We start from the raw sequence: 143,360 nt of genomic DNA, 5'->3' as shown, positions 1-143,360 counted from the left end.
AACCAATAACATTGATAAACCACAAGCACATTTAGTTTTATAAAAACTGCCAAACTGCTTTCCAGAGTGGCTATAGTATTTTACATTCCCACCTCCAGGATCCTTCAAAATATCTAGGCAGGAACAAGAAATAAAACAGTCTCCATATAAAAAAATAAAAATGCCTTGAGCTTCAGACTTCTTTACAGCACAGAACAGCAGAGACAGTAATGTTATTTCTAAAAATTTTCAAGGAATGCTTCTAGCCCAAGAATACCTTAGTGCATTTGGGCATTAAGGAGGGCACGTGATGTCATGAGCACTGGGTGTTATATGCAACTGAGGAATCACTGAACTCTACCTCTGAAACTAATAGCACAGTATATGTTAATTCATTGAATTGAAAGAAAATAAAATTTAAGAAAATAAAAATAAAAGAATTACACCTAAGTAAAAGAAAAAAAAAAATCCCATAGACCAGATGGCTTAAACAAAAGACATTTTATTCGCACAATTCTGGAGGCTCAAAGTCCAGCAGATTCAGTATCTGCTGAGGGGTTGCTTTCTGGTTCATAGATGGCCATATTTTCACTGGGTACTCACATGGCAGGAGGAATGAGGGAACTCTCTGGGGTCTCTTTTGTAAGGGCACTAGTCCTACTAATGAGGCCTCTACTTCATGACTTAATCACCTCCAAAAAGCCCCACCTCCTAATACCATCACATTGGAGGTTAGGTTTCAACATACCGATGTCGCAAACAATCTATAAGAAATTATATGGTTAGCTACATTGTATCTCATGTGCAAAAGAACAACGGAAGGGATTCTTAGAAATGCAAGTGCTTTCTCAGAAAACACACCACCAAAAATTCTTGTAGACATAGCTCCAGTTGAATAAGGTAAAAAGCAACTTAATGTTTTAAAAAATGAGAAAAATATAGTGTCAAAGGTTGACAGTGAGCACACAAACCAGTTATAAGAAGAGGCCAACCCAAATCATCGCTATGAATCTAGTTACAGAATTGAATGTGAATACTGAGAATTCTTCTTGAGACCCAAAACATTTAACATAATAATGTTCCCTGCCAGTGATCTAGATATACATACCAGTCTATTCTTTTAAGGGCCAAGAAGTGAGTGGCTAAGACACCAGGTGAGGAGAAATCTTTTCTAAATGCATCCTTATGAATACAGGCCATAATCTAAAAGAACCCTAAGAACAGAAAAAAAGCAGAGAAGATACCTTCCAAGACACAGGAGAAGATAACCACCAAAGACAACAAAACCCAGATAATGAAAGACAGAAAGCAAAAGAAAGAGCAAGAAAGGATAAAAATCAGAAAGCATGAAACAACATGGCGAAAATAAGACCGAAGGTATCAGTTACAATGACAAATGCAGATAGGTCAAATACCTCTGTAACGGGACATAAACTATTAGTTTAATTCAAAAAACAGTATCAAACCACGTGCTGTTTATAAGAGACACACTTAAAACTACGGTGTGGGATGGGATTCATGCACACAAGGACGGTGGCCACAGGCTGTCCTGCAGAGCCCAGCCCTGAGACACCATGGAGCATACAGGAGATATCCAATATGCATTTGGCAATGAAAGCAAAGGGGTGGGCAAAAATGTGCTAGGTAAATGCAGACAGCAAGCAAGTGAAACAGACAGATATCAAAAATTTTCTTAATCATAGAAAATAAAACCCAAAACAAAAGTATTAAAATAAGGCAAAGAAGATTGTTTTATTTTGCCTAAGGATATAAATCATATTAATGATGAAAGTTATAAATCAAATCATAATTCCATTATCCTTCTTCCATGTGAAATGCTATGACATCAAAATATATAAAATGAAAAGTTTTTAAAACACCAGGAGAAATTGGCAAAAATGCAATTGTGGTGGGAAGTTGTACCTTAGCTCTCAGGCTCTTTGACAAAGGTGGTATGTTTGAAAGCAACAAGAATGTGGAGACCTTGAACAGCATGGTCAAGCCTGCTGATTTAACAGACTGCTGGAGAAAGCAACACCCTACCTCCCCTCCCAGCACAGTTATTATTTGTTCAGAGATAGCCGAACAAATGTGAACTTTTTTTTTTTAAAGGTTTGCCAGTATTTTTTTTTTTTAATTTATTTATTTGACAGAGAGAGAGACAGCGAGAGAGGGAACAGAAGCAAGGGGAGTGTGAGAGGGAGAAGCAGGCTTCCCGCGGAGCAGGGCGCCCGATGCGGGGCTCGATCCCGGGACCCTGGGATCATGACCTGAGCAGAAGGCAGACGCTTAACAACTGAGCCACCCAGGCGCCCCGTGAACTTTTTTTTTTTTAAATGGACGAGTCTATGTGGGGGGACCAGGAGTCTTTTGGGGAAGCTGGCGAGTGGGTGGGGTAGAGGGGACAAGAAGGCAGATGTTCCCTCTCTGGTCCCTGGGACTGGGTTTGAGCTCCTAAAGTCGGAAATGAGGACTAAAGCTAAAGAATCAAGTTTTCCTGAGCAATCTGGTAAATTTCTGGGCCATGGAGTGACAGCCAGAGGTCACCTATGCTTGAGGAAAAAGTCTTAGAGTCCACACTGGAGCTCAAAGGGACCTCTGCTGGGTTCAGATGACAAAGTGTGGCTTAGGGCTGGACAAGTGCCCAACACTCTTTCCACTCCTATGGGGAGATGGGCCATATTTTGTGGGGGTCTTGCCTTTGTCAATGGGATAGGGCATGGGAGGGGGCTGTGCCTTCATAATTTGGGTATAATTTGGGCATAAGAGGGATATGCACATTACATTGTGGTCATAGGCTAGTGACCTGTGAGCCATGTCCACATCAAATTTTACATAAAAACAAACCTCTTTCTTTCCCAGCATTCAAGAAATATTTATAAACATTGATTATATATTGGGCCACAGAGAAAACCTCAGTGAATACCAAAAAGCAGAAAGTGTATTGAGGGTCTAAAACCTCAAAGCAATAAATGTACAAGTGAATGACTACAGCTTAATTTTTTAAAAGCACTATGTGTAAACCAAACCTCAGTGTTAAAAATCTAACCACTTGAAACTTAAAAATAAAAAAATGCCCTCCTAAATGAATGTCAGGTGACAGAAGAGATCAAAACTGCAATTACATAGACAGGAATGATGAGAATACTACCCAGCAAAACTTAGGGGACACAGCTAGAGCCTGCTTTCATTACTAAGCAAGAAGGAATTAATAAAATGAGATGAGTCATCAACATAAGAAATTAGAAAAAGGGAAATAAGATGTGAGGACTGTGTTTTAAAAAACATGCATATAAGAATAAAAACAAAAGTAAATGAATTAGAAGAAGAAAAAAATCAAGTCTAGACAAATAAAATTCAGGTCTATTCTATGGAGAGACTCATCCTGCAGGACGGGTGGAGGGGGGGTGGCTTGAAGGGGGGGTGGGGCCCTGGGGGCCTGGGATTCCCCTCCCAGCTACTGACACCCAGCAGGGCCCCTCTGAGCCTCACCCCCTTCCTCCAGCTCCAGGGGCCAGCTGGGGTTGTTTGAGGTTGAATGTAAATCAGAAGACTGTAGGCCGGCCCCACACCATGGGCACTAGCATTTCAGAAACCAAAGTGAGCATGCTATGAAGAAGCCCCTGGTACCAATTTGCCCCCTTTCTAAGTCTGCCCTGTAGCTAATGTAACCGCTAAGTAATTTTGGATGCCTTGGATTTGGTCATTTGTTCTCTGTGGATCTCAGCCTCCTGATTCCAGTCCCCTCCGGTGTTAGGGCACAGAACGACCCAATACAAAGGGGCTTTGTAGGCCCTGGCAGCCAGCGTGAGACCCAAAAACCAGGCCTAGGTAGCCAGGGGCACAGAAGGTTCTGGGCAGGTGGGGTCTTTAAAACAGCTCTCCCTGCTGAGCCCCCAGGGAATTGCAGATTCATAAGCAAAACAAATGTTGCCATTGTTAAGCGGCTAAGCTTTGGGGTGGTTTGCCTCACAGCCATAGTGACTGGGAAAGTCTGTTAAGGACGAAATTGAAGACAAGCAAGTCTACATCTGCTACCGGAGGTCATAGGACTGACATCCCTTATACTTCAATTAAAAGAGATGTTGTTAGGATAGTAACTATACCCCTGCGGTCGTTGTCAGGATAGAGGATGCACGTAAAGTGGTCGGCAAAGTGTCTTGCACACAGTGGGTGTTCAAGCAGCAACCGGCAGCCGCATCCTCATCGCCAGCGCCTCTCCCTGGGACAGCGACGTATTCAGCCAGTGGTATTACGTGTGAATTAGCCGCCCTGTCCCCGGAGCCACCGCAAAGACATCAAGGGTTTTCTGTGGTCAGTGCGGTCCCTACGCTAATGTCCCTTGCTTTTTCTTTCATTCATGCACCTTTTTTTAATCAAAGGCCCTTCTTTGCAAAACTGGTCTCCAGCCAGCCTCCAGGCTTAAAAATAGGTTCTGGGTAAAGCCGAGGCGGGTGAGCTGCGGCAGGTGCGCGCGAGGACCCCGGAGCAGCGGCGGGGGGACGGGGTGGGGGTGGGAGACCCGGGGCGCGGGCGTCTCCCCGGCCTCCCGCAGGCGCCGCCCTCCCTGGCAGGTCACCGTGACCTCGCCGCCGCTTTCGCTCTGACTCGCGCTTTCCGCTCCCCCCGCCCGGCGGTTCCCGCTTCCCCCGACGGTGAAAGGCCGCGGGGTCAGCGCGGCCCGCCTGCTCCCGCTGCCTGCCAGACGGCCGCATCTGCGGCTGGAGGGGCGGCTGCGTGCGCGTGGGGTTCAGGGTGTCCCTGGGCGCTCTGGGCTCCCCGACAAAGGCGGGGGCGGGGCGGGAGGCGGGGTCTTGGGCCCGAGTGACTCGCCCACAGGCAGAAGGCCGCGAAGTTCTGCTGAAGCGGGATCGCTGCGCAGAAACAAGTCCCTGAGCACGCGTGGCCAGGCCGGACCCCGACCTGCCCTCCAGGAGCCCCCAGTGTGTGGGGAGTAGGCAAGCCCCGAAGGGAGTCCCAGATGTGCAGCCGGCTGCGAGAGACCAGGCTGGGGTCCAGACGCTGGGAGAGGTCCCCCCGGGGGCAGGCATGTGAGCGCCTAGGGAGAAGGCCCTGTGCAGGGAACCGCGCCGCCAAGGTCCAGGGGAGAGGCCCCTGAAGGAGGCTCGGTTTGGTTATAGTTTAAAGAAAAGAGGATGGTGGGCAAAATTAACCCACATTAGCCATGAAGTCCAGTTAGCGCCTCCATGAGCTAGCGCAGAAATATTTGATAAAAAAGGAAGGCAGGGGTGTAGATCCCAAGACGCTGAAAGCGTGAATAGACCGGGGGCCATCTCGCTGCAAAGCAAGGCCCGAAAATGGCCCGAAAATTGCTAACAGACCACCAACGTATATTTGTTAGGAGAGGCCACCGTATGCTGCAGCAACAAACCGCTCCAAAGCTTAAAGTCTGAGCACAGCAAAGGTGTATTTCTCCCTCACGCACAGTACACTTCAGATCTGGGCAACTCTACGAAAAGCATCATCCAGGTGGCAGTGGGCTATCCAAGCTGCTCTCCTTCTGTGGCTGTCTCCACCGCAGACCTCCTAGCTGCTCATTGTGCAAGGGAAGAGGGGCCTGGAGAATCACACTGGCCAGAAAATGCCTCCCCCTAAATGTGACAGGTGATCCTTCTGCTCACAATGTGCACAGCGCACAGCCAGACCCCGTCACATGACCCCCCTAACTGCGAGGGACCAGAGGTGTCATCTCCCACAGGCCTGGAAGGAGAGGAGGACCCCATGGGGTCAGCGTTAGAAGTTTCCAGTATCCAGCCTGAGCACCAAGGACCAGTTCTGCCTACACTCTGGTTTGGTAAGCAGCTGACTTGTTACCCAAGGCCACGCCCACGCTGTGGATCGTCAGCTTGCCACCATGTGCTGGCCTGAGGAAGAAGCCAGAAAGGGGAGGAAACAGAACAGAATTATGGAGAGTGAGAGAGAGAGACAGAGACAGAGACACACACAGAGAGAGAGAGATGGAAATTGAGATAGACAACAGATACAATTTGAGTTCCTGGATCCAACTATGCCTGAAGCTAACCACCCAGTTACAAAGCCAGTGAATTTCCTTTTCCTGTTGCAGCTAATTTGGACTGTACCTTCAAGCAATTACAAATGGAAAAAGTCCTGAATAACACAATCACTAAATGGCCTTTGGCTATAAACCCCAGCACAGAATTTTTTTAAATTGGGCTTTACCACTAGAGTCCCTCCTATAGCTGAGGCCAACTTATTAGTGAGAAAAGCAGGTTACCTGGCCCCAGTGTGGGAGCAGGAAAGACATTGGCCTTTCTGTCAGGACTGTGTCTATCCCTGGGATTTCCCTCTTGTGCCCAATCTTTGCTTTCCCTCGGTCTCATGTCCTGAGGTCCTAGAAGTCAGGACAGAATGAGGTGCCCCCCAGGACAACTAGAGAGCCCCATCTTCTCTGGTGTGGTGTGCATAGGGATCAGCTGGTGAACGTCTTCTGCTCCCCCACAGAGAACACCTGGTGACCAGTGCCCTACCATAGGGTCAGGATGCTAGTGGGGAAGAGGATCTGGGGGAACAGAGACATTTTCCCGTGAGCTTGGTGGGGGTAAATTTCCTAGAAGTGACAGGAAATCACGGCATACGCACGTGAGGGTTTGTAAGCCCTCTGGAGCACACCCAGCTTCTCTTTCCAGGCTCCTCTGAGGGCCTGTGGGGTCCAGCTCCCCTGGCTTGGTCTCCCCACGTCTGCTCTGCACATGGGCTCTGCTGCCTGGTGGCCTATCCTGGCTGTCCCAGGCCTACAGCCTCAGGCCCCAGCCCCTGCAGACTTCAGATCGAAAGGCCCAACCACAGAGCCCAGGGTCTGGACGGTAGTATTGCCAGAGACACCCAGGGGACATTGGGGACATGCTACACTAAAACTTTATTCATTGTTCCTTTGAAATTCAAATACAACTGGACAACTTGTATTTTTATTTACTAAACCTGCAGGGAGACGGGCTAAGGTGAATGGGGGATCCCAGAGCTTGCCTCTTGTGACTGTTTCCTGGGGTACACCCCTGCCTGCCCCCATCCCACAGACACTAGGGCTTTAAAGCAACCCTTAGGCCAGCAGCACCCCGCTCCCACTGGGGGAGCTGTAGATGGCTGCCAGGGCACCCAGAGCAAACCCTGAGACAGAGAGGCAAGATAAAGGAGAGGAACCTAAGCTGCCCCGCACATGCTCCCCACCCTGGTCACCTGCCCGGCCCCTTGGACCAGCACTCCAAGATTCTTTCCCCTGCCAGGCATCCCCTCTGGGCAATGATGTGTGGAGCCTCCCAGGAGCCCCGGGGGTATTAAACTGCTGGGGTGTATCCCTAACCTACCCTTGTGACTGTCTTTCTACGGAAAGATGATAAACATTCATCCCCTCTTGCCCTTGCCCTCAGTCCATGTAAGGGCTCAGGGGAAAACCAGTATACCCCAGAAGGCCTTGGAAACCAGGGCTGGTGACCCACACCGCTGGCCCAGCTGCTGGCAGCCTGCACTCTGTGCCCCCGGCCACCCCCACCCTCCCTGCAGTTGCAGAACCCACCAGAAGGCCTCACCTGCGGCAGGCTTGAGCCCCGGTCCCTGCAGCCTGGGCAGGCTGAGCTCCGGGGGGGCGGAAGCCAGATATTCAGCGCCATCACTGCCCAAAGTGACCCGCAGGGTAGTGATTATTAAAAAGGGCTCCTCAGATTCTTTCCCAGACTGGTAACGCTGTCACCTGAAGTGAGATGCAGGGGCCCACAGCCACAGGGAGCTCTAGCAGCCCTCAGCCACGCCTCTCTGAACAGAGCCTCCAGGGTCCCATGCCCCTGCCCCGGGTCCCTGGGCGACCTGACACTGTCCCACCTTGAACTCCTCCTACCCATCCCGCTGCAGCCCCACAGTGGCCTGGCCCAGGGGGTGGGAGGAGCCTCCAGGCCTGATGTCCCCTCAAGAATTAGCTAGAAGCACCTCCAAGCTCTGTGCTTCCTGCCACACGAGGTAACTGAGAGACGCAGTCGGCTGGTGCCGGGACGATGGAGGCCCCACAAACACAACTCCTTTACTTTCAGTGTTTGCCAAACATCAGATTGGGACCCACGAATGTGTAGACATAAGCTCAGTGGGAGGCGATCGGTTGAAAATGGGAGCGTGTTACATGCAGAGTGTGTCTCAGCGTAGGTTGCGAGCTGTTTTGTAAAAATGGTATCAGATGTACATATACGTGGATGTGTGTATGCATCTGTGCGTGTCTGCACACACGCACAGAAAAAGGGGGGCGCAGCACATGGGGGCTGAGTGTGTCACACGTAGGATGTTTTTACGACAATTGTATCCATTACAGATACATGTATGTGTAGACATGTACATGCACACACGTGTGTATACATGTGTATACGTGTGCATGTGGCGTGGCCACGTAAATTGTACCATCTGCTGTGAGTCACAGCCATAGAAGTTTGAGAAAGTCCTACGTTCTGTTTACCTAAAAAGAAAGAAAAACTAATGAGCCAAAGTTCCCTTGACTTCTCAGGAAACGGGCGACAGATACTTTTAGGTCAGGCTCTGAAGGTCAAGGGGCGGGGACCGTGCCCCGCAGCCGCCACAGGCATTGGGTGGCTGTTGACATGGCCTGCGATGTCCAGGAGAGAGCTTGGACTTGGAAGGCTGGAGACCTTGGCAAGCACCCCAGCTTCCCTGGTCCCTCATGTCCCTTCCCTGTCCTCTGTGCCTCTTGAGCCTTTTTAAGATTAAGCTTGCAATCACAGTGAAGGGTGCTCAGTGTGTCCCTAAAGAGACTCTTGTCCTTGTCACTGTCACAACCAGGGGTTTTTAACTTTCAGAGAAAACCCAAGGCGTCCCCAGTGTCCTTTCCAGTGACAAAGGCCCCTTAGAACCAGGCCCCCCCCCTCCAGCCTACAACTCACAAAGGAACAAAACGTGGACTTAAAACTTGAAAGAAGCAACAAGGCGCACAAACCGAACCCGCCCCAACCCTCGGCGTGCGTAAGATATACACAGGAAGGAAGTGGCTGGGCTGATTCAAAGAGGCTCCATGTCTCAAGGAAAGGAATATTTTCCGACAAGCCCGCCCTGACTGTGGTTTTGAACAAGAGTTCAGACGTAGCTTTGGCCGGTCCCCCCTACCCTGACCCCCCACAGGACCGGAGCGTCTGCTGTCTAGACACAACAGTGAGGGTGGACCCCGTGCAGGAAGGCACCCTGTGAGCTGCTCCTTGATGGCATTTGGGTTGGACCCAGGCAGGCAAGCAAAGGCTGCTACCTCTGGTCCGCGTGGTCAGTGCTGTGGTCCCGGGGCAGGGAGGCGTGGGCGGCTGCCCAGTCTGCAGGGCTGGGGGAAGAAGCCTGCTTCTCTGTGTGTTCCCAGCCACTGACTCACCAACATGCCTGTTTTTGATTTCTGGTTATAACCAGCTTCAGGCCCCCGCAGAGCCAGCCCTATGGCACCAGGGTAGCTCTGAGCATGTCAATCCCTGACTCAGAAGTCCCTTTGACACTCCTATGACCCTTGATGGCTTACCCACAGGACCCAGTCCTGCCCCAGCCAGAGGCCTCCCCTGCCCTCTAACCCCTCCACCACCAGGTCCAGGCTCAGTCAGTGGCAAGCTCCCTGATTCGTACCTCCCTTGGTCTGTGCTGTTTGTTGTCTGTCCTTCCTTCCTGTCCTCCTCCCAAGTCCTGCTCATCCCCAGCTCAACAGCACCTCCTCCGTGCGCCCTCGAAGCCTGTCCCTTGCTGTCACTGATGTGGCATTTTACCATGTCAGCAGCTCCATGTCTGCCTATGTGAGCCTGAGCAAGTCAGTTAAGTCTCTGAACCCGCTTTCCCCGTCCGGAGAATGGGGATAATCAGAGTTGCCTGCTGAGACGAAATCATGGATGCGAAGCGTGAGCCTGGCACACGGTAGCACTGGCTCCGTGAGCATCACAGGTTCTGTGTATGCCAATCATCCTGATGATAACAGGTTTTTCATGCTCCGCAGATGGTAATCTCTCGGGAGCAGGACTAGTCGGTCATCCTTCCAGCCTCCCTCAGTTCCTACAGAATCTTTCCAGTATACAGCAGGTGCTCAAAAAAGAAATGTGAGGGTCTGTGTCTCCTGGTGATCTGGAGTCAAAAGACTGCATGACAGACGTCACCTAAGAGCAAGACCAGCTTGCCCAAGGGACAGGAACAGCAAGGGGGTGGCTGTGCCGAGGCTGCCAGGACTGGCCAGGGGCCAACTTCCACTGCTCGGAGCCCGGGACTTCAGCGGGAGTTGGCCCTCCTCCAACCACACAGGGGCAGGGTTGCATCCAGACCAAGGGCTCAGGAAGACCTTGCAGGCTGAGTGCCCAGTGTGGGTGTGTCTTGGAGGTGACATTCACTGGGACTTTTCAAAGGCTCTGTAGTCTTGAGCTCGAAGGCTGGACGAGGGTAGGAGAAGGAAAGATGGGCATTCCACAGCCCTGTGTTGCGCTCAAGTAGAGAGAGACCTTGAGAGGACCTCAGTGTCAGCCTGGCAAGGGACACATGGGTCCAGGGAGTGGAGAGCCTGGGACATGAGCTGGGCCTGTCCCAAGTCATGGAAGCATCGAGTCACGAGAAGCCAGGCCACCAGCTGCCAGGAGGCCAGAGGCCCGGGGGGGTGAGGGGGGTAGGTATCCTCTGGGCTTCTACAGGGACAGCCTTGTGCTGAAGTCCAGGGAGAAAGGGGAGAGAGGTAGCGCCGTCCAAACTGTTCCCGTGAGTGGTCGACTGACACTGGCAGCTGAGGTCACTTCGATTTTCCCAGCAGAGACTCCCGCTGTTCAGTCTGGACACGTTCTTGAAAATTTCAAGACCGAGATGCTAGCTGAGGTTTTCTGGCTTCTCCCAAGCCAGTGGGCTGTTCTCTGGCCAGTTACGCAGAGAGGCCTGTGGGATGGAGGCCCTGGGGGTGCCAGGCCTGAGCAGACCAGCAGGGCAGGCCCCAGACAGATTTGCCCAGCACTGGGGCTTGAGAAAAAGAGCGCCTTTTCTGAAGGCGAATCTCAATGGGGTGAGCCCAGGGGATCGTGTTCCCGTGGTGATCAAACATGCAGGTCCTGATCCCCTGCCCTGGGCACGTGCAGCAGCCTGAGGTCTGAAACGCAGAGCAGGTCTAGAACTCCGTGGCGCTCCCTACACGGGCCCTCTGGCATGGGCGCAGGATCCCCTGGTCCGCTAGCTCTCCACTCCCCGGGCCATCTCCTCTCTCCTCGGGCCTCCTCCCCGCTGAGAAGAGAGAGGCGGCAGACAGAAGTTCCGAGACCTCGGGCGCCTGGGTGGCTCAGTTGGTTAAGCGACTGCCTTCGGCTCAGGTCATGATCCTGGAGTCCCGGGATCGAGTCCCGCATCGGGCTCCCTGCTCGGCAGGGAGTCTGCTTCTCCCTCTCCCACTCCCCCCTCTTGTGCTCTCTCTCTCTCTCACTCTCTCTCTCAAATAAAAAAAAAAAAAAAAAAAAAGAAGTTCCGAGACCTCTGCCTGACTGCACTGTGCCCAGAGTTTTCTCTCCTGTCCCAAGAGTGGGAGGTCCTACCTCAGGGTATGGCGTCTCTCCAGCGGGGCACCAATGTCCCCCCACGCTCCACTCATGGACACTGCTTCCCAGTTCTCCCTCCTCTGCGTCTTCAACATTTCATTCTTACCAGATCGCTCGCGTCGGCGGACTATGTTGTCATTGCTGCCACTTTCAAACCAGCCTTCTCTGCCTTCCCCTCCCACCCAGGGCGGAGAAGCGGAGTCCGGATTTATCCTCCCTCCTGAAGCTAGAACACAACCAGACAAGCTAGGGGAGCACCAGAACATCTGGCGAGGAGGAACAGTGGCCCCTGGGAGGTGGAAAACAGATGAGGTGAGCCCTACGACAGGCCGCTCGCCGCCTGACAGCGCTCAGGGGTGCAGAGCAGACAGGGGAACCCAGGAGCATAGAGAGGACTCCCCGAGTTCAGGAGATGGGACTGGAAGCCCAGGGAGACCAAAAAGGAGACTGCTGCTGCAAGAGAGCCCTGGCGATCTGCAGGAGGTCCACTCCAGAACTCAGCGCATGCCCGTGCAGCCCACCCTAGGGGAGGAGAGCACTGTGCCTGGTGCCCACCCAGGGCTCCCACCAGTCACGCTGGAATCCCGGATTCACTAGGCATTGGGTAGAATACTCAGGGATTCGCCTAGACTGAGCACAGCTCCAAGCCCACCTGACACATCATAAAAGCAAGACCCAGAAAGGTCAAAGGACTTCTAAGTAACTTAATTGCATCACAGAAATGAGCTCAAGAAGATTTGCAAGAATAAAATAATATCAAGCATCAACGTGGTAAAAGTCACAATATCTGGCGGCCAATTAAAATGACCTTGCATACAGGGGTGCCTGGGTGGCTCAGTCAGTGAAGGGTCTGCCTCCAGCTCAGGTCATGATCTCAGGGTCCTGGGCTGGGGCCACCTCAGTCTCCCTGCTCAGTGATGGGGTCTGCCTGTCCCTCTCCCTCTGCCCCTCCCCCCCAACTCCTGTGACGTGTGTGTGTGTGTGTGTGTGTGTGCACGCGCTCTCTCTCTCTCTCTCTCTCTCTCAAATAAACAAACAAAATCTTCAAAATGACCTTGCATACAAAGAAGCAGGAAAACATGTCCCCTAAAGAAGAGAACCGCGTCTGGTCCAGGTGGCCAGCACAGAGCTTTTTGTGTAGGTCAGAGGCAAGAGGTTATTAAATACACAAAAGAACCAGGGATGGGGGAAACATCTCCATTCCACTTCCTCCATGTTCCTTTTTCAGCAAAAGTACGTTTTCACACTTGCCCTAATCTCTCTCCTCTCTTCTATTTTTCCTCCTTATTGTGAAATATAATATACATCCAGAAAATGTTTAGAATATAAATAGTCAACTTAGTAAGTTATTGCAAAGCAAATCCTTCTGTAGCTAACACTCAGATCAGATGCATCCCAATCCCGGTCCCTTCCTAGGATCTCTGCCACCTGGCATCCCCAGGAAGATTTATACCTGAACCTGCATCAGTTTGCTGCAATAGCAGGAACACCTATAAGGGTGAGATGTTCATGTCTGTGAAATGTGTATCAGTGGAATCATGCAGAGTATGTGTGACTTTAGAGCTAGCTTCTTTTTCTCAATATTACGTGCTTTTAAGATTTAACCATGTTGCTGCGTGCATCTGTAGTTCATTCTGTTTCTGCTGTATAAAATCCATTGTGTGAGTATACTTTTTTTTTTGTTTTAGTCCATTACACTATGGACGGACATTTCCATTGTTCCTATCTGGGGACTGTCTCTGTTCAGGCTACTATAACAAAAATACTGTAGACTGGGTGGCTCAACAACAAACGTTTATTCACACTGTTTTGGAGGTGGGAAGTATAGGACCAGGGTGCCTGCAGTCGGGTTCTGGTGAGAGCCATCTTCCTGATTTATAGATGGGTGTCTGTCTTCTCCCTGTGTTCTCACCTGACAGAGGGAGGGAGAGGAAGGAGAAGCAAGATCTCTTGTGTTGTTTTTTGTGTAAGGCACTAATCCCACATGAGGGCTCCACCCTCAGGACCTAATCACTTCCCAAAAGCCTTATCTCCAAATACCATCACATTGGGGATTAGGGTTTTAACATATGGATTTGGAGGACAAGAACAGTGAGTCCACAGCGGGTGCTATGATCAAATATTGCTAAGAACATATTTGCATATGCATTTGGCTTCAACATGCACACATATTAGTAGGTTTGTAGCCCCTAGTGGAATTGCAGGCTCGTGGGTGTGCAAATCTTCAGCTTTAGGAGACACTGCCACACCATTCTCCAAAGTGATTATACCTCCATCAGTGTTCTGAGTTCCTGGGACTTCACATACTTACCAACACCTGGTATGATCAGTCTTATTGGTGTATGGAGCTAGCTCACTGTGATTTTAATTTGGATGGTGAAGGAACATTTATATGTTTATTGTCCTGTTCAAACATTTTGCCCATTTTTCCATTTTACTCACTGTTCTCTTTTTTTCTTATTGATTTCTTATTGTACTTTATATATTCTGGGTATGAGCCTTCTGCCAGTTATATGTATTGCAAATATCTTCTTCCACTCTCTGACTTAATGTTTTACTCTCTTCATAATATCTTCATATTTGATGAAGAAAATTTTCTTAATTCTAATGAATCAAAATAATCCAACATTTCCTTTACCATTAGTGCTTTTTGGATCTTGTTTAAGAGATCTTTCTCTAAGCCAAGATGATGAAGCTATTCTTCTATACTTTCTTCTGCGCTATATTGTTTGCTTTTCATCTTTTTAAAACTTGTGTTAAGATATACATAACATAAAATTTACCATTTAAGTCATTTTTCAGTGTACAATTCAGTGGCATTAGGTTCATTCACATTGTTTGGCAACCTACATGATTATCCATTTCCAGAACTTTTTCATCTTCCCAGCTGGAACTTTCTACCCATTGAACACTGACTCTCCATTCCACCCCCATCCTCCCCCTCCCCACCCCCCACCCTCTCTCCCAGCCCCCTGGTAACTCCCATTGTACTTTCCATCTCTATGAGTTTGGCTACTCTAGGTGACTCGTGTAAGTGGAACCATACAATGTTTGTCATTTTGTGACTGGCTTATTTCATTCAGCGTCATGTTCTCCAGGTTCATCCATGTTATAGCTGGTGTCAGACTTTTCATCTTTTTAAGTCTACACTTTTCTCCACTTGGATGACTGTCCACACTGCTCTGCAGTGCCACCTTTTGTCATAAGTCAAATGAGTTTATATGCCTGGGTTTGTTTCGGGGCTCCCTATTCTGATCCATTGGTTTATTTTACATTTTTGAGCCAATAACCAGGGCCAAATTCATGGGCTTGCAACCTATGCAGCCACACAGGGCCCTATGTTCAGAAGAGACCCGCACTTGATTTAAAATTCTCCTATTGCTGCCTTGAAATTTTTAATAATTTTTGAATAAGAGGTCCAGCATATTTATTTTGCAGTGGGTCCTGCAAATTATATAGCCAGTCTTGCCAGTAACATATTGTCAGGATTATTATAGGGGCGCCTGGGTGGCTCAGTCAGTTTAAGCATCTGCCTTCGGCTCAGGTCATGATCTCAGGGTCTGGGATCAAGCCCCGCATCAGGCTCCCTGCTTGGCAGGGATTCTGCTTCTCCCTCTCCCTCTGCCTCTTTCCCCTGCTCATGCTCTCTCTCTCTCTGTCTCAAATAAATAAATAAAAATCTTAAAAAAAAAATTACTATAGTTTTATAATAAGTTTGAAATCTGGTACAGCAAATCTTCCCACTTTCTTCCAATACTTCTTCAAGAATATTTTGGCTATTTTTGGTTTGCACCATTTCCATATAAAATTTAGAATGAGCTTCTCAAGTTCCACCAAAAAAAAAAAAAATTTAGGATTTTGATTAAAGTTACATTAAATCAGTAGATCAATTTATGGAGATTTAGCCTTTGAAATACTCAGCCTTCCCATCCACAAACATGGTTATTTCCTCCAAATGCTTAGCTCTCTTCACATTTTTTTTTTTTAATTTACTCTTTTATCCCTATACATTGCACAAATATCCAAGGGACTTGATTTTTTTATTGTAGTAAAAAACACATAACAGAAAATTTGCCATTTTAAACAGTTTTTTTAAAGATTTTATTTATTGATTTGAGAGAGAGGGAGAGGAGGGTGGGGCAGAGGGACAAGCAGACTCCCCGCTGAGGAGGGAGCTCAACTCAGAGCTCGATCCCAGGACCCTGAGATCATGACCTGAGCAGAAGTCAGATGATTAACTGACTGAGCCACCCAAGTGTGCCACCATCTTAACCATTTTTAAGTGTATAGTACAAGGGGGGCACCTGAGTGGCTCAGTCGGTTAAGTGTATAGTACAGTGTTGTTAAGTATGTGCATATTCTTGTGCAATAGATCTCTAGAACTTTTTCATCTGGCAAAACTGAAATTCTATACCCATTGAACAACTCCCTTCCCCCTCCTCTTCCCAGTGCCTGGAAACCAGTATTCTACTTTCTAACAGTTTGATTCTTTTAGATGCCTCATATGAATGAAATAATACAGTATTTGTCTTTTGGCAACTGGCTTATTGCACTTAGCACAATGTTTTCAAGTTTCATCCATGTTGTAGCATATGACAGGATTTGCTTTTTCTGTTAAGACAGTAATATTCCCCTGTGTGTATATACCACATTTTCTTTATCCATGTATCTGTCAGTGGACACCTAGGTTGCTTCCAACTCTTGGCTTTTGTGAATACTATACTACAGTAAATCTGGGTGTGCAAATACGTGTTTGAGGGCCTGTTTTCAGTTCTTTTGGATGTATATCCAGAAGTGAGATTACTGGATCATACGGTAATCCTTTTTAAAATTTTTTGAGGAATCACCATACCATTTTCCGCAGTGGCTACACCATTTTACATTCCATCAACAGTGCACAAGGGTTCCAATTTCTCCATATCCTTGCCAACACTTGTTATTTTCTGGGGGGGTTTTTTGGTAGTGGCCATCCCAACAGGTGTGAAGTGGTATCTCATTGTGGTTTTTATTTAATTTCCCTAATGATTAGTGATGTTGAGCATCTTTTCATATGCTTATCGGCGATTTGTGTATCCTTTTTGGAGAAATATCCATTCAAATCCTTGGCCCAGGGCATGTGGGTGGCTCAGTCAGAAGAGCAAGGAACTCTTGATCTCAGAGTCATGAGTTCAAGCCCCACGGTGGGTGTAGAGATTACTTAAGTAAATAAAACTTTAAAAAAAATCCTTTGCCCATTTTTAGCTAGGTTATTTTTGTTGTTGTTGTTGTTGAGTGGTAGAAGTTATTTATATATTTTGGATGTTATTAAGCCCTCATCAAATAAATGATTTGCAAATATCTTCTGCCATTCCATAGGTTGCCTTTTCATTCCATTGACTTTTTCTTTGCTGTGCAGAAGTTTCTAAGTTTGATGCAGTCCCATTTGTCTATTTTTGCTTTTGTTGCCTATGTTTGACATCATATCCAATAAATCATTGCCAAATCCAATGTCATGAAGCTTTCCCCCTATGTTTCTTTTCTAGGAGTTGTATAGTTTTGTGTCTTACATTTTGGTCTTTAATCCATTTCTAGCTAATTTTTGTATCTGGCGTAAGGTAAGAGTTCAGTTTCATTCTTTTGCATGTGGATATCTGGTTTTCCCAACCCAATTTGTTGAAGAGATTATCCCTTGTGTGTAACTTCAGCACTGTTACTGAAGATCATTTGACCATATATGGGAGGGTTTATTTGGGGGCTCTCTATTCTGTTCCATTAGTCTGTATGTCTGTCTTTATGCCAGTACCATACTGTTTTGATTACAGCGACTTTGTAGTATGTTTTGAAATCAGGAAGTATGAGACATCCACCTTTGTTTTTCTTACTCAATAGTGTTTTTGTTATTCAAGGGCCCTTAGACATTCCATATGAATTTTAGGATTTTTTCCTGTTTCTGAAATAAGGATTTTTATAGCAATTGCAATCAATCTGTAGACTGCTTTGGGTAGTATGGGCACTTTAACAATATTAAGTCTTCTAGTCTGTGAATATAGGATGCCTTTTCATTTATTTATATCTTCTTTAATTTCTTTAAACACTGTTTTGTAGTTTTCAGTGTACAAGTCTTTCACCTCCTTGGTTAAGTTTATTCCTAAGTATTTCATTATTTTTGAGGCTAATGTAAATGGGACTGTTTTCTTCATTTCCTTTTTGGATTGTTCACTGTTAGTATATAGAAATGCAGCTGATTTGTGTGTGTTGATTTTGTATCCTGCTGCTTTGCTGAATTCATTAATTAGTTCTAAAGGGGTTTTTGTGTGTGTGTGTCCTAAAGATTAGCACAATGGAATCTTTAGGACTTTTTACATAGAAGATCATGTCATCTGCAAACAGATAATTTTACTTCTTCCTTTCCAAATTAGATGCCTTTTATTTCTTTTCCTTACCCAATTTCCCTGGCTAGAGCCTCCAGTACAATATTGAATAGAAGTGCCTAGAGCAGATTTCCTTGTTTTGTTCCTGATCATAGGGGAAAAGCATCTAGTCTTTCACCATTAACTATGATGCTAGCTGTGGGTGTGTCATAGATGCATTAATCAGGTTGAGGAAGTTCCCTTCTGTTCCTAGTTTAGTGAGTGTTTTTTTTTTTTTTTTCTTGAAAGGGTGCAGAATTTTGCCAAGTGATTTTCGAGATGTTTATGTGACTTTTGTTTTTTAGTCAATTAATATGATGCATTATATTCATTAATCTTCAGACATTAAACCAACCTTGCATCCCTGAGATAAATCTCATTTGGTCTTGGTATATGATTCTTTTTATCTGTTACTAAATTTGAGCCCAATATACATGGGTTTATTTTTGGACTATCTATTCTATTACATTGATCTACTTTTTTTTAATCTTTATTCCAGTACTATACTGTTTTAATTACTATGTCATGAAAATAAGTCTTGGATCCATGTAATATAATTTCTTCAGTCCTGCTCTTACCTAATCTAGTTCCTTTACATTAATTTTAGAATCCGTTTCCCAATATCAGTAATAAAGCCTGTTAAGAATTTCATTGGGATCTCACCAAACATAGAAGTAAATTTGTTGAGAATTGCAAGCTTAATATTATTGTATCTTCCAATCCATAAACACAGTGTAACTGTCCACTTAGGTCTTCATTGATTTATTTCATCAATATTCTGTAGTTTTCAGTATTCAAATCCTGTATGTATTTAGGCACACTTAGACCTATGTACTTCATTTTTGTGTGTGTGCTTTTTGAAATGGTAACCTGAAAAAAATTTAGTTCCAATTGTACAGTGCTATTATACAATACATGAAATATAATTGAATACAATACAGAAATACAATTGGGTTTTGTATATTGAGTTTGTATCTTATACCCTAACTAAACTCTTGTATTAATTCTAGAAGGTTTTTGGTTTTGTTTATGTTTGTTTTTTGGGTTTTTTTTTTTTGTAGATTCTTTGAATTTTTCTACATATTCAGTTGTGTCATCTGCAAATAAAGGCAAATTCTTCCTTCCCAACCTATGTGTCCTTTCTTTCTTTTCTTTCCTTTTTGTTGTTGTTGTTGCTGTTGTTGCCATATTACAGTGGCTGGGATTTACAGTGCAATGTTGAATAGGAGTAGTAAGGGAACATATCATTGCTTTGTTTTTGATCCTAGGGTAGATGCGTTCAGTTTTTCACAATTAAATATTTGCTAACTCTCGGTGGTTTGGTCTATTTGTTTGTTTGTTTTGGTACATGCCCTTTTCATGTTAAGAAAATTCCCATTTATTCCTTGTTTACTGAGAATTTGTTTTTTCATCATAAACAGATACTGAATCCTGGGAAGTGTTTCTTATACTTTTATTGAGTGGATCATATGGTTTTCTTTTTTAATTTATTTTTCTATTTTAATTAATTAATTAAATAAATTAATTAAAAATTTATTTTTGGTTTTCTTCTTTTAAAAAGCTTCTTAATAAGGTGAATTATATTTTTTAAAGATGTTATTATTTGTTTGAGGGAGAGAGAGAGCACAAACAGTGTGGAGGGGCAGAGGGAGAGGGAGAAGCAGACTCCCTGCTGAGCGGGGAGCCTGACATGGGGCTCAATCCCAGGACCCTGAGATCATGACCAGAGCCGAAGGCAGATGCTTAACCAACTAAGCCACCCAGGTGCCCCAATAAGGTGAATTATATTGATCAATCCTCAAATGTTGATCTAGCTCTGCATTCTGGGGATAAACTCCTCTCAGTTGTGATGTATTGTTGTCTTTATACATTGCTGGATTCAATTTGTTTACATTTTATTGATGATTATTGTCTCTATAATCATGAGGGATATCAATCCTCTTCTTGTACTGCCTCTGTCTCAATGTGGTATCATTGTAATACTGGGCTCATAAAATGAGTCGGGAAATGTTGCCTCCCCTTCTGCTTTTTAGGAAGAGATTGTGTAGAACTGGTATTATTCTTTCTTCCTTAAATATTTAGGGGAATTCATCAGCAAGCACATCTGAACATAAAGTTTTCTTTATTGGAAGGTTTTTTTCTTTCTTCTTCTTTGTTTTCAGCAATTTGAATATGCTATGCATAAGAGTGGCTTCTTTTCTTTTCTTTTCTCTTTTTCTTTTCCTCCCTTTCTTCTTTCCTTTCTTCCTTCCTTCCCTTCCCTCCTTCCTCCCCTCTCTCTTCCTCTTTGCCTTTTTCCTTTCTTTCTTTTTTTTTTTTAAAGATTTTTTATTTATTTATTTGAGAGAGAGAGAATGAGAGAGAGCAAGCACATGAGAGGGGGGAGGATCAGAGGGAGAAGCAGACTCCCTGCCGAGCAGGGAGCCCGATGCGGGACTCGATCCAGGGACTCCAGGATCATGACCTGAGCCGAAGGCAGTCGCTTAACCAACTGAGCCACCCAGGCGCCCCTTTCCTTTCTTTCATTTATCCTATTTGGCATTCTCTAAGCTTCTTGGATCTATGGTTTGGTGTCTGTCATTAATTTTGGAAAAATATCAGCCAAAATTTTTCAAATATTTCTTCTCTCCTATTCTCTTTTTCTTCTTTCAGTATTCCATTTGGTATTTCCCACAGCTTTTGATGCACTGTTTGGTTTGGTTTTGTTCCTCTTGTTTTCTCTTTATGCTTTCATTGTCTTACTTTCAACTTCACCTTGACTCTTATCTTGTCTGTATCTCTTCTACTGATGAGCCAGTTTAAGGCATTCTTTGACTTTGTAACTCTGTTTTTCATTTCTGGTATTTCCATCCATTTTTTCATATAGTTTTCATTTCTCTGCTAAAATTATCCATCTGATCTTCAGTATAGCTAATTTTTCCTTAAGAGCCTTTAACATATTAATCATTGTTATTTTAAATTCCCTATGAGATAGTTCCAACATCTGCATCATATCTGTTTGGTCTGTTGATTGCTTTGTCTCTTAGGGTTATATATTTGTTTTCTTGCTTTATCATATGGTACATCATTTTTTTGCTAAAACACAGACATTAGACAATAGAAGCTGAGGTAAATATACTTTATGCTTGGAAACGAGCACATCTTTTCTTTTGCTACGTCCTTCTGCTAGGGGTTTTATTAATTTAGTCAGGAGCCAGGCTGGGTTTGGGCTTTACCATTGCCATTGTTGCCCTCATGGCATAACAGGTTTTAAATTCTTCTAGAGATACCTTGTGTTTAGGGTGGGGGCTTTTTTGCTGAGATTTGACTTCATTGTCTGTCCCCACCCTCAGCACTGGGTTTTCAGTACTGTACTGAGGAGACCTCTGCCTCTTGGGGCGGCTTCCCCAGCAGTATTCCATTGCTATTTTCACATGGAATTTCTCAGCTGGGACGGGGAGGTAGGACGCATCAGGACACTCTCCAGTATTCTCTTCAAGCCTCAGTCCTGGGCAGGCGCTGGGTGCTTGGGGATGTGCCTCTTCCAGCTGTAGCTCTGGGCCCACATGTTTCCTGCCCTTTCCCAAGGGGCAGAAGATTTGTTTCTTTTCCCTTCCCCAGCTGTAATCAGTTTTCTTCAGTACTATGAGGGTGACACTGTTTGCTGCCCTTCTCCATTCTTGTAGTTTAAGACTTTTTTCCCATTGAGGAGGGGTTTAGGGGAGGGGGAGGAGGATAAGGGAGAAGTGGCCTGCATCACTAGGAAGCCTTCGCAGGGTGTCCCCAGTCTTCCTTGTGAGTATCTGATAAGATTCATTTCAACTTTTAACTTTATTTGTACGAATTATGTTATATGTAACATAGGAGTCTATTAATTTCTATGTGCTAATTTTACAACCTGCTGTCTTGTAGAATTCTTTTATTCTTTGAGGTGGTTTTACCAAAAGTTCTCTGGGTATACTGTCTTGTCATCTGCAAGTAGAGATAGTTCTACTCCTTTTCCAATTTTTATCCCTCCAATTGTTTTCTCTTATCTGATTGCATAAGCAATTATGTTAAATAATAGTGGAAGTATTCTTGCCTTGTTCCTGACCTTAATAGGAATGTTTCTACTGTTTTCCCATTAATTAAATCATCAGCTTTAGGACTGAGGTATATATATTTCATCCTGGTAAGGAAGAACCTATTCATTTATTTCAAGACTGTAAGTACAAATGCGTACTGAATTTTTTCAAAGGCTTTCTTGGCATCCGTGGAGATAACCATATAATTATTTTTCTCCTTCAGCTTGTTAATGTGATCAATTTTAATAGTAGATTTCCTACTACTGAGTCATCTTTGAATAGCTGGTATAGAATTTCTTCTCACTGTGGTACTGATTTAGCTCTATAGTTTGGGGAAGTTCTAATTTTTCTTTTTCTTGATTTCATTTTCTTGTGATCGGAGTACCCATCAAGGTATACTGTCTCAGAACAAGTCCATGGGAGGTCAACATTCAGAGTCTTTTCTTGTATGAAATATATATACATATATGTCTTCATTGTAGCATCAAGATAATTTCCCCTTAAGCCTTGAAGGATGTCTTCTATTTCTCATTAGCACACCATGCTTCTGATCTTCCTCTGCCAGTGACATATACCCCCTCTCTCTCCAAGGCAGCCTTTAGGGTTTTCTCCTTATTTTTCTAAATATGCATGATAGAGTTACCAGGTTTTCACCTTTTCTCAATCATTCTATTAAGTAACTCAGAAGAGTTTTTAATTTTAAAAATTTCCCCCTTTTTTAGCTCTGGGGAGTTTTCTCCCACCATCTCTTTATTTCCCACTGTGGTCAACAGAGTAATGGCCTCACTGAAGATGACCATATCCTAATCCCTGGACACTATGAATATGTTATCTTACATGGAAAAGAGACTTTTACAGATGTGATTAAGTTAAGGATCTTGAGGCGGGGAGATTTTCCAGGATTAACTGGATGAGCCAATGTCATCAACAAGGGTTCTCATAAGAGGCAGGCCACAGGGTCAGAGTCAGAGAAGGCGATATGATAGCAGAAGAAGGAGAGAGCACAATGCCTTCATGGGAGCAGGGGTCGCAGTCAGAGAGTCTTGAAGATGTTACATAGCTGGTCTTAAAGATGGAGGAAGGGGCCATGAACCAATGAATGAAGGCAATTTCCAGAAGCTGGCAAAGGCAGGGAAATGAATTCACTCCTAGAGCCTCCAGAAGGAATGCAGCTCTGCTGACACCTTGATTTTAGGACTTCCGACCTCTGTAACCATAAAGTAGTATATTTGTGTTGTTTTAAGCCACTAAACTTGTCTCAGAAGCAATAGGAACCAGTATGCTTACCTTTGACTTTTTGTTCTGTTCCTTGTTTCTGAACTCCTATTGACGCATTCTGGATTCCCTGGACTGATGCTGCACATCTCTTAACTTTCCTTGAATGTTCTTCGTCTTTTTGCCCTATGGTCTGGGAAGTTTCTTTGACTATATTTTCCAATCCTTCTCCTGGGTCTTTTTTTACAGCCATATTTTTAATGTCTATGAACTTTTCTTGTTCCCTGATTTTTCCTCTCTTTAGCTTCCTGTTCCTGTTTTGGAAACGAAATAACCTCCTCACATGTCTCTGAGGTGTTAATCATGATTTTGGGATTTACTCATTGCCTTTGTTATATATATCTTCCCGGAACAGCTGTTACTTTTGTTCAGAGGGGTCCCTCTCTCTTATGGTGACTGTTTTCCTTAGTTGCATGTTTACATGTACAAATGAAAGACAGGACTGGTGCATATAGACTGCTGGCAAGGCTTCCGTCTGTGGCTCCCGAGTCTGTTTACTCAGCAGGCCTCACCCCTTCCCGAGAAGGCTGGCTTGAGTTCTGCATACAGGGTGACTCATAGTAACTGGCAGCCTTCATTAGAGGGTGCCGGGGCTCCTTACCCCACAAAAAGACCCAACTAATGAGGGCTTTACGCAGGTGGGAACTAAGCCTCCTCCCAAGGTCATTTCCAAGTGCAAACACAGCACTGTTCGCCTCATGGTGGAGCCTGGGGTTAGAGGCTAGCAGAGTGCTCTCCCTGCTGTTTAATGGACAATCCCTGCATCAGCCCTCCTTTCCATGGCAGTTAAGCCCCTGCCTGACTCCTGCTCGCAAGCTTCAGATCTGAGCTCACAGCTTTTCCAGGTGCTCAGGGAGGCTAACCCAGGCTGCCTCTTGCATACCTAGGGGGCTGCAATCTCCTCAGCCAGGTTTTTAATCAATATGATCATGCCTGATTTCTATGTTCTTGAAATCTACTCAAGTCACGAGTTCACTGATACTCGCCTGTGCACTCATCCTTTTCTTGAATCTGCTTGGGATTATGTTATGTTGCCATTTCCAGGGGCTTTGGAGAGGGGAAGGAAGTGAAAAGATGCTCCATCTACCCTCTGGATACCTAAGCTAGCACAGCTTTCCGGCAGGTCTATAAGTACTAGGTGCATACAGTTGTCACCATACTTGTGGTAATGTGTCTATGTGTAGGAAGCCTCTTCCCTACAAGACCAGGGCCGTCCCGCCACTGAATTGCCTGAGTTTAGCTACAGCGTTCTAGTTTAACAAAATTGCTTATAACCACTGGCTAACTTTTGGCATGAGAAACATAATTGACTATAAACACTGTGCAAGTGGTGTATGGGTGAAGATTATCTTTGGCTTTGGGTGAAAGATACTCTAAAACAGTAGTGATTTTAAAAAGACAACAGTTTACTCAATATGGGAGGTAAGAAGGTCTGCTAGGGAGGCTGCTGCATGTGGAGGTTTAGGCTCTGTCCTTCCTATGCCTGGCTGGGTGTGGCTTCAATCACTAGATCGCCGCATGGTCCAAGAGGACAGCTCCAGCTTCAGTCATCGTGTCTACATTCCAGCCAGAAGGAGTCCACACTCCAGAAGATGAAAGAGGGAGGAAGGGCTCATCTGCTCCTTTTAATGCTATTTCCCGTAATGGAAGTCGCTCATGATGTTGCCACTCACATCCCACTGGCCAGAATTGGTCCAGATAGCTGTGTGCCAAGCTCAAACCTGAGGGTTCCATTATTAAGGAAGGAGCATATATGGTGGGTCCTGCTGAGGGCAGGCACCCTGTCCCTTCCATGATTTTATCTTCCTCATGGGCCTGCACATCATGGATGGGCACTTGGGAGGATAGCCAGCTGACTGTCCATGGCTCAGAATGGTCTGCTCACTCCTCACCCTCTTTGCTGTGGTCTGAATGTTTGTGCCAGCCCAGAATTAACATGTTGGAATCCATATGCCCAATGGGATGGTGTTAGGAGGTGGGGCCTTTGGAAGGGGGTTAGGTCATGAAGGTGGAGCCCTCATGAATGGGATTTGCGCTCTTAGGCAGGAGGCCCCACCTACAATGAGAAGTCTGCCACTCAGAAGAGGACCCTCACCCAACCATGCTGACTTCCTGATCTCAGACTTCCAGTCTCCAGAAGTGTGAGAAATAAGTTTCTGTTTTTCATCAGCACCCAATCTGTGCCAGTTTGTTATAGCAGCTGGAACACACTAAGACACCCTTGTTGGGCCTTAAGACCTGTGCAACATTTGCTCTGTCCGGAGACAAGAATTCTGGGACCAGAGTTAATGTTCTATTAATCATTTGCCAGACACCCAGTTTCACTGTGGCCCTTGATTTTAAATACATCACCCAGCATTACCCAGCCCAGAGGAAAAGCTCTTGCCCCATACTAGCTCAGAGTCACAAAGACACTAAAAGAATCAGGGACATATTTGTGTCCTCAAACATTCCAGGGGTCAAGGGAGACTGTTGGTTTGAATTGGCAACAGAGCTGTGGAGCGAAAGTCAACAAACAATGTGTTTCCCCGAGCCTTTGAGTAGCCCGCCCTTCCTCTGTTCTGCTTTTCCTGCCGTGTCCCCAGGGACCTGCGCCCTGCGCATCACTTCTGCTGGAACCATTTACGGTCAGGGCTGCTTTGAAAGAAGAAAACAATTCACGAGTGCCCTCGCCCGTCCCTCCAATGCAAACATTTTCCAAAGTATTTTTTCCACATTTTCGCATCTCTTGTTTGGATAAGGCCCCATTTACTGCTGTTGGCTGAGCCAGAACAGTCTACGCATCCTGGGGGGGGGGGGGGGGGCTGCCCCAATACAAAGAATTCCAGACTAACGAGCTGAAGAAATAAGTGTTTGGTGACGTGCGTGCAGAAGACACTGAGCCTGCCTTCCCAAGCTCCACCCTGGGCTTCCTGTGGCCGTGGCTGCCGGGGAAATAGCTCCTTATCCACGCTGGCAGTCGGGAAAACACGACGGCCCCGGGTCTGGGGCTTGTTAACGCTCAGGCGAAAGGGGATCACTGGGTCCTGCTTCAGATGGGGACATTCAGGCTCGGTCCCCTCTTCTCCCACATCCTCCCCTTCGCTCACGCCCTGACTACGCTGCCTTTCAGGGGCCTTTGTCACCTGGGGCTGCCTGGGGGACCTGGGCCGGAAGTCTCCACGGCGAATGAAGTGTCCCAAAGCACTACTTCCTCTCCTCCATCCCCCACTAAGCAGTGCCTCTGAGGGAGGGGTCCTGGGCAATCTCCCCTTCTCTTCTCACTGAAACCTCCTCCTTTCAGACTTGGGCAGCAGCCCGCCTCCGGGCACCACACCCCCCCCGCAGGGAGGCTGGGGACCAGCCCAGGGTAGAGAGCCTGGAGTAAAGCCTGCACCCTGGCTCACAGCCTGGCCAGTGTGGCCTTTCTCCGTCCTGCCTGCCAGCTTCAGGCATAATCCTGAAGGAAGCCGCCGGTGCTGAGAGGTCAGAGGCTCTGTCTGGACATCCTGCGTATTCTGCACTGCGGGACACACAGTGCCGCTCACCTGTCTTCTGTCTCTCCCCTGGGGTGAATGGCGTTTTCCAAAGTTAGCAACACACGGGATGTCCAACCGACTGAACTTCTGAGCTTTGTACCACCAGCTCCGACCATCCTCCTGCAGGGAGGCAGGGGCTCCGTTCCCTCCTCCGAGATCCGGGGAGGGTGCCACTCTGGGGTAAGTGACACACTTTGACTTCTGAAGCCAAGTCACAAATGATGAGACCGTTTCTGCCCGGTGCTCTTGGGACTCTCCCCTTGGAAAGGCAGCCAGCATGCCTTAGGGAGGCCAAAGCGGCACAGAGGCCCCATGGAAGTTTCTCGTAAGAGTCCAAGCCAGCATGTGACCAGGTGACACGGGGTCACCATCAGCCCCAAGCCCGGTGGTCCCCGCAGCCTTGGAGCCCTCCCAGTGAGGCCCCAAATGCCATGAACAGATTTCAGCTTTCCTTGCTGCATTCTTGCCCAAATCCCGTCACTCGGGAGCAGACTAGAATGATCTAAGCTGCTCGGTTTGGGGTAACTCGTGATCAGCAGCAGTAACAGAAACCGCATCCTTTGTCTTACAGAAAATCACCCTTCCTGCCCCCTCGAAGCTACACGTGGCCATGCGGGCTTGCTGTGGGCGAGGCAATCTGAGTGCAAAGGGTGTGTGCCAGGGTCTCGCGGCTGGGCTCCATTCTTCGCCTACTCCTCTGGAAGGCGTGGAAATGCTGCCTCTGTCGGTCACGTTGGACATATGGCAGGAGCCCAAAACAAGCCTTTTGTTTTCAACCACTGAGATTTGGGGGGTGTTTGTCACACCAGCATATTGTGTCCTGACCAATACACACGCTGTTCCGGATGCAGGACCTGGTTCCGAGGAGATTGTTGCTTCTGGACTGAGCACTGCAGACTCCAGTATCCTTGAGATGGGGGACTTGTCCTAGCTCGTGGCTTTCCCATCCAACTTAGGGAAGCTGCTGTCAACTCAAGGCTTACCCTTTTTTACTTCTCCAGAAGTTCGTCAGTGCCAGCAGAACGTGCTGCTGACCAGACCCAGGACAAGCTGGGCCTGCCCCAGTTCTGGGCGAGCCCCTTGGGGCAGTGGCCTCAAGCATCAAGGCTGTCTGGGTTCAGAGGAGCAGACAGGGTTGGCCGTCTGGGAGGAAGGACAGGGACCTGGGAGCTGGAGAGCGAGGTTCAGGTCCCTGCACTGCCTCCCGGTGGTGTGGCCTTGGGCAAGTCCTCTGCCTCCAAGCTCCGGCTCCCTCATTTGTGAAATGGGCATGATAGCATCAGTGTCTGGGTCTGCTCGGGCTGTTATGAGAGAATAACTGTAGACTGGTGACTTATAAACAACAATACAGATCTTCCTCCGCTCACGATGAGATCCCATCCCAATAAATCCATCATAGGTTGAAAAGACCTGAAGTCGAAGATGCATCTAAGTCACCTATCTACTGAACATTATAGCTTAGCCCACCCTTAATGTGCCCCGTACACTGACAATAGCCTACAGCTGGGCAAAATCATCTTACACGACGGTTATTTATAATAAAGTGTTGGCGGCCTCATATAATTTACTGATTAGTGTACTGAAAGGGAAGAACAGAACGGTTGTGAGGGTATCGGTTGCTTACCCTCCTGATCGCGAGGCGGACTGGGAGCTGTGGGAGCTGCCACCGCCCAGCATCACAAGAGGGCGACACGCTGCGTATCGCTAACCCAGGAAAAGATCAAAATTCGAAGTATGGTTTCTACCAAATGCGTGTTGCTTTTGCACCATCGTAGAGTCAAAAAATCATTACACTGAGTTGGGCCCCTTCGGTATTTATTTCTCACGGTTCTGGGTACCCGAAGTCCAAGATGAAGCCACCAGCAGATTCGGTGTCTGAGAGCTCCCTTCCTGGCGCATAGACAGGTGTCTTCTTGCTGTGTCCTCGCACAGTGGGAGGGGTGAGGGAGCTCTCGGGGGTCTCCTTTACAGGAGCACTAATCCCACTCATGAGGGTTCTACCTTCATGACCTACTCACCTCCCAAAGGCCCCACCTCCTAATACCTTCACATTGGGGGTTAGGATTTTGACATATGAATTTAGGGGAGGACACAAACATTCAAACCATAGCATGACGTCTTTCCCTTGCAGGGTTATCATTAAGGGGATCAAATTCCTATGGGAAGGGTTCTGCCCAGGCCAACAGCTCAGGTGGGACCATTCAATGCCGGCCGCTGTTCTTGAGCTCTTACACATGGCACACACCGTCACATCCAGAAGAAGAAGTGCAGGTCCCAGCCACGTGCTCAGAGCAGGCAGCCCATTACCTCCTTCACCTCCCCAGACCCATGCCCTGTCTCATTCAAGCCAGCTTGGATGGGCCACCTCCTCATCCCCAAGGGACCTCCCCGTGCAGGTGGGCAACACACTCTTCTAAGAGATACCTCTTCTTATCTGGAATGACTGGCAGGCAAATTATTTAGTGAAGAGAGCATAACTTTGCAGACTAAAAGATATGTCTCTTCATCTTCCAAGGTTGGGCTTTGGACTTATTACAGTCCCTCCCTCAAAAGGTCGCCTGGGACCATAGCAACTCTATGCTGCCAGGTGCTCAGGCCAAAATCATGGAGCCAGCTCATCCTCCTTCTTTCTTTCATGGTCATATCCACCAGATCCAGCCATTGGTCCCTTCGCAACGTGGTCACCATGCAACCACCGTCATGCACACACGCACACACGTGCACACACACACCCTGCCTCAGGACACCTCCACCTCTCCCCAGGATCTGCCTCCTGCCTGGTCCCCTGCTTCCCTCTACCCCACCCCTCCTTTCTCCACACAGCACAGTGATCCATTTAAAACCCAAGTTGCGGGCCTCTGGCATGTTCCCCAAACTACCAAGCAACTCTCCAATTCTCAGCAAACATCGACTGGATGGATGTCTTACAAATTTAACTCAATTCAGACACTATCTGCCTGGAGATGGCTTCAGATCCCAAAGGCTAGGGGTTCAGGCTCACAAGACAGACCCCCACTTCAGATGCCAGTTACAAGTGCAGATTGTCCCCTGTGCTTCTGACCAACTGGCTATAAATCAGAGTTCCCACCACCTCCTTCTTAGGTTCAATTAATTTGCTAGAGCAGCTCACAGAACTCACAGAACACTTCCAAGTCCCAGTTTATTATAAAGGATAAAGATGGAAAGCTAGATAAGGAGGAAAATAGGGCAAGACCCAGAAGGGTCCTGAGTGTAGGGGCTTCTGTCTCTGAGGACCTGGGGCGTGTCAGCCTCCCCACATGTGGAGGTATTCACCGACGTGCAAGTTCATGAAATCTCATTGTTCAAGAGATTTTTCTTTTTAAAGATTTTATGTATTTATTTGACAAAAAGAGAGAGAGCACAAGTAGGCAGAGCAGCAGGCAGAGGGAGAGGGCGAAGCAGGCTCCCCACTGAGCGGAAAGCCAGATGTGGGGCTCGATCCCAGGACCCTGGGATCATGACCTGAGCGGAAGGCAGACGCTTAACCCACTGAGCCACCCAGGCGCCCTGTTCTAGAGGTTTTATGGAGCTTAATCTGCAGCCCCCCATCTTTCCCCTTCCCAGAGATCAGTGGGGAGGGGCCGAAAGTTCCAACCTTCTAATCCTTTGGTCTTTCTAATGAACCAGCCCCATCCTGCAACAGGTAGGGGCCCCACCCTAAGCCACCTCATTAGCATAAACTCAGGTGTGTTCAAATAACAGAAGACACTCCTATCACTCAGGAAATTCCAAGGGTTTTAGGAGTTCATGCTAGGAGCCAGGGACGAGACCAAGTACATTCCTTATACCACAGGGCCAGTCCCCCCTCTGCTCTCCTCCATCCCTTGGCCTAGAAGCTGTCCTGCCCACCCCCTATCTCAAGACCTTGCGTTTGCCCTTCCCTCTGCCTCGAAACCCTTCCCCCAGATAGCTGTTAAGTCCCATTAACTCACCTTTTCCAGATGTTGTTTAAATGTCACCTTCAAGAAGCCCTTCCTGCCTACCTATTTAAAACTGCAGACCACCCCCTCCACCTGGGGGTCCCCTTCCCTTCAGCGTTCATATCTCTTCATCACTGCCGCCACCGGACACACGTGCTTGGGTGCTCCTGGCCCCTCACCCAATTAAAATACAAGCACGCAAGTGAGGCAGGACTTCATCTTCGTCTTCCCCGCCCTCCTGCAGCCACTCCTAGGTGTGAACTCTTGTGGGAATGCCCCTTTCCCAGGGAAAGACCGCGGGCAGAGGGACAGGAGGTTGAAGACAGCATGAGAGAGTAGGACCCAGCACCTGGCCAGCACTCGAGAGCCACTTGCTGCAGCTTCTGTGGGTTCGAGTGGTGTTGACGGAAGCCTGGGGGTCCGAGGCACCCTCCCCACGGGCACTGCAGTGGAAAGCCCCTGGTTGAGGGTCAGAAGCCGGGTTCAAAGGGGACCGCTGAAGCTGTGAAGGGTCATCCAGCAAAGGGCCTCGGCACTGACGTGGGGGCCGCAGTGTGGCAGGAGGCCTGGGACCCAGAGCCAGGCTCTCACCTCCTCCCTGGCAGACCTGGGCGAGACATGGGTGGCACAGGACAGGCTGGAGGCCCACACGTGCCCCAAGAGCTCCTGGGTCACCGCCTCGCAGTGGCTGGTGCCCCGGTACCCTGCAGCAACCCCACCCTCCACACCCACCCAGGATGAGCCAGCTCTGACTCAGGCTGCACCCAGCGTCCTGCACCCAGCCCGTGCATGGTGGCTCGGTGGTTTTCAGCGCTCTTGGACCCATCTGGGAACAGAGGGGGCAGGCCTGGGCCTGGACCTAGAGCAGTGGGTGTCAAGGAACCCCCAGAGGCTAGCTTAGCCCCTGCGTGGGCCTGATGGCTCCAGGAAGCCCAGGGAATTACCCGGCGGTTTGGCACAGCTGACCCCAGAAGATGCGGGGCTGCAGATACTCTGCCAGATGAGCTTCCCCCATCACCCAACCCTTGGATCCTCCAGAGCTGCCGGGCTGAGAGGCCCTTTCAGCTTCCAGAGGGATCCCAGGTCCCCTCAGAGGGGCATCGGCTAACCATGGCTGAGGGGGTCTTGGCTCCACCTCTGCCGGCCCTGACCTCCTCCAGGATAGCCTGCACCATCGTCCTCTCCAGAAAGGCAGTGAGGGGCATCTTGGACTCTGCCAGGGACACACAGGGTGCCCTGGCCAGTCTCTGGGGGAAAGTCCCCTGAGGATGCGGTCCCCCCCACCCCCCCGTGGGCGGATCAAAGAGAGCCGTGTGGGCGAGCTCCGTGGGCTGCAGGGCTTCCGGGCCTGGCTGCCCGCCGTCCGCCCACTGGGCGCCTGCGGCTGCCAGGGCAGAAGGGGAAGGGGGCACAGGGGTGAGGTCCGCCCTCCTGCTCCGCAGCTCCGGGGCCTTGGCCTCCTGCCTGGTCCCTCCAGGGCCTGGGGTCCTGCTCCAAAGTCAGTCCTCCAGTGACTGCAGCGCCTGGTGTCACACGGTGGCCCCAAGGCGAAGGCGGCTCAAGGGACCTGGGGCTGAGCCCTGGGGAGAGGGGGCGGCTCCTTTCTGGATGGGGCCCAGGAGCCAGGGGAACACCTGGCTTCAGAGCATTCCTGGATGGCAGGTGGGCACCTCCCTGATGCAAGTCCCTGGACCTCGAGCCTCGGACCCACCACAGAGCTGCGCCCACGGTCATGACCCACTGGCCACTCCACACAAACACCAAGCACTGGCTTTGCTTTGGAGGAGTTTCCCTTCCTCTTGGGACATCGGTCAGTAAAGCTCGTGTTTGGTCTGTCTTGTCCCCTTGCAGCCCTGTCCCCTGATGCTTGTTCACTGGGGACATGGTCTTGCCGGTGGTGAGGACTGGGCTCCCACCGCTTCGGGGAGGGCGGAGGAAGGAAGCATGGAAAACACCACAATTAGGCCCCACCCTGAGCATGGTGTGCTTTGTGATGGGAACCTGTCCAGGCAAAGGCCTTAGCCGAGAGCTCTGGCAAATTACTGGGTAGCCATCTGAATGGAGCCTAAGCACAGACGTGCCTACAGCAAGCACCTTATGAGACTAATTATGGGCTGGCTCCTTGGCTCACCGATACTGTGTAAAACGTAAAATAAACCCAGGGTTGGCCTGAAGAGCCACTCCAAGGTGGTGTTTTCCTTGGGAGGAATGCTTGCCGAAGGTCCTCCAGCTGAGGCCCAGGCGAAAAAGATGGCAGAAGTAATGGGATGGACGACCCCAAAGAGAGCCGAGGGATCTGTAGACCTCATACCAGCCTACAAACTGCATGACACTGCCCACCCACCCCTCCAGCAACTTCCTGGTCTGTAAAGTTCATCCCTCCACGCGTGTGATGTGCCAGGAATTCCTGGCCACTGGGTTTGGCTGATAATGATAATGTTACTAGTAAAATTGGCTTTGCACTATACATAGATTAGCTCATTTAATCCTCGGAGCAAAGCCATCCTCTTTTCACAGATGGGGAAACTGAGGCCCAGAGATGTTAAGGGGCTTGCTAACAACGTTCAGAGCCAGGAACCAAGAAGCAGCCCCAGCCCAAAAGGGCAACCAGGCCCAGGAACTTCCCAGAACAGACAAGCCTGGAGGATGTGGCATGCTGGGGAGACCAGCACCCTTCCCTGAGGGCCAGTCCCCCACAGGCTCCTAGTCGGCACAGCGAGTCACTGGGAGGGAGGAGGCCAGGCCCAGGCGTGTCAGAATGCTGGGCGGGCGGCGGGTTAGGCCGGCTGCTAGGGGCTCCAGGTCAGGTAATCACACTCAGCACCCAGCGCACCACTGCCCGACCTGAACACACCAGCCCCAACCTCCCTGGACACCCTCTCCCACCCCCACCAATTTGCCAAATTCAAGCTGCTTGGGAAATGACCCCTGGGGCTGTCCCCTGCAGCAGAGTCGAAGGAAAAATAAGGACATGAAGAAGGAGGGTGCCCACTGGGCCCATGGGAGCCAGGAAGGGCCCCTGCACCACCTTCCATGACCCACCAAGGCCTGTCACATCCAGTCACCTGGCCCACCTCCCTTCCCGGCACAGGATGCCACACTCACAGGCCTGGCTGGCTCAGAACCTCCAGGGCCCAACCTGTCCCTCGATGCCTCTGCACTCCCCATGGCCTTCAGAGCTTGGAGGACAGGCACGGGGTCTCATCCACACCCCAGCAGGGCCCAGGCAGGCTGAGACAGGGCCAAACACCCAGGACACAGGGCCCCTCCATTGGGGCCACTAGGAGTCACTCAGAAACTCTGTTTCCCCGAGGTCCCTGCTTCTCCTGCAGCCCCCCACCCCCAGGCCTGGGGTCTTTTAAGAAAATGAGGAGGCACATCAAGTTCTCAATCAGACCCAAGGGGCTCACGTGGCCTTAACTATCTCCTTTCATTCCCAGTGAAAAGAGCAAAGGGGCACAACTTTGCTTGGGAGTGAGGGTCCCCGGAGTAGTCAGGACCTACAGCAGCACACTGGGGAAATACCCCGGCCCCTCCCCAGACTTCCTGCATCAGAAACTCTGGGGGTGAGTCCAGCACTGGGCTTTTAACCCGCCGCCAGAGGGGTCTGCGGCAGCTACCGTGTGAGCCCTCCTGGCTTACGGCGTCCCTCTTCTACCCTCAGGCATGACCACCCCCGTGGATTCCCTCCATTTGTTCCTCCTGACTAGGAGCCCAGCAGCCCCAAAGGGCTTCTCTAGAGAAATACCTCCACAGGGCTCCTCCCAGGTCTTCTTGTCTAAAAACCACTCCCTGGCTGATGCCTGGAACTCCTCATCTGTCTGAATGTCCTTCTCACCAGTGGTGGGACTGGGACATGTGGGAGGCTTGGGGGTTGGACCCCCTCCTCAGCTCACAGGCTGGAAGCCCCTGTCCCATGGATGTCACCTTCCAATGAGGCCAGAGGCTACAGATCTGCCTCAGTGTCTGGTCTCCTTTCTTCAAAGGCAGGGCCAAGCATCGGGGCAAGGAAAGAACAGAACATGATGCAAGCCCAGCCTGCCTGAGAGATAAAGAACAGAAAGGAAGTACAGAGGTGGGGGTGGCTTTCACAGAAAGGTGCCTGGACCTGTACCCCAAGAAGCCATCAGAGCCTGCCAGGGCACCCTGTCCCTCTACTGTCCCAGTTCCCAGGTCCATGCTGATGGGATGCCCTCTCATGGCCCAATCCTGACCCCTGCCCAGTGGAGGGAGGTGGGTTCCCCCTGCCTCCCCTCAGCCCCCCAGGCTGCAAGTGTGAGCTGAGTTACATAGGGTGCAGGAGTCCCCAGGGGCTGCCTCACCCCACTCTCCAAATCTTAGGGCTGGAACTCAGTACATCCTTTCCTTGGCCCCACCGCCTCACCCATCCTCTCTGCATCTGTCTACCGAGGCAAACCAGCTATTGGAAGGGCCCCGCCATTGGACTGCGCCTGTCCCCCACACTGGCCAAGCCCTCCGTCCCTCCAATCCACAGACCAGGGTCCTTCCTCTCCTCCAGGGCCAAGTTCACACATCTCTTTGTCTTGCCCTTTGGAGTAGCAATTGGTGTCTCTGTCATCTTCCTGACAAAGCTCTCTGTCCCTTAAAGGCAGATCCGATCCTCCCTCGAATTTGTACTCTATCTGCCTGCCCTCCCAGCCCCTGCCCCCGGTCCGGGCACATGGGGGGTGCATGAGCCAGAGAGACCCCGGTTCCAATCCCAGTTCTGCTCCTTATGATCTGAGTGACACTAGCCAAGTGAGTCTGTGAGGCCATTTTCTCACCTATAAAATGGTGCTTCCCAACAAGTTCCTTATTCATTTGGGCCCTGGGTGAATACGTATTTGGCACCTGGTAATGTATCAGACACTGCCTCGGACACCCGGGAGGTGTCTATATACACTCAACATTCTGATTGAGGACACAACGAACATCAGAGAAAAGAGACAAGAACTGCTAGACAGTAGGAAAAGGAAAAGAAGATACAGTGACTACCAGGACAGGGGCCTCACTCGGACCGGGTGGTTGGGGGTACCTGCCCAGGAGAGGAAAGGTGGGTGCAGGAGGAGGAAGCATCCAGCAACCCAGAGCAGCTGAAACAGTCTCTGGATGGCAGCCCTTCTGTGATTCCAGGGACAGATGGGAGGCCCCAGGGGCTGGGTGGTGGGGGAGGGGAAGCAGGGGACAGACGGCCAGAGAGGGCAGCAGGACCAGTGTGCAGAGCTAGGGGTTTATTCTGAGGGCGGTAAGAATGCATCCATGGGATTAAGCAAGGGTCACCCTTTTAAATGATCCCTCTGGCTGTGGTGGAGATAGATGTAGGACTGACCACAGTAGACAAGACTACTTTGGGCCCATGCTACAGCAAGTCAGCCCTGCTCACCCTGGGGACCCTCCTGGGCCCCCGTGTGCCAAAGCAGTGAAAGGAATTCTCTAAAACCCCAGAGCTCATTACCTCACTCCAGTGCAACTGGAGATTTGTTTTAGATCTTCAAAGGGTACATTTTGTAAATAAAATTCAGAGCTTATTGTATTTAAAATTTTTTATATTAATATTCAATTTATCAAAGTCCCAGATACAAAGGACTAGTTCTTCCTTAAGCTTTTAAATTCTCCTACTAAACTTCTTATTTTACACATAAGCCTAGAAAATTGAACCATCATGTTGTGGAGGAAGGGCTGTGATTTATGTTTGGCCCATCCACATAGTTTGTTAATTACACTCTTTTAAACATATTAAACTACATTCATGCATTTAATTTTAATTCAATTTTAAGTAATTCAATAGTTATCGATGAAAAAAAACCCCTTCCGGAGTACTTAAGGCTGTTTTATAAATCTAATAAATTAAAATATAGTGACACATTCTCTGAGTATTCCAATAGCGTATAAGAACTTAGATTTCTAGTTAAAAATTTCAAGCCTAAATTAATTACTCAATTATGGCTTTAAATTCTAATTAGAAAGCTGCCTATGACTCTAACAGCCCAGATTATCTTCAACAAGACAAACACTGAAAAGACCAAAAGCATATGTTTAAACAATGTTAAAATTGTGGGTTTCCTTCTCATAGCCTTTTGGATAGACACTTCTACAGTGTTGTCATCCAAAGTAATATCAGAGTTACCTTTCCAAAGAATGGCAGGTTGTGTTCTTGGCTGGTAGAGCGTTCTATGTCGGGAGAGGCCCTGCCTGGTGCCCAGCAGGCCGAGCCTGATACAGGGTTGCTCCGCCCACCCCTTCTCCAATCCGGCAGAGGGCCAGTCTTCCCAATCACACCCTGGGCACGGGTCACCTGTCACCGGATTCCTGTCTCTATTCACAGATGTTTGCTGTCCCCACCCTCCTGGCTCCACACTCGTATCCAACGGGTCTACATATTGCTTCATTCAGTTTTGGATTCTTTTCCAGGCCTTCCTATCTGTTAGCAGGTATTTATTTATTTATCTACTTTTTAAGTAAGCTCCACACCCAGCATGGAAACCAAGGGCTTGAACTCACAGCCCTGCGATCAAGACCTGAGCTGAGATCAAGAGTCGGAAGCTTAACCGACTGAGCCACCCAGGTGCCCCTGTTAGCAGTATTTAAGTGGCATCTGGCTGGCTGTCCCCCAGCTGGGTGATACCTGAACCTGACCCCTGCTGCTGGGTAATGTCCTCTCTGCCCTGGCCATCTTTCCCTAGCTAGACTGTCTTGGCCTCAAGTAGACTGTGCTGTTTGGTGGCCCCAGCCGACCCAAGACAGATGTCCAGCAGCACGGACAGCAGCACAGACAGGGGTGTCCCCTCCCCCATGGATCCGGAATGCCAATCTGTGTGGGGGAGCAAGGCCCAGCCATGGGCACCGCCCCCGAACCAGCCTCCCCACAACAACCCCACCCACCTGCCCACCCCACTGTGTTCAGAGACAGATAAAAATGAGTGTTGGTGAGGATGTTGAGTAACTGGAAATGTGAAGTGGTGCAGATGGAAAACAGTCTGGCAATTCATCAAATGGTTAAACATAGAGTTACCACGTGACCCAGCAATTCTACTCCTCGGTTTAGACCCGAAGAAATGGACATCTGTCCACATAAAAACATGTACGTGAATGTTCAAAGAAACATCATTCATGATAGTCATAAAGTAGAAAGAACCCAAATGTCCATCAGCTGATGAATGGATTAAAAAAAGAAGCACTTTATCCATTCCATGGATTATTATTCAGCCATGAAAAGGAATGAAGTACTGATACACCCTATAATATGGATGAGCTTTGAAAAGATTATGTTGGGGCGCCTGGGTGGCTCAGTTGTTAAGCGTCTGCCTTCGGCTCAGGTCGTGATCCCAGGGTCCTTGGATCGAGCCCCACATTGGGCTCCCTGCTCAGTGGGAAGCCTGCTTCTCCCTCTCCCCCCCTCCCCCCAGCTTGTGTTCCCTCTCTCACTGTCTCACTCTCTCTGTCAAAAAAAAAAAAAGAAAAGAAAAGATTATGTTAAGTGAAAGAAACCAGACACAAAAGGCCATATATTGTACGGTTCCAATTACATGAAATATTCAGAATAGGCAAATCTATAGACACAGAAAGTAGATGCGTGGTGGCTTAGGGCTGGGGGCCGGGCAGGAAGGAGAATAGCGGGGTGAAAGTAAAGGGCATGTTTTAAGGTGATGAAAATGTTCTAAAATTGACTGTGGGGTTGGTTGCACCTCTGAATATACCAAAATCCATCGAATTGTATCCATGAAATGGGTGAATTGTATGATATACAAATTCTATCTCAATAAAGCTGTTAAAGCAAAAAAATGTGTGCCCAGAGAAATCTTGTTCTCCTATCCTCTCTGCCTATGTCCACAAGACTTCTTTTTGCCAAAGTAAGCAAAGTGTAATCTATGTGTATATGTATGCGCATGTGTGTGTGTGTGCGTGTGTATGCACCGGCAGGAACACCCATGCCTGCCTGCTACTCCCATCTCCGTCCTGATGATTCACCGGGAGAGGTTCCTGGATCCCAGTGCCCGGGAGCACTCACTGGTGGGCGTTGTGCCCGCCCCTCCCAGGTGGGGGGCTGCCGAGCTGGCCCCGGGGCTGTGGAGCTGCTCCTTGCCGCCTGGGGCTTCTCACCTGCAAACCGGCTGCGGTGGGAGTCGGGCAAGTTGATACCGGTCAAAGACGTAGAACAGTGTCTGGGACATAATGACCGTGATTTAAGTGGGAACTCTGGTTATGATTACCCTCACCTTCAAGGCCAAGCAAACCAATGTCTGGCTGGGAAGCTCTGCTGCCGCCTGGCACGGGGCCCCCTCTTTCTTCGTTGAGAGAAGCAGCTGCACCCTCCCCCCAGAGCACGGCAGGGTGGAGTACCATAAAGGGGGGAGACAAGTAGGGGTGCAAGCAGGGGCCTTCCGATAGGGGAACAGAGGGTGCATGGAAGGGGCTGTGGTGACAGCTTCGGAGGCACATGCCACCATTGGAGGGATTCTGGGAGGGGCCGAGAGTGACGGGGCAGGTGCGCACCTCCAAAGAGGAGCATTTGCGCAGAGAGTTGCACAGCGTGAGGCGCAAACCTTGATATCTGGGTGCGAAAATGTCAGAGGCCCCGGCCAGGGCTCACTCGCTGTACCCCAGACTCTGCCGGGAAGGCCATGTGATTCCAGCAGGCTGGGGGCTGGCAGGAAGGTAGGGGTGAGGCAGAGTTCTGGGAGAAGCGGGTGCCAAGTCAAGTAGGGTCCATGTGAGTGGGAAGGGAAGCCATGTTCAGCTTCTGATCAGAAAAGCATCCACCCGTCTGCCTTTAGACTTGTAAGGCTCCCGCCAGGTCTGGGCCGGGACATAAGCTGTATGTGAGGGTAGCCGCTGTCTTGGTCCAGGCAAGAGAGGATGGGGTCTGGAGCCCGAGTGGCAGCCGTGGACGTGCTGCAAAGCCTTCAGAGAAGGATTTACTTCGATGATGGGGCCGACAGAATCTGCATCTATCCATCTCCATGGGCAGCAGGGCCTAGCTGGGCCCTGGGCCTGTCTCAGAGTTGTCATGTCTGTTAAGCCTATGTCTGCTGCAGAGACTTTCTGGAAGCTTCCGGGGGTGGGAGGGTGGTGAGAGGGGCAATAGAGGAACTGCTTGTGGATCCCCAGATGGGGCTCTTGGCCCAGTTCCCTCCTGACCCATGCGTGGGGTCTGTGCAGAGCCCACACTGTTAAAATAACGTGAGCAGATCTTCACTGAATTTCCAAGATGACACCTGCCCAAGTCATTCTGCTTTCTGGCCCTTATATGGGTCCTCCCCAAGATATCCTTGGGGGTTCTCCGGACACTATGGCTCCAAGGGCTCCAGAACATGGAGGAAGGAGCCCCATGGGATGAAGCCGAGCAGCAGTGGCCCCCAAGGACAGCCATGAGGGGGCAGAAGAGACAGAGCCACTGGGACACCCCTGTGGGCCAATCCAGTAGGTGGAGGACAAAGGACATGTAGTGGTGGACCAGAGAAACCAAGGGGTTCTGGTTGCAGAATGGGGGGCAGGGGAGAAGGCTGGGGCCACTGGCCTCATGGATACAGCCCAGCAAGACCTGGACAGGGCTCCAGGCTCAGCCCCTCACTTACTGGGGCCACAGCCAGCATAGGGCCTGCAGAGCCTCAGCGGGCCTTCTGGAAATGAGGAAGGAGTCTCCTCTCCTCTCTGGGGATCAGCAGCAGCATTAAATGAGCTCATGCGAGTCAAAAGCACCTTAGAATTACAAAGTACAAAGAAGAATGCAAGTAATGATTATCGTCATTATTCCCCAAGACTACGGCATCATTTTTCTATCACGTAAGTAGTGTGTGTGTGCGTGTCCCAGAGTGGCTTCAACACACTCTCAGAAGCACAGGGCTGAAAGACACGTGGGGGTTAGAAATACAAGGGCAGCATCTAGGAGTCCTTGGGCCGTCCTTGGGCGGGAACTGAGCACGGAAGCCGAAAGGGGCTTCCTGCGGCGCGAAGGGCAATGCCGGGCCCTGGTCTGCAAGTGGGGGGGTAGTGCGAGGGAGGACGGGGGCACTCCCGGGGCCACGGGATGCAGCCGGAGGATTCAGACGTAGGTGCAGACGCGGTGGGCGGCTGCATGAACGCCGGCTGTGGGAGGCCCACGGGTGTGGCGGGAGCCTGAGCCAGAACCCGGGGATGTGGTCTCCCGTGGAGCTGAGTGGACCTGGGAAGGAAAACAGAGCTTTGGGAGGGGTGCACCGAGACGGGCGGCTCTGGTTGAGAGGGAGAGACTGGATGTGAGCCCACCAGCCTCCGTGAAGAAGCTCCCCTGCCTCCAGGCCTGCTGTCACACGTGCTGTTTCACGCCTGTCACACAGAATCCCGACCCTTCCTGGCTTCTATAGCAAACCCTCCCACTGGGAACAGTTCTTGAATTTCAGGAATTTATTGGAGCCTTGGGAAGCAAGGAGGGATGGTCTGCCTAGCCCCTCCTCCCTCCCTCTTTCCCACTCCTTCTCTTATTCCCTCTCCCTGAATGTCTCCAGGAGCCCCTGAAGGCCTGGACAGTGCGGTGTCCCACAGCTTCACCCACAGCTTCACCCACAGCTTCACCCACAGCCTCACCCACAGCCTCACCCCACAGCCTCACCCACAGCCTCACCCACAGCCCCGCAGCTCCACCCACAACCCTGCCCACAGCTTCAACAACAGCTCCGCCCACAGCCCTTGCAGCCCCGCCCACAGGCTCCACAGCCCCGCCCACAGCCGCCACAGCCCTGCCTACAGCCTCACCCACAGCTCCGCCCACGGCCCCACCTATAACCCCGCCCTGCAGTCTCCCACAGCCCCACCCCACAGTCCCCCACAGCCCCCCACAACCCTCCACCTGGTAGAGGAGGCTCATGCAGTGGATACTCTGGCATCCTTTCCTGCTGGGGCAGCCTAGTAAGGGTCAGGACAGGGTGCTTCCCGCTGAGGGGGCATGGGCACTGCCTGGGGACAGGGATGCCAGGGCAGGCTGGCAAAGGACAGGAGTGCGGCCTGCGTCTTAGAGGATGTATGAGATTTGAGTAAAGAAGCCTGTTCCAGCTCAGGAAGCAGACCAGGAGATAAGAGGGAAGGTAAATAGGGGGATAATCCAGGACAGAAAAAGTGAAAGTAAAGATAAGAGATACAGAAGGTTGACTCTGTAAGTCTACCTTCCACTAACATGAAACAAAAAAGGAGAGACTGTGAAGGGAGGAAAATTAGCAATAAAACATCAAAGAAAACATTTCCATTTCTAAAGAGACACATGGGACAGAGGATGAAGGAAAAATTACCTGCCCTTAGAAATACCCTCTTGAAAGTGTGAAACAACAGGGAGTAAGAAAAGCTTGAAAGATTTCAAAAACGGTAAAAGTAAAATGTTCGCTGCAAAGAAGTGAGATTCACAGTGGCTCAGACTTCCCATCAGTAGCAGTGGACATAAGAAGACACTCAGGAGGTAATTTTGAACCTAGTTTTCTATACTTGGCCAAATTATCACTCAAGCAATGAGACAGAATAAAGATATCTTCACACCTTCAAAGATGCAAAAATACATATATACGCTTCACACGCATCCTTTCTTGGACAGTTACTTGAGGATATATTGCAGCAAAGTGAGAAAGAAAATGAAGAAATAGACAGACATGGAAATGGAGCTTAAGAGTGACCCTCCCAGGGGCAGTAGAGGGAGTCCCAGGGTAACACCCGTGCAGGAGCCGAGGAGCAAGCAGCCGAATCGGGCCGGAGCAGGAACAGTGCTGGGGAGGAAGTCTCGGGAACACAACAGTGGTAAAACTGAGGCTATGGCAGAGGCACCTTATTAGTTTGTTAACAAAAAGGAAGAAAGGGGATTAAAAGCTACAGAGGAAAAAAGACATGTATATAATAAAATTAAGTTTCAAATATAAAGCAAACTTAAATGAGATACGATTTTAAGCTACTGATGGAATAAAATGTGTTCACCCAATTTGCCCTGGATGCTAAGAATAGTAGGCTCACAGAGAAGGAAATGTCCCCTAACCCAGGGCCTGGCTGTGCAGTGAGTGACAGGTGTGTCACCAAAATGCTCACAGCCCCGGCGGGTAGAGGTGCCTGTTACTGTGCCGCTTGAATCCATGTTTACTGTACAAAGTTTGCAAGAGTACATGACTGAGGGCGCCTGGGTGGCTCAGTTGGTTAAGCGACTGCCTTCGGCTCAGGTCATGATCCTGGAGTCCCGGGATCGAGTCCCACATCGGGCTCCCTGCTCAGCGGGGGGTCTGCTTCTCCCTCTGACCCTCGTCCCTCTCGTGCTCTCTGTCTCTCATTCTCTCTCTCAAATAAATAAATAAAATCTTTAAAAAAAAAAAAAAAAGAGTACATGACTGAGGGGCGGCCGGCAGGGTGGTGGATGGCAAGGGCCATAGAACCCTCACTTTCTGGAAAGGGAAGTAGAGACATGGACTAACGGTGGGGTAGCATCCATGAGAAGAACAGCAGTTTGTAAAGCTTCAGAGGGAAACTACAGAGCTCAAGCAGTCTTCGTCACGTAAGCACAGGGTTGGGAGATGGAATTAATCCATCCTCTTTCATATCAGGAAGCCAGTATATTTTATCAAATGCTCACAAATTGCGAAACAGGAGGACAGACAAGCATTTCATTGAGGCTTAAGGGAATAACTAACAAGATATTTAAAAAGAGAAATGTTCGTAGAATTGCTGTTACTCTTTTCTTCGATCTCCTCTTGAGTTCGTAGGTGTTCAGAATGGTTTGATAACTATCTAGCTGAATTCCTGGGACCAGATGAAATTTAAGTCTCCTTCTCCTCTGCCATCTTGCTCCTCGCCCTCTAGAAAGAGAAATGATAAAAAGAAAAGGGTTAGGCCTGGGGTGGGGGAACTTTGGGGTGGGGGTGGGGAGCCGGAGGAGAGAGATTATTTTATCACTAGGTTGTCTGGTATTTGTTTTTTTAACCTTGTTCACATGTATTACTTTGATTAAAATTCGCAAATGTTAAAAGTGAAACCAATGATTGAATTGCTTCCAAAGTCCTTGAACACCACGACTCAACGCTCCATAAAGCAGAGTAAACATATTTTGCTGTTTTACTTCGTAAAGCATTTCACTGGCACTTTCTCGATTAGTTTTACAAGCACCCGAATGTATTCAGAGCATGCCTTCCTTACCCTACCTGTATACAGGAAGGGGAAAAGAAGTTTCAAGCCTTTACCTAAGGGTAAGTGCCAGGCGGGATGAGGAATAACGAGTCCCCCGCCTTTACCCGCAGATGGGCCTCCAGGTCCCAGAGCAGGTAGCTGGGACCCTTCCGGGCACTCAGGGCCGGCATCCCTCCGTAGTCTAAGATCAATGAATACTCCTTTCCTTTCAGAGGCCTCCCAGCAAGGAGCCTGCCCACCCCTTCCCCACCCCACCACCACTTCCCTCGGGCTGCAGCAGGTCTATTTTTATTTCTTGTGATGCACAGCTTATGCCCCAGCCGGCGTCCATGCTCCTGGTGCCAGGCCTTGCCCAGTGCAGGGGGCAGCCCGCAAGGCTTCACAGGTACGCTTTAGGCTGCACGTTGCAAGGACGGCCCACAGGCCTGCCTGGACAAGCCCAGATGCAGGAAGCAAATCCCCGGACCGTGTAAGATCGTCGAACACTTCACACCTAGAGCAAATATGGGCAAAGCAAAAAGAGCCCCCGCAGCTCCCACCACCGAGCAGGTGCAGGTGAAGGCCTCTGAGCCACCTGCCCCGACCTCCCCTCCATGGTTCCCACGCTTGGCTTATGGGGATGGATGCATGAGGACCACAGAGCATTACCCTGTGCCTTCCAGCTCCCAAGCATGTCGCTCTATGGCAGGGTTTCCTTTTTGCAGCTTGCCTTCTTTACGCAGCACTGTTTCGGCATGGTCTGAGGTTGGTGCGCTCGGTTCTGCGTTGCACCTTTGCATGGATGGGCCGGCAGCCACTGGGCGTGTCCCTCCTCACGTGGCTGCGTGTCCAGGAGCCTTTGGGGTGTGTCTGGGCTTAGCTCTCCCTAAGGGCACAGTCCCGGATGCCAGTGGATATCTTCTGGTGGTGGGAGGTGGGCTTCCCAGCTTACCTTTGACAAGCTCTTAGCCTCACAAAAGTTCCATTGTGGTCTTTAACTACAGAAGTTACACCTGGGTAGTTTTGAAAACTTAAAAAATAAACAAAAATAAGTGAATAAAAAATAATTTGTATTTCCACCACTGATAGATATAACTGCTTGAGTTTTGTCTTTTACCAGGAATTTTTCTATGCATATATTCATAAGCACAATTATATAGCTTAGAGAGAAAAATTTTTAAATAAGTGATTATACTTTGCCAACTGTTTTATTACCTGCCTTTTTAACTTAATAATATATTGGCCACTGGAGACAGTGGATGTTACATAGTTCACTTAGCCAATCCCCTATTCCTATATACACTATTTTTAAACATTTTGGTGTTTTTAACAGATAATTTTAAAGTGTTTTATTATTTAATACTTGCTGCATTCACAAGAATATATGTAATGGGAGTGTGAGGTGGGTTTTTTTTTTTTTTTTTTAAGAGAGGGAGAGAAAGCAGAGGAGGGGAGGGGCAGAGGGAGAGGGCGACAGAGAATCTTAAGCAGGTTCCACACCCAGTGCCTAACCCGACACAGGGCTCAACCCCACAACCCTGAGATCATGGCCTGAGCCGAAATCAGGAGTCTGACGCTGAACCAACTGCGCCACCCAGGCGCCCGCAGAAGTGTGAGTTTTGCCCCTCCCCATTCACCCCCCGCTCCCTGCAGAGCCGGTCATGGCTGCCATTAGCCGCCTGTCCCTGCACACTAAAGGGACCCCCTCTCCTCCACGTGGGGTTTGTGTTTCCATTACAATCGAGGTTCGAGCACTAGCAGCTGGTCTTCCTGTCCAAGGTGAAAGGTTCGTGTAAGAACTTCCCTGGACCAGGGGTGGGAGAGAGCTGCAGAGGCCTGGATGGGGCCGCCCTCCCTGCTCTGGGTGTCCTGGCCTCACGGGCCTGCGATCAGTCTCCGCTAACCTTCCAGAATGTGCTCGTGGTTAGCAAGGGCAAGAGACAGACCAAAGACAGGGCGCAGCTTACGTTCATCAGAGCCAGCCGTCAGTAACCATTTTCTGAAGGCAATAACGGATCAATAAGCCGAGGCCTCGTGTGGCGGCTCTGTGTGCGGATGACTCCTTTGAGGAGGAAGCCTATTGATTACGCCAACCATATTGATATTTAGTGTTGATACTCACCCAGTGCTCCGGGGGAATGAATAAATGACTCCCTGCCCCGTGGCGAGGCTGGGAATAGAAGACACCGGACGGGGCCAGACTAGGGCCTCGCACGGCCATGGAGCCTGGCCCGTGACGAGGGTCCTGTCCTGCCATCCCAGGACCCCAGGATCACGACCGGAGCCGAAGGCAGAGGCTTCACCGACTGAGCCGCCCAGGCGCCCCCCAGTCACTCCTTTAAAGAGAGCTACAATGCAGTGACTACTGTTTTCATGGTTGTTATTTCTACTTTTCAGGGCTGACAACTGCAGGAAAATACTGGGAAGGACTACAAAGTGCACGTGGCAGCCGCTGAGTCCGATTTAATTTCCCGTGTGACGGCAGGGCTCTCCCACCACGTAGCGGTCGGTCCCCCCTACAGCGTCTGTCCGCTGTAGCCTGCACTGCTGCTTTGCATTCCCGTGGCGCAGGGTGGGTGCAGGAAGGCCACGAGGGCTGGGGCACGGGCCGAGGTTATCCTGCACTTTCCGGGTGGGCCTGATGTCATCACAAAGGCCCTTATAAGAGGGAGGTGGGGGTCAAAGAGGAGAGAAGTTGCTCTACTCTGGGCTTTGAAGATGGAAGAAGGGGCCAGGAGTCAAGGAATGGAGGTGACCTCTACAGGCTGAGAAGGGCAAGAGACAGATGCTCCAGAGGGCACCAGTCTGGCTGAGCCCTTGAGGTGAGCCCTAACAGACTCACTGCAGATTTCTGACTCCCGCGCTATAAGAGAATAAATATGTGTTGCCTTAAGCTGCTCCATTGGCGGTGATTTGTTACAGCAGTAACAGCAAACTAGGAGGGGCCCTCTGCTTCCGACCCCGTCTCCGTCAGACCCCCAACATGACTGACACGGCCGTAGTAAAGAGACCATTTCCCAGGATTATGCCCCAGTGGGTCCCCCTGGAAAATACCGTGGCCTTGGTTTTGCCTACCAACCAGGCTCCCACCTGGAATTCCTCTGTGGCGTTTGTGGTGGTGGCATTTCAGCCTCTGCTTGAATACCTCCAGCAGCGGGGTGCTCACTGCTCGCAGACCACTGCTGAATGATGCCGAATGATGGGAAGTTCCTGCAGCGTGGGAGCCCTGGCCGGCCTCTGCCCTCTGATGCCACCCCCTGCCCGCTCAAAGCCAGCAGCCCCTGTGTCCCCCGGCGACCCGCTGCTGGTCAGAGGCTGGGTCTCCTCTGGACTCTACGCGGTAGGATGGGTCTGTGTCATGTGGTGTAGGCACACTTCGTCTTGTCGGCTGTGGTCAGGGGCTGGCTGCCATCCTACTGGCCTGTGGATGCTGTTTTGAATCCTCTGTTATCCAAGAAATTAACTACTACGTCCCCATCTCTGTGCAAACCCTCCCCGACAGCGCGTACTTCACCTAACTGCCGCGAGTTGGACTTCGTAATTCAAGGTCCTGATAAAAAAGGCAGAGAGTATTGGGCAAGGAGTGTCTGGGGGCTGACCGCTCTGTGACACCCAGTCCCTGCTCAGTTCTGAGATCCCCACCCCCCGCCCCGCGCACTGCTCACGTGCTATGTGCACGCCACACGCACTAACATGTGTGGTTTTTAAACACCGGGGAAACCTACTGCTTGAGCATTCTCTTCCTTCTAACACTACTGGGTGCCTCTCAGGGTCGCAGGACATTCCTCGGCCTTTAGAGATGGAGGTTCCCTGAATGGCCAGGCCCCCATCTTCTAGAAAGGAACCCCAGCAGGAACCCAAAACTTCTTGCAAACCTCAGCAGCGATGTCACGGCGGAGGGCTGCATCTCTCCCCCCTCCAGTCAGTATTTCTAAAGCATTTGGGCTCCTCGCAGCACGCAACTATTTATGGAAGTGGATCCATCCGGCTTGCTGCGATCAGGGAGTTCCCGAGCAGAAAGAAATGGTCTCTGAGAAGGCGGAACAAGGCTGTCCTGGGAAAATGCTCCCACCAAGACGGGGCTCCACATGTCTGAGCACCAGGAGACTTTTGTTTGAAACTGCGTGCTTGTTTTCCTGACGGTTCCGTGTGTGCTCCGGGGCCTTCACTTCGCGGCCCCTCCTCCTCATCTATGACACAGAGAAGATTTTATCAGGAAACATCTGCCAGTGTAGATGTCGCTTTAGGAAAAATCGCCTTCGATCAGCTCCAATGCTTGTCACTCTTACTACTCATTTTACATTTCTCCGTGTCTTCGTGTGCTCTCCAAACCGCAGGTGGCAACGTGAGCAGCACGCACGGTCCCGGCTGCAGGCCTGGGTCTGCACCTGGCTGGGGGCTTCTCTCCGTGCTCTGTGGGCACAGGCCGCCATCACCCAGCTCTTCCCACCAGCCACAGGCTGGACGCTGCCTGCTGCGGAAATGCCCTGTTTTGGGGGAGCAGCCTGATCACAGGAGACTTAAACGAGCTCTGCAGCAGCACATACCATGCCGGTCCCCTGCCCCCGAGGCCTGTCCGCACAGCTCCAGGCTGCCATCTGTGGCGAAGAGCTTTGGGGTCAGCGCCCCCAGCCACCCTCGGGGACTTCAGTGGCTGCCAACAGGTCCTTCTTGGGACTCTGGGCAGAGGGGTGAGGGGAGCAGGCAGGATCTGGCTGAGTGACAGTGTGGTCTGACGGGCTGTCAGAACCTCCGAGGGCGACTGGGGTGGAGAAAGGGGGCTGCTGCCGGGGCAGGGGCGGGGGGGAAGATGTTCAGGTGTTTATGGGGAGTTCTAGGGACAATCACTATGACCTGCTCAGAAACCCATCGTTGCTGCCTCCCTGAGAGCCTACCTTTCTTGATGCTCTTGGGGATGGAACTGTCAGGTAGAGCTTTTGGGCGGTGGGGGGCGGGAAGGGAGAAGAGCTGAGGGGTGGGAGTGTGACAAGCTGAAATCGGCTCAGTAGGTGGGAGGGGATAGCCAGAGGGGCACCCACTCTCTGCAAAGCCTTGTTTCCTGTAAAAGGCCTACAAAGTTCCAGGTTGGTTTCTGCCCCCTCAGCCAATTCTATACAGCTGCTGGAGTTGGTCCACTTAGGTTGCTCCCCTCCCCCACCCTGGGCCTCTCCAAGGAACCAGCTCTGGCAAATAAAATAATGAATCATAAATTTTATTTCAAAATGTAAACGTCACTAAACATGCATACACGTTAAAACAATAAAATTTACAATTTAGTAATTTTTTTTCTTTTTGCATAGGACATCATTACAATATAGAATCTATGCCATACAAAATACATACAAAGTTTTATCCAAGCAAGCCAAGGCCAGATTGGGAACTGTACAACTGTAATACTTCACTGTAGTGATCCAGAAAAGATGAAACATGGCCTTCGGAAGCATGGTGTGGTGCTGGTTAAAAAGAAAAAAAAGTTCCTACAGAAAAGGAAAACGTGTGATCCATGGAAATGGTCTTGGACCCTTGGATTCTGCCTTGGGATTTTGGCATACGATTCCAGAGAAGCTCCATCAATGGCTTTGGATGGGGAAGGGGTCATTTGTGCAGGTCTGGGGGTGGCTGACTCATGCACCCAACGCACCCACACGAGGTATTCCCGGTTATGTGGGAACACAGCAAGCCCCACGCCCCACAATGCATAGCTCGTGCTGATGCCACTGAGCCCTTGGGATCCTCGGCACTAGGCACACGGACCCTCCAGGGTGAGGCTTGGGAGCGAAGCCACCCGCCCCGACACCCGCACCCTGACCTGGGAATGGCCGCCTGAGCCCCGCTGGGAAGTGGCCCTCTCACCCCATACACAGGGCAGGCTGGGGAGGGATCCGGCCAGTACCCCCAGCCCTTGTGCTCCGAGTAGGGGAGGCCAACCTTCGGCCAGACCTGTGGTTGTCTTGCAGGCATTCAGCTCACATACTTGGGCTTCTTAAATGAGCATGTACAACATCCTGTCAACACGTCCCTGGGAAAACGCCCGAGCCCTGGGAGAAAGCTGCTCATGTGGTCCCCTCCCCTCCCATCCTGTTCATCTTTAAATAAAAGTAGTAAGGTTTTAAAGCTGCATGAGAAGGGGAGAGGCTGGGCAGGGCCAGCTGGACGTACTGCAAGTCTGACATTGCTACAGGGGGTCAGAAGAAACCAAGTATGGCCCCTCCGCCCTCATGGATCTGGGGCTCGAAGCTCCCACCAAAGCCAATCTTCACACCAGTGAGGGACAGGGCAGTGGGTGGGAGGAAGGGCCTCGCCCTAAATGCTGTGCAGGCATTTATCAGTAGTAAGCTGGATCGCGCATCCAAATTCTGGTACAAAATTCTCTGGAATGTGTCTTGGACCAAACCTTTGAAACTGAGCTTCAGAATCGGGAATATCAGTCATAGGAGCTGGCTCTTCCCAGGGCAATCCTGCTTTCAGAAATTGTAGGCCCACATCCTTGATTTTACCTTTGGAAAACACAGTCACCAGAATCGCATATGGAATCTTTGGGTAGCAAAAGATGTGGGTGATCGACAAAGCATCTCTTACTGTTTTCGATGTGACCACTACATCAGACCCTTTAAACCTTCCAGCACTGTTTTTGACTGAATGACTTTAAAAACGGGTTAAAAAAAAAAATCAGTGATATCTGTCAGAAGTCAAAATAATCAGGTAGCCTTGTAAACAGCCCAAACCAGGAGTTAAATGACAACGGGACGCTATTGCTCAGATCACACTTTCTTGTTAGGTGGCACTCCTGCTCGCTGAGACCATGGATGAAGTCCCTGGCGAGTGCTATGACCTTTGCCGTCCACCTTAGCACCTGCTTCTGGCAAGAATGGAGGCTGGGTCTTCTGAAGACTCTGGGCCGGGCAGCAGAGAGCTCGACTGGAGACCCCAGTTCTGCCACACTTCCCTTGGGACCATAGAAAGCCACCGGGCCTCTCTTCACGTCCCAACTGGTGGGCTGGGGGCAACCTGTGGCCTGTCTGTCCCTATCTCCAAGTCACTCCCCACTGGTCTGAGCTGTGACCCAGGGCATGGTGAGATCTGGGGACCCCAGTCCCACTGATGTTTGCACCTGGAGGCTGCACCGTGGCGAATCCTGCACCTGCCCGGTTGCATGGCCTCGGAATAAAGGGTGGGTGGTGTCCTGCACCTCAAGTGCCATAGTGGGGGTGTCGTGGGATGCAGGTAGGGCACCTCCAGGACTACATTCCCATCAAGGGCATCGCTGCCTGTTCCTACATAGCACCCTACAGAAGAGGACCCTGGGGCCCTTTGTGGAAACGGCTGTGTTCACCTGTTCCTTTCCGGATGGCTGTAGGATTCTGTGGGCATATAGGGAGCTGACAACTGGTCCCCTCACATGGCTGACGCAAAGAGGGGCTTTCTTATTTGGGACGTGAGCTAAACACCAGCCCCCTGATGGTTGAGTCCAGGGTCACTTTTAGGATTTTTTGGAGGAAATTCTCCCTTTGTTCAGGCAACCTTCATTTTGAGATCTCTGCCCCCTTGGCCTGTGAGAACGAGTCTGCTACAAAATAAAGGTTTGAGTTTTCACTATTATGTCTAGGAGTCCTATGGGTTCTTCAATCACACTGAAGCCAGCAAGCATGGCCATAAACCAGAAAAATGAAAGACCCTGAAATAGACCCAGGCTGGGAAGACATTCTACATCTTAGAAGAAAATGCAGGCTGTTTCAGGAGGGTCCGCCCCATGTAACTGCTTCCGGTGGGGGCCCCAGGGAGTGGCTTTCCAAGGCCCACCGCCCCCTTCCACGAGCACTCATTTCATGGTGATGAGATGCCAGGGAGAGCCCATTTAAACCTCGCCTGAGGTTCATGGATTTTTCCCACCCTTCAAGTGAGATGAATTTTAGCCCCAGATGAGTCAGGATGGTCCGACCGGAGCCCCAGGCCAAGTGCCCAGGGAAGCCAGGTGGGGATCCCCTCCAGGTGCCCTAAGTCAGCAGAGCAGTGCCCCATCTCCCAGGCCAGGCCCATAGCGGAAGGACCGCACCCTGCCATTAGACCAGAACCGCTTTGGGAATGAAGACACACTCATTTGCCAAAAATAGCCAATGCCTGCATATTTCTGTTTTAAGGCAATGTTACCCTTCCATCTATCTGACGGAACAGCCCTGGGTCATTTAGAGGAAAAATTAAATTAAGTGCTCTCTTTGGAAACAGCAAACACCCGCTTTCCCTCCCCCACCCCCCACCCCGTCTCTAAAACAAACCAGCTCTTCTTTTATTCCAAGATGACTGGGTTTAGAGTCCTTACTCCCCTTCCTATGTGCAGACAGATGTGGGGTGAGAAACCCTCCTTCTGAGATGCCAGTGGGCAGATCACAAGGAGACTCCTGGCTCCTCAAGGGGATAGCACTGTGCGGCCTCCCAGAGACACACAGCTCCCTCTCCCTGCCTTCGGGGACCCGTGGACGGTGAGCACACCAAAGGACTTTGGAATAAAATTCCTGAACCTGGAATGTGAGTTCCTGAGACATGAAATGTATTCAGAGTGTGGCTTTCTATGCCTCACACAGAAACAACTTTGGGAGGGGCCTCCGAGGGCCTTCTGGGCCTCACTTTGGAACTGGGCACGAAGATCTCTCACCCCAAGCACTCAGGGTGCTCTTCTGTCCAGGTCTCTCTAGGATCTTCCACCCTCTCTCCCAGACCAAACGCAAGCAGGGCTGTCATGTAACCCAAATGGGACATGACAGCCAGGGCCGTCAGCTCTGCACCTGACCCCCCAGCCCTGCTTGGCTTCCACCCACAGCAAGAACAATGCTACTGCCCGACTTGGTACCGAACACGCTACTCAGAAGCCACCACCATGCCCCTGGCCGATCCCAGGTGACACACAGTAGAGTTCGAAAGGGGCACCCAAGTGCTGCATCTGGCACATTGCCACCCTTGTGGTCATTATGGGCAGAGGGTGCCAGCCCAAAGCTGCGGCCAAGGGCTGTGAGCACCAGTCAGGCCTGGGTCTCTGGGGCTTCTCGGTGCTGCCCCCCATGCTGGGATACGGTGGGGTGGACACAGGATGGCCACAACCAAGGCACTCTGGGCCCAGGAAGCCCATCTACAGCCCTCCGAGGTCCCAAGGGTCATTCCTCCTCACCAAAATGAGCAGAGGTCTCTGCGAGATACCTCAAATCCACCCCAAACCCACACCCCCCCCACCCCAACACACACACACACACACACATATACACACACGCACACACACGCGCTGTCCTGGGGGCTTGTATTTACACGCCCCAACTCTCAGGAGGAAGGGAAGGGAGGTGCCCAGGCAGCAGCACTGAGGGGGAGCCTCCAAATGTCTGCAGAGGAGCAGCATGCTGGAGCCCAGCCTGACTGCCCTGCCAGGGCTCAAGCCCCAGCCCAGCCCAGGCGGGGGCTCCCGAGAAACCGCTCAGCTCTTTGTTCTTCCTCTCCCAGCAGGAGAACGCTGGCGACGGAGCCCCCGGAGGCCTACTGCACCACGGGCGGGCAGGTGTGGGCCGGGGCCTCCCAGGCAGGAGGGGAGGAGTGGGAGGGAAAGGGAGAAGTCCAGGGGGTGCAAAGCTCATGGAGAAGCTGGAGGTTTGCTAATTCCGAGCTGGGAACACGGTGGGTCTGAGCAAAGTATTTCCCACAACCTTCTGTCTGGTGTTCCCCGGGGAGGAAACAGAATGCACATTCTCCGACAGCATTTCCCATAACATCTGCTTTACCACTCCCGAAAAGTTCCAAGTCACAATGTTCCGGTCTCTTGCTACAGAACTGTCTCTGTGCAGCACCGAGCGCTGCCACGTGCACGGCCACACACACTGGGCCTCTGGCAAGGTGGCCCAACAACCTTCCCCGCAGTTTCAAACAAAGGTGTCTTGAGAGCAGGGCCGGTCCAGGAGAACACGGGAACTGGAGGCACCAGAGACACTTTCGGACATCTCTGAAAAAGACCGGGTTCCGAGGCTCTGTTTTCCAGTCAGAGAACATGAGAGAGTGAGCAGTCTCCATGTGCCTTCTGCAGGACACAGACCATCAGGTGTCCCTACGTGGGGCACATATCTCAGGCAGGCCGAGGGCTGGGCAAACGTGGCCCGGGCCCTGTCACATCGGACTTCAGATGGTGCAGCGGGCTGATCAACCTGGGCTCGCATCTCTGCTTCCAGTGCTCTGAGAGGCCCAGAGAAAGGCTCCTGGAGGCAGGGGGAGGGAGATGGGCAGGGCCCCCGCACAAGGCGGGTGCCTCTGCGGTCTCCCCAGGTGGAGTGCTTCTTCTGCCCAGTACAGCTTAAGGCATCCCTCTGAATCATCTACGTCCTGAGCCCGGCCGGGCTGCTGGGGCAGAGGCTTGGCGGCCGGGACGCCCCCGGCTTGGGAATCTGGCCTGGAAGCAAATGTCAGTGACCGCGTCCGCTCAGAACTGACCGATCAACTGACCCACAGGCTGGATGCTGAGCCCCACCTGCACTGCTTCATCTCCTTTGTCCCCAGTGTGTTCCCGAACCTAACAGAAAACTCCAGAGTGCAAATCTATGTACAGAATAAGGCGGCAGGAAGGGGGTGTCCTCACTGACCTCGTGGAACATGTCCATCCCTGAGAAAGGGGGGGTTCAACACCACTGAATCTCACCTTTGTGGGTATGTCTATTGTGCAATTTGTGGATGGTGTTTTTTGAAAATTTTTTTTTTTTTTACAAATTTACTTTGACACCTGAGGTGAAGAAATTGTTTGTTGTGTTGTTGTTATTGACTTCATAAAGTTCTCTCTTCTTATTACAAAAGGAAAAGACACGGCATCACGAGAGGAAGGGCGAGCATCTGCTCATGGCTGTAGTGGGGGCGGAGGGTCCTCGGCCAGCCCCGGGGTGGGCGGGGCGGAGTGGGGCGGGGCGCCCGCAGAAGGGGGGGTGGGGGGCAGGGCGCCCCGGGGGGGCGGGGCCCCGGGGCGGGGAGGGCGGGCTGTGCGGCCGCGGGCGGGCAGGGGCCCGGCTCAGGGCGAGCTGGCCGGGCTGATGGTGGGGCTGCTGGCGTCCGAGCGGCTGTAGTCGCTGAGGGAGCCGGTCCGCGAGCCCCCGCTGCGCCGCTGCAGCATGCCCGGGTGGAAGTTGGCGTGGCGGCGCGCGTGCTTCGTCAGGTGGTCGCTGCGCATGAATCGCTTCTCGCAGATGGGGCAGCTGAACTTCTTCTCGCCCGTGTGCGTGCGGTAGTGCCGGGCCAGCTCGTCCGAGCGCGCGAACTTCTTGTTGCAGTCCTGCCAGCTGCAGGCAAAGGGCCTCTCACCTGCGGGTGACAGGGCAGAGCGTCAGTCCCCGCTCCTGGCCCTGCCCTCCACGCAGCCCGCTCCTCCCCACCCCCAGCTGGTCCCCGCCCTCTGCGCCCTGTCTCCACCGGCCTCTGTGACAAAGCCATCAGGGCAAAGGTGTGCCCTGCCAGTGCCCTCCAGCCGGTACCCAAGGAAGGCAGCAGACACCTCCCAGGATGAAATGGCAGCATCTCAGGTAATGTGACTGCAGGGCCCAAGGCCCCTGGTTGTGGCACCCAACAGCCTGTGTAGGCCCCCTGGCCCTGGCTTGTGGGGAGCTCAGGCCCATCTTCAGGATCAAAGATGGGGAACAGGAGTGAAGGGTCTAGGGCCAGGAAGGACCTGCAGGTCTACGCAAGTCCAGCTGCCCCACACTGACCCTAGGGGAGCCACACTTCAGAGCCCCACACCGCTCAGGGCCAAGAGACAATTCCCAAACCCAAGTGCCCGACCACCATCCTGACCCCTCCTCAGTTTCCTCACCTATAACATGAGGAGCACAGGCCAGGGAATTTCCTTCTCTTGTTGCCCCCTCTCTTACATTAGTTCCAATGTGGCCAACAGGCAACAGCCAGCAGAGCAGGAGACTACAACAGGCTCTTGCAGACCCAAGCACCAAGACAGACAAGGGTAGCTACTCAGAACACTCCATGAGTGGGAGGTAACAAATGTCGGTTGCAGTCAGGAGCCCCCCCTCCCTCCTATCCCTTGCTCAGAGCAAGGAACAGGCCAGCATTTACCCAGGCAAACTCTGAACCACAAAAAAAAAATGACATCAACTGCTCAGAGAGAACCAGCAGGAGCTCCTGGCACCCCAGAATGCAGCCCTTATGGCACGGGGGGTGGCCACACAGCCACCCTTCCAACCCTTTACCTTGCCCTCCCTCCCCCACTCTGGCCCTAAAGCCAATAGCCAGTCCTTGAAGCTGGCCTACCTGTGCCTGGAGGAGGAAATCCACACCACCCACCCCAAATGAGCCCATCAACCTTAAATATAAACAAACACCCAAGGATGGCCAGATGGCCAAGGAAAACCAGCAGCATGAAAGGGAGAAGTCCAAGAGCAACAAAACAAAGCTTACTCGAGAGGAAAAAGAGTGAAGCCAGGAGACAGAAGAGAATGTCAACCTAAAAATTCTAATTAGTATTCTGAGAGAAATTTCAGACAAAATTCATGCATAAAGCAAACACGATACCATCAAAAGGAAGTTCAGAGAACAAAAAATAGTGTTTAGAAATTGAGAGTATTGTTGCCCAAACAAAAATTCCACAGAAAAGCTGGAAATAAACTCAAGGAAATATCCCAGAAAAATGGAACAACATTAAAAAGGTTTTGGAAATATGTGAATGTTGCTGCATTCTCTGTCTCCTAGTAATGAGAAACTAAGAGCTATGTGTGGTTGTATATGTTCTTATTGATTTTCTGGGGGTTTTCTTTGGAGGGGGAAAGGGTGTCTGTTGGTGGGGAGGATTCAAAATCAAGTAGGAGAGCAAACCATCATTTCCCAAACCTATATAACAGTTACAAATGATAGTTCAGAGTTACAGGGAATCAATCCTGGGGGTGCAATATTCAACTAATTTCTGTTTGTTAAAGAAAAGAACAGAAAAAAAGGGAGGAGAGCAAATTATCAAAGAAACAAGAAAACGGCATCTGTCAGAATCAAATAAGACTAGCTAGCACAGATGCAGGTAGGGTAGTGAGTAAAGGCTCCTGCTATGAGAAATTCTGCAATGTGAGAACACTGAGTAAAAAGAGACCACAAAACTTATTAGAAAGAGGTGAGAAACAAACACCAAGTTATCCGTAAGGGAGTAAGACTTCTCATAAATCACAGTGGACTCTAGATGACAAAGAAATAGGTTCTTCCAAATTTACCTCTCAAACTCCAGCAAAAATAAGAAAAAAACCGAGAAGTCAGAGAAGTGAGTGAAAAATGAAGGGGTATTTAGGAGAGTGAGGCAGAGACCTGGGGACCACTGAGGCAGGATTCATAGGGGGATAGTTCCAAGAAGAAAGTGAGTTCCATGCATCAGAGAGTATGATCAAGAGACTGAATAAACTTCAGGACATAGTGAAGGCACATACTATTCTTTGGTTAAAAGAAAAAAGAGAGGCAATTAGAAACTCCAGGAAAAACAGAAGACATGCAAGAAAATAGGGGTCTAAATTTGAAGCAAACTAAAATGCTACAAGACTATGAGCAATCAGGGAAGAGCTCTGAGTCAAACACTAGTCTAAGGGTTTTTTGTATATTATTTATCTTTCACAACAACCCCATGAGGCAGCAGGAGGGAATGAAATCCCTGTACAGGCCCTGGCATATGGAAGTAATCTTTCCATAGTCATGGTCATGTGAACCCTAGCACTAGCTAGTTGTCAGTGCTTAGAATCAATGTTATAGACAACTGACTCATGGCCCCAAAAGACAATGTGGATTTACAAGAAAGGTAGGAACACATACATGCATAAAGGAAATGTCTAAATGAGGTTAAAGTTATAAGGATAATCAACAAAAAAATTAGAATAATAACACATCCATCAATTCAGGAGGAGGTGAGGTGAGGGGTAGGAATGAGGTAAATCCTTAAATTTTATGGAAGGGAGATAACAGATCGTATCTAAATCTGATACATCAAAGAACAGTTAAAAAAAATATATATATATCTATATATATATATATATATAGTTTATGTCAGAAACCACCAACACAACTAAAATCAGAGCAGTGTTGGTCTCTGGGGAGTGAGGCTGCACTGGGAACAGGATTTTTGTTGTTGTCCTTGTAAGCTCTTCTGTGTTATGTGTCTTTTTAGAATTGAATAGATTGTTAATTGGTTCTGGGGGGGGAAATCTTGTCAACAAAAAAGTTTGAGAAATGCTGCATGCTAAGTCTACTCTAGGAACTTCACAATGCACATTGGTCATTAAATGTTTGGAAAGGTCCAGCATTAAATACAATGGTTTCATTTCTGTGTGACTGGGTGCTGAGTTCAAGAGCTCAGTGTGCCAAGTGTGATGGATGAGGTTCAGACCTGTCTTCATAGTGTATGGATGGCCTCAGATAATCGCCTCTATGGTGGGGTAAAGAGTGCTCCCCCCAAAAGATGTCCAAGTCCTGATCCTTTGAACCAAGGAATCCTTGAATCCCTTTCCTTATTTGGAGAAAGGGTCTTTGTAGATATAATTAAGGTAAGGATCTTGAAATGAGATCACAAGTGTCCTTAGAAAAGAAGAGAAGGGGAAAGGACACAGAAGAGAAGGCCAAGCGATGACAGAAGAAGATGGGAGTGATGCATCCACAAGCCAAGGAACACCAAGCATTGTAGGGCAGCCCCCCAGAGGCTAGGAGAGAAGCATGAAATGGATTCCCACTTCCCCCCTGCCAGCAGAGCCTTCAGAAAGAATAGAGGTGGGCAGGAGAGTGAGTTGCCAACACTTTGATCTTGAAGACTTCTGCCCTCTCAAACAGTGAGAAAGTGCATTTGTGTTGTTTTAAGCCACCCAGTTTATGGTAATCTGTTATGGTGGTCACCGGAAATGAATATACTATCCCATCCTCACAGTGGGGTACACATGGTGATTCCATGATGTCACACACAACCAGATCGTGACGCTGTGCCTGGCACATGCCAAATGCTTACCCTTAAAATGTTAAGCTATTATTTTTGCTCTTACCTATTATTTTTGTCACCCGTGTCTTCTCAAATTTAAGCCTGTGGTGGGAGTAGGGGAGGACAAACCCAAATTCAGACTCACCCTTGCTTTCTAAGAAGCCCTGGGCCCTCACGGGGGCTTGTCCTTTTCAGGGTCCTTACGCTTGCAGCTCTGGGAGGCATGTGAGGCAGGTATAATTATAGATGGGCTACAATGATGTCAGGGCCACAGAGAACTGCAGCATCCAACACCACGGGATGCTGGTACCGGGTAGCCTGGAGTGGCAGAAGGTAGGGAAAGCCAGCATCACGCGTAGGCCAGCACGTGGCTCTTGGTCTGTCTGGGCGTCAGCAGCTCGGCACTTTTATTGAACACAGACCCGATGTCTGGCCCTGGGGACTGGATCCTGATGCAGACAGGGTCCTCCCTGTTCCATCCTTTATACCTCTGTCAGTCCATTCCAGGAGGGCAGATGGCAACAAACTGACCCACAAACAGATGAATAAAACACTTAGAAGTTATGATTCATCCTGGTTAGGAGCAGCACCAGGGTCTGGCTGGGCTGGTGACATTCAAGCAGCACCCAGGAGGCTAATGAAGAACAGCCAGGAGAATCAAGAATAGGTGGGGGAAAGGCAGCCTGGACAGGGGGACGGTCACCCATAATGGTGTTTCTCATAATTGTAGAGAGGGACCCAAAGATGTCTGTTTATGTGGGTTATATCCATTGATATTTATCATATTAGAAAGTAAAACAAAAATTCAAACTCAAGCACACATTCCAGTAGCCGACAGAGGGATGATGTCATCACACATCATTTAGCTTTTGGAATATTCCGTTGTATTTTTTTTCAGAGAATAAAGGACAAATAATGTTATTATTTTGAAAATAGTTTTGGCCTCATGGCCTCCTAGAAAGGTCTCAGGTTACCTACAGGTGTCCCTGGGCCTCCCTTTGAAAACTGCTCTGCTAGGAATTGACCCCAAGGTGGTGTGACTGGGCTGAGTGAGTATAGAGGGAGCACACCCAGCCTGGAGTGGGGGCCCAGCAGGTCCAGGTCCTACAGGGAGTCGGCCCTCCAGACTAAGTGAACGCTAGCTTCCCTCCTGCTGGGCTCAAATTCTGCATCTGCTTTCTCTTGGGCATGTGATCGGGAGACAGCAACAGTACCACAGGGCCATCACAAGGAGTGTGTGCAGTCTAGCTCAGAAGTGACACTGGCCCTCTCGGGACAGGAAACCTAATTGAGGATTCCAGAACCCTGAAGGGAGTTCAGCCCTCCTGCAGCATCCTGCCTGAAGCCTAAGCCTGGCATGGGCCCACTCCAGTCCCCCTGCCCTCACTTTCCAAAGAAGGGAGGGCTGCAGGGGGCCAGGATTGGGGCTGTGGGACTGAATGGTGAGAGGGTCTTGGGAGGGGGAGGCAGAGTGAGAGGAAGGGGATAGAGGTCAGGTTTTATGGGGCACAGGGTGCACAGGGAGGGAGGGAAGCTGGGGGAAGGCTGGGGTCACTGTGGGGGGCTGGGGAAGGGGCCAGGCCGTGCTCAGGGCGGAGGGCCTTGAGGGTGCCAGGGTGCAAGGGCCAGGACTGCGGGTCAGGGGACAACTGGTCTGTACAGGGTGGGGTGCTGTTGGCGTGTAGTAAGGGGGGGCCGCTGGGCGGCAGGGGCGCCAGGGCCAAGGGCTTGTGGGGCGCAGGGCGGGGGTTATATAAATGTTCCCTGGCGCTGCAGTGAGGCTGTGAGAGCGATTGCCTCATCTTATCAGGGAACACTGCGTCCCACATGCTCCTCTTGCCCAAGCCACAGGCCTGGGCTGGGACAGCTTGTTCCTCCCAGAAGCCGCAAGAGGCCAGCCTCGGAGCACAGGGGCTTTCCTCCTGCCCGAGCCCCCGACTGGGCACCCAGCCCTGGGCCCTCCCCCCTTACCCCCTTCCAGGTGGCCTGCAGGTGCAGCTTGGGAAGTGTGCACGATCCAGCTCATGCCCCGAGCTCAGGCCCAGGCCACAGTGAGACTCCCTCTGGCTCTGACCCCTGTCCAAAGGGCATGCTCCCAATCATCTCAATCGCTCCAGCCCGTTTTGGCCAGACCGCCAGGTCCTACAGGTGAGTGGGTCCCTCCCGGCTCCAACGGCACCTGCACACGGCTACTCTTCTCTGTCTGTGGGCCTCTTGTGGGCAGTCCTGGGGCTCCTCTGGCATTGTGTCCCAGTGCCTCACACAGAGCCGGGGCCAGAATCATGTCTGTAGACTAAAGCCTTTTCTGCCTGTGGGCAGTGAGTGCCCTGCCCTACTGGCCCCCTCGGCCTCCTGCTGGCTCTCTACCAGCCAGGGCTCTGGGAAGCCTAGCTGAGCTCCCCTCTGTGGATGAAAGAAGGGAGGGGATGCATCTCTGAACAGAGGGCCCCCAGAGGGAAGGGCAGATGGCTCCATCGACTTACCAGGAGGGCCTACTCACATGACCAGACCTCAGTGAGCACAAGGAACCCACAGAGGTGTGTGTCTGGGGAGTGATGATGCAGGGCAGGGCTGGTCAGAGTCAGAGGGAGGCACAGGGAGAGGCTCCCACAGACTTGCAGCTTTTCCCGGCCTGCGAGGGCCCAGCCCCAGGTCCTGGTTATTCACTGCCAGCAAGTGGGCTGTCATTCACCACTAGCTAGCTCTGACCTGTGGCCACTGGCATGGGGCCACTTCCAGCTCCCCACCTCAACACTACCATGTCTGTCACTCCGGGGAATCCCTCCTGCTCACCCTCCCACTCTGGGGCAGCTTGGCAGATGGCCAACCACTGGAGCCAATCAGCTGCCAGCCTCCAAGGAAACCCAGGCCCACAGGCAGCCTCGGGGTCAGCAGAAAGGCCTGTCCCTGTGGTGGAAAGCAGACTTTCCTTTCATTAGGCCACTGACTACTCCACTGATCACTGAAAATGCCCGCAGTTTATAGCCCCACATGGAGCTGACATGCAGGTGCCTTGTCTCCTAGGATGCCCCAGTTGGAAGCCCCTCCCCACCACGGTACAAATGAGGGAGGTGAGGCCCAGCAGGACGGAGAGCGGGGACCCCCCCCTTGCCCTGGGACTCTGCCTATAGCTGGAGAGGTGCTTTCTGCATGGAAGCAGCCCCTGCAGGGGTCAGCCCCCGCCTCACCCCTGCACCCTACTCATTTGTTGACAGCTCCAGGGGCTGTCATCTTGCCTGTTTCTTCTCACAGTTACTGTGAGACCTAAGTGGGAGCACATACATGCTCATATGAGTGACACTGTTATCACCAGTTGGACAGGGGGCTGCTCCTGGACTCCTGAGCCCCTTGAGGGGAGCTCTCATGAGCAAACCACTGACAAATGTGAGTATTCATCTTTGCCAGAAGTGCCTCTGCCCCAAGGCACTCTGGTCTGGTGCGGCTGTTATGGGTGCGGGCGCACCAGTATTGCGGGTCACACGCTGCCTCACACTCCTGCACTGAGCAGAGGTGGCAGGATGTGAGGGGAGATTGGACACTGCTACACACAGCTTGGGGGCGCAGTTAAAACAAAATCTGCCTTTCTACAATAGATGCAAGTGTACTTTTAAAGTAGGCATTTTTGGTGTTGCTTTGTTTTGTTTTGGAATAGGATAACTTGATCCTAAAATTCATACAGAAAAACAAACAGAAACACCGAGGAAAACTGAAAAAGAATGATGTGAGGGTACTAGACCACCAGACATTCAACATACTGCTACACAAGCTGGTAACTGGCCAGTGGAGAGGAGCAGAAATGGCAGAACTGGACCCCAAAAGAATGGGAAACATGTTTAGCATAAATTAACATCTCAGATGGGTGGAGGGGAGAGGGTCCAAAATATGTGTAAGGACAAGGGGGCGCCTGGGTGGCTCAGTCGCTAAGCGTCTGCCTTCGGCTCAGGTCATGATCCCAGGGTCCTGGGATCGAGCCCCGCATCGGGCTCCCTGCTCCACGGGAAGCCTGCTTCTCCCTCTCCCACTCCCCCTGCTTGTGTTCCCTCTCTCGCTGTGTCTCTCTCTGTCAAATAAATAAATAAAATCTTTAAAAAAAAAAAATGTGTAAGGACAACTAAGTAGCATCTGGAAAGAATGTAAGGACCATGCTAGGATAGAAGTTCTTTCTATGAATCAAGTCCAGTAGCCAAAGCTGAAAAGATTGATAAATTTGACTACAAAAGTATAAAAGACTTCTCTAAAGACAAAGCTACCAGAAGCAAAGGCAGAAGATAAATGACAATCTGAGAAAAAAAAAAATATTTGCAGCTCATATCACAAAGGCCTACTCTCCAATACAGAAAGAGGGTACAGAAAAGGAAAAATCAACACCCAAAGAAATATGGGCAAAGGCTGTAAGATAGTAGATAAAGAGAACGCAGAGGACTCTCCAACATCTGAAAAGACGCTCAGCCTCAGCCATCAGGAAGCAAATGCAAACTAAAGCCCACTGAGGTCCTACTTTGTACCTGCCACGTGGCCAGGCTGCAGGACCTGCACTCTGGCAGCTTGGAAATGGAAGTGCAAACCGCTCCAACCTCGATGGAAGGCGACTTGGTGATACTGGTCACAATTACAGATGTGTGCAACCTCTGATCCCACAAAACAACTTTTGGGAACCTATTCTATAGACATACCTGCACACCTACAAAATGGGATAGGTGCCTGCTTATTCAAGGCAGCAAAAGCCTCAGAACAACTCATGCCCTTCCCCTGGGGCCTGTTAAATCACTTACGCAACAGCCACATCACGGAATACTATGAGAAAGAAGTGGACTGGGTTCCTTCTGAACTGATACGGGGAGACTCTAAAGTGGTACTGTTGAGGAAGGAAAGCAAGACTTAGAGCAGAATGCATGAAATAGGATAAACAGTGAGTGTACACGTGTGCATTTGCGTGTACGTGCAGTAGGATCCTCTGGGAGGATACCTGGGAAAGTCACAACAGGGATTATCTGGGGACAGAGAGCCGGAGGATGGAGGGGCGCTGGGAATTTTCCTTGAAAAGCGCTTCAATCCCTTGGATTTCAAAACACACAAATGCATTTACCTATTCAAACAATTAAAAACAAGAATCCATAGCAAACTAGGAAACGCTAGCCACAAAGAAAGCAAATTTTAAAAGAGGAGTCGAAGGAACAACATTCTGTGCCTTCCTGGCCAGGCCCATTCACGCCGCATGTGGCCACGCACATCCCTCAGCACATTCGGCAGCCGCAGAGGATCCTGAGAGCTCCCCTTAAAATAGATTCTACCCAGAATGGGGGAGGGGGAGGGGAGCTCCCTGGTGTAGGAGAAATTCAAAAATAGCCATGAGGTTCAATCCACCTTTCTGGAAGGTGTTCCCGGGGCAGGACTTCGAGGGCACCAGAGTCCCTGGGTCACACTGCAAATTGTCGTGTTGGAGGGAGCTCCCTGATACATGGTTTGACAGACCCGGTCTGACTTAAAAGGTAAGGGAGAAGGATCTGAGCAGCAGACCCAGATCTGTAATTGGGTGGGTCAGAGGCCCCTTCAGGCTCCTAAATACCACGCGCCTGTCATAAACGTCGCCGGGTCCACCCTCACGGGACTGGACTGTGGAGAACCAGCTGCGGTAGATGGGCGAGGCGCGGCCAGGTGAATTCGTCTGCCTGTCAGCACACAGGCTTCAAGTTCAAGGCAGGAGAACTGGTCCCCCGGTCCCCTCTGCCAGGGACTGGTGAGGGGGTGGGAACTAGGGAACCCGTGCAGGCTTCTGGGAAAGGTTTTTCTCTTGGACCAAAAGAAAGGAAAAGGAAGGAAGGGAGGGCGGGAAGACAGAGGGCCCGGCGTGTGGGGGTGGGGAGGCAGCCGCAGCGCAGAAAAGCCTCTGGCAGGCTGTGCCCGGCTGTGACGTCTGGGGTGGCACCAAGTCATTGGTGGCCACACAGGGAGGTCCGCAGGGACTCACAGAGAAGCCAAAATGCTCCTAGACACAGACAAGCAAGACTTCAGCCAACCTGAGGCTGCCCACACCACCCCTTCCCCAAAGAAACAAAACTCTTCAAGGTCAGCCAGGGCGCCTGGGAGAGGGCATGGAGCAGAGCAAACGGGTCCCCTTCCTGCTGCCATCTGCCAGGGTGCGCGACCAGCTGCCCTGCTCTGCACCCCAAGGCCCCATGCCCACACCCAGGGCTCTCTAGGCAACCAAGGGAGGGGCCCTGCTCTGCAAAGCCTTTGGCAACCATTCTGTCCCACTTCCTCTTCCTGTGTCTCCCCCCTCCCCCAGCCTTCATTTCCTCACTCCCCGTCCTCTCCCCTGTGCCTCCTGGGTGGGCCTTGCCGGCAGGGACCCAGCCTCACCACAGCTGCCCCCGTGGCGGGGACAATCCACAGCACAGACATCTGCAAGCACAGAGCTTTCCAGGGACACAATTTTTACTTTGGACATATGCAAGCTCATGTGACTCTACCCTGGGGGAGAGAAGGGTGTCAAGATGAAACCTACCTCAGGGATGGGGACTAAAGGTGGAAGGTCCTAGGACCTCACCAAGGCCACACGCCCAGAATGGCTGGCCCTCTGAGTCTAGATTTCACTTAGAAGGAGGACATTCTCACAGCCTCTCCCCACTGTGGAATACGAACTGCTATGGCGAGCTGCCCAACTTGACCTCGGCAGTTAGTGTCCTGGGAGCTGAAAGCAGAAGAGGGACTGTCAAGGCCAAGAGCCCGTCTCACAGACGAAGGCACAGAAGCCCAGCACACACACCATAAGCTGCCACCCTTGGTATGCTGGGGCCTCCAGCTTCCCAGGGAAGGGAGCTCCCCAGCAGCACGCCCAGCCCAGTAGGGCAGCACTGGGCCACTCCGCCTGCTGGGGGCCTTGGCAGGCAGTCACCAGTCCTTCTGCAGCCCGTGGCCGCGTAGCTTTTCTCCAAGAGGCCCCGCCTGCCTGTCTGAGAAGGACTGAGCACCCTGAGGCAGCGCACTCAAAATAATGAATCTAAGAAGTGGCCCCTGGGGAGCGCGCGCTCTTCCTCCAGACCCAGCAACTATACCTGGCCAGCCTCAGGTACTAAAGCAGCCGTCCATTTCCCTCAGGGGGAAAAAAAAAGTCACAAGGTTTCAAACAGAACCTAGCAAAACAATGTATTTGTCACAGTTGGTTTCATAAAGCAAATAAATCAGAATAAAAACGAGCAAGTCATTTTTCTATAGTCCTAAAATGCTTTTGGTTTTTGAGGGAGCTGATCCAAGAAAGAAAAAAAAAAAAAAAGCGAGTCACTGACCTACCTTTTCTAGAACAGCTGAAGAGTGCTAAGGAACTGCTTCAGACACTCAGGGAGGAGCCCGGAGATCTCCTGGGGCCTCTCCTTCAGTAGCCCAGGTCACCAGACCCACCACAGCCTCAGCCACTTGGAGCAATTTACACCTGGTGTGTTCTAGGAAAACTATTTTGTTCACAAAACCACTTGCAGAGAACAGGATACTAGAATAGTAAGCCAGAGGCCTTGCTCCTCAGTAAATCTGAGTTCCATTGCCAAAGAGGAGGTGGCCCCCTGCAGCGCTCACCAGCCAGCCCTCTCCCTACCTGAAGAAACCCATGCTGTTGTGTAAAGGAAGAGCATTCCCAGGGCCCTTTGAGGCTCAGGGCACAAAGGCCAGCCCCTTCCCTATCACAGGGCCTGCCCACAGCTTCTCTGAGCCGGTCCCTTCCTCATTAACATCCTGCCTCCCGCTCAACCCTGTTCCTATGCCTAGCCTGGAACAGGTCACTACGGGGGTTGACCCTGAGGACACCAGCTAGGAAGAAAAGCAGATGCTGCTCGGCACTCCAATCCCCACCATCCCCCCGAGTGAGCCCTTCCTTCTTCAAGTAACAGCTCTGCAGGGGACTCTATGACCCAAGGCTACCTGTGTCAGCCTGATAACAAGGGAGGGCCAGCAAAAGCTGGGACAAGCTGCCCAGGGCAGGGAAACCCTGAGGTGGGGTGTCGGGGGCTTGGTGCTCCTTGGTGTCACCCCCAATGTCACTGGGACCAGGTTTCATGTGCTGAGTAAGCAGACAAAGGAAGGGTCAGCATGAAGGCTGCCTGGCTGTCCCTCTCTAAAGTCTCATAAGCCACTTCCAAGTAGTTGTATTCTAGTAGACCAACCAAGAAAACAGACCACCGAGCAGCTGAGCCTCACTGTCCTAACGCATGCAGGAAATGCTCATGCTACAGAGCTGTAAGGGCAGGAAAGAAACACAGCCATTATCTTGGGAAGATGGGATTCATGCGTGATTGTCCTTTCTGCATTCCTATACTTTTCAACTGAGCTGCTTTTTGCAGAGTGCAGTTGTGTTATCTCATGAAATTGGATGAATACATAGTTACCTATATGTGTGTACTTATGTATATATGTTATGAACCTCTGTTACAAAATAATAATAGCTCACCCTAAGTCCCACTCACTAACTGGGCCTGTGTCCACAGAACTCAGCACCGCTGGCCTCTGGTGAGGGAGAGCATGAATTTATAGGCACGGGTGCACGTGCCTGGAAAGGTCAAAAGACCACATGCCAGAAATTTCACAAAGGTGTTTTCCCCCCTTTTGCTAAGGGTTACAAAACACATTTGAAAATTTCCGTTCCCAAGGTCCCATTTAAAATAGCAATAATAAAATACTAATGATTTCTGCCAGCAGGCAGCCAGAGGCCACCCCAAACAAGGGCTTTAGAGGTCCCCACCCCCTTCACACACATACACACACACACACACACGCACATTCTCCTGAAGGGACATGGAGAGAGAGGTGTATCAGCTCCCGCCGCCAAACACTTCCAGATCCTGGACTGCAACGGTACACCAGGTGACCAAATGTGATGGGTGGACTCATGTGAGGCACCCCAAAGCACAGACATGTCCATTTCTTTCTCATCTATTCTAATGGTCACATCACTAACTGTTTCCAAAGGGAACCCAGGAGCACTTTCCCTGGGCTGAACAGAGTGACTCATGTCAAGCTCCCTGACCTCCCCCACCGCCTTCCTCTGCAATCTCAAAGGGAGCATTCCCCTGCTTCAGGAGCCAGAGTGCTGTCACCAACAGTACTGTTCTGGGAGTATGTGATCTCCTGCATGCACAGCCCTGACAGCTGCTGACAACCTATGGATGACATCTCAGTTGGTCTTTTCAGAGGTTTTCTCAAACAACAAGGACAAGGACATGAGTTTGGAATCCACAATTAAAGATTCAGGTTTATTTACTTGATAAAAATATTCTTCATCTGAGGCTGATCAAAAGTAAAGGAAGCTCAACATCATCATTAAGGAAATGCAAAGTAAAACAATGAGGTGGCACCATACATTTATGAGAATGGCTACATGCCAAAAAACCAACAACACTAAAAGCTGTTGGAGCAACTGGAACTCTTGTTCATTGCTGGTGAGAATGCGGCACAGTCATTTGATAAGACAGTTTGGCAGTTTCTTATAAAGTTAAACACAGACTCACCATACAACCCAGCAACCCCCAGCCCTAGGCATCTACCATGAGAACTGAAGAGCCATCTGCACATGTTTATAGCAGATTTATTCATAATCAGTGAAAATTAGAAGTACTGATTCACAAACACAAAAAATGGTTGAATATCAAATGCATTTTACAAAGTCAGATAAGCTAGATCCAAAAGTCTATATATTGTATGACTCCATTTATATGATATCTGCCAAAGGCAAAACTGTACGGACAGAAAACACATCGGGGGTTGTCAGAGTTGGGGACTCAGGAAGTGGCTGACCTCAAAGGAGAATTTTTAGGGCGATGGAACTGTTCTGCCAGGTACTGGGATGGTGGATACAAGACTCTGCATTCGTCAAAACCCATAGAACTGCACATTGCCGACTGCACTGTATGCAAATTTTGAACACATAAAGGAGGTTGGGGGATCCCAGGATGGAATGCAGACTGTAACCACAGACTCTGACCATATTACAAATGTATGACGTGGCCTCTGGGAAGGAGGGGGAGGGTGGAAAGCAGCTGACCTAAGTAACTTAGGAAAATGGTGTTTTGACCGGAAACTGAAAGACTGCAGACATAAGTAACAGTACTTAAACACTGCTCCAGCTTCTCACGAGATAAACAATTATGAAACTGCTTCCCACGTATGCTGGGATTGAACAAACAGGTGACCGCACGGTGGATGGCGGGACCTGGCGTCTCACTGTTGGAGAGGGAGGTTACAGATCAGCAGAGGGAGGCGGGAATGAGTCCTTCCTTAGGGGCTGCCACAGAATCTGAGATATCTGTGTGAATGCATGCTTAGCTCAATGTGCGCACAGAGGGCCAGATAGAGAAATTATGAAGGGTATGTACGTGTAAATGGGCTGGGACACAGACATGTTTCCTGGGTCCGTCCCCTGGGAGGGGCTAGAAGCAGCGACACCCCAAGAACAGGGAGCACACCCAGCACCCAGATCTTGGTTTTTAAATACCATTTTCCAGCAAAAGGAATCAGGGTTCCTTAGAGAAATGGATGATTCTAGGACTAGATCAGGAAAAATAGAAGATGAACCCGACTTATCTTATTAATGCCAGAAAGTAAAGAAGTGCACAAAAAACCAGAAGGATGGCGATGGGTCAGAGGGACACCAGAGCCAACCTGACAGAGTTCCTGGCCAATGCTGGAAAAACTGAGCACCAGAGTATCAGTGGCAATCATGTGGTAACGTTCTCCCACTGATATGACCTGATGAGAAGGGTACTTCACCTCTGTGGTATTTTTCCCCAAAAGCCATAAACCCAGTGTCGTCATGAGAAAAACATCAGACAAATGCAAACTGAGGGACAATCTACAAAATATCTGGCCACTACCCCTCAAAACTATCAAGGTCATGGAAAACAAGGAAAGCCTAAGAAACTGTCACAACCCACACGGAGCCTGAGAAGGCATGACAACTACAGTTCAGGTAATAAATTACAGAAAACCCATTTCACTCACATTTTGTGATCACTACAGCTGTGACCGTGTAGCTCATTTCTAAGTAGTAAGTCAGTACTTCTTAGCTAGGACAAATGGCTGGGACAGCCTCACTTGTTGGGGGAAAAAGTAAATGCTGGAGAAAGCACATGATTTCTGAGGTTCCTCAAATGCTTTGGGAGCACCGGCTCATGCAGTGGTCACCTTTGCCAGCTGATCAGTGCTTGCCCACCTTGAGGACAAATGCATAGGAGTCGCCCAGCAACCATGACAGTGACGACAAAGTACCAACTGGTCCAGCATCCATTCTCCAGTCTTCTTTCCCCAGACAACAAGACTTAAGTTTGCAGCGGCAATGAGCCCCGTAAAGATGGTTCCTTTCAGACTCCCTTGCAGCTAGGATTGGCTTTGTGAACTGATTGTGGCCGATGAGTTCTGGATAAGTCACTGGATAAGCCTCGTCATGATAAAGAGGACCCTGTGCCTGCTGCCCTTCTTCCCGCCTGGAGAATGTTCCAAGGTTGTAGGACCAGCAGCTGTCATGCGATCATGGGTGGAAAGCACAGCCTAATTCATGTGTTAACAATGACTAAAGAGAAAGAGACAATGAGCCTTGGTCCCTGGTGGCATCCTGGAGCTGCTACACCAGCCCTGGATATCTACTTTGGGACCTGAAACGCAGAAAAAGAAACCCAAACCTACCAACCTTAGGTTTAGACCTTCTTGTTTCCCCGTCTTCTTGTGAGCTGCCTTCAGTTGCTTCAAGGTTATTGCTCACTGTAGCGCTGGCTGTAATTCCTGGGTCACATCATTGGATCATAACCAAAGGGCGACACTGGCAGCTTGAGGGCTAGACAGTTCAGCCCATGCAGAGGTGGGAGCCTACGTGGGAAGGGAATCTCCTGCTGATGAGGGATGTCCTCATCTTGGCCTCTCGTCTCTCCCTGGACCTCCCTGCACCGGCCCACATGCCAAACAGGAACTCTGGATAAACATAGCAGATCACCACCTTCCCATCTCCAGATCCCTCTAAAATGAAAGGACCAGGACTTTAAAGGACTAAGTGAAAGGGAAAAGAGAAAACAATAGTAATTTGGAAGCTGGAAATTAGAGGGATGGCAGAGAAAGCAAAGAAGCACATTACCCTGCAGGATGTGACCTCCTGAAGGCTCAGGAGCCCCGGGTAGTGAGGGCACAATGGGGCTGAAAGAGGGGGCACCCGAATGTTAAAGAAGCAGCAGACACATCACAGCCGCCTGTCTTTTCCCTACCTGCCAAAGAACAATCTACTGCAGGGTGGTTCAGGGGAGGTGGAGGCTCTGGACCGGAGACCCCAGACATGGCTCACGGCAGGCAGGACAGCCTCCCTAATGCGGGCCCGAGGAACAGCTCACCTGTTCCATGCCGCCACTCCCAGCCCTCTCCCCACGTGGCCCTGGACTACCCCCCAGGCAGGGGCGGAAAGTCACTGAGCCCATCTGTGCACCAGTCCTGGCCTTTGAGCAGTATCCCCAGAAACCAAGGACCACCAGTTAGAGAAGAACCTCTGACCAGGGCTGTCGGGTGAGAGATCCAAGCTGGCAAGCAGAAAAACTCCACCCAGAGGATGCAGAGTCCATGCGACATGAGGAGAAGAAAACTTCCAGAGCTGTGAGTCAGCCTCAGATGTAAGACATGGCATCCATGGAGCAGGGACAGGATACTCCTTAAAAAAAGGCAATCTGGCGGAAACCTGAGTCTGAAAGTAAAGACACAGCGGGGGAATATGGCAGAGGTTAAAATCTCCATTTCGGGGTTGGAAGACAAAATGGAGAAAGTCTCACAGAAAACAGAGCAAACGACGAGTAAGTGGATGATAGGAGGGAAAAGGTAAGATACTGGAAGGATCACCCAACGGTTCCAGCTCCAGATAAAAGGAACCCTGAGAGCCCTGAGAACACAGAAAGTGGACCATCATCCAGAGTATGTGCAAGAATGGGTCCCAGAAGCCCAGGGCACTCGTGGCCACACCGAGGGGCCCACTGCAGGAAAACAGAGCCTCAGGACCACCACTTCTGCCACAACTCAATCAGACGAGGGGCAAGACACTTCCAGACACGTACGTCTCCAAGACATGGCCTCCCATGCCTTCATCAGAAAGCAGAGGCATGGGTTCTAGGACACGGGGCCTAAGGGTGGGGAGGGGGTCTCGGGACAACAGGGATGGCCAGTCCAGGAAGCCGCCAGAGGTCTGGAGAGGAGACCTCCACACCAGTGAGAGCCACATAGCCAGGGGGCGTGGGGACAAGTCAAGGACAATAGCACTGAGAAAACCAAGCAAAGGAGCAACTATTAATTCTATGGAAAAGAAACGTGTTACATTAGGGTCACTGCCAACTAGCATTTAGTTAGTCCTGGTCATCTGTAAGGACTGAATGCTGCCCTAATGCAAAATATCCCTCTAACCTAGTGGGGTGGTGGGGGACAGGGGTGGTGACAGGGAGCTCACTTCTTATCTGCCACCATGGGAAGTCAGTACATGATACTCAAAGCCGAAACACAGAGCCCCCAGGAGCATGCAGTCGAGAGCTAGGATGGTAAATCCCAAAAGAAGAAGCCAACAGCATCTGCCTCTGGCAGAGGGAATGGGAGGGAAGGGGCACAGCCTAGCACCCGTTTATCATAATAAAATGTGCAGGAAGATTTGGTTCTTAGGCTACATGTGTTAACTGGTGCACTACTCTAATACATTTTTATTTTTATTTTTTTAAAGACTTTATTTGTTCATTTGAGAGAGAGACAGAGGGAGAGAGAGCAAGCATGAGCAGGGGAGAGGGAGAAGCAGGCTCCCCGCGGAGCAGGGAGCCGGACACGGGGCTCGATCCCAGAATCCTGGGATCATGACCTGAGTCAAAGGCAGACGCGTAACCAACTGTGCCATCCAAGTGCCCCTCTAATACGTTTTTAAAAATAATTTACAAAATGGGAGGGAGATAACATTCGTGGTGGCCAAGCCTTTCCATGCAGAACCGCTTTGCTATCCGTCACCTCTTCGGAAGTCGTGTGAGGGTATGGGCCGGTACCCAAGGGGCGTTGAGTGTAACCCTGTTTTGCTCCTCCCTGGCCCCCTGCACCAGAGGAAAGCCCTTCCTGGGGAGCTGGGCCTCCTCCCTTGCCTACTTGTGTTACCCCAGCAGCACTTCTGATTGTCTTTGTTGCTGATTTTGATAAAAACCTGTGTCCAGAACGGTTTGGCCCCGGGTACCTTCTTCTGCCTGCAAGAAGCCCTGCCCTGAGGGGGTGTGGCCCACACCACTTCCCAAGTCTGAGGAGTCCTCTGGGGTGACTACAGGCTGTGGCTTTCTTTACTCCATATTTAATTAGTGTTACTCTAGCATTAGACACACTGGACTTGCATTTAAAAATGTGTGGCACTGAAATATTAATGGATGAAACGATATGGTGTCTGGGATTTCCTTGAAAACAATGTTGGGGGGAGCTGGAAGGGATGTTGGGGATGTGGGCATTCGTTATGTGCTCCTCTCACCCAGGGTGTCTGCCTGACGTTCTCCCTACTGCATATGCCTTAGGCCCAGCCTGGAGGCCCCTCTGCTCACTGGATTTCACCCCTCCTTTGGCTCTCCCAAGGCTGGCTCACTGTACCCCAGGCTGCTCTCTGCCCGCCCTCCCGTGGGCGGGCAGGCGCCCTGCAGGCCTGGCCAGTGCCCCGGACTCGCCATTCGTCCACACAGGCCTGTGCTCGCTCCCACGGCTGGGAGAGCAGAGGGCACCAGGCGGGGACTGGGCCTGGCCAGGGCCCTCCAGCCTGATGCTGTCTCCTGGGCCTCACCGTGGCCAAGTGCCATGTCTGACCCCAGACTGTGCATGTCCACTTGGTGCTGCAGTCTGGGAGCTCTGGGGAGTTCCTGACTCCCAGGGCTCTGTGCGTTAGGCAGGGCGGCAGGGGTGTTTTTTTCCAAGAAGCAGCCTGGTTTCTGTTTGAAAGGACAAAGGGATTCAGAGAAGAGTCCTTCTCTTCTGCATGTTCACACTCTGTGGGTGCTGGGTCCTTGGCAAGAAAGGGGCTGGGGGAGGGGGCGTCCCGCCTGCTGAGGGCCCCCTAACCACCCCCTCCGCCTGGGGTAGGGGAGGCCAGCTGCAGCGAGCGAGCTGCCCCACACACGGTGCCAGATCACTGTGGGAACTCTGGCCGCAAACGCCACAGCCCCCCTTCCCGGCAGCTATTCTCGGTCTGTGTCTCCTTTTGGGGGGGAGGATAAGGGTGGAAATGATCAAAAGCTAAAATTAGCAAATGGCAAACAACTGAGGCCAGGAATCTGAGGTCAGCTGAGGATAACGGTTTGTTTTTTTGCGGCCCTGAGGTGGTTTGAGCAATAAAGGGAATTGAAAACGAAAACAAATCTGGAAGTAGTCCAACCCCTGCAGGGACCAAGGCAGACACTGGGTCGGCCGGGGGTAGGCCAGGCCAGATGGCAGGGACTTTGCTCAGCTCGAGACCCTTCCAGGGCTCCCCTCCTCCCACGGGACTTGCTGCTCTTTCCCTCTGAGCTGGCCTTCCACAGCCAGGAGGACACCTACAGCTGTGAGTTACAGAAGGCCCCGAAGGGTTCCCCAGGCACTAGTCTGGTTTTGAATTCCACTGCTGGGAGGGCCGGCAGCAGCAGCGGTAAAACCCCCAGTAACTGTGCCATGTAACCAGGGCTACGAGCCTCTGTTCTGCTTCTGCGGGCACTTGCCTTTTCACAACCCAGTAAAACTGCCCAAGTGACAGGCCAGCCAATCAAGCCCAACGAGGGTCTGTGACACGCAGGGCCATGCAGCCAACCCTGAGCCCGGTTCCCCGCCTGGCGCCCCTGCCCCACCTTCTGCCTACACAGAGGAGACACCAACAGAGCTCCTGACCACAGCAGGGCGTGGTCGTGAGCCAAGGGCCCTGGGCCCCAGGTCAGAGGCAGGCAGCAGTTTTGAGTCCTGATCGCCCCGAGGTGGGCCAGCTGCAGACAGAAAGGGGAGGGCAGCCCAGCCTCAACACCACTCCATGGTCAGGGGGCTGCCTCCCCGCAAGAACTCCAAGTAGCCACTCTGGAGTCCCAGTGGCCAGTGGTCTTGGGATTCTATCTTGATGCTCACAGCTTGGGACCTGGAAACGATGTCCTTTCACTCCTAAGGGTACTCAGCTTGGCCTTGTGATGCACAAGACTTCATTCAGCCTTTTCCTGCAGCACGCAGGAGGCCTGGGGAGCCTGGAGAGCCTCAGCCCTAGCCCTGGCGACGGGGCTCCTGTCTCCAGGACACAGCAGGTGCCCAGAGGCTTTTCCACGGGGCCGGCCCCAGACCCGGGGCTAGAGCCACACCGAGTGACACCACTGCACGTGTGCGCTAATCTCAACAGTCACCAAAGCTGCCACAAGACTTGCTCCCGAGCCACCCCTAGGTAGGCCAGGAGACTCGCAAGGCTCGTGCCCAACCTCAGAATGACATTCTATTGTGGGGACTGGCCTTGGCTGCATTTATATCTCCAGAAAGCTCCAACCAGAGCCCAGCTGGCCACCACCCAGGCCACCAAGTCTATGCACTGAGGAGGGCCGAGGATGCTGGGAACCAGGGAAGCTTGAGGGGCAGCAGTGCGGAAGTCCGGGGCACGTGGAGGGCCCTGGGTGGACTCTGGGGCTGAGAAGATGGATGGGAACCCCTGGGCATGGCTGAGCCCTAAAGAGAAGAGCTCCCATAGCCGACTTCCCTGGCCGGGCGCTGCTGCAGACAAACCCCCGTTCCCTGGCCAGGAGATCTCAAGACCCGTGGGGTCTGAGGCCGCACCACACACCCTACAGCCGTGAGGGTCCAGAGGTGGGGACACAACAGGACGGTGTAAGGGTCCCAGGATAAAGAGTGGGTCTGGGGCTTTTGTTACATCAACTCTATACAACCAGCTACCTCAGTTCATTGGGAAGCCCTTCTGGATCTCTCATAACGCCGTCCCTGCCAGAGGGCTGGACCGGCTGCTCTCATGCTTGGCTGTGGATATTGGGCTCGTTCTCCCTTGCCCATAACTGCACATTCCCCTACTTGCTCCCAGGAGTTCCTGCTGTGAAAATCATAAAGATGAGTCACTATGGATGGCCCTCAGTCACAGATATTCCAGAAGAGCAAGTCGCTGGAGGTACCACAGCCACCGACCCCCAGTGCCTGTGTAGGATACCGGAGACGACCATGGAAATGCAGGTCGAAGAGCCAGTCAGCACCTCAGCGATGTTATCATGACAGAATGTTCCAGTGGGGAAAGAACGGAACACGAAATGACTTCCGTGAAGCAATCCCGAGTTTTACACTACAACGTACAGAGGCAAAAATGTTAACCGTGGTGACTCAGTGGGCGGGTAGGATTAAAGTTATTGATATTCCTTTGGGTTAATCTTTCTCTTAATACTTTTCTGTTTCCCAAATCCTCTTTCATGAACACGTTCAACTTTTACAATCGGAAATGAAAACGAATGCGGTGCACCCAAGTCAGTCCTTGGGCAAGCCAAGTTCTTGTGAGAAACAGGAACACACATCTCACCCCCTCCCCGAGCACCAGAACCCAGTCCGCGCTATGGGTGGAGCACACATTTTCTGACTATTGACTAGACCCAACTCAGAAGCTGCCACAGGTCCAGGGATGGCAGATTTGGGTCATCTGGAAAGGCAAGTCATCCCTACAGATGCTGTGGGATTCTCCAATTGGATGTCCACCAACGTCCCCGTTCAGTGTCCTGATTCTCACGTCGCCACCATGTTCTCACAGAAAGCTAGGCTCCTCATCTATTCAAAATTGCTGTAGCCCCAAAAGCACCCTGGGCCCTGGGTGTCAGCCTGGGTTCTAGCCTGGCCATGGGGCCTCTTCCGAAGCCTGTCTAGGGGGCTGTACCCAGACCAAAGTCACCCTGTGGATCCTTTCATGTCAGACCAGAGGCTGCCTTACACACCAAACCACATTCTCTAAGCACTGTGTGAGTGAAGCAGGTGCAAAGCACCAAGCCCTGGGCCTCATTTCTTTCACCCCACATCCTGGGGGACACAGTTCCCTACACCTCAAGCTTGAGCATCTGATGAAAACAGAACCTAAGGGGAGCGTCCCTGCCTGGAACCTCACACACTTCACCCTGTGATCTGTAATGAGATGCAGTTCCCAGACATCTACCTGTGACGCAGACAGAGGAACCCAGGACAGGTTCTGAAGACTGGGCCTGTGTGACTTGTGGGACCTAGTTCTAGCCCTCTGAGTCTCCCCTCCCCAAGCCAGGATCCCTGGGTCCAGTACACCCACTCCCCCACTGGGACTTGGGCAGACTCTTCCCCTTTCTAGCTTGCAATTTGCATACTGGCTTAAAGACACAGACCACATGCCACACCACGCCACACCACCCTCCAAGTTCTGGGAGGTCAGGGAAATTCTCTGTAGGGCTTTACTTGGTGGAGAAGAGCCACATCATCCACAGAAATGTTCACAAATTCTGCAAGAGCTTCTCAGAAGACTTGGCAGTTTCAGCAACTCTCCGAGTACTTCTGGTTCAGCCAAGGACACATGGCTGATCACTTGTTCTACCATCTAGCTTCATGTGGAGTTCCAGGGACATCTGAACTTGTCTGCTTTTCGTTAATTCATGCCCAACTTTGCACTGGCAGGAGGGGTCCTGGAAGCTGTGACAGACCCTACCCCCGGAGCGCTCCAGCCCTGGGAGACAGGCCTAAAGCTACCTGAAGCACCTGAGGACCCCTGCTCCCGGCTCTGGACTCCCATCCTGCTGGTCCAAAGACAGTGGCACAGGCCTGGCCCATACCCACCCCCCAGGGGCCTGGCGGGCACCCAGTTCCTCCTCACCACCTGCTGGGCCTCACGAAGCAGGCACCACCTGCTCGCTCACATAGCAAGAGGCCCGTGGAAGTATCCGAGTGAGGCAGCTGAGTGCAGGCTGGGCACTGCTGGCGCCCAGTCAGGGGCCTGGAGACTCAGGTCCAGGATCAGGCACGGCATGAGTCAAGGGCACTTTTGATCCCTGGCCCCCCTGACCATTCACCATTCAACACACGAGAGAGAGCCGCTCCTCCCACTACAGCCCAGCAGGGCACATGCTTACCACGTGGGCCAGGCCGGCGGGTGGCCCATCCCCAGCTCTGGGAAAACAATGCCAAAGCCAGGAGCTGCCCAAGTCAGGAAAGCATTGGGCAGCATTTCCACCGGTCCCGGGATTCCCCCAGAAGGAATTACAGTCACAGACCATGACCCTCCAAACTCAGGCATCTTAAAAAGCCCCTGCAAGTGGGGACAGTGGGCCCACAGGGAATACAGCGTCTCACCCCACCCACATCTGCACTCCCCGCTTCCCAAGACAGCATCATGCCTCCACAAATGGCCCTGGACAATGCCAGCACCAACATCAGTAGCTCGGGCTGCACCCCACAGCCCAAGCACAGAGGCCTAGCCTGCAGCCTGAGCCCCAGGCTCCCAGAAACGAAGCTGTCAGGGCCCCGGGCAGGCAGGCTGTGTGCTGCCTTCATGGTCGGCCAGGTCATGGGCGCCAGGAGGGGCTTCCTGGGGCTGAGTGGCAGTGAACTACAGGTTCGCTGGAGGTGAGAAGAGGGCCAAACAACAGTGCTCTCTGGGAGGTAAAACCATGCGTGCCGCTTAATCTTTGCTTTGAGCTTCTGTTTTCTGAATTGTTTGCAGTTAACGTATCACTTTCAGTAAAAACACGTGTATGTGTGTGTGTGTGCCATGCACGACATTTTTCTTCCCAGAAAGCACACAGGCTGGGCTGACCCCTCCAGACCCCTGGGTCCCACCGTCACTTCAGCACAAAACCAAGTTCAAGGGAGTAGCAGGGGCTGCCTGCCACTCCTTCGCTTCTGCTGCCTGCCCCTCTTCGACACGTGACCGCTCCCGTGGCCATCCCCACAAGAGCTAAGCGGCACGTCCCACACGCCAGTCCTGCGCATTTTCCACTTTCCTCCCCCCGCAGGAAAACCTGGGGTGGGTCCTGCCTTCAGCCATAGATGACAGGTGTCCAGATGAGCAGGAAGAAGCTGCCCAAGTCGAGGCAGATGCTCCAGGGGTGGGAATGACCGAGCAGCAGACACCGGGCATGGAAACACACGTTTCCTGCTCAGTGTGGGCCAGCACCATCCGCAGGGCAGGCGGGCGGGGCAGGTGCTGGCCCCAGGAATGTGCAGTCTGGGAGAAGCCAGCTGCACCCCAGAGGCCAGGGGACACAGAGGGCAGGACATGCCGGCCACCATGACACCTCCTTCTTTCTTCTCCCCTCGGTTTCCCAATCACATGGCCTCCCTCTCTTCTTCTCTCCCCTTTTCTGGTGCTCCCCACCCCAATTCAGGCTCCGGCCGCAAAGGGCTGCCACAGGACTTCTCTCCCCACCCCACCATCTCTCAGGAGCAGCACAATCCCCTCAATCTCCATGCCCCAGGGCTTGTCTCTCATTGCCAAGGCCACGCCTCCACCCTGAGGACAAAAACCCCAGCCCTCCCTCTGACTTTCCTTTGGCTACCCAGCCTCTGTCAGGTTCCCCACACCCACCCCAATAACGGGGCAGCCCCTCCCTGCTCCCACACCAGCCACGGCCCCCTCCACACCATCTCTTCAACAACATGAGCCTTGCTCAGAGCTTTGAAAAGACCCACCCCCCCCACACACACACACACAAGCCCCAGGGACAGTACTTCCCACACCACCATTCAGTCCAGCTCAGTCTCATAGAAACCATTCTCCTGGTGGCCCTGGACTCCCAGGTGGTTCCCAGACTAAACTTCGAAGCCTTCTCCTTGGAAGCCTCGGTGCTGCCAGCACAGCTCTGGGGGGATACCTGCTGATGCCAGGAAGGTGTCTAAACCCCAGCTCCTTGCCTAACTAACCGAGTTTTTCAAGCCCGCAAATACTCCTACCTACTGAGTTTGGAGCCCTGACATAAACCCAGCCCCACCACAGCCCCAGCTGAAGGCCAGTGGCCAGGGGACCTGAGATTCCTACCCTGAGCCCCTCCTGTGCTTGACCCCCCAGGCTGCCCCTCTCCCCTGCTGCCCACCCAAACCACCATCCCAGTCTGCACCTCCCTGACCTCAGCCGCCTGGCCGCTGACCCCCAATCCTGACTGCATGGGGCGGGCGCAGGGCAGAGCAGAGGGCAGGGGTGAGCCAGGCCCAACTACCAAGTGCCTGGCACATCCCTGTCTAGAAACTGAATGGTTTTGAGGCACAGGTGGTGTTTTCATTTCTTCTTCCAGTTGAAGATGATGCTTTTGAAAGAGAAAAGAAGGTACGGAAGTGAACCACTGTGACAAAGCAGGTCATTGCCTCATGGGAGGCCCACCCCAGAGCAGAGGCTATGGTTGTGGGGGAGGCAGCAGGAGGCTCGGAGCCCCTAGCCTGGGAGCCCCTGAGATCCTGAGAGGCCAGGAGACCAGGCAGGACCTGAGGAGAAAGAAGAGAAAGGAGAGATGGCATGGAGTCACTGGCAGGATAGAGGTGTGGGAGCACCGGGCACAGGTCTGTGGGAGACAAGACGGAGCCACACCGTGACCGGGTGGCAGGGCAGGGGTGGGGGGGAGGGCCAGAGCAGGGCCAGGTGTGCAGGCTTCCCACAGCCAGGAGGGACGGCCCAGGCCCAGGCCGGCAAAGTGAGGGGCCCACTGAGGACAGCTCTGCTCCTGACTCACGGGGTGGGGAGAGAAAGCTCCACATTTCAGAAAAAGGAAGAAGGAGCTTTCTGGAACTAAGATGGGTAATCTTCCCAGAAACAACAGAGTCAAGATCATCGACCAGGTGTTCTGTACAGAACAGGCCTGGATTCCCATGGGGACAGACCGGAGACTCATGAGGGACACTGGGCAGTAGGGTCATGTGCCAGGACCGGGGCTCATGCTGGGCACACACAGGCACTCAGGTGTCCTACCCCCTCTGCACACAAGCTCCATCTGAGCTCTGGGGATGTCCTGAGACATGTCTGCCCTCTGATACTCTTCCTTTAGAGCTGGGATGGTGGGAGAACCAGCCTGCCATCACTGTGATGACACCCCCAGGCACAGCATGCCAGCCAGGTGGGGTGCTGCCCATCCGGGGACATCAGGGTCACCGGTGAAAGGCAGCCACAGGAGCAGCTCACCTCTCTGGCTCTCCTCACGCTCACTAAAGTGTTTCCTTTCACTTCCTGTGTGTCCCCTGGTCACATACTGCTGGGCACACAGTGCTCACTCAGGCCTGGATCTGCCGCCACCCCTGTGCTTTCTGAGAAGGCATCTGAAGGAGGGAAAGACCTGGCTGAGTGGGATGGGTAGAGCACCCAGGGTGAAGGGGGGTTGGAGTGAGGGACACAGACCCCCCAGCCCAGGCCCAGAACAGCATATGGGGATGAGGCCACATGGCTCTGGCCTCAGACACCAAGTCTTCCCTTCAAGGGGCAGAAGCACAGCCAGAGCCAGGACCCTTGCGGCCCTCAGGGAATGAGTGACAAAGCCCCATGCCCCACATCCCCCACCCCAGCACTGTCTGCTCTACACACCAGTGCAGTGTGTGCCACTGGCTTGGCCGACCCCGCTCCCATACCTGCCAGCCCATCGCCTTGAGCCCTGGCCACCTTCTCTCCCGACTCTTGAGAGCTCAGTGCTTCTCAGCCAGCCTGCAGGGTGGGTTAAGACCCTGTTGCCCCCTGTCTTGTGACCTTATGTGCCTCCTGTCTGCCCTCCACTCTGCCCCTTGCTCTGGCCAGGGTCTCATCACTACCTCTGCCTGCTGGACCCCACAGAGCCCTAACCCAATCACCCTCGACTAAAGCCTGAGCAGCCAGGGTAGCACCCCTCTGAAAGGTGAGAGGACACTGACCACAGACCCCAGAAGTTACCTGCCCCAGACCTTGAGGGCCCAACTCCCTGGTCCAGCCCCAAGGGTTAGCCCGCAGCTAGCCTGCAGCCTTAGGGGCTGAACCCCATTCATCTCGCTTCCTTCCCCTCCAAATCACTGAGGTACAGAAGCAGGACCTATGCTAGCCTGGGGACAACACAGCCAGCCTCGCTGGGGACTGTCTTCGGGGTGTGTGGAGAGTGCCCTGGAGTGCTCAGTGACAAAAGGCGCGACAGCCAAAACCCTTCCAGCCCCTACCAGCAATCCTCCCCAGCTCTGTTCTACACTGGAATTCATGGGATTTGGTTGAAGGAAAGATTCTACTGCTTTTAGGGGGAAAAAAAAAAACCCTGTAAACTCAAGGACCAGGACTCATTCCCCACATTCTTAAGACAAATCCTGTGACCACCATGTTTGGCCCTGGGGAAGGGTACAGAAAGACAGCCCAGACCTCTAAGAGCTCTCCCTTATCACTGGGGGCAATAGGCTCCTGAGAAGGGGGTGACCCCTTCACCCCATCGTGGACCCAGTCCATGACAGGGGGCAAGAGCAGGCCACCCCACAAGGCAAAGGTCACCAGCTCAGGTACTGAGGAACCCCGTCTGGTGAGTACCTGGGCTGCTGCTGGTTCCCGGCCTTGGTCCCAACACCCCTAACCCCTTCCCTGGAACCCCTGCCAACTGGATACATGGAAAATTCTGAGCCACGGCCCATTTCAAGTGGCAATGGCCTGAAAATTCAGGTGAAGGCAGTGATGGAGACACTCAGGGGACCACTCTGCTGACACCCCCAGCCGTGGCGCAAGTGAGGGGTGAGACCAGGTGCCAGCCAGCCTCCAGGTTTAGGATGCTGTCAGGGCAGATCTGGGGGTACCCCATCTTCATGAACAGGGTTAGGAGGGTAAGTCCCGCCTCTGGAGCTGGAGTGAAGGGCTCTGGACTGCATGGGCACCAGGCGCTAACCTGAGGTAGCTGGGGAAGTATTGCTGGGTATTTGCCCAAAGGGCTTGGGGAGTGTCTTAGTTTGTTCAGTCTGTCACCAAATATCACCAACGGGGTATCTTACAAAGAGCAGAAATGTGTTTCTCACAGTTCTAGGATAGGAAGTCCAAGATCAAGGCTCAGGGCCCTCTTCCTGGTTCCTAGCTGGTGCCTTCTCACTGTGTCCTCACAAGGAAGAAGGGGCAAGGGAGCTCTCCAGAGCCTCTTTTATAAGGGCACCGATCCCATTCAGGAGGGCGCAGGACCTAATCACCTCCCCAAAGCCCCACCGCCAAATATCAACACATAGGGCATTAGAGTTTAACCTGAGAATCTGGGCGGGGGACACATTCAAACAACAGCAGGGAGCATCCCCCAAGGTCAATGTCATCTCCGAGATCCAGCCATTTGTGCCACAAGTAGTTCTTGAGTAGGCACGGGCCTTTTGCTCCGCTTGGTGTGACCTGTTTCACTGGGGCAAGGGAGACACACTATTACACAAAAACGCACCCAGAGAAAAAGGAGGTGCAGTGGGGGGTAGCAGCAAGATATCTCCCCAACGAAGAGACGTTAAAGCAAGATGACCGCACGGAGCACCCCGGAGCTGGGCAAGGGCCCCAGAGGGGCAACCCTGCCCTCCAGAAAAACTGAGAAGGCAGACTCCTAAAGCCCTTCCCAAGCTGATTCAGGAACCAGGAGACACCAATTCTGTGCCTGGGAGCCCAAGGTGCCCTTGGGTTTTCTATGTCTGGCCTCTGCAAGGCTCTGTCTTCCATGGAGTCACGGCAGTCCAGAGTCAGAACGTCCAAAACCCAGAGGGCACGCTGAGCACCCAGGGCTGGCCGCTCTCGATAATGGGCAATGTAAGCAGAAAAGTTTCCAGGTCATTTCCTTGTGGCTGGAAATCGTCCCCTAACATATGAAACCCTGTTTGCTCTCCTGGGGCCCAGGATGCGGCTGGCACAGGTGGGCACATGGCCCTGCGAGGGCCCATGAGCACTCAGGCCACCCACCGGCTAAAGTGCCTCCCCACTCTGGGCCCCACAGCAGGCTGGACGCCTCTCCGGCCTCCTGGTGTTCTACATGCCAGGGAGCAGCCTGCAGGAATCTCTACTGGAGGCCACGCCTTTCCAGCCTTTCTGCACAGACAGCCCTGGCTTCTGCCCCTTCACCACTGTGAGAAGGACGGGGGCGTGCGTGTCTGTGCACTTTGAAGGACATCCAAACGTGGCCACCACAGACCTGGGGCTGTTTCTCCCCGGGGGGACGTCGAGTGGACACCTGAGCCAGCGGGTCCTGCGCAGGGCTGCGGGGTGTGCCCAGCCCAGGGGGCTCCCCACAGCCCCGTCGCTCAGAGCAGGCAAGGGACACAGCCCACCACGTGAGCAGGGCACAGGAACAGCCCAGGCCCCCAGCGGCCTCTCCTGGCTGAGCAGAGGTGCAGGTCTGCGGGGGACCGGGGAGCCCCTGCCCCCACCCAAGAATCACAAATATCCCGTGGAACGGGGAGATGCCAGGAGAGAGGAAGGAAGGCCACGCTGGTGCCCAGGTGTTATCTCAGAATCGATGCCCTCAGCCCTTATATTCATTCAAAATATTCACCTCAGACCACACAGGAAGCATCTTGATGCCAAACACACTCACGAAGATGAAAAGCAAGCAGGAAAGGGGTATGAAACTGTGGTCCGACAGCTGAAAAGCCGGCCTCAAGAACGCTTTGCTGCTTCCCCTTAGGAAACAATTCTCCTATCTACAAACACTGAATAGCTGTCCCCCCAAAAAAAGGAAAGAAAAGAAAGTGGGGGAGGGGGGAATCCACAGATGGCCCAAAGCTCACGAAAGCAACTCCTCCTGCAAACAAGAAGCAGAATGCGTGCTGAAACCGGAGAAGCCCAGGAAAGCTATAAAAATAGCAAATGTAAGCCCTGAGTGGGATTCCCTGGCTGCGCGCCGAAGCGGCCGTGACAGCCGAGCCGAGCGCCCTCCACCTGAAGGAGCCGCAGGGCTGCTGCCAGCTAGGCGGCCAGTTACCCAACTCCTCCCCGAGGGGTGGGCATGCTTCTGCAAGTGGCGCCCAGAGCACACCTGGACCCGGGAAGTCCCTCCATGGAGGTGGAGTCGCCCGGCAGGATAGCACAGCACCTGTCACCACGAGACTGTCTGACCCTGCGGAGGGGAGAAGCCGCTAGCCCGGTGCCCGTCTCTGCTGGCGCCCACCAGAGCTGCTCTGTGCCCAGTGACGGCGGCTTTCACCTCAAGCTCCCAGTTCAGCCGCTTCTGCGCTTTAAAAAACACCAGGCCCAGCCCAACGGGCTGGGGCCTGGGAGGCTCCGTTCCCTGGTAACCGGCGAGGCTCACCTGAGAGGGGGCCACCGCCCCCTAGGCTGAGCGGAGCTCCGCCCGCAGCAGGTCTCCATAGCAACAAGATGCTCCAGGAGCCTCACGTCTCCACCGGCCTCCAGGGGCCCGGCTCCCGGCTCCCGGCTCCCAGCTCATCCTCCCACAGCCCAGGATGGGCACTTTCCAGACTGCAGCGTGGAGGCTGGGGCCCGGCTGGGGCCGCGCTGCCGGGGCGCTCACCCCACACGCGGTACCAGCGGGTGGGGGCGTGAGCGGGCACCTGCTTCAAAAAAGGAGTTCTAAAGCATCTGTTGTTGTTTTTCTCCAAAAGAGCAGGCAGCAAAAATGTTCACTCAGGTGCTGGTGAGCATTACAGTTCTGGGTAAAGTTCTGCTCCAGCAGGTTAAACATACACTACCCAGACACATGCAAACTGCACCCGCACACAACACGTTCACACGCCACACACCACACCTCTCACGCACCTCCTACCGGGCGCCTGGCGCGCTCCCACTACCCTCCTCTGCTCTGAGCTCAGCACACCCCGACCTGCTCGCCACATAAGAACACTGGCCGGCTCGATCTGTTCTCACTCCAGAGCCCAGAGTCCTCAACAACATTCCATTTTGTCTCTCTGTTTAAAGGACAAAGCGTATCAGGCAAAAAGGACTTCCTCTGATAAAAACACTGAGAGGCTCCAGAAGCAGCTGCAGCTGGGAGGGGAGCTCAGCAGCCGGGTTGGGAGTCCAAAGTCCAGGTTGTTAGTTAGGACTTACAGAGGGCACAGAGACACTGGGCTTTTGACAAAACTCCCAAATGGATTAGGGCTTGGACTGCCAACACTTTTCAATACCAGTTTAATATCTTTAATTTGTGTCTTTTCTCCAACACTATAAAAAAAACCAAATTCTTCACCAAAAAAAAAAAAAAAATCAAATTCTGCATACATCCTTGAAAAGGGTCCCTTACAAAGGGAGAAAGGATGACGAGAAGGCTTCTCAGTGCCCACGGAAGTAGGCTGCCCAGCACTTGACAGAAAAAGCTGGAAAAGCTGAAAGGTACAGTGCATGAACCAGTAACACCAGTAACACCACTCACCACAAAATAAATGCAACACATAGAGACATTTCCTTCAGTTTTGAGTTGGGGGGGAACTCTCCCCCCATGGTGATCGCAATAGCCCCTGCTGCAGGGAAAGGCTTTCAACACAGGTACACACAGGGCGTCGGCAGTGAAGTTGAGGAGGGAGGGGCCACGGGGCAGCCGTGCCTGACCCAGCAAAAATTCAGCCTGTCTGTGTAGAGAGAAGGGAACCAAGGGGCCTACATGCCCACAATGAAGAAGGGACCCTGGATACAGGCCTGGGTGTTAACTGCAGAGCAGCTTAAAGGACACACAACCCCCAGGGCCCTGCCTGGCCCAGAACCCCTCTCCCGGCACTCCCTGAGACAGCCAGCAGGGTGGCAGGAGACCCGCCCTGGCACATCCAGCCCAAGTTACCTACATGGTAGTTACTGTTTAACAGCAAACACCAAAGCGTCACCTTGTACCGAGGTGTGAAACTAGTTCACACCTTGGAGAACTGGCATTGGGTGGAGAGAGCACTGCTCGGGCTCAGAAAGACTTACGGGTCTGTCAGATGGCTTCCCGAAGCTCCAGTTATAGGGATCCGAACACCCCGAGGTAAGAGAGGCATCACCCCCAAATTTTCCATGGAACTTAATCAGCTTCAAAGCCAATACAATCCTGGTGTGGTGTTTACGTCAGTGCTCCCAGTGCCTGGACCCCTGCCAGGCAACCCCGCTCCCCTCCGGCCTGCGGCCCAGCCAGCCATGTGCAGGGGGGGCCCCTTTGTGCCACCCCCGCCCTGCCTCGCCACAGTTTAAAAGAAAAAGTCAATGAATCATGGGAAGAAACATTCCTCCTATAAATGGAATATAAATGTTTATTAAGAAATTATAGGAACCGGGTCAGGCATTTTGGTATCTTAGTCACTCCAGCTAATTAAAGAAAAAAAAAAATCAAAACAAAAACAGCATCCCAGAAACTTGAGACAATGAGAACTCTTGCCACCAGCACTTTGAGCCCCAGCTCTGCCAGTTGCCAAGGAGACCCACTGTTTACCTCCCGTTCTGTAGGAGGAGGCCGACTGCCCAGGAACAGCCCACCAGGCTACCACACTGGGAAGGGCTGCCAGGGCATCCCCAGAGGGTGTGAGGAGGAAGCCAGCCCATGGGGTCTCCCAGGCTGAGCCAGAGCTACAGCACCAAGGAGAGGGGTCTTCACCAGCTCTCAAGCCCCTGGGGCCCTACTCCCCAGCACACCTCCTGCCTTAGTCCTGTGGGCTGGAAACCCCTGAAGGCAGATTAAAAATGTGCTTATATCCTAGGGTGCAAGCAGGGTGAGAAGAAAGGGGAGGGGAGAAAAGAGAAGGGGAGAGAGATGAACAGGGGAGGAAGGGTGAAGGGAAGGGACAAGAGTCCCGGGGAAGGAGAAAGAAGGGAGAGGTGGAGGAGGAGGAAGGAGAAGGGAGGAGGAAGAAGAGGAGGAAGGGAAGGAAGGGGGCAGGAGAAGGGGAAAGAGGGAGAGGAAGACTAGGTAAAGGGAGAGGAGAGAAGGAAGGGGGAGGGGACAGGAGAAGGGAGAGGAGGGAGAAGAAGACTAGAGAAAGGGAGAGGGGAGGAGGAAGGGGGCAAGAGGAGGGGGAGAAGGGAGAGGGAGGAGGAAGGGGACAGGAGAAGGGGAGGAGGGAGAGGAAGAGGGGAAGGGAGGGAAGGAAAGGGAAGGGGACAGGAGAAGGGGGAGGAAGGAGAGGAAGACTAGGGAAAGGGAGGGGGGAGGAGGAAGGGGAAAGGGAGAGAAGGGGAAAGGGGGGAGGAGAAGGGGAAGGGGGGAGGAGAAGGGGAAGGGGGAGGAGAAGGGGAAGGGGGGAGGAGAAGGGGAAGGGGGGAGGAGAAGGGGGAAGAGAGAGAGAGGAAGACTAGGGAAAGGGAGGGGGAGGAGGATGGGGAAGGGCGAAGAGGGAGGGGAGGAGGAGGAGAGCATGAGAAGTGAGGGCACACAGGGCTGCACACTTAGCTGGGTAGCTAAAGAGCTTCCATTCACCTGGCCTCAGCCAGGCCCCCATACCAGGCTGTCTGCCCCAGCAGAAAAGGTCAAGCAAGGGCAGAATGACTTGAGAAGGAAGACTCCATCAGGGACCAAGAATGCAAACCCTCCAGCTTGGCTCCAGGGTCCCCACTCTACCCTGAAGGCCAGACCTACCCAGCACACACTGCTCCTTCCTTCTGTGCTCTTGCAAGTTACTGGCCTGGATGTGAAACAGCCCCACTCGGGGTCATGGAGAAAAAGCCATCCCTGCCGCAGCCTGTGCCACCTGGCCAGATGCCTTGTGACTGGCTTACTTCCAAAGGAACAATCTCCTGAGCTTTGGCAGGTGGCTGACAGTGTGCGCGCGCACACACACACACACACACACACACACAAGTATCTGTCTTCAGAGGCCATGTGCGGTGCTGAATGTGGGACAGGAGGGCCTGAGTATGGGAAGGAGTTTAAATCCTCAGCTCAGATTCAGGGAGACGAGTGAGATCAGGGAAAGGGAAATGAAAGTGGAAGTTTTTAGAAGGCCAAAGTTAGTACACTTTAGAATGAGGCAACCCATCCAAAGCAAAATGCTAACATGTAACACCCACTGATCATTAGGGAAGGACAGCTTCAAATCAGAACCTAGAAGGAGCAGAGGCTGAATCTCCTGCGAGACCCAAAGGCCTGACAGTAACTCAGGACAACCACCTTCGTGCTCACCAACAGGGAAACAGGATGCCCATGATGGCAGACGCTTGTTGGCCGAACTACGGAACCCCCACAAAGAGGGCATGGCATAAAATGCTGAGACTATGCTTCATCGTGATAAAAAAACACCATCTGCAAAGCCCCTCAGACCCTTCTGATATCCCCTGATGCATAAGGCCAAACAGCAAAGTAATTTTAGAAAGCAGGACATGCCATGAAAGCAGCCAAAAAGGGGCACTCTGGAAAAAACAAGGAAGCCTTGGTAAACTGCCCTTAGCACACAGGGCTGCAAGGAGCCGGAGTCCCCTGTGGGCCCTCGCACGCTGCTGTGAGGCAGTAAGTCAGGGAAGCAGACTGCAGAGTGTTAACTAAGACAACAGAGAGACTGTTAAGGAGCTGGACTGTCCAGCACTTGTTACAATGGCAACTTTATAATTAGCTCACATTTATTATTTCTCTTTCAATGAAAATATGTTGGAGTTTGTTACTGGTAAGATGTCTGAGGTGCACTCATAGTGCCAACACCAGTTTCCAGACCCTTCCCCTGATCCCAGACACGGTTTTGAACAATGAGCCCAGCTGATGGCCCAGGCAAAACATCACTGGGCGCCAAGGACAGACCTAGAAGCCTGGCGCCGCCCCCTCAAAGGGCGGAGCTCTAAGCTCACGAATGCCTCTTCTGTTTCCTCTCTTTCCCAATACTTCCTTGCAAAAACCTCTATTCTTGATCTGCCATTAACTAACTTCTACCTCTAGCCCCAAACCAAGTTCCCTTGATCCTCTGTGTATGAACATGTATACCATTAAAAAGAGTTAAAGACAAGTAAAAAAGCTCAGAGAAGGAGTTTACAGGGGTGGAAATTCCAGCCTATATCATAGATCCTACACATACGTGAGGAGAATGAGCTCAGGTCTACTTAAGGCAAGAGTGTCAGGAGGCCCCAACTTGGGACCTTGACCACGGGCCAAGCTGCCTGGCCATCACCTTGCTGATGTCCCTCCGTGTCTCTTTGGTGGTCCTGGGTGGGAGGCAAGAAGGCTCCCGAGCTCCTCTGAGCCCACTTCATCTTCTCCCCATTCCCAAGCTTCCTTCCAATTGGCCACTGTTCGCAGGAGACAGGCAGGTGCCAGAAGCCCACCTCCAGAAGCTCCTGGGAGCCCTAGATGCAGGCACCAAGCCACGTGCTCCCTGGCAAGTGATTTTTAATTTGGGCCCCCATTCCTTGCAAAGCTCTTTCACGATGTACCCTGGACTCTAGCTCCAAGGAGACGAGCTTGTACCCTGTGCTCAGGGACCATGGGTCACCCACCCATGTGGGGAAGGCCACGCCCCTGTGGCAGCAGAGCAGGGACATTTAATCTGAGGCATCAAGCCTCAGCGCTCTCCCAAGCAGGTCACCTTGGGACAGACTGGCCAATCGCCACGGAGTGTGGCCAAGTTCCTGGTTAGCAAGTGTTTTTGTGTGATGAACTTCAAATACGGAGAACAATAAACAGGACCCCCCCGCTCAACGTTACCTCCCCCCAAAAACACCTGTACCCTCTGTTCTGTTTGTCCAGAATGATGTTAGTTAAAACTATGGACTGGTCAAGGCTACTTGCTCCCACCATGCACACAACACCCAACAGCAAACAGTGACGACGCCCAGGCCCTCGGGCAGGAGGGGGACTGGAGCTGGGCAGAAGGCACTCAGTGCTAGGGCACTGAGAGGGGCAAGGGGGTTGGCAAGGCAGCCGATCCGTCTCTTTACCACGGCCTACTTTCAGCTGAGGGAACTCCATGCCTCCAAGAAGCCTGACTTGCACACAGCTGATCCAGATGCTGGAATCTGGGGTTTAGGGGGATTCTAAGATCAAACTGAACCAATGAACCAGAATCCAGGATAGTGTGTGTGTGTGTGTGTGTGTGTGTGTGTGTGTGTGTGTGTGTAGCCAAACGGCAGAGCTTTTGGTTGGGTGAGGATTTGTCTTACATCAAGTGCCTAGTGTCAAATCATTGCCAACAAAGTAAAAAATTAGCATTCAAGTCTCCATTATATTGACTGAGAGCAGGGGCCAAGGCCTTCTGAGCTCAGGGTCCCAAACCCCCACTACCCTCCCATCCCATTCCCACTACAGTAGCTGCTTCGAAACTGCCAAGCCGGAGAGAACACTCCAAAGTTTAATTCCATTTTGATGGGAAGCTGACTTCTCAAGAAAATAATCCCACTTGGGGTTAATGAAAGGGAAGTAAAACAGACTCAGGTGTGTGGACTTAGATCAATATTTTTTCTTTTCTGGAAAGCATGCAGAGACCCACCAGGACCTTGAGGGTATCACTGGCTGCAGGCCCTACTCAGGCCTGGGGGATGGGTCACCTGTGGCCACAGAGCCAGGGTGCTGGTGGGCTAACTGAAAAAAAAAAAAAAAAAAAAAAAAAAAGGCTATAAATACCATCTGGAAACATTTTCACTCAAAGTAAAATTAGGGCGTGTTGTTTATCTGGAAAGGGAGCACCTAAGACTTGGCTGAGCTATCCTTTGACTTTAAAAGGACTCCCAACAACAGGACCCAGAAATCCCAGTGCTTGTCCAGTCAAGGAAGTTGGAAGAAGCAGCAGAAACCTACCAGGTGGACCAGATCGAAGGGGGCTGAATAAAGGTGACCAGACACCGCCCCTGCACCAGCCAGGCACCTGGCTATACACACAGGCCCAGCAGCACCCTAACCCTCCAAAAACCCAGTCTCAAAGTGTCACCCTACTGGTTACTTATTATCGAGAGAAGAATGTCCCTTCATAGTGAAGAGACCTGGCAGACACTGCCTTAACCACAGATGTGATCCAGCACCCGGGCAATCTGACATCATACGCTCCCATGGTGGTGCATGGAAGTGCCCAACGTTACCTGGGTCATGTTTTTGACCAAAATCTGTTTAGGCTGCACCTAATCAGGGGGAAGCAACTGGACAAATCCAGACTGCGGGATATTCTACAAGACAACTGGTCCGGATCCCTAAATGCCAATGCAACAAAAGGCCACAAGATAGGGGACTACTCCAGACAACAGGAAACTAAAGAGACAGGCCAACTAAACGCCATGTGTGATTAACTGGATCCTGCATCCTATAAGGGACATTTTGGGAATCATTAGGGAGACTGAATATGGACTGCACATTACATAATACGTACTATTTAAAGAAAGAGGAGAGACAGGGAAGGGACAAAATACAGTACTTAGAGGAAAAAAAGGAGGAAGGGAAAAAAGGATAAAAAGAGGGTGACAAAATGTTTAACTGATGAGTCTAGAAGAACGTCTGAGTGTTCACTGTATTTCAGAATGGGAATCTGTGGGGGGGGAGCAGTGTGCTGGGGACATGCAGGCTTCTAATACCATGAGGCACAGCCCACCTGTCATGCCCCAGAACACAGGTCCAGACAGGAGTCGCAGTCAGGCACAGCGGGTATACCCGAACTCAGCAGTGTGGCTGCCCAGGCACAAACCTCAGCTTCCCCCTCATTTGCTGTGCTGCCCTGAGCAGATTCCTTAACCCATCTGAGCCTTGGCATCCTTATTTGAAGACTGTGCCTATTTCACAGGGTCCTTGGGAAGATGAAACAGCTTACTGGAGACGAATGCAAACAGAACCATGCAGCCCCTAGCAAGCAGTCTACAAGCATTAGATACAACTGTGAGAGCCGAGTATGTCATTCTAGAAGTTTTCATTTCAAAAATTAGTTTAACTGCTTCTTAAAGCACAAACCAGACACACTTTAACAGTGCCCTGATACCTCAAGATCACTGTTATAAAATGCCGATTATGACAGAACACGGGCCTCAGGGACTACTGGGCAGGACAACGTGCCCCTCCACTAACAGCCCCACCTTTGTTCCAGTGCTGTTTGGTTTTGTTGGGTTTCTTGAGTTATATATTTAAGTACACATGCATATACAGATGTATACATATTAATAACTTGGTTTCTTTCCTTCCTTGCTTGTAGCCGCTATCAACGTATATCCCCCTTCCCCTTTTGATTTGCTACATCTAGGAACCCAACCACCAACTGGACTCAGAGGAAGGTCAGAGCAAACAGGTCCTAACCGTGCCTGGGCTGTCGCAGCTCAGTTCAGTGAGTGCGCTTCAGAGCACCGACTCTGAAGGGGCAGGATGCCACCTCTGTTGGTGTTCCACATCCAAAGCCCCCCCACAGGACCTGTGGTTAAGTGAAGTGTAGTGCTATCAGCTTGTTCACACGGGAGGGGCTCCAGCCCTCTTTTAGCCAGAGAAGGGAGAGTTTCAAATGGCATCACACCAGCCTCGTGCCCAGGGCCAATAAGCCAGGAGGCACAGGGGTGGGGGTTGGGGTGGGCACACCTAACTGCAACAGGGGCTGAGCCCTCACCCGGGCCGGGCCACAACGTAAGCCAAGTAAAGACAGTGGGAGGTCATGAGGCGTGAGAGAGTAATGGTGGTTTTGTTAGTGTTGTTTTAAATGTTCTCAATATGATGATCGCACATGTGCAAAAGGAGAACTGGGAGAAGTTTAAAAAAAAAAAAGGCAGCAACACAGCAGGAACCTCAGTACTGGGGAGACCAAGACCTCCATCTATTTCCTTTAAAAACATAATGTGTCTTTTAAGTCAACATAGTAACTCCACAGTGCACTGAACTGCTCTCTACACCACGGTCGGTAACCCTGCCAGGGCTCAATCTTACAGAAATGCCAGCCCCTCCGCACCAAGACCCACACCAGAGCCCACTGCTGCGGGCACGGAACAATGAAAAACGGGAAAGGCAACGCAGCTATCCTTCCAACGGGTGAGAGGCTCACCAGTTATGTCTGGCACAGCCTCATGGCCCCCCCCGGAATACCACGCAGCCAGGAAAAAGAACGAAGGGGCCTCATTAAACAAGCACACAACAAAAGCCTGTGGTAGAATGTATTCGCTACGATCCTGCATATGTATTTTTCAAATGTCTGTGTGGACGCACACGCACGCATAATGCAAATCCATTAAAAGGGTCTGGAAAGGGACACACCAACATGCGGTGATAGTGGTTAGCCAGAGGAAGGCAAGGCGGACACGTTCTGTCTACTCGCTTCTGCGCTGTTTGAAGAATTTCACAACCAGGCCCGCTGGCAGCCCGGGACCATGCGAGCAGGGACGGGAACTGCCAGCCTGCATGTATCCTGAACAAAGTGCTGGCTCTCTGCCAGCCTGGCTTCGCCCTGGGTAAAAGAGACCCCAGCCGCTCACCCTCCACTCGACAGGCTGCCGGTCCGACGCAGCTGCGACGGGGCCAGGAGAGCAGTGTGGTTGGAAACCAGGCTCTACAGCCAGAGTTTGTGTTGGGGGAGGGAACCTAAATACCCTGCCCCAATAATCTCATTCATGATCAAATCCCTTGTTCAGTGGCTCAAGATAAACTTCCAACTAACCCCACCCAAATTATTACAGGAAATGGCTGAGAGAATGCAATCTTACTCTACTCCCACCCCCACCCCAAAGAGGGCCAGGTGACCAGGGATGTGTCTCGTCCAGGTCTGCAGGAGGGAGGAGCCGTGCACAGCACAGTGCCCCCCTTTCCAGCCAGGCCCCCAGAGCTGCTGATACGGACCCAGCCCAGGCAGCTAGCGAGTGGATGTTTTAGCTCCCGGGGCTGCAGGGAAAGCAGGGCACAGAGGCATTCTGGAAACAATTCTTTGTGGGAACAAATAGGTAGGAATGTATTCAAGGCATCTCTGCCAAGAAAGGCTGAGTGACCATTCTGCTGGGGGCCTGCCAAGCCCCACCACTCCAGACAACAAGCAGGAATCTCCAGGTGAAGGGCCTGGCTGGCTCAGGGGGAAGATCGGCCCTCAAAGGGCCCTAGGCCTTTCCTTCTGAAAGTCCTGAATGTTCACATCAAAGCCATCAAAGCCCTTCAGCCTCCAAGAAAATACGTTCCTGGTCTTGCTACTCCCCAAGGCAAGACTTAGCAAATTCCCAGATCTGGACTGGGAAGTTCTGACTAGCCAAATAAGTGGCTTAAAAAAAAAAAAAGTGGGTTGAGTTGCAAAAACGTTAGTGTCTTTGTTTCATCACGTGTTTGCTATAACATCAACAATTACCTAAATGTGACAGGGTAATCAGTCCCCAGGAGACTGGCACACAACTAACCAGGACAAGCAGCTCTTTTGCATTCAGCCGGGCAGGGAGTGGGGGTGGGAGATCACAGCAGAGTCAGGGAGGGCCTGGTCTCCCCAGAGTCAAGGCTGAGCCTTGTACTTCCCAAAGGGTTCTCAAACTCACAGCCTCATTTCCCACAGATCTTCCAAGTGGTCAGGGGAGACATCACCAAGCTGCAGGGAGGTCTGGGGACCCGTCCTTGGCCACAAGGCTAGACAGAGCAAGCTGTAAACTGCCTTCTTGGCTAAAGGGGTTTTGATATTCACCCCCTGCCATGACATCGCTATGGGTGGGTGGGGTGGTGGTGGTGGCAGTTCCTATTGGAGTAGAAGGCCTGGCATGACCTGAACCACTGCCGGCAGGGACCCCCCAGAAAGCTGCTGGAAGCCCACAAACCAAACCACAGCTACCTCAGAACCAAGGTCTGGTGCTCAGGTCTTCCCAGGGTAGCCTGGCCTCTTGGTCACCCACTGTGGCCTGTGGGCTACCCCTGTCTCCTCTATAAACACCAGCTAATTATGTTCTGCACACCTGGGCACAGGCTGGAAATGGGCTCCCTAGAGGTGCTCTCCACCTGAGGCTGAACCAGACACCCTCCAGAGGCAGGTTTTCTTGGTTCATAATCAGATTCACCTGGGGCACCACTAAAACTGTGTTCGGCGGAAGGTCGAATATCTGGGACCTGGAAATCTACATTTCCAAGGGCCCCAAAGGAACCCCGTACACTCCTGACTTGGAGGTCTACATCTGCTCTGGAGGTAGGGCTCACCTGGAGGGCAAGGCCACCTCCCTGCTCTTAGACCCAGCACACTGCAGCCAGTGTGGTCCATCCTCTTCTGCCTGCTTAGGGTTTCAAAGCACCCCAGAGAGACTGGGTTCCACCCCACCGGGGGAGGCCCGGGTTCCCAACGCCTCTGCCCAATCCTCTAGCCAAGGGACCCCATCAGAGACACTAGAGCCTGAATCAGGGAGCAAGGCAACCCACCAGCTATCCTCCAGCTCCGGCCCCCGTCCAAGCCTGCCCCGCCCATGACAGCGAGCCCCGCCCCTCAGCCAGCCCCTCCGCAATTCTCGAACCCCGCTAGCCCGCTGGAAGGCCACAGTCAAACAGGCTACGAAGTTTCCAATCCTTAAATTACCGGTCCAGTGCCGGCCTCGCCCCCCAAGGCAGTCCTCGAGCCACGCCCCACGCACTGCCCCCGCCCCGGTAATCTGGGTGCTCCAGGAACCCAACCTAGTTTGGCCCCTCCTCCACGGCCACACCCACCCTCGCAGTAACGTTCCCAAGCTGAACCAACATCCCTACACTAACCCCACCCCCTATCTCGGTCCACACACCCTTAATTCTGACTCAAAATGAATAGAAATGGCCCCGCCTTCACCCTCGACCCCACCACCAGCCACGTGATTTGGGGCGCCCACAGCAAGGGACGAAAACCGCGTGGGCAGCCTCCGAGGTAAAGGTTTGTCTGAAATCCGCTGGCTTTGACACCTGCATACCTCGGGACAGCTCAGTTCCAAATATACCAGGAGAAGGGGGTCTTTCAGCTCCAGGGTCTTGAAGACTGCAGTTTTTAAGCCAGTCTTGTAACCAGTTTCTGTACTGTTTTATAAATGTGAAGTCTAAATCGTTGGTATCAAGGTAACTGTATTTATACGGGTTTTTAACCTGCTCCAAATGTGGAAGAATTAAGTGTAACAGAAGAGTTACCCAGAAAAAACACACAATTCTTTAAAACCAAACTGGGTGAGAAAGGTTGCATCCCACCTTTGTGTTTAAGAAAACGAAAAACAACCAACGACGAGGTCCCGGGCCCGTGCGAAGGGGACGGCTGCCCGGGGGTTGGGGGTCAGGCGATGGTCCTCTGAGACCGACCGCCCCCGTGCAGGTGCCGCCCGCACGCATCCGGCACCCGGCAGGTGAGAGCAGGGCGGAGGAGAAGGGGGCGCGGAGGAATAGGCTGTGGACTAGGCGGGTGAAAGCGCCCCCAGGCCGAGGAGCCCCCTAGGGTCGGGCGCGCCCCCGCTGGCCGGATGGGCGGGGCTCCCACAAAGAGCCTCCGGCCGAGAACCCGGACCGCCACCCGCGTCGGCCGCTGCTGGCTCTGGTTTCGACAAATTAAACCTTAGAGCGCTGGAAAAATTACAGGAAGAGGAGAGCGAAGAATGTGCCGAGTGGCTGGAGGGAGCCCTGTCCCCGCGTGAACTTCGCCCGCCGCTCGCCCGGGCCGGGCCGGGCGGGTCCCTCCCCTCCCGAGCGCGCGCTAGGCCGGCGGGGGAGGGGCCGGCAGGGGAGGGGCCGGGGCGAGGGCACCCCTCCCCCGCGGCCCCGGGGCGCCCCCGCCGCCCATCTCCCGGAGCAGCACGCGAGGCCCCCACCCAGCTCGCCCGCACCTGCCCGCGCCGCCCCCCGGCCCCCGCGGGGCCTACGCCCGCAGCCCAGATGACGACATCCGCCCCCACGGCCCCGCCCGAGAGTGCCCGGGGAGGGGGCGTGCCCGGCGGGGGCGCGGTCGCCGGGCGGGCGCCGGCTCCCGGCTCCCGGACCCGCCTCGCTCGGCGCGCGGGGCCGACCGCAGGACCGTGTGGCGGGGGAAGGGGCGAGGCCCCGACCGTTCCCGGCCCGACCGCCCCTCGCGCCCCGCCGGCAGCTCCGGGGGCGTGGCCCGGTGGCCTGCGCTGTCCCCGTCCGCGCGCTCGGGGCGCCCGGGCGGCCCTACTGACCTGTGTGAGTTCTCAGGTGCGCCTTGAGGTGCGAGGATTTCCCGTAAACTTTCTCGCAGCCCGCGTAGTGGCACTTGTGCTTTCTCTGCGGGGACTCCAGGTCGGCGCGACTTCGGCCCCGCCGGCCCCTTTGTCTGAGGCCGGGTTCGCCGCTCCCCGCGGGCCCTGGCTCCCGCTCCGGCTCCAGCCCCGCCTCGAGCTCGGCCTCGGGCTCGCTCCACGCAGGGCTGAGGGGCGCGGCCGCCGCACCTTCGCCGCCGGGGGAGGTGGGCTCGGGGGCGGGTGGCGGCGCAGGCGGCAGGCGGCAGGGGGTCCTCGCCTTCCGGGCCGCGGCGCCCTCTCTGCGCTCCGCCGGGGCGGGCGCCGGCGCTTGCTGGTTGAGGTCCGCCAAGATCCGCGCCACCACGAAGAGCGAGGCACTGTCCTTGCCGTCGCGGCGCTCCTCGACGCGGGGCAGCGTGGCGGCGACAGCGGCGGCCGCGCCCTCGGGTCCGGGCTCCGGCCCCTCCCGCGGCCCGTGCACGACCGCGCGGCTCGACATGGACACGAGGCACTCGGCGGCGAAGTGGTCCACATAGGCGGCGGCTGCCATGCTGCGGGCTCCGGCCGGCGGGCCGGCGGCACTGCTGGTGGCTGCGAGTCGTCAGAGGCGCATCCGCACCCACGGCCTCCCGAGAGCGGGCGGGGGGCGGGGGCGCGGCGCGCCCTCTCCGCGGGCTGGGCTGGGCGCGCAGCCGCCTCTGCCGTCACCCGCGCGGCTCCGCGTCCGCGCGGCGCCCGCCCGGCCGGGCACCAAAGAGTGAGCGCATGGGGGGCGCGGGCCAGTGGGGTCCCCGCGCGGCGTCAGGGGCGGACTGTCCTAGGGATGCCGAGCAGCGACGTTAGAGACTACCTCGCCAAGTTGCGGCCGCAGCCTCGCCGCGCATTGTGGCAGGCGGGACAGCCGCCGTGCGCGCCGCGGGTCGGTGTGGGCGGCCCGGCCCCGGGGGTGGGCGGGGCCGGGGCCACATCTGGACCCGACGTCAGCCCCCAGCCACATCCTGGCGGCGCAGGTTACAGGCGGCGGCGGCGGCCGCGGGGAACTGCGCGCGCGGAGGGGGCGGGGATCCTAGAGCGCGCCTCGTCAGGATAGAGCGGTCGCGCGCCCGCGTCTGAGGAGGGGGCGTGGCCTAGGACAGGAGCGGACGCCGTAGGTTCGTGGGTAGGCGGTCGGACCAATCCAGGCGGCCAGGGGGGCCGACCGGGCCTTGGGGCCTGCGCGCGCCAATGGGCGTGCCCTCTTGGCCGGCGGGAGGAGGAGCGGAAATTTGAGCCGGGAGCCGGGCACGCTGACGCAGGACGTCCGAGGGCGGTGGGCCGGGGCGTGGCTGTGAGGGGACCGCTCCCCACCCCACCCTACCCCCCTAGCAGCGGGGAACCCGCGGGACATTTTCCTGCCGAGTCTTCTGTACGGTGACAGCCTCGAACCCCGGAGTGGAAGCGAGCGCTCGGGAGGGCGCCCCTTTGTCCCTCCACCCCGCCTGTGAGGGGCGCCAAGGATGGGTGCGCCTCGGCGGGGCTCGCCTCCGCTTCTCTCTTCCCTTCCAGAGCGACGTTTGCACGGCGAGGAGGCGTGTCCGCTTCGGCTGGGCGCGGGGCTGCGGGCCTGGCTGGGGGCGGAACAACTCCCCGTGCACCCCGCCGCTGCAGGGTTCCTAGGTGGCCGCGCCTCGAGACGCAGGCCGCTCGCCCCCTCCATGCTCCCTCTGCTGAGCTCCGGGCCTCCCTGCGGCCCAGCTGGGAGCGAGGTCACGGGTGGGGCGGGGCCGCTCCCGCAGGAAGGACCGGCTGCTTCCCCGACTGGTCCCGGGCGGCCGGGGACCCGGAGGGGATCGCGCTGCCGGTGAGCCTAGGTCAGCCGGAGCCGCACTGGCTCCGGGCTGGTGGTTAACCTGGCAACGTGGGTGACGTGCCCACCGCGTCCTGTGCTTGCAAGAGTGAACTACGTGCTGGTGCAGCCGGCGCCGCTGTTCGGGGAACGCGGGGCCCCTTCCTCCTCCCCGCCCCAGGCCAGCTGCCAACTTCTCCAGGCTGCCCCTCTCCCACCGCGGTGGGGAAGGCTTCAAACGCCACCAGCTGCGAGGACCCCGCCCACCGCGCCCCACCCACCCCCTGTCCGGGCCTCCCGAAGGAAACACTCCGCTGCGCCCAGCCCGTGTACTCCTGGCCCTTGCCCTGCCAACTTGCCCCTGACTCTCACCGGCGCCCCCCCCCCCCATCCCCTCGGCCCCACCATCCTTCTACAGGCCTAGGCCATCACTGGAGAGGCCAGTACATAACTTCCTACTGCCTCAGAATCAAGCGCCGCAAGCCCCTTTCCGGACCCTCGCTGGCAGCCCCTGCACCGGAAGGCTGAGGCCTGGGACGGGAGCCCCTGGCTGGTTTGCCTTAAAGGACGGTTTGCATGTGTCCGCCGACCGCGAGGGGAGCCTGCGGACCTGAGAAGGGGGCTGGGTGGGGCGAGGTCATCCTGCGCACAAAATTCAGAGCGGCCATTTCTCAGCAAATTAATTTGAGGCCTGGGTAGATAAAACGTCTTTCCAGGTAACGAAGAAGGAACTGAGAGAGACGTTCTCTGTTGCATGCTATGGCGAACCGTAAACTGGCGCGGATGACTGAGCGCCCTGGGTGTCTGTCACTGAAACCCTAAACTTCCCTCTCACTGATCAAGTTGGTGCCCTCTGGGAAGACCACAGGTGTGCTTCCCTGGGGTGGGCTCTGTAAGGGCCATCTGGGTCAGGTCCCTGGAAGAGGATCTCCTGGCAGGAAGAAATCATTCTGTCAGGCAGATTGTGTTGATGACATTTAAGAGATTTGTGTTCTGACCAAATAATGATTCAGAATGTCCCTGTAGTCCCACTGCATGCCACAATCAGTCACTTCATTAAAGATGGAGCTGGCCCTACACGGACTTACCAGCACCCATCCCCTCTCTATTCCTCTCCAGACTGAGTGGGGGACTCTGCCCCAGTCTTTGAGATACCACATCTCTTGGCTTTCTCCATGACCCCTGCTGGGATACCCACCCCCCCACCCCCACCTGCACATACACTGGCCATCCTCCTACGGGTATGCACTATTCTAGGCATTGGGCCACAGCCATGGATAAGACACCCGCCCTGCATGAGGGGAGGCCAGCCTGGGTCAAGGGTCCCCTGCACTGCCACAAACCCCACCCCCATCCATAGCTCAAAGCAGTCCCTAGGCCTCTCCCCATGAGTGCTGAGTGCAGTCTCCCTAAGGGTTTCAGCTGTGCCCTGTGGCATTCCGGATGCAAAACTCAGCCCCTTGGCTGGTTTCCCACCCATCTGATGACTGTTCACTGAAAGCCTCGGGGGCACCTGGGTGGCTCAGTTGGTAAGCGACTGCCTTCGGCTCCGGTCATGATCCCAGAGTCCGGGGATCGAGTCCCGCATCGGGCTCCCAGTTCAGCAGGGAGCCTGCTTCTCCCTCTGACCCTCTCCCTTCTTATGCTGTTTCTCTCTCTCTCTCAAATAAATAAATAAAATCGTTTAAAAAAAAAAAAGGAAAATTATTTCTAAAAAAAAAAAAAAAGAAAGGAAGCCTCAGACTCTGCAGCCTTTACCATGTAGAAGTATGTTCCAGTATCCAGAGATTCATTTCTCTTCCCAGAGCTATGAATCCATGCTTTTCTTGCTAAATAGGATTCTGGCAGAGGTAGCTCATTATATATATGAGAGTGGGTGGGGATCAAGTGTCAGATGGAAGGAACAGAATATACAAAAGCAGAGTAGGGAAGATCAGATGAGAACAAGTAGATGGAGATGTGTCTACGGAGTAAAGAGGTACAAGACTGAAAACATGGCTGGGGTTTCTGGTAAAGGTGGTAGACTGACTCTAATTTCTGGAGCTTCCTGAAACAACAGTAAGTTTGCTTGTTATAAGACAGAAATTGTCAAGGATGGGGAGAGCAAGGGAGGAAGTAACAACAACACAATTTTTGAAGCTACAATACTTAGCAGACCGGAGAAAATGAAATCCTGAAATGATAGCCAGGAACAAACCTTGGAATGTCCAGAAGGTTCATGAATGGATGGAACTAGGTACCCCTGGATGTGAGTGTGAATGAGAGGCTAACCTAAGAAGAAGCTGGAAAGCCTGGCTAAGAAGCACTGAATTGCCCAGATCCCCTCCCTAATTCCGTGCAGCCGTCCCTATCCTGACAAAAGACTGGATGGTTATTATCTAAAGAAAGTATAAGCGAGCATCTCGCACTGAGAGATACCAGGCGTAATTGACAGCAGAGGTGCCATAATAGGAATGGGGGGACTAAATGAACCTACAGATATTGGATGCTGAGACCAACCCTTGCCCCCTTTTTGGCATTTCAGATTGCAGGAGCCAGGAGACAAAGGGTCTTTTCTGGGGCATCAGGACCAGGCCAAGGGAAATACCTAAATTCTTTGGTATCTGTGGTTGCCCGACTAAGCCAGATCACCCAAAGGAAAGGCCGCTGTTAATGAGCCCCATGCATGTGTACAGGGCTTCTAATCAGTCTTTCACAGGCCGCCAAAGCTGACCTGGCATCTCAGGAAAGCCTTGTATCATGAAATCTAAAGCCCCCAATGGATTTTTTTTTTTTTTTAAAGCAGCTTGGAAGAAACAGAGACTATACAGAGAGAAGTCCACGTCAACAAAACTACTAATAATGTCATCAGAGAAATTAAGATATTGCAACCCATGAAGGCATGACACATATAAAGAAACATTCAGAGAACAAACAAAGCTCTTGGAAATTTGAAATAAGATAGCAGAGAGGAAAAAAACCAGTTGAGGAAATCCCTATGAAAGTAGAATAAGGGGTGCCTGGGTGGCTCAGTCAGTTGAGCGTCTGACTCTTGATTTCTGCTCAGGTCATGATCTCAGGGTCCTGGGATCGGACCCTGTGTCAGGCTCCGTGATCAGCATGGAGTCTGCTTGTCCCTCTCCCTCTGCTCCTCCCCAGCTTGTGCTCTCTCTCTAAAATAAATAAAACCTTAAAAAAAAAAAAAAGTAGAGCAAAAAAGAATGCCAAAGATGGGAAATAGAGAAAAAAATTAGAGGACCATCCAGAAAGTCCATTGATCAAATAACAGGAACCCTGAATGAATGATCAGAGAAAACACAAGGGGTGGGCGGAGTCATCAATGAATTAATCCAAGAAAAGTCTCCACTACTGAAGAATGTGTGCTGAAAGGGCCCGCAGGGAGCCCAGCACATTGGGAAAAAATAGCCCTACCCTAAAGCAGATTGCTGTTGAAGCTTAGAATAATGGGGACAAAAAAATATCCTGACAATAGAAGCAGGTCACATCGAGATTGTCAGGAGTCAGAATGTCTGTGGGCTTCTCCACAGCAACAAGTAGAAGTTAGAAGGCAAGGAGCAAAGCCTTGGGAAACCTAAAGTAAAATTATTTTTCCCATCTTCACCCAGACAAAGTACAAACCAAATATTTTTAGATGCACGAGGTCACAAAATTTACCTTCCATGCATCCTTTCTCAGGGTAGGAAGCTACCAGAGATAATGCTTCCAAAATGAAGAGTTCCATCAACAAAGAGGGAGGCATGTGGTCCAGGAAGCACTCCACTGGGGGGAGGGGGGTGGCGGGCACAGAGGGCGACCAGACAAAGCTGGATGGAGCAGGTCAGAAGCTCTGGGAACACCGCTTCACAAGGTACGATAGATAGAATCCCTGTATCAGTCAGGAGAGGCTGGGCCATCCTGCAGAACAAACAACCTGCAGATCTCAAAGTTTTATTTCTGGCCATGCTATTAGCCCATAGTGAGGCACCCAGGGACCAGCAGGTTGATGGAGCAGTCTCTCTAGAACATGCTGGTCATCATGTCAGAGGGACAGTGAGAGCACTCACCCACAGGTGTCACTCGGGCCTTCTTTCCCACACGTAACATCTATTCCCCCCCCCCCCCCACAGTGGGCCTGCCCCACTTTCATGAGCCTTTCAAATCTGGATCTAGAGGCTAGGGACAGGGAAATCTGAGACTGAAGGATGACAGGGATTTGAGGCGAGGGGAACTGCAGTGTCCAGTTCCAGCTCCAGGACCTCTGTAGGAGGCTCAGTGGTCTCTTCATGTGTGTGGTTCATGTGTAGCTGGCTCATACGGTTCTTTTTAGTCTAGAAACCTATGACCTAAAGAGGAGTTGCCTGTGCCCTCCACCCCCACCCCACTCCTAGCCCCGATGCAAAATCCCAATGCACAGTGGTAGAAAGGGACAGAATAACACAACAAACACCCTGATTCAGAAAGCAGAGGAGTGGGAGAGTCCCAGTAAACTGTGTCCATAGCAAACCTAAAATCCTGCTCGGCAGGTATTTTCCCCCACCCAGGAGTGAGGATATTCCTGGAATCATCCCAATCCTGCTGTCTGGGAAGGCCTGGCCAGTGCACAGTTCTTTGGAGTCTTGCTTCACCCTTGGGGGTTCTTTCTTCATCATTATCTTCCTTATCTGCACAGGTGGGGGTGGGCATGGGGAATACACCCTTCTTGGGAGCTGGGCAATTTCCAGCCCACTTCCATCTGTAGAAGGGTAATCGTAAATTCCAGCCACAAATTCTATTAGTCCTTGTACATAGTTTCTTTGGCACTACTACTTCTCTCAAAAATTTAGTTAACTTCTCTTCTTTTTATTCTTAAATAATTATATTTTTAGAATATTTTCAACAGGACATTGATGTAAACATGAGGAAGACAATAAATATAGTCTGTACCTCTCATTTAAAAACAGGACAGCTGTGAGAGGCATTTTAGGTATGATTTCTTAAGATACATAGGCTCTAGAGCAAACAGAAAGTTTTTCCCATTTCAATCCATATAAGAACGCAACAAAATTCAAATTTCAATGTTCATGGCTACTTGACTCTGGTGAAAATATTATAACCAAGGAACAACTGTAAAATATTCTGCAATGACAATAAAAAAGTAACTATAGATGGTGTACTTATACAGCATAAGATATATATTTAAAGGTTTTTTTTAATGCCTTCGAACTTGAGAACACCAAAGAGACAGAGGAACAGTATCAACTTGCAAAGTCACAGATCTGGAAATGTCATTTCTCCATGGTTTCACTAATGTGTGTGCATATTTTAATTTGTATTTCTTCCTTCTGTGTCCTCCTTATCTGTGGTGAGTCTCATGACTGTTCTGGAGAGTCCCTTGTGGTAGCTTTCCTCTGCGATTTAGACAACCCTAGTCAACACTTGTATACATTTCGTGGCCTGGCGGCTGAGGGTATAACATTCTGACCCACATCAAAAGGCTGAACTTCGTTGATTTTTTTTAAAGATAAATTGTTCTCATTTTAAATATTACTAACTGATTAAATCAAAATGTAGTTAACTTCTTACCTAATCTGTTTGATTCCAGTTAGCTACATTGTCAATAGCCTCTTTCCAGTGCTTTTTGATACATGCTTTTTTCTCTCAACTTAATTGCAGTTTCCTTGAGCCTCTTGATCTTTGATGGTAGAGTAATACCCTTAAGTCTCTTTTCTCTGATTTTTCCAAGTTATCCCAGGTGACAATTTACCAAATACTCTATCACTGGATACATGATGGCTATCCTTCCAGCCTCCACCATCAGTTTTCTCTTTGCCTTCATCAGCCCTGAAGCCAATGCAACAAATCTTATTTTCTGTTGCAGCAACACCCCACACTGGTTACTACTCTCTATCAGTCAGGAGCAGCTAAGTTATGTTATAGTAACAGATGATTCCAAAAGTTCTGTGGCTTCAAATACCAAAACTTTAATTCTTAATCCATCGAGGATTGGCGGGGGACTACTCTGGGGCATGATCACCTTCATCCCAGCACCCAGATCAATGGGGCAGCCATGCTCTGGAACACTGACAGTCACTTCTGTTCATAATGGTCACAAGGACTGCCCTACCCACAGGGAGCCAGGTGCAGCCCCATGAGGTTCCCAGAAGACAAGAGCTGAGCTACTGAGCGAGGTATTAATACTTTCCCCAAAACCTGTGACTTCCACAAAATGTGACTTCTGAGGCTATTGAGAAAACTGGCAAAGAGTTTGGGGTTGAATTAATGGTAATTACATAGAAAACTAAGTGAACAAAAAAGAAAGCAATCAAGAGCTCCAAAGAAAACAAAAGGAGTCCATTGTAGTTGAGCACTTGGCTCAGTTACAGAGGGTATTTTCACGAGAATACCGAACATGGAGCATTGATCTAATGAACTGTTCTATGTCACTCTAATGGGGCCTTTTGAGGAGTGCACATGGGCAGAAGAGGCAAGAGGAAAGGAAGCTAAGTCCACATCTACATATGGGGAGGTAACCGCCAGCACCCCAAATGGAAAGCCCAAGAGGTAACGATGTGATCATGCTGCGGCAGACAGAGTTCTAAGATGCCCCCAACATTCCAGTCCCCAGTCTACACATACCTCCTCCCACAGAGTCAGACGCTAATGCAGGTGTTTCTGCGAAGGCATTTAACAGATGTGATTAAGGCCCAAATCAGTTGACCTTAAGATGGGGAGGTTATCTGGTAGGCCTGACCCAATCACATGAGCCTGTTTATCTGGGTCTGGGGGTCAGATATGGGAGGTCAGAGAGATTGGAAGCATGAGAGGGATTTGAGGTGGGAGAGATTTTATGTTGCAGGCTTTGAAGATGGAGGAGAGGCTATATGGCAAAGAACATGGGTGGCTGAGACTGGCCTCCAGATGATAACTGGAACTGGGGACCTCAGCCCTACAACTGCAGAGAACAGACTTCAACCACAATCATGTGAGCTTGGTAGAGGGCCCTGGGCTCCAGAGGAGAATATGGCCTGGGTGATGCCTTGATTTTGGCCTCGTCAGAACCTGAGCAGAAAAGCCAGCTGGCCCATTCCTGGACTTCTGACCTACAGAGCTGCCAGATCACAAATGGATGTTTAAAGCTGCTAAAACTTGTGGTAATTTGTTACGCAATAGAAAACTCAAGCACGCGCTGTTTGAGTTATAGAAATAATCAGGGAAAAGAGGCAAGGAGGGTTGTCTCTGGGATGGGGGAAGGAAGGCAGGGAAGTTGAGGGATTGCTGTTTCATAACAAACCTTGCACCTTTAAGGTATCTGCATATATAACTTTGATGGAAGGACTAATCACAATTAAAAGATGTGTCAGACTCTCCATGAAACCTTCCCTGGAGGGCCACTGGTCTTTGCATACTATACCACTGTTAACTCACATGGTAGATAAAAATGTTCTCAAATCACAGCAGTGATTGTGATTCTTCCCTCCGCCTTTTCCTTCGGAAGGAATGATCCAGACACCTTGTGGACAGCTCAGACACTGACATTTTTTGATTATGTACCTTTAGATGGATCAACACTAAAAAAAAAAAAAAAAAATGTGATGTTTTCTTTTACTCTCCTCAAAACTTTTCCCCAGAAAATTTTTCATTTGTCAAGAGGAGAACTTTGGAGGTGGTTTTGGAGAGAGACTTAGAACATTTGTAATTTGAGTAAGATTAAATCTATTTTCAAGGAAAAAAAAAAAAGATGTCAGACTACCAGCGCCCAATTTCTGTAGAGTGAACGCTTGTGTCCCTCCCCATCAAATTCATAGGTTGAAACCTAACCCCTCATGTGAGGTGGGGCTTTAGGGAGGTGATTAGGTCATGAGGGTAGAGCCCCCATGAATGGGATAAGGGCCCTCACGGAAGAGACCCCAGAGAGCCCCTTTGCCCTTTCTGTGTTGTGAGGACCCACCTCTATGTGAGGTTCATATCTATGAACCAGGAAGTGGGTTCTCACAAGACACAGAATCTGTGGCACATTGATCTAGGACTTCCCAGCCTCCAGAACTGTGAGAAATAAATGTCTGTTGTTTATAAGCCACCCAGGCTGTGGTATTCAGTGATAGCAGCCCAGATGGACTAAGACAGCAACAAAATCTATCCCCAGTTTCTATAGCAGTGACTGACCCCATTCCCCACACACCTGTGTAGTTACATGTGGCCAGGTGACCAGGTTCTGAGTGAGGGAATATGAGTGGAGGGGCTGTGGGCTGCTCGTGCCCTGGGGCTTTTAAGAGGGTGGGTTTCTAACCTGTGTGTTCTCTTTCCCCTTCTGCCAACTGGATGATTATGACAACAAAGCCCTCAGGGATGATGGAGCCACCAAATAGAAGAGACAGGGACCCAGAAATCTGGCCAACAGTGCTCTCCTGGATGGTCACTGTATTTGAGCCACAACAATTCGGGGCCTACCTGTTACTGGGGCTTAGCTTGCCTTAACTAATGTAAAAGCGCAAGTGAGAGGAAAGGATGGGAGAAAAACAAGCAAACGAGATATGTGTAGAAGGGGCTCGGTGCCAGGCAAAGTGAGGGTTGTGCTTTGTTCTACAGTGTTATTCTCTAGGGTTGGCTTCTTCGTGGCAGCCAGGCTGTGGGGTGCCCACTCTGGGCATCGTCCTCCCTACTTCTCCTTCCCAGGGTGGTTACTGCCTCTAAATCCTGCAGCCATGGCCCAGAGCTGGGCTGAGGGTGGCTGGGATTTATCCAGGACCATCCAGTGATGTCCTCATGCTCGGGCCCCCCACTCACAGAAGGCAAGCAGTGTCCTCTTCATCCAGCCCAGTCCAGGGGTCACTCGCAGGCTCCTGTCTCCTGACTTAGTCACAGTATCATAAAGAATTACTCGCTCCAGGAGGACTTTGACCCTGAGCTTTTGCAGCCCTCAAGTCTGACCATTTCAGAGTTGGATGGTTGGATGAAAAACTTCTGACCCAAACCTCATCACAGTCACTGATGGCTTGATGAGTGAAAAGGAGAACAAGCCATTCTCTGTTGTATGACATGGGGGTGGGGTAGAAAACTGTTTTCATGTCCCATCTCCCAGTGGTCCTGGAGTACAAAATAATTCATCAGGTCCTAAATGATGAAAGCCGGCTTCACATCTGGTGCACACTTACAAGGCAAAAGATTAAAACCAGAAATGCTTCTGAGACCAGCCATCGAAAGACCGAAGAGATATTTACAGTGTCTGCAACAAATGTAGGAGGAAAGCATGTTAAAATGATGGATGGTCCCTTCCAGGCTTGCTGGAGCAGATGGCTCTCACTCCTAAACACGGCAACTGACATGGGATCCCGCCTTCCTTCCTGATAATCTGGGAGGATCTCTGGTTGCCATGATAATCGCCTGTTCTGTGTGTCCCCTCCCAGTCTCACCCCTTGGTCGTCTGCTGTTCGTAATTTGTGATCCTTTCCCTGGGTGGGTGTTCAGGGTCAAATGCTGCATTTCATCCTTTTGACACGACTCGGAGATTCCTGCCAAGCCCCGGTCAGTACCTATAAGCCCCAACCTTGGGGAACACTTCAGAACTCCCCTGACACATGGACATGCTACAAGGAAGGTGCCATTCCTTCCCATTTTACGGGTGAGAAAACTGAGCCTCAGTCGGCTTGAGAGACCCCCCCCCCCCCCCGCCCCGCCCCGGCCACACATACCAAGATTCAGAGCCCAGAGCATCAGCCCAGAGTTCTTTCACCTCATGTTGGTGTCCCCACCCCCAGCCTACGGGAAGCTAGCTAATTAATGTGGGGATTTATCAAATCAATTAAATCAGAGCAAGGCTGGTCCATTCTGAGCTCTCATGGAAATCCTGTCTAATGAGTATTCCCATTAATGGGATTGGGAGGATTTGCAATAGACAATATAGGATAAGGCTGTCTTTAATTCCTGGCTGTTTGCATGCAGGACTTAGGTGAAGAACAGGAAGGGTGGTGAGGTTTAGCTGATAGTATACAAATGAAGCAGGATTCTTTTATGCTAGTACTCCAGATGATATTGCTTAGGCATCATTAAATCCCAGAAATGGGGGCCGGAGACAATCTCCTGGGTCATGCCCACCTGATTCATGGTCAGGTGAGCTCTTGGGGCACATAGGGTCTGTTGTCTCCTCTTGGGGGGGGGGGGAAGAACATTCATCCATCCTCCACACCTGCCATATGTTCAGTTGGTTTTCTGGGCTTTGGGTTTCCTCTGTAGGATAGTAAATCAAGAGAGTCAGTAGCTATTATACCTGGTTTTAGAGTTAAATTAGTTGATTTAAAATATCTTCAAAATGTAGTCTGAGTTGATTCTGTGTGAGCCTCTTTGAACTGGAGCTTCCTGATTTGGTATTTGGTATGAAACTTCTTTCACAGGTAAAACAGATGGCTGTACAACCAGGGCTATTGACATTTCAGGAAAAAAGAAATGTTCCCCCCCCGCCCCGCCATCCCACCCCCGCCAGGAAAAGGAGAGGAGAAGTTGAAAATGAATTAGTTTAATCTCATTACAGGTAACTTGAGAGCAGCCAAGAGGCTGCCATCTCTGATCAGAAATCATTTCCTGGAAGTCCAGAAATAGTTTCCACTGGAAACTGCTGATTAAGCCCCTTTGAGTGGTCTGCCTTGGGTCTGGTGGGTGATCATGAGGTAGGCCCCCCAAAGGCTCCTCTCCCAGTGCAGGAGGATGCCCCTGGGTCTGGGCTAGCCCTGGGGTCAGCTACTAGACAATCGCCCACTCCACTTCCCCTCTGTGTCCAGTACCTCAGCTGTACAGCCCCTCAGGAAGCAGGTGCCCAGGGAATGGGACAATTCCTCATCCACATTCTGTTGTCGCCTTGAAGTCCCCCTTTAATGTCATGGTGAGGCAGGAACTCTTGGACTGAGAAGTCTGGACTCGAGCACTGCAGTCCAGACTCCCAGGCTGGCCAAGAGTGGGAGGGGCAGGTGAGCAGCCCACTTGCAGACCCATTCGGGAGGGGCACACACTCTTCTACCCACCGCACCTCCGCCACGTGCTGGTGACACAGAGGTCCAGTGGTGCAGGCGCTGCCCCTGCCCTTGGGGAGGCCTGCAGTGCCAGCCAGGAGGGACCAGGGATGCCCTGGGCCTCCAGGACACTGCCAAGCTAAGGGGAGCCCGCACTTGAAAGCAGACATTGTTGCAATATCACAAGGCAGTTTTAAACATTATTGCAACATTGTTGCAGCTTTTTAAAAAATGGCCTCAAAGTTTTTGACACCTCTCCCATTGGATCTGGACAGCTCTTGACTGCTTTAACCCATTGAGTACAGTAGAAGGGAAGGTTTGTGACTTCTTGAGCCTCCATTCCTTCCCCCCAGCTCCCACCTGGCTCTCTTGGAGGGTACTTTCATTCTCTCCCTCTTGGAGCCCTGAGCTTCTGTATAAGAAATCCAGCTGCCCTGACCCTGGTGGCTGATCCCCACCACAGCGCCAGGCATGTCAGTGAAGAAGCATCTTGGCAGTCGACCCTCAGGTCCTCCAGCCTTCCAGACCTCCCAGCCGAGGCTCCAAACACTGGTGAAGCAGAAAGAAACCATCCCTTCCAGGACCCGTCAAGATTCTTAGCCCACAAATCAACGGTTGTTGCTTTAGAGCATTGTGTTGGAGGTTGTTAGTCACACAGCAATAGCAACTGGAAGAAACATGGTTTCTTTAAACCAAGAAATGACTGGCCTAGTGCTCAGATAAAAATGATCTCTTTCAGTCCTGGGAAGGGGGAAACCAATGATGGTAGCCTTTCGTTGACATCTGGACTCTGGGTGAGCTAAAGGATATCCAAGGGGACTTATTCTGTGTTTGACTGAGGGACTCACTTGAGACTCCCCTGGCGCTCACAGCTGCCTGGTAGGTGCACTCAGGGACCCCAAGTGGTGAGCTCTCTGCCTCCTCAGAGCCTCCTCTGACAAGAGGGGTGAATGCTCAGCTCCATGCCATGCATCTGGCACACAACCCATTTAGGGTCCTTGCAGCCCAGCCTCCTCCTCAGGAGAACGACTGGGACTCTGGCCATTCTAGGCCTGGCCCCTCTGACACATTCTTCAAAATTCCATGTTTCCATAACTTCCTTATTCATTATTTAATTCCATTACTTAATTTGAAAAACACTGAAGAGCTGATGATTGCTATTTTCTCTAGGAAAAGAACCATTTCTTTGCTCTTCTGCCAACTCGCGCATGTAGAGACCGTTTTTCTCCCTATTTACTTGTTGTGACAGCCACTGCTAATTATTTACTGTATCGACCAGCTCTTGCTGCATAACAAGGTAGCCCCAACCTTAGTGGCTCAAAATAACAATAAACATTTACTATGACTCACAGTTTCTGTGGATTTGGGAAGAGCTAAGCTGGGGGCTTCTGGCTTGGGGTCTCATGGGATTGCAGTCATGACGTTGGGACTGCAGTCATCCAAAGACGTGACAGGGGCTGGAGAATGAGACTCACAGGGATTTCCCAACATGGCTGGCAGGTCAGTAACAGTTGCTTGTGGGAAGCCTCCATTCCTTTCCACTCGGTCCTTTCCATGGGGCTGCTGGAGTGTCCTCACAACATGGTGGCTGACTTCCCTGACCCAGAGCGAGAGGTCTAGAGAGAGAGCCAAGCGACAGCTATCCTTTTTTCTGATGTCACTTCTGCCACATCCAAATCATTGGCTCTTTGGTGACTTGCTAAGTCTGGCCCAGATTCAAAGGGGGTAGGCATAGGGGGCGGTGGGGATTAAGCTCTACCTTTTTGAAGTGAGAAATGTCCAAAAATTTGGGGACATATTTGAAAACTACCATACTTACCCATTATTCAGTGTCCATTATCCTCTTCATCCTGCAATTTTATGCTAAGCAGCAAGATGCCTGGCTAAAAGACTACATTTCTAAGCCTCCCCCAAAGCAGATGGAGATTAGTGAGATGGATGTAGAAGTTGTTGGGTGAGACTTGCCAAAAGCTTTGTAAGAATGGGAAGAAACAGCTAGCATTTGCCCTATCCCTCTTCCTCTTGCTGACTGCTCCGGATGCAGATGTGATAGTTCGTGCTCCAGCAGCCATTTTGTAACTATGAGGCAGCCCCAAAGCTGAAGGCATATGCTACAAATCAAAGAGAAAACTGAATGGAGCCTGTGTCCCTAGTGACATCATGGAACCTCCCATAATTTACTTGAATTTTCTAACACTGAACTTCTTTTACAGGGAAGGGTACTGGCAGTTCTTGATATTTATACCAGGTTTACTAACAGAGGAACACAGATCCTAACTGATAAATTCATCATTGTTCTTTCTTCAAACCTGGCTTGCACAGGACTCATCATTGTATTTCTGGGCCCTCTTTCTACATGATGTTCTTCTGCAAATGGGGTGGTCTGCTTGGTGTTTGTAAGTTAAGTTCCTGAGTGAACTTATTGATTCAGATCATCACAATAATCCATTTGGACACAGCCTCTCATGTCAGACTAAGTCATAGGCCACCTAAGGATGGGGAACTTTGGGGTCTAGGCCCACTCCTGATCCAGTCACCTGCGGCCTCTGGGGATAGGTAACATGATGTGGTTTCTGCCTGGGGAAGAGGGTGAGCGGGGAGTGGTTGTGCTCCACTGTGGGAGAGAGAGGCTGCCAGAGGGGAGCACTGAGTCTGTCATCATATGAGAGGTCCGGGTCTGCCCCAGCAGGACCCTTGGGTCATTCAACAAACCAGGTCACCTTCATCACATACAGCTCCTCTGATTTCTGAAGCCCATTTCCCGGGGGTATTTCAGCTCTTCCCACCTGGTCAACCAGAACACGTATCTCCTGCTCAGCCGTCCTGGAGCACCAGAACTACAGTCAGGAGTCCTGGATTCACGTCTCTACCCCACCATCCCTTTGTGAAACTCATTTGAAATAGAAGTTACTATTGCTCCCTAAAAACCACCCAAAACTTAGTGGCTTGAAATAACCATTGTAGTCCATTTCGTTCACAACTCTGCAACTTGGGCAAGACTTAGAGAGGTTGGCTCCTCTCTGCTCCACTCAGGGTCAGCAGGGGCGTCTCCACTGTCTCAGGAGAGCCCACTTCCAAGATGGCTCCCCCACATGGCTGGCAAATTAGTCCTGGTGGTCCACTGGGGGCTCAGCCTTGGCTTGGGTTTGGGGCCTTGATTCCTCTGCAAGCTGGCCTCTCTATAGGCTGTTGGGGCTTGCTCCCAGTATGGTGGGCTGGCTTCCAAGACCCAGCATCCCAAGGGATGGAAGGGAAAGTGCATTTTTATGACCTGGCATCCAGAAGTCACTCAGCAACACTTCCCACCAGAGTCTGTGGACTGGGGCAGTCAAAAGGTCCACCTAGATTCAAGAGGAGGAGACATGGACTCCACTTCTTGATGGGAAAGTAGCAAGGTTCTAGCAGAGCATGGGGAATGGGAGAGATTATCGTGGCATTCTTTAGGAAGTACAACCCGCCATGGAGAGTAAGTGTGCCTGAGGCCCTTCGTTGCTAAAGTTGGAAGGTATCTGATTCCACCGCAGTTCATAGGACCTGGGAGAGGCCAGAAATGCCACGGCACAATCCCCCTTCCTTCCTTTTGGGAAACCGAAGCTCTTTTTTGAAAAAGAGATATTTTTGTTCTTTTTAAAGATAAGCTATAATTTCACAAGTGCCACGGTGAGATATGCCTCCCCTACAGAACCACGGGCAGTGTGGAACTGGGCCCATCAGGGGAGGGATTTCTGTGGTTGAAGAGTCGGCTCCTAAGATTGCACCCAAGGCCACTTCCCAGAAGGAGGTGCTGAAAGTGACCCCCACTCAGAGTCTTGCTGCACCCTGGAAATATCCCCCAACGGCCTCCGATGCAGAGACAGGGAAAAAGATCCTACAATCTCTGACTTTCCCAGCCTCCCCCGGAGCTGGGCATGCCTCATGACTGCATTTGGACCAATGGGATCTTAGGGACCCATGGAGAGAAATACCATGTCCAAGAAACCCCCATACAGGGAGAGGTGAACCCTTGCTGCCTTCTGCTCTCCTGGCACCCACCACCCATGACCCAGAGTCTTGCTTTGCTGGAGCTTTAGAAGCTGCCATGAGGGTTAAGGAGCCCCCACACCCACGTTGCTACTTCCCTCAGGGCTGCTTTTACTAGAGGACATGGAGCTCTTCTCTTCCTGAAGCAGGCTGTGCTGGGTTTTCTGGGACACACAGACTCACTCCAGTGTGATTCCTGGACCAGGCAAGGCCTCTCCACCAGGAGGCAGGAAGCAGAGCCCTCCGGGCCTTGCTGCCTCCCCTCCCCTATTGGGAAGGCCGAGGGTGACAAGTCCTGGGGAAGGGGGCTCCTGGGTGGCTCAGTAGTTAAGCGTCTGCCGTCGGCTCAGGTCATGATCCCAGGGTCCTGGGATCGAGCCCCACATCAGGCTCCCTGCTCAGCAGGAAGCCTGCTTCTCCCTCTCTCACTCCCCCTGCTGTGTTCCCTCCCTTGCTGTCTCTCTCTCTGTTGAAAAATAAATAAATAAAAAAGATTCTGGTAGCTTGACTCCAGAGCTCATACTTTAAAAAAAAAAAAGGTTCCTGGGGAAGGACTACAATTGGACTAGTGCCCTTAAAAGAAGAGGAAGAAATTGGAGAGAGCTCTTTTTTACTCTCACTACCATGTGAGGACACCGCAAGAAGGTGGCCATCTGTATGCCAGGGAGAGAATTCTCACCAGATGCCAACACCTAGATCTTGGACTTCCAGCTTCCAGAACAGTGAGAAATAAATGTCTGCTGTTTGAGCCACCCAGCCAGTGGTGTCTTGTTAGAGCAGTCAAAGCTGCCTGAGATTCCCTGTGATGCCCGAGTCAAGATCCCACTGCACAGGGGGGACCCAGCTCTGAGAGGCAGAGTGAGCCACCCGAAGGCCACAGCCAGGACCTAGGTGAGAGCCCTGTTCAGATTCCAAACCCAGTTTATAAGTGAGAAATGCTTTGGGCTGCAAGGAACAGGACCCAGCCAACAGTCACATAAACAAATAGAGGTCGCCCATAATCAGATGTCAGGAGGTAGGCCTTCCCACGGCTGGGAGAAGTGGCTCAAGGGTGTGGACAAGGGCCCAGCTTCTTCTCCCTGAGCCTCCACCCTCCTTAAAGCGTTGGTGTTCTGCTGTAGAGACCCTGGCCACAGCTCCGGGTCCACAGTTAGGGCTAGAAGCCAGGGGAGGGTGTTGGGAGCCTATGACTTATACTCTCTGTGCAGCAACGTTCCCTGAAGACTTTCGCTTCATTTTGCTTGGCTACACCAAACAACAGGGGAGACTGAGGAAGCGAGTCTCTGACTTCCCTGTTCTTGCGGTAAGAGGCAGCATGGGACAGGGGCCGAGGATGCCCAGCGTCAGCCGCCCCCAGCATCGCCTTACAGATCCTGTTTTCTGATTCAGACTGTCGCCTTGGCACAGTCTGGGGGACTCATTCAGCTTTGCAGTGCCCGGTAAGATTTAGTTGGATACCTAAGAAGTGAGCATGCTCTGATGTGTGGGTGTTTATGTTCCTAGTGGCGAGGGGGCGAGGATGAAGTGTTCCCAATTCCCGGCCTCTGGCCTGCTTCAGACTGGCAGGGTTTCCCTGATGAGGGCTGATGGCAGCTTTCCCAGAGAGCCGCAGGGGCCTGGGATTTTCAAGCTCACCTTGAGCTTGGTGGAGGCAACTGTAAGCCCACGGAGCCTCCTCACAGGTGGGACGGGGCATCCCCTGGATCTAAAGGGAGCACACCCTCTCGTCCTTCTTCCCCCAGCTGTGCTGCACGACTCTAGCTTCTCCCACTAAGATGAATGGTCCTGCACAGGATTATCCTAAAGCAAGCCATTGCTTTGAGAGAAGCCCTTTCTATACAGCTGTTTCCTGGTTCAAGGCACTGCCCCGCACACCCCATGGGGACTCTGGGGGGTACTTGGCCCCTCCCGTGCTCTTACTGTCCCGTTGGTTTACCCGTTAGTTTCCCTATGCCGCTCATATCATGTCAAGGCCTCACCGGCCACTCCCTGTGGGCACATGGGTGCATTTCCATCTGTGGCCCGCACAACCCTGCCCCTTCAGGTAGGTTAGCTGGAGACCCCTACAGGGTTAAACGTCTCTCCCGGAAGCCAGAGAAGCTGCAGCGTTCTCATGTGGAGTACAATTGGCAAGTTCATTTAGGTCCATGAGTGGTGGCTGCTGGGAGGCATGGAGGTGTGGCTCCTGAGCTAAGTACCCAGGGTGCCCAAATGCAGAGGGAACTCATGCCTAGTGCAGACAGAAGGCAGCAAAGCTCGGTGGGAGCATGAAGGGGCATCCAGGGAAGCTGAGATGTGTGCAAGGCTGGGTGGGTTAGCGGGAGTGTGTGGGTCCCTCGGGGACAGAAGGAAATTTGGGTGTGACAGTAGAGGCAGCCCAAGATCAGCAGGGTGTGCTGGGGGGAGGGGGAGGGCAGTGCTCCAGGAGGCAAGTGACGCCTGCCGATGGCATGGGCCCCAAGAAGCATGGCAAGAGCCGACAGTCCAGTCGTGTGCTGGGGGAGCCCCGACATAGGCAAGAGCCTCAGTAGGGGCTCCCAGGTGAGTCCAGTGTGCTGGCCCAGGCAGCTAGATGCCATGCAGGGGTGCGGAGGGGGCACAGGAAAGAGAAAGAAGGTTGAGAAGCTCAGAAAGGGAAAGTGGAAAAGGAGTGAGGGGTGGGAGGAGCCTCAGGGATAGCCAAGAAGAACAGACCTTGAGGGGATGGGTCCTTGAAACCTCCGCTCTGCTGTGTGATGCTGGGCCGCCTCGGGAACCTCTCTGAGTCTGTTTCCCCATCTGAACAGAGCAAAAAAAACACCTGCTGTGAGGGGAGCATCAAATAACGTAACATTTCAATGTGGGTTATGGCACCCACCATGTGGCAGGTGCACATACCATGTCAGTTATCTTCCCTCCTTCAAATCTGGGGTCACCGTTGGTCACCAGGTGACCTGGAGACCTCATTTCATCAGGTAGGGTCAGCCCCCTCCCTCCGGTGTTCTGGGGGAGGCCCCCGGGCATCGGGCTCTGACCGCGCGGCCGTGTCCCTGGCAAGGACAGCATTTGCACCGAGGAGCCTCGAGGGCTCTGGGCGGCGGCACTGGGAGCAGATGCCGGCAGCTGCTGCTTGCCCCACAATGTGGCTTTTGTCCGCCAGGGTGGCCGTGGAGGCCGGGAACGACCTGCGCTGGGGCTGGCCGAGCACAGCCCAGAGCTCTCAACAAAGCGGCTTAGAACGGCTGCCCCCAGGCTCTGGGCAGTCACTTTTGTTATGCAAACGAAGGAGGCGGTTCCCAGCAATCTCTGCCCTGGGCACAGCGGACCGTTTTGTGATGCAGATGAAGTGAGGTCTCCAGGCCCCCACCCGCCCGCAGTCTGAGGCGGGGCGCTTCTAGACCCCGATCTTGCCCTGCTCCTCCCCGTTGTGCTCCGCAGCTTGGCTTAGTGGGCACTGCCCGGTGCACCATGCAGGGCCAGGGCTGAGCTCTCTAGGGGACTCTCAGTCCAGCCAGGAGGTGACAGGACCAGAAGAAAGAAGCAGAGGCAGAAGGACATTACCTCAAACTGTGCAACCACCCGGGAAGAATGAGACCAGGCAGCTGGGAGAGGCCCCTCTGAGCAGGCGCCCCTGAGGCTGAGCCGGCTAGGCTGGGGACGGTGTCTGGGGTGGACGGACTCATCGGCAGAGGGACTGTGTGTGCCAAGGCCCCAGGGTGGGCCACCTGGTTCCAGGGGGGAGGCTGGCTGGTGTGAGAAAGGCCCATCCATGGACTCATGGGCACACGGACCTTGAATGGGGTCCCAGGGCTGGGCCTGCCTGCCCAAAAGACACATACTACAGTGATCTGGCAAATTTCCAAATTTCTCTGAGCCTCAGTTTCCTTGTGTGTAAAAGGAAGAGAGGAATCACCTCTCTCACAGGGTTGTGGAGAGATGAATGAGATAATCCAGATACAGTGTCAAGTCAGTGCCTGGCCCATAATAAGCATGCAATGGGTAATAACGATGGACAGCCATTTGGCAATATTTACCAGGCTTACAAATACATACACTTATTTCCCAATAAGGCGACTTCCAGGAATTTATTCTACAAACATTCTCCCATGTGCAAAATGACAAATATTCAAGGTTATTCTTCAAAGATTTGTTTGTAGCAGCCAGAGATTAGAAATCACCCAACTGTCCATTTGCAGGGGTGGGTTCGATGGATTATGGTCTGTCCGTGCATATAAGAATTCTCTTCAGCTTAAACAAGAATGCAGATGCTCTCAGGTACGGACACAGGGGAGCTGACTGCGCAGGACCTGGGAAGGGTAGACCAGCAGCCCGCACAGCACCCGCGGAGAGGAGTGGGGCTGAGTGCGGCCGGGCCCTAGGCTCCACGGGGCCCAGGGAAGAGGGAGGGCGTGCCAGGAAGAACAGTGTGCAGGGCCAAGCCGGTGGCTGGTATCCACACACACACCTGGAGGCCGACATTGACTTCTGCAGAAACGGACCGTCTTGGAGCGAGGCGGTGCACACAGCTCAGCAGTGATGGAATAACACAACCAGTCACCATAGCAACAACCAGCAGTTGTAATTTACAGCAGGCGGGCAGCACCTAGTGTACAGGGGAAAGCTCCGGGTCCCCGGCCGGGCTTCCTCGGGGCAACACCTCTGTAGCCCTGGGTGTGCACGTGGCCCCGTGGGGTGACTCCCGGGCCTCAGTCTCCCCAGCTGTAAAATGAGGATCTGACCGGCGGCACACCTGCGCCTCCGTGCCTGGGAGTGAAAGGCTGGGAGGGAGTGGAGCATGCTTCAGAGCAGGCGCGGGACTCCACTGACGCAGAGGCTCTTAGCCTCCCACGGCAGCCCCAGAGGGACAGCTTTGTCCCTTTTCTGGTCCCTATTGCCCTCATTAGAGTCGGCTGTGTGCAGCCCTGGATTCCTGCCACCAAAGTATCTTCCAGATAAATAAATAATGACTACAGAAGAGGAAGAAGGCAGATTGCATTTCCTTTGGGCAAGAGGGCTCCCCAGGGGGCCTTCTGCAAGAACACAGGTGTGGGTCCCCTGCTTTTCAAGCCCCTTGCCCCTGCTCCCCTCCCCCAGCCCTTCCAGCTTGGAACCCGCCAAGTCATTCTACCACCTCCGTCTCCCCAGGAAGGCACCGTCCAGACCACTGGCCTTGCCCCATGGCATGAAGCCAACCTCCTGAGGGCCATCAAGAGCTGCGTTGGGTGGGCTATGCTCAGCACCTTCCAGGCCTGACCCTTGCCGGGAAGGGCAGCAGATGATCTCTGATGTGTCAACCCCAGCCCAGTGGACAGCCCCTCCTCTGTCCCCTGTCCAGGATGCACAAGGCTCCTTTTTCCCTGTTGAGACGGGCCTATAGATCAATACAGGGAGCAGGCAAGGATAGTGGGGCCCTGGTGGAGGGGAGCACCCCAGAAGGGCCTCTGTCTGTACTTCCTTCCTCCCCACTTGGCTGCCTGGGGGACGGGCCAGGCTGGCTCCAGGCTTTGGTCCCTTGCGCCCACTTCCTCACCGCTGTCTCACGAACACCCCACAACTGGCTCATCAGGCCTGTCAGGGGCCTCTGGACTTGTCCCCACTTCCCTTCAAAGCTCCACCCTCTCTGCCTTGCTGCCCTCATGCAGGCACTGGGGGCTGCAGTTAGGAGGGGCTGGGCACAGGTGGTCAGCAGCTTAGTTCTCAAACGAGGAGCAGGAGGGCCAGGAGGGCGAGCCGCACTCCGTATGCAACCGTGACTACTTTAGAGCACCTTTAAAAAAGAGTTAAACCCAGGAGGAGAAGGAATAGTATAGGAAACCCATGTGACATTCTAGGTAAAATGAATCTTACGCAGGTGGCTTGGCAGGATGCCCTCTTGGATCTTATTTGCTCTCGGGTGTTTGGGGTGGCAGGTTTGGGGAAAAGTCTGAGACGCCCCCGTCTCGCCATGGTGGGAATTGGTATCCCCTTCTTTCCCAGACCACCTGTGCTATAGCACATGATCACCAATCACCACAGACACAGTTTTGTCTCCTGCCAAGGGATTTCAGGGTTGGGCAGAGCGGTTTTGAGTGGTGAGGCTCTGTCAGAGCCCGAGGTCACCTGCCTATTCTCTGAAGCCCCTCTTCCAGCCAGATGGGCCTCGGCAAGGTGCGGGGCTCTGGGTCCCTGGCATAAGCAAGCCCTTGGCTTGACTTAGGGGCCAGTGGGGCCCACAGGCATGTTTGGGGATGGTCTCTCTCTGCTGCACAGCAACTCCAAATACATCCCTCGTGGTCTTGGGCAAACAAGACTATCTGGCCAGGCCTGATGACAGAAATATTGTGAGAAATTAAGCATCTGTCATTTAGATATTAGACTCTATTTTAGGTTGAACCTCTTTAAGGATTATGTTTCTTTCATCCTCAATGCCCCCTCTCAGCGTGCTCCTGAGGGCACTTTGAAGCTTTTGGGACAAGCATGCAACCTCTTAGGGTCCCGGTGGCCTTGTCTGAAATTCCAGGGAACAGGCTGGGAGCCCTGCTCAGCTAGATGCTTACAGCTCCCCGTGTCCAGCTAGTCCTGGGGAATTTCCTCCATTTCTTGGTGCCTCCCCTCCACCCCCTGCTTCTGTCGCCCACCTAGGTCCTAGAGCTAATGATGCTCAGGGCCTTCTGATTTTGCCTGGACAATGGGTGTTGTAGAGGGAGCAAGGTGCTGGAGGCTTCTCCACTCGTGTTGGACAGAGAAAACCCTGGCACCCCCCAGCAACAAGGCCCAGAAACAAGTGCGCTCCATCTCACCTCTGGGCCAGGGACCAGGCAGGGACACTGACTCCGAACCAGGCTGAGGAGGCTGAGGCCACCCTGGCACACGGCCCAGCCACCCCAAGGCTGGTCGAGAGTCTGTTCTTCCACTCCCCCCCCCCCCCGCCCACTCCGTGTCCAGCACGCCGGCCACCCTCTCCTGGTGGGTGGCCTGGCTGCCTCACACTCCCAGAGAAAATCCAATGACTCGACTGGCCTAGGGACCTCTGCACCTTGCGTGTTTTGTGCGTGACCTTGCTTTTCTCCCCCAGCAGCCTCCGCTGCCCAGATGAGAAAAAACAGGTGACATGTGCCTCCCCTGGCCACTTCCCAGCCTCAGCCCTTCCTCTGGCCTCCAGGTACTCGAGTGAGCACACCTGGAACTATAAGTGCCCTGCTCTGGGGAAAAGTCTGGGAGTCCTGCTTTGCAGAAGCTCCTTCCTGGTGAGTTGGACTCAGGGCTGGGTTGAGGAGCACCCGTAACCCTCCAGCGAGACTGCACATTGCACTTGGCACAATGCACCGTGTCTCCCAGCCCTCACACACCCTGTTCCCTGGTCTGGACAGGTGACACAGCCCCTGGACATCCTTTTTCTTTCCTGGGGGCTTGCCCTGCCCTCCCGCTCTCCCAGCAACCTGTGCGGTCCCGTATGGCTGTGTTTATTCATTTGCCCACCCGGCTTCCTACTAAAGCCGTGAACTTCTTGGGGGCCACACTGGGCGCAAGGGTCCCAGCACGGAACTCACAGCATCTGGTGAGGGCCTGCCCACTGCCTCTGCCCCACAGTGCCCACCGCCCCAATCCCCATCAAGCACACAGAAAGACCCAGACTGGGCAGTGAGGGGTGGGGGTGGGGGAGGGTAAGATGATTTCCAAGCCTAGAAGCCGCTCTTCCCTTCCCTTTCTCTGAGTAGGGAGGCAGCCACTGTGAGTTCCTGTGGAGCCTGAGTGAGAGGGTGAGAGGCTGAGAGGAGCCCTCAGAGCTGCAGGCCTTTCTGCGCTGCTCTGGGCACGTCCCCCTCAGCCACCATTCCTACCCTTATCCACAGAACTGAAATGGGTTAAAATCTTGGGAGAATCAGGCCCAGTTAGAAAGGCCTTCCGGCATTTTTTTTTTTAGAAAAAAAAGCTTAATGCAAATCCAACTCGAAGAGGAAACAAACCTATTTGAGAGCTTTTTTCCCTAATTAATTAAACTGCTGCGTCATTCAAAAAGAAGAACCAAAACAGCATTTGTTTCTTAAACACTTCAGTGAATGAAAAGCAATGTTCCTGCTAGGCCTTCTTAGGGATAACCCCACGCCCTGGATGTTCCCTCCAAATGGCCTAATCTGGTAGGGGCCAGCCTCGGGCCTGAGAGAATCTCCTGTCAGTCAAGTCCCTGTGGACCCACGTGGCTGCAGGGTCTCCGGCTGCAGGGTCCCAGAAGGATCTTGCAGCTGGGCAGCCGTGGCAGATGGGCCACCCCCTCCTGTCCACCCCCACCAGGCAGGGGATGAGGTCGGTGCCTTCGGGCTGAGGGGCCTCTGCTTCTCTCAGGTCAGGCTAAGTTATCAGAGGAGAAGCATCTCCCTTCTCCTCAGTACTCAGGCAACTGTGAAGAGTCCCCCAGCACCACCTCATCCTCCAAGGGAAGACCTGAGGAGGGCTCTCCCTGCCCAGGGTCGCGACACATCCTGGCTCCCGACTCTGGCCCGACTCCCCCACTCTGCTTCCCCCAGGCTGGTGGGGGGCAGGCTGTGCAAAAGGCAGGGGAGGCTGACAAGGGTGGGGGCGACAAGGAGGACATGCACCCTCCCCTCTGGGCACACACTCCATCTATACCTTGCTCAGTGATTCAGTCATAAGCGAGGAACCTCAATAGTCAGTACTCTTCCCACTCCAGAGGGGAGAAGGCCCTGGGTGGAGGGAAACCCCTTCTCCAGTGCCAGCTTCTGGAAACTCTGGAGCATCTCATACCGGGGACCTCCCACAGAGGCCCGACTGCTCGCCAGCGGCTCTTCCGCAAGGCCCCAGCCAGCCTCTGCCGGCGCCGTAATGTCAGCATCTGGAAGCTTCATGAACCAAATTTGTTTTGAAGAGGAATGAAAATAGGGTTGCCAATTTTTTATTTTGTCCATTAAGGGTGTCATCACAAAACCACCTCTATCTACTGTAATCATTTCATTTTATTTATTTATTTGACAGAGAGACAGCGAGAGAGGGAACACAAGCAGGGGGAGTGGGAGAGGGAGAAGCAGGCTTCCCGCGGAGCAGGGAGCCCCATGCGGGGCTCGATCCCAGGACCCTGGGATCATGACCTGAGCCGAAGGCAGATGATGCTTAACGACTGAGCCACCCAGGCGCCCCTGTAATCATTTCATTTTTAAAAAGAGGATGTTTTTACGTCGGAAAAAAACCTTATATTAAAAACCGGGTATATTCAGCTTTATAAATATTGACCAGGCTGCCCTCATTGTCTTATTTTATCCTAGACCAGGGGCTCTGTTGGCACCCGCCCCCTGCCCCGAGGCAGGCTGTGTCAGTCCCGCTGAGAGGCCTAGTGATGGAGGCCCTGCGAGTTTGGGGGCCTGATGGCCAGGCGCTGTTGCAGGTTGCCTCTTCCCCAGACACAGCCCCCACGGTCCCAGGTGTGATTAGGGGCCGCCGGGCCAGCCCAGGTGTTTCCTGGAGAGCCCCTGGCCCAGGGCCCTGGAGGCTTGGGCTGGGCGCATCCTCCCTCCCAGGCATCTCTGGCCTCCACGGCTGGCACCACCGGCGGCCAGAGCTCCCCAGACACGCGGCGCATGTTCCCAGCCAGCTGCCGCACAAAGCTGCATTGTGGGCCTCCACCTGGCTGGCAAGCACGTGACCACAGAGGGTGGGCCTTGGGCCGGACGGGTGTGCCCCAACGCCTTCCTTCTGATCAGGACTCTGCATCCTCACATCTGACCCCACGCAGCTGGAGCCTGGCCAGGCAGGGTTTCGGGGGACCATGGAAACAGAAGAAAACACAGAGTTGTAAAACAAGAGAGGGCCTCTTGTCCAGGGTGTGCCAACTGGGCTCCTTCTGGGGTCTGCTTGGCACCTAGGCCCTGACTTGACTCCAGCCTCATCCCTTTGTCTCTGTCACTGGCCCCTTCTCCGTGAGAGGGCCTCTGAGCCCAGTGTTCTCGGAACCTGGGCCCTAAGGCTCAGAGAGGGGCTGTGGGGTCGCCCCAGCCAAGGGTGCCCTGTGGGGCAGAGCCAGGACCAGGGCCTGCCCCCAGCCCAGGGCTCCCATACACTCCCTCTTCCTTCCCAGTCCACAGGTGGTTCTGACGTCGGGCCCCCAGGCTGGGCCACACTTGGCTGCAGGGAAGAAAGGGAGCCCTTGAACCCAAGGCTCCAGCCACCCACATGTGACCCCCCAAGAATATGGCTTTTATACACATAACAGAAAAGAGCAAGAATGCTCTGCCCATGTCCATGGACTCCTTCCCTGAGCGCACAGATCTGCTCAAGACTCTTACAAACTGAAAAACAAAACTACAGAAAATACCCAAACAAAAAAGCAGAGCCTCTCCCTTGGACCCACCATTGCGTTCCTCTCCTTCCCAAACCCTGGACTAATGGGGAAATGGTTGGTGTGTCGAGGCATGTTCTACTAAATGGGGTATGACACCATCTAAAAAAGATCCCGAAAGAATATGGAAAGCATGTACCTCAGCTATTTCCCTGAGAAGTTCCGTCTTAGTGAAGGAACTACCATCCTCCTCCTGGCCCAGACCGGACCCCAGGGTGTCCCTCTAGAGTCCTCCCTCCCCTCATTCCCTGTATCCATTTATCACACTGTACAGGGACCCCTGCCCCCTTCAGAGCCCACAAGAGAAACCCTGTTCCAGAGCCTTCCTCCAGCTGTGCCCCTCCCCACAGGCCCAGGGGACATGCTCGCTCAGAGCCTCTGCCCCTTCTAGGCCATGTAGCAGGTACCAGGGACCTGGAAGTTCCCTGCCAAATGCCCCCCACCTGCTTCCTGGGCCTTCCCAGGGTTGCTTCTCCGTAGCTGGGCACACCTGTGGGCCTGGGGTTTCCAGTGTAGGGAGGAGTGTGCTGGGTGGGGAGTGGGAGCAAAGGGAATGGGCGAGGCCCAGGCCAGGGCTACTTCCTTGGGCTTACAAGGGAGTCTAGGAGGCTACATTTGAGCCTGGCTTCCCGGGTGCTTGTGAAGATGTGAGCGCGTCAAGGTGAATAGATAGAAAGCCTTTCATCAGCAGAGTATCCGGCTGGACCCATCACTTTCCCCCATTAGGACGGAGAGCAGGTAAACTTTCCCTGATGCTCTGCCCTGCAGGCATGAAGGGCACCTTGGCCCTGTAGATTTCAGGTCTGTCGCCCCCTCTACTGGCATTGTTGCCTGATCTGGGGGCCACTCCTTCCCCCGCCCCCTTCTACTTGTGCTGACAGAGAGGTCAGGCCCTGCTCCTTGCCTGAGGCTCTGCATGCCACCAGAACAGCTCCAGTGAGGAGGAACCTCAGGACCGAGCTCCCACCGAGCACCCTTCCCCTCGTTTTCAAGGCACGTTTATTTCTCTTGGTGGTCATCATCCCCACCAGGTTTGTGAAGTGACCTCCCCTCTTTGTCCCCACCACTCCCTTCTCCCCACCCCTGGAGAGCACAGTGGGTTGCTTACTCCCCAACATTCCCCCTTTCCTTGCTGTTTTGGGTCTATTTTGATTCAGGTCCTCCTCCTCTGGCCAGTGACTTGGGGATCCGTCCTGCTGGGTCATGGCTAGCCATTCTGCCCTCATCCCCCTGGCCAGGGACCGGTGACCTGTCCAGCCAATGAGATGTGAGTCAAAGTCCGCTGGGAGTCCCTGGGTAAGGGTTCCTCTCTGATAAAATAGACTCACCGAAAGAAATGGTCTAGCACATTCTGCTGGGCTTTGCCATGTCAGGATGTCACATCTTTTACCAGCTGAGGGTGAAGCCCCACCCTGAAGAGGGCTGTGCAGGGCATATGGCACTTGCTACTGCCCTTGTCCCTCCTTGCACTTCCCGCCCTGAGGGGCTCTGTTCTGACTGCTCCATCCCGCTTGAGCCTGGGGCCTTGCTGCTCACTGCCCAGTGCAATTCTCACCCCCCCTGCAGAGGCTCCCCCTCCCCGGCCCTACCAGGGGCAGTCCACCCTGTTACACTCGGCCCCCCACAATGTGTCTCTGGAGGGTGGGGGTTATCTCTTACCCAGCGCCATGCCCTGCTCCCCACCACCCCTGTCCCCACGTGCCAGCTGCAGACCACATACATCCAAGAGGGCTCCACAGAGTTGGCTGGAACAATGCATTTCTTATAAAACGTCCACGGGTGAACCTGCCTGTTCCGTTGTGCAATATCCTTCAGGTCCGTGAGGTATTAGATTTCTGAACTAGGAAAACATTTCTCTCTCCCTTGAGATTAATTAACAGCTTCTATTACAGGCCTCCAGTCTCCTATGCACAGTTCCAGAAATCTAAATATTTCTGAAAGCCAAGACTTTTTCCGTAAGTTAGTGGCAAACGCATTTAGTGGCAAAACCTTACCTGGTCAGATATAAGGATAATTCAAGTCTCAGAATGAATATTTATATATTTCACCACACAAAAATGAGTATGCTTGCTAATGGGTTGCTGCCCCCGATCCTGTTAGAGTATTACTTAATATACAGTATATACACATTTACTAATGGCCTAAAATTCAAATGTTCTGAGTTCAGAAAAACATCTTCCCCCCCAGGGCTTCTGATAAGGAGTCATGAGACTGTGTTAGAAAGCAAGAGCTTTGCAACACACTTTATTTTTCTTTTTTTGCCCTGGCTGCCAAGAAAGTCAAATTTAAATAATTAAACTTATTCACAGCAACTAGCTTTTGTCTAAAGTTTCTTAGTACAACTATTCTGTCCTTTTATAACTTGTCTTAGAAAAATTATCTGAGCAGGGGCGCCTGGGTGGCTCAGTCATTAAACATCTGCCTTGGGCTCAGGTCATGATCCCAGGGTCCTGGTATGGAGCCCCGCATTGGGCTCCCTGCTCCGCAGGAAGCCTGCTTCTCCCTCTCCCACTCCCCCTGCTTGTGTTCCCTCTCTTGCTGTGTGTCTCTCTCTGTCAAATAAATAAATAAAATCTTTAAAAAAAATTATCTGAGCAATATAGCTTTCTTGAATTTGTGTCTTTTGTTTTAGCTGGCTTCACATTATTGTTTTTAAAGTGAAATGAATATAAATTTATTGCGAATGAGTGAATCCAGAGGGTTCTGTGGACTAATGGGACAGATGGTCCCTAATGTCCCTATCTGCCATCCTGCCTCCTAGGGGGTATGGATGAGGATGGGGCTGACATGATTATGGATTCTTTCTGTGCCTCACCACATGCCCAGGGGAGACAACAGACACTCCCCTGCCATCCCCGATGACCTCCATCCTTGGTGGCTTCTCGGTCAATCCATCCACTCTTGACGTATATCCAGCCATCACCCAGATGCAGGGACAGCCCACTTGAATCAGTGGAGCAGATAGCTTGCTTATAGATCTGCATTGTTGACAAGCTTCTCCTGAACACTCCCATCAGATTCCTCCTACCAGGGCACCTCAAAAATAATGTTTGCACAAGTCATACATTAGGAGTCAATTTTCGTATAAAATTATTTGTGTGGATATACAGATAATAGAGTACCCGTGCTTATTTATTACAATAATAATGAAGACAATTGCTAAATGATGGAATTATGGGTGATTTTTTTTTTTACTTGTCATTATATTCTAAATTTTCAATGATGCAAATTTTTATTACTTTTGTAGTAACAATAAGAACTACAAGTTTGCTTTTAATCCCCTTTGCAAATACTACTATAGAGCAGTTTCTTAGGGTATGGCAGCTTTTTCCTAATCAAAAGCACTTTCACATGGATATGCCAGAAATCTATCTTAAAAGGTAATCCAATTGCACAAAAATTACCATAGTTCAAGTTTCTGGGACTGTCTCCTTTATGAGGTAACATTTTTAAAAACTGGCTAGAGCTTTGTCTACATGATGTCAAAGCAGTCAGATAATTCAATAATTCCAATGGAAATAAGCAGACTTGCACTTCCTGATATGACAGAGCAACTGGCAGCCGATGAGCCCTCCTGCTGTAAACACGTTGAAAACCAGGGGAAAAAAAACACAAAATGACTATTTGCAGATATTGGACAACAGGCAGCGTAGCAATGTGATCCCGCAGAGAAGCTAAACAAATAACATGAGCCCTATAACCTACCTGGCTTCCTGCCTGCAGGCATTTACTGGACCCCAGTGTAGAGAGGGGACCCCAGCAGAGAATAGCAGTCTCATTGAGCTGAGGAGACAAAACTGTGGTTTGGGGAGGTTGAAGAAGCTAGACTTTGTGGGGGTAGAGAACTTGATAGGAGGGATCCAAGCAAGAAAGGGGTTCAAGAATCTGCATAGGGTCCCTTTGAGTCTTTGGATGAACAGTAATATGACCTACATAAGGCAAATGGTACTGAACAGAGACCGAGTAGAGGTGCAATTGCCAGAGCTCACATAGGGTTGGGAGGCACTTCAGTTCTGACCTGTTAGAGTGGGGAGTCCTCACTGAACACCAAATTAATTCAATAGAAACCCTCAGACAGGCCACATCTTAAGAATACAGCTGAAATGACCCAGGTAAAGGCTTAGCAAAATTTAAAAACAAGTCTTGAAAGGTTCAAGTTGGTACACAAAGGAACTAAATGCTTGTCAGAACAAAATGCAACACTCTGTAAAGGAAGACAACAAAATCCAGACATTCGGCAATATAATAATCTCAAGTCCAGCATTAAATAAAAATTACTAGCCATGCAAAAAGGTGGGGAAATATAACCCATAAGCAAAAGAAAAATGAGTCAATAGTAACAGACTGAGAAATAACAGAGATGATGGAATTAGAAGTCAGTAATTTTAAAAAAGCTCTTATAAACATATTCAAGGATTTAAAGAACAATGAAAAAAATGAGAGGAGACATTGAAACCATAAAAAGATAGAAACAAATGGAAACTCTAGAGCAAAAAAAATAGATCTGGAATGAAAAATTCACTGGGTCAAGTTTCCTGATCTGGGGCAGATGTAAGATGTACATTTCATCCTGTCTCTCCACCGAACTAGGATTCCTGGACAGAATGCATCGAGCTGTTATCTGGGGACTCTGGAAAGTAAGTGGTAAGCAGACAGGAGAATGAGGCCAGAATGTGAAGTGCCAAGCAAATTGGTCTAGGCTGCCTATTTACTTTTCCTCCATCACTGCCCAGCCTGGACTCAAAGACACTCCAGAACCTGGAATAGCGCAGTGGGTGTAGACAAAAACAGTTCCAAGAGAAACCCTCTCTTCCTAGTTTAAAGAGCAGGAAGGGGACTCCTGTCAGAGAGTGAAGACAATACCTTGGTCATCTTCCTGTTTTTTCTCTCTCTCCAGCCCCAAGTGGTAATGGTGGCAGTAGTGACAACAATGGCAGTGGCTATAGGGACTGTGCCCAAAGCTGTAATGGAGGTGAAACCTTCTCTGTGACCAGAAGAGCTGTGGCACCAAGAGTGTGGGACAAAGTCTTACAGCTTTTTCTCTCCCTGTGCCCTCCCATAGATTGGTCCTGCCTGCTGTTGCAGTCATGGGAGGTGTGCAGCAGAGTGGAAAACTAAATCCTGGCTTTCTGGCCACCAGATGAGGAAGGGAGGCTCCAGAGGTCTGGAGATAATGGGGAGGAAGGAGCTCAAGAAAGCAATCCCAAGGAGTTATGTACGAATTCCTGTTCACCTATGAGCTGCATATGCATGGATCTGTCTCTAAATAGGCTTTGAGAACTGAGCTAAAATGTAGACCACCACCCAGATCCTACACAGGATGACCTAAAGGATGTCTAGGAAGAACAGATCTAAATAGCATTGCAAAGTCCTTGAACACTGAGTTGGCTTTGGAACCACAGCCCACAGAAGGTGGGTCAGAACTTGCAGCCTGAATCTAACCAGGTCAGCGGTCTGCTAAAACAAAAATATCAACATTCTTTTTAGGATTTAAAGAAGACACAGAGTCAGATAACATAATATTCAAAATGTCCAGGACGTAACACAAAATGCTTTGTTTTGAAGAACAGAAAAATCTCAACCTGCAAGGAAAAAGACAATCGAAACACATCAACCCTAATGACACAGACACTGGAATTATCGAAGACTTAAAGCAGTTATTATAACCATGCTTCAATAAGTAAGGGGAAATTCCCTTGAGATAAAAGGGAAAATAGAAAATTTCATCAGAGAAATAGAAAATATAAACAAAAACCAAATGAAAATTTTAGAACTGAAAGCTACAATAAGTGAAATTAAAAATTCACTGGGTGGGCTCAACATCAGAATGAACAAAGGAAGGAGTGAGTAAACCTAAAGATAGAGCAGTGGAAATAATCTAATCTGAACGACAGAGAGGAAAAATTAATTAACAGAGCATCAGGATTCTGTGGGGTAATACCAAAGGATCCAACATTTGTACCAGTAGAGTTTCAGAAGGAGAAGATAAAAGACTATGGTGCTGAAATAATATTTGGCTGAAAACTCCCCAAATTTTGTATAAGATAGAAACATACAGATTCAAGAATCTCAGTGAACCCCAACCAGATAAAACTCAAACAAATCCATGACTAAAACATCATAATCAAAGCCCTAAATATAGACAAAGAAAAAAATCTTGAACACATCCAGAGAAAAATGATACCCTAAATAGGGGCACACAAATTTGAATAACAGTGGGTTTCTCATCAGAAACCATAGAAAATAGAAGGATGTGCTACAAATTTTTATAGTACTGAAAGAAAGAAAGAAAAAAGAAGAAAAATTCTGTCCACCCAGAATTCTATATCCAGTGAAAATATCCAAGAATGAAAGTGAAATAAAAACATTGTAAGGTAAAGGAAAACCAAGAAAATTTATTACCAGTAGACCTGCCCTTAAAAAAAGAAAAAATTCTGAAGGAAAATTTTTAGATGGGAGGAAAATGATGCTGGGGAACACTTGAAGGACCAGGAATTGAGGAAAAACACAGAAGCAGCAAATATCTGCATAAATACAAAAGATTACTTTGATCTCCTTAAATTCTTTAAAATATGCATGACCACTGAACATACAAAGTGTAACACTGTCTGATGGGATTTTTAATGTAGGCAGATGCAATACATATGACAGCTACAGCATTAAGAGAGAAAGGTAAAGAGACCTATATGATGGTACGATTTTAAAACTCCACTCAAAATGGTAAAATATTAATTCTATGTAGAGTTTGAAAAGTTAAGAACATGCATTGTAATACATAGTGCAAACCACTTTATAAAAGTTCAAAGAGATAGAGTAAAAAACTCAAAAATTAAAATGAAATATTAAATACTAAAATACATTCAAATAATCCAAATGAAAGAAGAAAAGGAGAAACACTAAAACAACAACAACAAAGGGAACAAACAGAAAATAAATAATGAAATGGTAGGCCTAAGTACAAGGATATAAAAAATTCCATTAAATGTAAATGGTCTAAACGTACAAATTAAAAGAGATTATCAGAATGGAATAAAAAAAAAAACAAGAACCAATTATATGTTGTCAATAAGAAACCCTCTTTAAATATGATGCTATGATAAGATAAAAGTAAATGGATGCAAAGTGATATACCATGAAAACACTAATAAAATTGGAGTGGATATACAAATATCAGAAAAAGTAGACATCATAGCAATGATAAAAGGTCATTACACCAAGAAAATATGAGTCTTAACTATGTATACATCTAACAAGAGAGCTTTGAATACATGAAGCACAAATTGATAAAACTGAAGGAAGAAATGGCCATACACAATTATAATTTGAGACTTCAACAATTACTCTCTCAGTAATCAATAGAACAAGTAGAGCAGAAAATCGGTAAGAATTTAGAAGAATTGAACAGCACTATTTACCAAAGGGATCTAAATGACATTTATAGAATACTCCATCCAACAATATCAGAACACAAATTCATTTTTTTTAAGTGCGCTTGGAAGATTTGCCAAAATAGATAGTGTCCTATGTCATAAGACAACCTTAACAAACTTATAAGAATTTAAATAATTCAAAGCATATTCTCTGACAATAATGGAGTTAAACTGGAAATCAATAACAAAAAGATAACTGGAAAATCAACAAACACTTATAAATTAACACTTCTAAATAATCCATGTGACAAGAAAATGTCTCAAGGGAAATTAGAAAAATATTTTTAAAAGAAATTGAAAATACACTATGTCCAAATTTAGAGATTAGAGGAAATCTTTTAGCACTTAATGCTTTTATTAGAAAAGAAAAAATATTCATATCAAAAATCTAAGTTTCTACCTTAGTAAACTGACAAAGTAGAGGAAAATACATGAAAAGCAAGCAGAAGGAAATAAACAGGATAAATCAGTGAAACTGAAAACAGAAAAACAATAGAGAAAATCAATGAACAGAGAGATTATTCTTTTAAAAAAGGTCAATAATTCATTAATATGGCTAATAATTCATTAGCCTCTAACCGAACTCTCTCTCTCTCTCTCTCTCTCTCTCTCTCACACACACACACACACACACACAGAGGACAAATAACCTATATCAGTACTTAAAGAGGGGATATCACTATACTCTCCACAGACATTTTAAGGAAATTCTATGAACAGCTCTATGCCCATAAATTTGATAATTTAGACAAAATGAACCAACTCTTTGAAAGCTACAAACCATCAAAACCCACCCAAGGAGAAACAGACAACCTGAATAGTTCTAAGTCATTTGAAGAAATTGAATTTGCAGTTAAAATTTTTTTTGGAAAAGAAATCTTCAGATCCAAAAGATTTCATTGGTAAATTCTACTAAACATTTACAGAAGAAATAACAACAAATGTTACATAATCTCTTACCAAAAGAATAATATAATAGGAGGAGAAACTTTTCAATTTATAAGACCGGTATTACCTTGATATTAAAACCAAACAACAGTAAGGAAAAGCAAACAGACTACAATGCCTCACAAAAATAGATACAAATAATCTCAAGAAAATATTGACAAATAGAATCCAAAAGTATATTTTTTAAATTACCTCATGCATAAGAGGGGATTATCCCAGAAGTACAGGGCTGGTTCAATATTTGAAAATCAATCAATATAATTTACCATATTAACATATTAAAGAAGAAAAACTATATGATCATGTGAATTGTTGCAGAAAATGTTTAAAAATTTCTAACAGCCATTTATGATTTTAAAAAGTTTCCACAAACTAGCAATAGAGGGAACTTCCCTAATTTGATAAAGGGCATCTATAAAAAACCTACAGTTAACTTCATATTTAGTGATAAAAGATTGAATGCATCCTCCTAAGATCAGGAACAAGGCAAAGATACGTGCTCTTACCACTCAACGTATTGGAAGTAGTAGCCAGTACAATTAGGCAAAAAAAAAAAAAAAAAGAAAGAAAGAAAGAAATGAAAGCATACAGATTTTATAAGAAGACCTAAAACTGTCCCTATTCACAGGCAGCATGTTTGTCTATGGACAAAATTCTAATTAATATGCAAAAAAGATTGTAGAATTAATAAATTAGTTTTTCAGGGTTTCAGGATAGAAGATTAACATGTAAAAATCAATTGTATTATTTTATATAGTGGCAATGAACAATTATAACAAAAATTTTTTTAAAACATATGTTGTAGTTCCAAAAATGAAATATGTACTATAAATATACAAAACATATTCATATCTCTCTGCTGACTATAAAATATTGATGAAAGAAATAAAACATATCCACATATAGATATACAAAGATATCCCATCCTCATGAATTGCAAGACTCAATAATATAGCTAATATATCAGTTTTCCTAGAATTGACCTACAGATTCAATGCCATTACAATAAAAATCCCAGCAAGTCTTTATTTCTGTATGTATAGACAAGATAAGTCTAAAATTTAGATGGAAAGGAAAAGAAGTTAGAATACCCAAAAGAATTTTGAAAAAGAAGAAAGTTCAGGGATTTGCACTACTCAGTTTTGAGACTTCCTATATAGACATAGCAGTCAAGACAGTATGTTATTGGTGAAGGGATAGATACATAGATCAATGGAATAGATTTGGGAGTCCAGAAATAAACCCACATAAATTTGACCAATTGATTTGCTAAATTATTTCTCAATTTTAAAATCCATCATTTTATTTACTTATTTATTTTGGGTTCTTTTTAAAAGATTTTATTTATTTATTAGAGAGAGAGCGAGTAGGGCGAGGAGTAGAGGGAGAGAAACAAGCAGACTCCATACTGAGTGCAGAGCCCAATGCAGGACTCAGTCTCACAATACTGAGATCCTGACCTGAGCCGAAATCAAGAGTTGGACGCTTAACTGACTGAGCGACCCAGGCACCCCCAAATCCACCATTTTAAAGTGTCATTTGTTTTTAGTGTATCAACAAGTTTGTGCAAATGTCATCACTATTTTGTTCCAGAACACGTTCATCATCCCTAAAAAAAACCTGTACTCATTAGCAGTGACTTCCCATTCCTTCATCCACCAGTCCCTGGAAACCACAAATTTCCTTTCCGTTTCTCTGGATTTTCCTATTCTGGACATTTCATGTAAATGGAAACATAATACGTAACACATAAACTAGACTCTTTTGAGTCTGGTTTCTTTCACTTAGCTAAATTTTTTTCAAGGAAGAAAGATTCAACCATGTAGTCACATCTATCAGTACTTAGTTCCTTTTTATGGTTGAATAATAATCCATGATATAGATATACCACATTTTGTGTATCCATTCATCAGCTGGTGGACTTTTGGGTGGTTTCTACCTTGGCTATTTGAATAATGCTGCTATAAACATTAGTGTACAAGTTTTTGTGTGGACATATGTTTTCATTTTTCTTGGGACTATATTTATAAGTGTAATTGCTGGATTATATGGTAGCTCTATGTTTAACTGTTTGAGGAACTGCCAGACAGTTTTCTAAAGAAGCTGCACCATTTAACACTCCCACTAGCAGTGTATGAATGCTCTGATAACTCAGCATCCTTGCCAGTACTTGTTTTTATTTGTCTGGGGTATTTGATTATAGCCACCCTAGTGGGCATGAAGTGATACCTCATTGTGGTTTTGATTTGCGTATCCCTGATGACTAATGATGTCAAGTATTTTTTCTTTTTTTACTGATCATTTGTGTATATTTCATATATTTGTATATTTGGGACAATGCTCAAATCCTTTGCCCATAGTTTAATTAATTGGGTTTCTTTTTGTTGTTGAGTTGTAAGAGTATATGATACACATATTCTGAATAGTTGATGCTTATTTTTCTCCAATTCTGTGGGCTGCCTTTTCACTTTGTGATAGAATCTTATGAAACACAAAAGTTTTTAATTTTGATAAGGTCCAATTCATCTAATTTTTCTTTTGTCACTTGTGCTTTAGGTGTTTTCATATCTAAGAGACCATTGCCTAATCGAAGGTGATAGAGACTTACATCTATGGTTTCTTCCAAGAGTTTTGTAATTTTAGCCCTGACATTTAGATATTTGATATTTTTAGTTAATTTTTGTAAATGGTATGAGATAGGGGTACAAATTCATTCTTATGCATATGAATATCCAGCTGTGTCAGCACATTTATTGAAAAAATTATTATTTCCCCACTAAGTTGTCTGGAATCCTTGTTGAAAATGAGTTGCTCATAAATGTGTAGGTTTATTTCTAGACTATCAATTTTATTACATTAATCAATGTATCTATCACTATTCCAGGCCTACATAGTGCTAGTCAGTAGCTTTACAGTAAGTTTTGAAATTGGAAACTGGAATCCCTCAACTTTTTCTTCTTTATGAAAATTGTTTTATCTATTTTGGGTTTCTTGTATTTCCCTATGAATTTTAGGACCAGTGCCTCAATTTTTGCAGAAAAACCAGCTGGGATTTTGATAAGGACTGTGATGAATCTGCAGATCAATCAGGAGAGTATTGCCATCTTAATAATGTCAAGTCTTCCAATCAATGAATATGTGGTAACTTTCCACTTATTTAGGCCTTCTTTAATTTCTTTCAATGATGTTTTGTAGTTTTCAGTGAAGAAATATTGCACTTCTATCATTAAACTTATTCCTAAGTATTTTGTTATATAATCATAAGTTGAATTGTTTTATTAACTTTCTTTTTGGCAGTGTACAGGAATACAATTGATTTGGTATATTGATCTTGTATCCTACAAACTTGCTGAGCTCATTATTAGTTGTAATAGTTTTTTAGTGAATTTCTTATGATTTTCTATATATAAGATCATATGCAAATAGAGATAGATTAACTTTTTTCTTTTCAGTCTGGATGTCTTTTGTTTTCTTTTTCTTGCTTAATTTCCCTGGCTAGAACCCAGATTATCATATTGAATACAAGGGGTCAGAGTATACATTCTTGTTTTGTTCCTCATCTTAGGAGGTAAGCATCGAGTCTTTCATCATTAAGTGTGATGTTAGCTGTATTTTGTTTGTTTTTAAAGACTTATTTATTTATTTTAGAGGTGGGGAGGGGCAGAGGGAGAGAATGTTCCAGCAGACTCCCCGCTGAGCACAGAGCAGGATGCAGGGGCTCAGTCTCACAACTCATGAGATCATGACCTGAGCTGAAACCAAGAGTTGGATGCTCAACCGACTGAGCCACCCAGGTGCCCCAGCTGTGGGTTTTTAACAGGTGTTCTTTATCAGTGGAGGAAGTTCCTTATAGTCCTAGTTTGTTGAGTGGTTTCTTTTTTTAATCATGAAAAAGTGTCAGATTTCATCAAATGCTATTTCTCTATCTATCGAGATCATGTGGGTTTTGTCTTTTATTCTATTAATATAGTATACAATATAATATTTACATATACACTGATTGATTTTATATGTTGGACCAACCTTGCATCCCTGGGATAAATCCAATTTTGTCATGGTACAATTTTTTTTACATGTTTCTACTTTTGGTTTATTAGTATTTTGTTAAGAATTTTTGAATCTAAACTGAGAAATTGGAAATCTTCCTCCCACCTCTCTTTATGTCCCATAATCAGCCACAGTTAACACTTTGGTGTCGCTGCTAAGTTTTCTCTTTATATAATAAACCACAGTGAGTTATAACGAAAAAAAAAAAAAAAGAATTTTTGCATCTATATTCATAAGGGCTACTGGTCTATACTTTTCTTGTGAGGTCTTTGGTTTTGGAATCAGAGTAATCCTGACCTCATAGGTTGAGTAGGAAAGTGTTTTTTACCTCTTCTGTTTTTTGGACAAGTTTGTAAAAGATTGCTGTTAATTTTCTTTAAATGTGTGGTAGAGTTCACCAGTGAAACCATCTAGTCTGGGCTTTTCTTTGTGGGAGATTTTTGATTAGCAGTTCAATCTCTCCACTTGTTATAGGTAAGTCTATACAGATTTCCTATTTCTTATTGCACCAGTTTCAGTAGTTGGTGCCTTTCTGGTAACTTGTCTATTTCATCTAGGTTATTTAATTTATTGGCATGCAATTGTTCACAGTATTTCCTTATAATCCTTTCTATTTCCATATGATAGTAAAGTCTCTTTTCATTCCTGACTTAGTCATTTGAATCCTCTTTTTTTTTTTTGTCAGCTCATCTAAAAGTATGTTGATTTTGTTGGTCTTTTCCAAGAATCAACTTGTGACTTTCTGTATTGCTTTTCTATTATCAATTTCATTTATTTTGGCTCTAGTCCTCACTATCTCTTCTTTTCCTACTTTCTTAAGGTGGAAGTTTAGGTTTTCTAACTCGAGATCTTTCTTCTTCTTAAATATAGGTATTTATAGCTATAAATTTCCCTCTAAATTCTGGTTTCATTGCATCCATGAGTTTGGGTATCATTTGCTTTCATTTGATTGATCTCAAGGTATTTTCTGATATTTTTTTGATGTCTTTTTTGACACTTTGGTTATTTAGGAGTATTTTGTTTTGTTTCCATATATTTGTGATGTTATCAAATTTTCTTCCAAATATTTTTTGACAAGTGTACAAAGGCAATTCAATGAACAAAGGATAGTTGTTTCAATAAATGGTGATGTAACAACTGGACATTCATATACACAAAAATAAACCTGAACCTAATCCTTACATGTTATAAAAATTTACTCAACATTGATCATAAATGTAAATCTAAATGTAAACTGTATTACTATAAGCTTTTAGGTGTAAACAAAGGAGAACATCTCCATGACCAGTCGTTTAGGCAGAAAGTTCTCAGAGTTGACACTCAAACATAATACATTAAAAAAAAAATCCAGAAATTGGAGTTCACCAAAATTTAAAATTTTTACTCTACAGAAGACACTTAAAAAAATTGTCCTTTCTAAACTATCTTCAGTCCTTTCTGCATCAGGAATTTCAATCATTGAATCTATTCAATTTAGAACTTTTTTATAAGCTCACAAGTTGTTCTCCAACTTGTCATCTTTTTCAACTACTCTACTCAGTAGCGGAGCCAAACAATGGCTTGAGATGACTTCCCCAAGCCACCCTAGATAAATACACAACCTAAATAAAAATAAGTTCTCATGATTCTCAACCAGCTTCAAGACAATTTTCCCAGTGTCCACTTCCAACAGATTGCCACCCCCAGGCTCTGCCTGTACAGAAAGTCTTGAGTTGCCCCAGTTTCTTTGGAGGTCTTAGAGGACATGCCGTGGAGTACTACAAGGCATTATTAGGAGAATGAAAAAGGAAGCTACCTAATGATAGAAGATATTGCAACTGACATATCTGATATATATCCAGAATATATAAAGAACCCTCAGAACTCAACATTAAGAAACCAAGAGCTCAGTTTTTAAAAATGGGCAATACCAAGTATTGGTAAAGATGCAGAGCAATAGGAGCTCTTATTCATTGCTAGTGGGAATGTGAAGTGGGTCAACCACTGTGAAGAACAGTCCATTATATTTATATAAATTTAAGTCTTTACATTTACCATATGATCCAGCAATCCCACTTGTAGGTATTTTCTAGAGAAGAAAAACTTATGTTTACACCTGTACACAAATGTCTATAGCATGCTTTTTCATAGTCACCCAAAACTGGAAACAACCAAATGTCCTTCAGTGCATGAATGGGTAGGTATTTGTACAATAGAATACTTCTCAACAATAAAAAGGTAGAATTGCTGATACATGCAACAAAGTACTGGGATTGAGCCCCGCATCGGGCTCCCTGCTCAGCAGGAAGCCTGCTTCTCCCTCTCCCTCTGCCTGCCGCTCTCCCCACTTGTGCTCTCTCTCTCTCAAATAAATAAAATCTTAAAGAAAAAAAAGAAAACTAAGAAGAATCAACACAAAGACAATCACATCAAAAATCATTTTATTCAAATCACTAAAACTCTGTGATGAAGAGAAAATCTTAAAACCAGCCAGCATATATATGAAGAACAAAGATAATAATGACTATCAGAAGCAATGCAGGGCAGAAGACAATCAAAGGGATGTCTTTAAAGTGCTGGAGAGAGGGAAATTTCCACTTTTTGGCCTTCAAAATATCTCTTCAGAAGAAAATTGGCTGTTTACAACAACAATATCAATGTATAATGGGATTTGTTACTTATGTGAAAGTCACATATCTGATGACAATAGAGTGGAGAGACAACAGGATAACAAAGAATAGAGGAGGAAATAAAAGTATACAGTTGTAAGGTTTATATTTATGTGAGTAAATATAATATTATTTGCTAAGTTAATTTTGTAAAACTAAAGCAACTAGTAAAAGGATAAAGATAACAGATAATAGCTAGTAAGCCAATAGAGGAGATAAAAGTGGAATATTTAAAAATATACAATTCCGAAAAAGGCAAGAAAAGGAAAAAAAAAGAAAAAATGGACAAAAAAAAGATAAATAGCAAGATGGCAAATTTTAAGCCAACCATATCAATAATTTTTAAAAAGTAAGGAACTAAATTAAAAGGCAGACAACGTTGTATTGAATTTTAAAAACACCCAAATAATATGTTATCTATAAAAGGTACACTTTAAATATAAACCCCAGAAAGATAAACAGTAAAAGGATGGAAAAATATGTATCGTGTAAACACATATAATTATAGATAATATGGATCGATTCATTAATAACAGCTAAAGTAGACTTCAGATAGAGGAATCTTACTAGAAGTAAGGAAAGCATTTCATGTTATATGTGCTGCCAAAGCAAGCAGAGGAGCATTTCATATATTTTTTTAAAGATTTTATTTATTTATTTGACAGAGAGAGACACAGGGAGAGAGAGAACCCCACAAGCAGGAGGAGTGGGAGAGGGAGAAGCAGGCTTCCCGCCAAGCAGGGAACCCGATGTGGGGCTCGATCCCAGGATCCTGGGACCATGACCCGAGCGGAAGGCAGACTCTTAACGATTGAGCCACCCAGGTGCCCCAGGAGCATTTCATATTAATCAATGCATCCATTCATCGAAAAGATAATCAACTGCTGGGATATCAATTGTGTCTCCCTAAAATTCAGATGTTGAACTCCTAGCCCCCAGTGCGACTACATCTGGACATAGAATCTTTAAAAGGCAATTAAGTTTAAATGAGGCCCTAATAATAAAGGTGGCGGCCTAATCTAATAGGACTCTATAAGAAGAGAAAGAGACACCTCAGCTCTCTCTCTCTCCCTCTCTTCATGTGCACAGAGGCAAGACTATGGGAGAACACAGTAAGAAGGCAGCCATCAACAAGTCAAGGAGAGAGGCTTCTCCAGAAACCAAACACTGTCGGACCTTGATCTTGGACTTTCCAGCCTCCAGAATAAATTTGTATTGCTTAAGCCACGCAGTCTCTGGTATTTGTTAGGGCAGCCAGAGCGGACTAAGACACTATCTTAAATGCATATGTACATAGTAAGAAAGCTTCAAAATCCACAAGGCAAAAACAACTGAAAAGAGAAGCAGACAAATCCATTATTAGAATGGGACATCGATACCTAGAAAATCAGTAAGGATGTGGAAAACTTGAACGACACTATCAACCAACTTGACCTAATTGACGTTTAATCCCACAACCGCTAGTGGTACATTAGTTTCACTCACACGTGGGGCATTCACCAAAAAGGAGCATATGCTAGATCATAAAACAAACCTCAATACATTTACAAGGGTTGGAAATACTACAAGGACTATCCTCTGGCCACAGTGGAATTAAAGATGTCTGGATATTTCCCAAATATTTGGAAGTTAAACAGAATCCTCCTAGAAATTCCACGGGTCAAAGAAAAAATAACGAGGAGAGTTAGAAAGTCCTTGGAATGGCATGACAGTGAAAACACAGCCCTATCAAAAACCTCAGGATACATTTGGTGTTTAGAGGGAAACTTAGAGCTTTAAGTACTCGTATGGGAAGGAGAAAGGTGGGTAATAGCTGTGTTTGAGGGACACTTCGGGGAGGCTCTTGAAGGCAGCATGTGAGGGGGTCAGTGGCGCATAACAAGGGATCAGGCAACGGGTCCTGAGCAAACAAAGGGAGCCAGAGAAATAAGTCAGTGCCTCGTGGGAGAGCGGGGGTGGGAGGCCTGAGCTCCTCCACCTCCAGAGAATTCCCTCGACTGCACTTTCTGCCCGTGAATGGAGTAACACTTTCCCGTGCTTACTGCCACCCAAAGGCGCAGAGAAGCCTGAACAGCAGCTTGGCTGGTTCTGGGAGAGGGAGGTTGGGTCTGACAGGGGACGGGCAGCTGAGGTCTGGAGGTGCAGAGGCTCCCACACCCAGCTCCAGCGTCTGTCTGAATGTCCACGGCCTCCCTCCTGGAGCTGGCTGGCTACCTCAGCTTTCCCCTTCTCGGCTCTCTGAGTGGGGGCAGGCCGGGCTGCTCTGTTCCAACCTCGCAGGGAAATCTGAATTATTGATGCCCCAGTCTAATGTTTCACCCAATTGTCATAAAGCAAGAAACACAAGCCCAGTGTGTAGCAAACGAGGCTCTGGACAAAGGGCTGTTTTCATCGCCCCCTTTCCCCCGGCCTCCAGCACATGATCTGTGACAATCGTCCTGTGTTCTCCCACCCCTCCCCAGGGGAGCTGAGGGAGGGATTATCGGGGAGGTAGCTCCCCCAGGACGTGGAGGAGGGCTGCCTCCCTGCCCCCACCTTGGCGTGTGTCGTCTGGAGCGAGTGCCCAGCTGTTGCTGGATACCCACTTGGCACCCCCTTCTCTCTGCTGAGAGCTGCTGAGAGCTCTCACCCAAACAAACAGTGCCGATGGGTCCCCAGGGGACTTCAGGCTCCATGTGCTGTGGTGGGTGAGAATATGCAGAAAGGAGTGGGGGACGTCCCAGGGACTCCCTGAGTTCCAGGCACAAGGTAGACAGCCCAACCCTCTGTAGATTTCCAGGGCTCAGGGGCTAGGACTCATTTGTCACACCCCGAGGGGGAGAAAAAGCATGGCAAATGAGCTGCAAACATGTAGCTCCATGAGCGGGGAACAGGTGACAATCAGACCTCTTCTGATCTGGCACCCAAGGCCACAACAGCATGTCTAGGCCACAGCGGGGATTGTATGGGGGTGTTGGTGCCAATCTGGTCACTGTCGGGACTGCAGGAACAGAGCCGGTGTGGTGGGTGAGATGTGGCTGTGTTCCCCGCAAGGGTTCCCAAATCACTCATATGTGATATCTTGCAAAAATCACAGAGATCCTTGGTTAGCTCAAGTTAACCCGCCACCCTCCCCAAGTGAATAAGACCAGGCCCTGAAGTCATTTGTAGGTTTGGGGCATTTTTTCCAGATGAAGGTAATTTAGTGGCAGTTAATAAGGTGAGATGCGCTGGCCAAGTGTGGGGAACATGCGGGCCACCATGCTCAGGGGTTATGGTAGTGAGAAAAAGCCTGCAGACTGTGGGGGCAGCTCTGAGGGCAGGCTGCATGATTTGCAGGCCCCACCCTAAATAAAAGTGCAAGGCCCTTTGTTCAGAAAGCGCTTTCCTTTCTTCCACAGTCTCTCTCTTAACCTGACATAGTTTCTGAGATTTTCTATTTAATATTGCATTCCTTTGGGCTCAGGGATACTTCCGGGGGCGGGGGGGGGGGGGGGGAGAACAGACCCTCACACAAGCTCAGGGCTCTGTTCTACAAATCCGTGCATGTGCCTGAGCTTCCCTGCACCC

The 143,360-nt window shown here is 50.6% G+C and overlaps 1 protein-coding gene and 1 long non-coding RNA gene across 2 annotated transcripts; both read right to left on the bottom strand.

Moving 5' to 3' along the window:
* Positions 1 to 54,777: 54,777 nt before the first annotated feature.
* Positions 54,778 to 98,670, bottom strand: KLF13 (Kruppel like factor 13). The gene is made up of 2 exons (XM_032391254.1): positions 97,588 to 98,670; positions 54,778 to 55,114 (listed from the first exon to the last, which is right to left on the bottom strand). Exons 1-2 carry the CDS (start codon positions 98,177 to 98,179, stop codon positions 54,825 to 54,827), a joined length of 882 nt encoding a protein of 293 aa, XP_032247145.1. The 5' UTR covers positions 98,180 to 98,670; the 3' UTR covers positions 54,778 to 54,824.
* An 8,731-nt stretch (positions 98,671 to 107,401) lies between these two features.
* On the bottom strand, positions 107,402 to 117,620 carry LOC116623804. Its single transcript, XR_004297764.1, has 3 exons — positions 117,310 to 117,620; positions 117,127 to 117,210; positions 107,402 to 108,635 (listed from the first exon to the last, which is right to left on the bottom strand). It is a non-coding gene; the product is annotated as an uncharacterized LOC116623804 (long non-coding RNA).
* Between the last annotated feature and the right edge of the window lie 25,740 nt (positions 117,621 to 143,360).

This window comes from Phoca vitulina, unplaced genomic scaffold, assembly GCF_004348235.1.
Source record: "Phoca vitulina isolate PV1807 unplaced genomic scaffold, GSC_HSeal_1.0 scaffold61, whole genome shotgun sequence".
Taxonomy (NCBI): Eukaryota; Metazoa; Chordata; class Mammalia; order Carnivora; family Phocidae; genus Phoca; species Phoca vitulina.
The sequence above is the reverse complement of the archived record's forward strand: the minus strand, read 5'-3'. Positions and strand labels throughout refer to the sequence as shown.

Coding starts and splice junctions, on each gene's coding strand:
- KLF13 (XM_032391254.1), bottom strand. CDS start 98,179: ATGGCAGCCGCCGCCTATGTGGACCACTTCGCCGCCGAGTGCCTCGTG. Junction 55,115..97,587: donor GCACCTGAGAACTCACACAG/GTCAGTAGGGCC, acceptor TGTCACCCGCAG/GTGAGAGGCCCTTTGCCTGC.